Source organism: Gallinula chloropus (assembly GCF_964237585.1).
Source record: "Gallinula chloropus genome assembly, chromosome: 9".
In the NCBI taxonomy this organism is placed as follows: domain Eukaryota; kingdom Metazoa; phylum Chordata; class Aves; order Gruiformes; family Rallidae; genus Gallinula; species Gallinula chloropus.
The window spans coordinates 4316907-4439461 of record NC_140094.1 but is presented as its reverse complement, the minus strand read 5'-3'; the positions used below and the strand labels follow the sequence as shown (position 1 = coordinate 4439461).

Here is a 122555-nt window from a genome sequence, read left to right as displayed (position 1 = left end):
AACTCATTGGAATTGTGATCATCACCACCTGGCCTGAGTTTTGGAAAAGGCCAGGTGGTGGTTATTGCCAATATGACCATTCAGGTGAAGAATGGGGCCCGAGATTTGACCTACAGATACTAAAAGATGTGAACATTCAATTCTTAATTGGTGACAATAATTGTACTTGGAAAAGGAAATCTAATAGTTGTACCTGCAATCCAGAGGTCTGTCAAGGTTGTGACAACTGTTCTTTTAATGATGGATGGAGTGACTTTTGGATGAGTAAGGCTACTGTGGGTGTAGGTTTATGGAATTTTACTGGGCTGGATGTCACATGAGTAAATTTTTGTAATGGGACTCAGTCACAGAGATGCTTCCTGAGGTATAGACAGTGAACATGATGGGGTTGCACCGATGAGGCAGTTCTGCTATGGTGGGTTCTCTAGGGGTGGATGACATGTGCCGATGCGTAGAGGAATGGGTCTGTCCTGAGCCTTCAGGTGTTGGTGCCCAGTTCCAATGGAAATGATGAATGGCCAACGGGGACCTGCCAGGGACTGTCTTCCTGTGGTCTTTAGTCACTACAGCTCTGTCACCCAGCAGAGCAGCATCACGAGCTCAGGGTCTTTTAAGTACCATGGCGAAGGAGCTGAAGTGGTCAGCCAGGCCAGCGTGGACACAGTCCCCTGGGGGAGGAGTCTGTGGGGTTGGGCACATCCCTGGAACTTAGCAAAGCAGGAATTCTGTGCATCAAGGGTGGGAAAAGAAAACAAGACACCTATTTCTATATGCACATGCTTAAGGCAGTCTCCACTCTTGTTGGAGAAGGAGGAATGGCCTGAGGATCCCCCCTGACCAGTCAAGATCTCTTTAGAAAAGAGACCCTACACCGTTCAAAATAAAAAGTCTTGTTTATCAGAAGCTGTTTGAAATCTTTCTCCATAGTTCCACTATGAAAACTTGATAATTAACTGTACAAGACTAGAAAAAATTGCAGAGGAGACATTGCTTGTTAGGGTTTTAATGAGCCCCACGTTGCATTTGGTCCTGAATCCTTGAAACTCAGTTGCTGAGAAGAAATTGCACAAAAGGACTCAGAGTCAAAAGCAAAACCCAAACTACCCTGAAGTTTTAATGAGTCCCACTGAGCCCCATGGCTGGCAAAGCCTCCACAAGGACTCCTTAGAACAGTAATTGGAGGCCATGATTGCTGGTAGGCAAAGGCAATGTACAAGCAGCTGAGATGCTGAGAAAGTCCTGGCTTGATCTGATGAAGCAGAAAGGCCAAGCCCTGACCCCCAGTCCCAGGGAAGACAGACCCTCTGCCTCAGGCATTGCTCAGGGTTCTTCCTGGGTGCTCAGGGTTCTTCCTGGGGCAATGGGATGTGGGGTGTGGGATGCCAAGAGAAAGACGGTGGGATGACAGTTCCCAGTCTTACCAGGGGTGTGCAAGGAGGCAGTGAGCCCTCCCAGTGCCTTAGGACAACGTGTCTCCTCATTGGCCTCGGTGGCAGAGATGACTGCTATAGTGATGGGGAAAAGCCATGGAGTCTCCCAGTGACTTCCAGCCTGGTCAGCACTCCTTGGGGTATCTATCACAGGTTGTCCTATGCTGTCCCAGAGCTGTTTCTTTGCCCTACAGGCTGGAGAAACCCATCTCACTGCTCCACCATACTCTGCATGGCTTCTAGTATCACAGCACTACCTTTTGAGGGACATTTCTTCCTCCTGATGGCCAGTTTCCACCTCCCAAGCTGTTCTGTGTGGTAGTTTTTCTCTCTCCTCCCATTTCCTACCTCCCAAGAAAGCTCCACCACTTGGGAAACACCCCAGCAAGTCTCCTTCAATACACCTGGCCAGGCAGAAGTCACCCCACCAATCTCTCAAGGCTGAGTGCCCTTCAGCTTCCCAGATTGACATGACCAAGCTGTGTCCCTGGAGCTGCCTGTCATGGTTCAGCCCCAGCTGGGAGGTGAACACCACTCAGCCCCTTGGTCTCTCCTCTCCAGGTGGGATGGGGAGGAGAAAAGGATGAAAACAAACCATGGGGTTGGGATAAGGACAGGTTACTGATACAGACAAGCAAGAGGGGGACAACAGAACTCATGACACAATACACAGATGGTGATAACCCAAAGCACTTTACTATCCGATGACCAGGCAAATGCTCAGTCTGCACTCAGACCATCCTGAAGCAATGCAGACCCCCCCTCCCTGACTAGCCCCCTTTTTTGGGGAGCATGATATCACATGCTATGGAAAACAACCTTGGCCAGCTCTGCTCACCTGTGCTGGCTCCTTGGGAAATGTAACTCTGTGCTAGCCAGAACCAGAACATCTTGCACCCATTTTCCATACCATCTACACTATGCCTGGGTGTTATATTTTCAGGTAATTTGGGGGGTTATACTACCATCTTCACATTTTACAGCAACAATTTATCAGGTCTTTTCACCCAAAACTAAATTTTCTTGGGGTACTTGCTGGACTTCCCCATGGTTTCGTATCACCCACCAAGTGCACCCAAGTTCCTTGAGCAAAAGCAGCCCCATGAATGGGTTTGCCTTTGCCTGAAGCAGGGATAACCCAGACTGTCTTCCCCAACAGGTTTTTCATACACACTGCAGGGACTTTATCCCCTTCTACAGTCTGTAGGAGCTTTGATTGGGCACTCTGAGAGAGACACCAGATAGGGCCATTCTCCCCAGCTGCGTTGTAGAGTAGATGTTTTACATCTGGCACTGTCCAGACTGGCCCAATGGCTACTGAGTGGATGACTTCTTCAAAGGCTTGTAACTACTCAGGGCCCCATTGGAAATCATTCTTATTCTAGGTGGACACGTAGAAATGGTATTACTCTTACGTGTGGAGAAGGTACTCGTGTTCTGGAAACAAGTTGGTGGGAAATGGGGTTCCTAAGTGGTCATTTGACACCCCCGCCAAGCTGGGCTGATGGAGCAGTGACCCTGTTTGGTGGCCTCACACAGGACTTTAGCAAGAAGGTGCTGTCTCCACAGGGCCTCGCTGGCCTGTCCCTGTTCCTTATCAGATAAGGACAGGGTCCTGTTTATCGGGGTGGCCACTGCCTGAGTGTCTTGCAGGGACAATGTCCAGATGGTTTATTGAACGAGGACCCCACCTGAGCATAATGTCCAGCTTGTCCGGGCAGCTGCCTTGAGATAAAAATTCTACAGGCCCTTCCAGTCTTTGGAGGATGGGGGCCAAGTCCTGCTCCCTGCAGATGCTTGCAGGATCGAGCCCCTTGTGAGGCAAGCATCAGCCCACAAAACGTTACCCTGCCTTTTCAGGTTCTGTCACCTTGCAGGACAGAGGGTTTGGCACGAACCACTCATCCCAGTTCCCACTAAATGGTATTTGGAGCAATAGAAATGCGGTCTGGGGCGTGTGACACACGCTGCCTCTGAGTGGGGATGGCTTTCCTGGACAGGGTCACTGCTGTCCCTGCCAACCACTTCTAGCTGTTTGTGAGAATGTTTATTCTTGGCACCTGACTTCACACATCCTGTCTGTGTTGAGAGTTACATGGAGTCAGTTCCCGGAGTTGGTGCAGTGACGAGCAGCAGCGGTGACACCAACAATCGATGTAAGCCCAGGGGCTCTCCATGAGATCCTGCTGTACATGGGGGTTCCCAAGATCAGGGCACCCCGTTCAGCTAACCAGAATCCTAGCTCAAGGCTGAGGGGAGACCTTAACACTGCCTAAAACTACCTGAAAGGAGGTTATAGAGGTGTGGGTGTTGGTGTCTGCCCAAGCAACAGGTGATGGGATGAGGGGGAATGGGCTCAGGCTGCACCAGGGCAGGGTCAGATCAGACATCAGGAAAAAGTCCTTCACCAAAGGGCTTATTGGACATTGGAACAGGCTGCCCAGGAGGTGCCTGAGTCACCAACTCTGGATCTATTTAAAAGATGGGTACATGAGGTGCTTAGGGATGTGGTTTAGGAGTGGATGGGAATGGTTGGACTCAATGATCTCAAAGCTCTTTTCCAACCTGGTGATTCTGTGACCTTGGTTGGGGCATGTGGTGATGGTCATGGCAGATGTGAACTGGGGCCAGAGGAATCCTACCTCCTGTGCACATTGTGCTGTGGCATGGGGGGCATGCTGAGACACCTTCTAGCCCCAGGACTGCCAACATGGAATGGGGGCTGAATCCCTCCTGCCCGTAGTGGTAAAGGAGACCAGTCCCTGTCTCTGCCAGGGGAATGTCCCTTCTACAGACAGGTCAACAAAAAGGTACTTCTCAAATGTTTCTCTTTTTTCAGATGGGAGAACTGACACTGCTGGTAGTGCCTCTCCCCAGCTGAGAGATAGAACATCAGTGTTTCCTTCAGCCTGTCTCACAGCGAGTTCATCTGAAGCCTCAGGGATAAGTGGAGGCAGCCCCGAGGGGACAGAGAAAGTGACACTTTGGGCTGCTCCTCTGTGGCTGAGTGGGGCTGGGCTCCTGGGGTGGATGGAGATCATGGCAAACAGGCAGTGCAACAGAAAAATACCCCTGCCCAGGAGCAGGGCTGAGGGCTCTGAGAGAAGGCTCTGATAGGAGACCTGAGATACTGAGAGAACTTAAAAGGCACTTGGGAGAGGGAGGATGCTGAGAGCTCACTGGAGGAGAAATCTTCACAGCACTCTGCGTGGTGAGTCCGTGGGTGCCGGGCAGTGCAGGGTCAGTTCCTGGAGGCACCTCCTGAAGCTGGTACTTCTGACAGTGTGTGGGGTCTGCCAGGAGGACTTTCAGAGAGTCTTCAATTTAGAGGAGGAGGACATTGTCAAGAGCAGAGATCATAGAATCACAAAGCATATAATCACAGAATGCTTTGGGTTGGAAGGGACCTCAAAGATCATCTAGTTCGAACTTCCCTGCCATGGGCAGGGACACCCTCACTAGATCAGATTTCCCAAAGCCCCATCCAACTTGTCCGAAATGCCTCCAGGGACGGGGCTTCCTCAGCCACTCTGGGCAACCTTTTCCAGCGATGCCCTGATGCATCATCAGAGAGACATCGAATGATAGCTACCTTCTGCTGTTGACAGCTGCAGGACTGGTACTGTTAAGCTTGTGTGCAGCCAGGGGTGCCCAGGGCTGTTCTTCAAGAACAGTCCATTCCTTCCAGGATGCTCTATGCTTGGGCTGGGACTCTAACACCTGGAAGGGTCAGCCCTCAAAACTTACAGAACTGAGAAATTACTACCCACAGAGCTAGGGAGAAGCTAGGGAAGGAGCAGCCCCTGGCAGGGCAAGGCAAGGGCCTTCTGTTGTTGTGATGCTATGTAGGACAGCACTGCTCAAAGCTCCAGATGATGCTCAGGTAATTACTGACAGGATTTTTCATGCAATGGCTTTCCTTCCTGAGCCTGAGCTGTCCCGAATCTGTGATTCCACTTCAATCTGGCTTAGCTGGGTGGGATGGGAACAGGGTTGTGGAGGGCAGAGAAAGGGCTGAAACTCCTAAACCATCACCCTGAGGTGTACCACTGTCAGCTACCAGCAGAAGAGATAAGTACATCTCTCCTGCCATGTGCCCATTTCCCACTAACCTGCTGATCCTGTGGGTGGCCATGCCGTGGTGTCCATGGGAAGGAGGTGTGCCAGCTCTCCTCTACCCTGTGAAGCTTTGGCTTGTGCAGTCTGTGAGGCTGGGCAACGGGCTGACTTTCCCTTACTCAGATGTCAGCAGAGGCACAGTTGGGTGCCTCCTTGGGATATCCTGCCAAGCTGTGTGCTGCCTTCCAGGGGTCACAATGAGCCATGTATGTCCTGGGCTACAAACAGGGTGCTGAGACATTTAGTGGTCTGAGGGGGATCCAGCTGCTCCCAGCAGTTTCTGGTGGGTTCTCAGGGTGGCACTGGAGCGTGATTGTCCCCAGTCTCACCAAAATGTAAGCTCAGGGCACTTGGGAATGAGATGCAGAGTCTTTCCTTATTTACTGTTTTTTTTTTTTTCTCATACAGTCACCCATGCCGACAACCAGCAGAAGTCCAACAGCAGCTCCATCAGCCAGTTCCTCCTCATGGCCTTTGCAGACACACGGGAGCTGCAGCTCCTGCACTTCTGGCTCTTCCTGGGCATCTACATGGCTATCTTCCTGGGCAACGGCCTCATCATCACCACCATAGCCTGTGACCAGCACCTCCACACCCCCATGTACTTCTTCCTCCTCAACCTCTCCCTCACTGACCTTGGTTTCATTTCAACCACTCTCCCCAAAGCCATGGCCAATTTCTTTTGGGGCACAAGGACAATCTCCTATGCAGGATGTGCTGCACAGGTCTTTCTGTTTGCCACGTTCATTGTGGCAGAGTTTTCTCTTCTCACCATCATGTCCTACGACCGCTACGTTGCCATCTGCCACCCCCTGCACTACGGGACCCTCCTGGGCAGCAGAGCTTGTGTCCACATGGCAGCAGCTGCCTGGGGCAGTGGGATTCTCTATGCTGTGCTGCACACAGCCAATACATTTTCCATACCCCTCTGCAAAGGAAATGCCCTGGACCAGTTCTTCTGTGAAATCCCCCAGATCCTCAAGCTCTCCTGCTCAGATGCCTACCTCAGGGAAGCTTTGCTTCTCATGGGTAGTTCATTTTTAGCTTTTGGGTGTTTTGTGTTCATCGTGGTGTCCTATGTGCAGATCTTCAGGGCCGTGCTGAGGATCCCCTCTGAGGAGGGACGGCACAAAGCCTTTTCCACCTGCCTCCCTCACCTGGCTGTGGTCTCCCTGTTTCTCAGCACTGGCATGTTTGCCTACGTGAAACCTCTATCTCCTCCCCTGCTCTTAACTTCGTAGTTGCAGTTCTGTACTCAGTGGTGCCTCCTGCACTGAACCCCCTCATCTACAGCATGAGGAACCAGGAGCTCAAGGGTGCCCTGAGGAACCTGATTCTAGCAGTGGTCTTTCAGCAGCAGTAAGCTGCCCGTCTCTGTTTATTGTACTGGTTATAATCAGTCAGCTGCACTGACGGTCAACTCTGTGGATTGGCTGGAAAAAAGAGGGTTTTCCTCAGTGCAGAGTGGAAAGCTTGGATACACCTGAACTGGAGTGCAGAGTACACTCAGGGAAATCCATACCTGGACAGGCTGGAGAGCTGGGCAATTAGAAACCAGATGAAGTTCAACAAAAGCAAGTGTAAAGTCTTGCACCTGGGAAGGAACAACCATTTGTATCAGTACAGGCTGGGGGATGACCTGCTGGAGAAGAGCTCTATGGAGAAGGACCTGGGGGTCCTGGTAGATGACAGGGTGGCCATGAGCCAGCAGTGTGCCCTGGTGGCTAAGAGAGCCAATGGGATCCTGGGGTGCATCTGGATGAGTGTAGCCAGCAGGTCCAAAGAGGTGATCCTCCCCCTCTACTCTGCCCTGGTCAGGCCCCACCTGGAGTATTGTGTCCAGTTCTGGGCTCCTTGGTTTAAAAAGGACAGGGATCTCCTGGAGAGAGTCCAAAGAAGGGCCACGAAGATGATTAGGGGCCTGGAACATCTCCCCTATGAGGAAAGGCTGAGTAAGTTGGGACTCTTTCAGCCTTGAGAAGACTAAGGGGGGACCTAATTAAAGTCTATAATTATCTTAAGCAGCGGATGCAGGGGGAATCAGCCAGCCTCTTTTCAGTGGTCTGTGGGGACAGGACAAGGGGCAATGGATGCAAGTTGGAGCACAGGAAGTTCCGCACCAACATGCAGAAGAACTTTTTCACAGTGAGGGTGAGGGAGCCCTGGGACAGGCTGCCCAGGGGGTGTGGAGTCTCCATCTCTGGAGATATTCAAGACCCATCTGGACACCTATCTGAGTGATATGTCCTAGGGAGCTGCTTTGGCAGGGGGGTTGGACCTGATGATCTCTTGAGGTCCCTTCCAACCCCTACAATTCTATGATTCTATGATTCTATACTACAAGGCCCTGCTGTTGTCCTGGGCTGAGGCATTGGCTTAGCGGGACAAGAACATGGGCTGATGTGACAGGTAACAGAGTATGGGCTGATCCATTGCTTTACTGGGTGCCCAAAAGCACTGGAGATCCTGAACTGTTAGAAGGCATCTGCTTGAGGCTCTCTCACACACCTGATAGGGATGGTCCAAGATATCCAAAGTCCAGAATCTGGACCTGAAGCCACCTGCAGAGCAGAGGGCTTCTCTTGGGGCATTAATGCCTTGGAGTGGAATGCAAATTGAGACTTACAAATAGAAAAGCAGATAAACTGAACCATGCTCAGCCTAACAGGGGCTCTGCGATGCCAGACAGGCAGCAGAGATGCAGCAGGCATGAGGGAGGCAGCCGCAGGAGGGACTCACATCATCTCCAGAGAGAAGCCACGGGCTGGATCCAGTGACACCCCTGAGCACATCCTGATACAGCTGGAACACCCCCTGATTTCCCTGAGTATCAGCACCACAGACCCATGAGAAAAAACAGTCCAGGGCAGTGATGCCAGACTGGCCGGATCCGCTTCTCTCCCGGACCAGTGTTGCCAGTATGTTGTCAGCCCATGATCCCAGGACACCACAGCCAGCATGCTCTGCAGAGCAGCAGCCCCAGCTCAGGGCCCTGGGAGACCTCTGGGCAAGGACACAACAGGATTGAGTCCAACACCCCACCTCTTCCAAAACTACTTAAAACTAAACCATATGCCTGCCATGAATCAGAGCCAACTGGGAAATGCCTGGTTTTATGCAAGAGAGAACCCCACACTGCTGTGAAGTTTCTCTTTCTGGCACTGGGATGTTCCTGTCACTCTTTTCTAATACCACTAAGGAGACAGAGACACTGGCCAAAATCTTGCTGCAGGGGAGGTTAGAATCAGATGTTCTTTGTGGGCAATTGTATAGCAGCCATACCTAGAACTCTGTAGTGCTTTGGCTGAGATAAACAGCGATCACACTTCAGTAAGTTACATCATCTCCTCAGGATCTTGTGTCCTGTATTAGCACCCAACATGCCACGTTGCAGTTGGCATGTTATGCAGCAAGGGAGATCATCACTTCAGGATTACACCCTGAATAGCACAGCGCTCTTCTTGAACCACCAATCACACTCAGTGCTGACACCTAATGAACTAAATCATCCCACACTATTTCCATGGCATTGAACCCTTTTTTTTTTCTGGGCAGACTGATGCTTATTTTTAAAAGCCAGTGATTTCACTGATGCAGCTGCAATTCTTGCAGTAGTCCTGGTTCCAGCCTTGGGACTCTCACTTGTCCTCTCTGTGCCCAAGAGCTGACTACCTTGAGAGTATGCATTCCTTTCCCACATCTCTTAAAATAAGCAGTTGTGATGGTATAACCCCAGCCTGTTGGGACAAGGGAGAGAACTGGAAGTGTAAAACTGAAAAGCTGGATGGTTTGAGACAAAATAAAATTTACATGATTTCTAAAAAAAAGTTAATAATAATAAAATGAAAGGAAAAGGGAAAAGACCAAGGAGTGAAAAAATCAAACCCAAGACAGACAAGTGGTGCAAGTTAACCCAATTGCTCACCACCAACTGACCAATGCTCAGCCAGCCCCTGAGCAGATCCCACTGCCAACCTCCCTCTTAGGTTTATTGCTGAGCATGACCTCACAAACTAAGGAATGTCCCTCTGGTCAGCTGGTGTCAGCTGTCCTGACTGTATCCCCTCCCTACTCCTCGTGTACCCTCAGCCTACTCCCTAGAGAAGAAGGTTTTGGGGAGGGGTTAGCATAGATTCACCAAGGGGAAGTCATGCCTGAGCAATCTGATAGGCTTCTGTGATGGCATGTCTGGCTGGCTGGATGAGGGGGTTGCTGAGAGCTCACTGGAGGAGAAATCTTCACAGCCCCTCTACCTGGTGAGTCTCTGGGTGCCAGACAGTGCAGCTCTTCCTTTTGACAAGTCACTGAGACTCCTTAACTGGAGCTCTGAGCAGCCAGAAGGTCGGCCAGGTGCCTCTAGTCACTCCTCTGCACCACCATCACCTCTGCCTGACTCATCAGCCCTAGTCTGACCTATCACTTTCTACCAGCAGACAGGAAGATGCAGGCAGCCAGTGCCCAAAGAACTGGCAGCTTTCTGCAGGGCCAAGGTGAGTGCCCAGATACTGGGATGGGGTCTGGGAGTGCTGTAGAGACAGCACAGGGAAATGCCTCCCAGGAGGAGCAACTCCAGGCAGCAGGGATGTGATCAGGGAATGAGAGGAAATGAAAAGAAGTGATGTTTTATAGGGAATTGAATAAACCCAGCATGACCCCCTCCAGTCTAGACCCTTTCCCTGGAGCAAGCCCCCTGGCCTCCTCTCCCACCAGCCAGGCCCCTGCCCTCAGGGTGTGGGGTCCGTGCCATGAACCATCTCCTCTGCAGCCAGAGCTGTGGGGCAGCTCTCCAGCCACGTGCCCAGGTCCCTCTGCAGAGCACAGGCCCGGAGAGCAGCTGTCCTGCAGGGCTGGTGCTGGGGAGGCGGCATTCCAGCTGGGGAAGGGTCACGCTGCCCTGAGGGCCTGGCGGCCTCTGCCCTGGCCTCTCTCAGCCGGACCCTCCCTGGCCTTGCCCGTCCTTCCCCACTGGTCTGAGTTCTGCCTGTATGGCCCTTCTCTTGCTGTCAGGCTCTCTGGGGATGGGAGTTTCACCTGCAGAGTCATGGGATGATCCTGAGGGTCCCTCCATGCAGCTGTGTCCATGGGAGGAAAGTGTCCCAGCTTCTCTCTACACTGTGGGGATGTGGACAGATCAGTTTGTGGGGCTGGGGAAAGAGTTAATTATCTCTTACTTGAAAGTCAAGCTGGGGACCACTGGCTTTCTCATTCGAAGCGTGAGTTACCCTCAGAAATTAAAACCTGTCTCCTTGCTCCTCTGTTTAATTAAAAAGCTCCCTTTTAAGTCCAGTTCTTTTCAATATTTTCATAAACTAGTGCTATGGGTGATACTGTTGTGGGTGTCTATTACAGGCCACCTGATGAAGACGAGGAGGATGATGAGGCCTTCTACAGGCAGCTAACAGTAGCCTCACAGTCGCAGACCCTGGTTCTTATGGAGGATTTTAACTACCCAGGTATTGGCTGGAAGGCTGCCACAGCCAGTTACTCACAGTCCAGGAGGTTGATGATAACTTCCTAATGCAAACAGTGGACCAGCCTACTAGCAGAGGAGCACTGCTGGATCTTGTACTTACTAACATGAGGTCCCTTCCAACTCCTAACGTTCTGTGATCCTGTGATAAACAACCTGGACTCAGGAGTAGAATGTGTCTTAAGTAAATTTGCAGATGGCAATAAATTGGGAGGAACTGTTGTCTCACTTAAAGGTTGAGAGGCTTTGAAGAGAGACCTGGACAGATTAGAGAGCTGGGCAATCACCAACAGCATGACATTTAACAACAGCAAGTGCCAGATTGTGCACCTGGGAAGGGACAACCCTGGATACACACCCAGATGGGGGAATGAGATGCTGCAGGAAAGCCATGTGGGACGGGTGGTTTGACTCTTTCTGGAGGCCAGACACCCACCAAAGTCTCTCTATCATTCCCCTTTTCTGCTGGGCAGGGATGAAAATAGATATTGAGAGGCTGAGGAGTGGAAATAAGAACAGGGAGAGATCATCCTGCAATCAGCGTCACGGGCAGAACAGACTCAGCACAAAATAAAGGCCAGAAACTCTCTAATTGATGGCACTGCCCTGCAGCCCCAGTGACACCAGAGTCGGGTGATGAGAAGCATGGACAGAGCTTAAAGCGGCTCCCCCCACCCCTCCCTTCTTCACAGGCTTCACTTCAGTCAGGATTTTACTCCCTTCTTCCCCCCCATTGTGGCACAGGGAGGGGCAGGGACTGGGGCAATTGGGGTTTGGGTCAGTTCCTCACGAGATGTTTCCTTCTTAGCTGGGGGGGGACACATTCCTCACCCCCTCCCCCGGCTGCACTGTGGGGTCCCACCCACAGCAGACAGTCCTCCATGAACTTCTCCAGTGTGAGTCCTGTCCCACAGGGCTTCAGCCCTTCCCCAGCTGCCCAGTGTGGGTCACTGCTGTGGGGGCAGTCACAAATCACAGCATGTCTCTGTCCCTCAGGCCCAGACTTCTCCAGACTGGTCCTCCATGACCTGCTCTGGCATGGTGTCTCTCGCTCATCTCTGTGTCTCTGTCTCTCTCCACGGGCTGCAGGTGCTGGCAGGGGCTGCCTCCAACGCAGGTCACAGCATCTCCTGTCTGTCTCCCCCTGCTCCAGCGTGGGGCCTCTCCACGGGCTGCAGGTGGGGTCTGGGCCTGTTCCACGGGCTGTGGGGGGACACCCGCTCCACCATGGGTTCCTCCAGGGGCTGCTGGGGCATCTTTCTGTCTGGCACCGGGGGTCCCTCCTCCCTGACCCCAGCCTCCATTGACCTTGGTGCCTGCAAAGTTTCTTACATCTTCTCACTCTCTTCCCTGGTGGCAAAAAGCAGCTGCTTGCAGGTTTATTTCCTCTTAAATATTTTACCACAGAGGTGCTACCACCATCACTGGTTGGCTCAGCTGTGGTCAGCAGCAGGTCTGTCCTTCAGCTGGCTGGTATTTGCTCTGTCAGACCTAGGGGAAGCTTTTAGTAGCTTCAGGCTGATGTCACCCTTGAAGCCCCCGTCCTCCACCAGAACCTCTCCATGCAAAACCACAACAGCAAGTTGACAGCAGATAAAAGAGTTAAGAGGCATCTGAACAATCAAAGAGCAACTGTGCAGGGGAACCCTGAAACCAACTATGTCCAACTAGACTGTTGTGGGGTTGTTCCAGAAACACACTTGAAGTGCTGGGGGTCTGACAGTCTGGGTCAGGACTCTGGAGAAGTGGAATGGGTGTAGACAGTGAAGGGACCTCACAAAACACAGGTAAAATGTCCAAACCAGAGGAAACAACTGACATGAATTCAAAATCAATTTTATGACAAGACAAGGAGAACTTAGGATTTCTGAAAGACTGCTGATGGAATGAGCATCTTCAGAGATTCTCTAAGCTCCTGGTTCCTCATGCTGTAGATGAGGGGGTTCACGGCTGGAGGCATCACTGAGTACAGAACTGCCACCACCAGATCCAGCGATGTGGAAGAGATGGAGGGGGGCTTCAGGTAGGCAAAAAGGGAAGTGCTGATAAACAGGGAGACCACCACTATGTGAGGGAGGCAGGTAGAAAAGGCTTTGTGCTGTCCCTGCACAGAGATCCTCAGCACGGCCCTGAAGATCTGCACATAGGACACCACGATGAACACAAAACACCCACAAGATAAACAGGCACCAAGCAGAAGCATCCACGTTTCTCTGAGGTAGGAGTGAGAGCAGGAGAGCTTGAGGATCTGGGGCATTTCACAGAAGAACTGGTCAACAACATTGCCATGGCAGAGGGGCAGTGAAAATGTATTGACTGTGTTCAGCACAGCATAGAGAAACCCACTGCCCCAGGCAGCTGCTGCCATGTGGACACAAGCTCTGCTGCCCAGGAGGGTCCCGTAGTGCAGGGGGTGGCAGATGGCAACGTAGCGGTCGTAGGACATGACTGTCAGTAGACAGTACTCTGCTACTACCAAGAGGACAAACAAAAAGTACTGAGCAGCACATCCTGCATAGGAGATGGTCTTTGTGTTCCAAAAGGAATTGGCCATGGATTTAGGAACTGTTGTGGAGATGCAGCCCAGATCTAGAACAGAGAGGTTGAGGAGGAAGAAGTACATGGGGGTGTGGAGGTGATGGTCACAGGCTATGGTGGTGATGATGAGGCCGTTGCCCAGCAGAGCAGCCAGGTAAATGCCCAGGAAGAGCCAGAAGTGCAGGAGCTGCAGCTCCCGTGTGTCTGCAAAGGCCAGGAGGAGGAACTGGCTGATGGAGCTGCTGTTGGACATCTGCTGCTGCTAGATATTGTTATGTTCTGTGGAGGAAAATGTAGTTCTTGGTTAGGTCAGACTTGTCTGAGGAAAACATATTGCATGTCTCATTGCAACCCACCTCTCCAACCATCTGTTTAATAAGACCTCCCTGCTGGTCCCTGTCTTCAGCTCTTGGTTTTGCTGGCTGAGGAGCAGAGGGTCTGAAATGGGCTCCCGAGGTTCCTGATTGATACTTCCACAGAGAGGGAGTATCAATCAGGAACCTGTGCCCAGCTCTACTCCCTGGCAGGGCTCACAAAGCCCACTCCTCTGCGTGCTGGGTGCTCACCTCTGCCTGCAGACACCTCCTGGGGCAGGGCACTGCCCAGGGGCAGCTCTGCCTGGGCAGGGGCTACCGGGCAGAGCTCACCAAGCCTGATGTGCCTGTGAAGGGGAAGGGGCTGCTGAGCTGGCTGCAGGCAGCCGGGGACAGCGCTGTGAGGGGCTTCTCCCAGGATCCCTCATCTCTCTGTCTCAGAGACCGGCAGGCTCAGAGGCTTCTCAGCAGAAACAAGCATTTCAATAGGCAGGGCCAAACCCAAACTTCCAGGCTGAGGGTCAGGAAAGGTCCTTCTCTTTCCAGGAGCCACCATCTGTTCCTCTGGAGAAGTGACCCTGGAAATGTCCTGAGGTAAAGCTGAAGCAGTGAAAATCCCTGACCCATGCAGAACACCCTGGGGTGCAGGGATTGTGCTTGGAAGGCACCCCTGGCTGCACCTCCGGCTTCACAGCCCTGCAGCATTCACCTGCAGATCTCTTCTATCATTCTGTGTCCCTACACTGTTGCATCAGGGCAGTTCTGTCTTTGAGCATGTCCCCCTCTTCTATGACAGACAAACTGGAAGAATCCTCCTGGCAGACCCCACACACTGTCTGATGTGCCAGCTTTGGGAGATGCCTCCAGGAACTGACCCTGCACTGCCCGGCACCCACGGACTCACCACGCAGAGTGCTGTGAAGATTTCTCCTCCAGTGAGCTCTCAGCAGCCTCCCTCTCCCAAGTGCCTTTAAGCTCTCTCAGTCTCACAGGTCTCCTGTCAGTGCTGAAGCTGTGCCCTCAGCCCTGATCCTGGGAAGAGCTGTCTCTCTGCAGCACTGCCCGGTTGCCACAAGCTCTGTCCATCCCAGGAGCCCAGCCCAGCAGCAGGGGAGCAGCCCAAGGTGTCACTGTCTCTGTCCCCCCTGGGCTCCCTCCAGGTTTCTCAGGGGAACCTGTTCTGAAACAGGCTGAAGAAACCACAGATGCTCCTTCTCTCAGCTGGGAAGAAAGACTTCATTAAACAGAGTCATGTTTTTGATATGAAAAAGACTTGGGTCTAAGAATTAACTTTAAGTTGTCTCATCTCTACATGGGACACCCAGACAGGGACAGGGATTGATCTCTTTTACTACCCTGGAGAGAAGGGATTCAACCCCCATGCCATGTCAGTGATCCAGGGACTAGATGTGGACTCAGATGCCCCCATCCCACAGCACAGCCCCACAGGAGGTGGGATTCCTCTGGCCCCAGCTCAGGTGTGCCATGACCATCACCACATGCCCCAGCCAAGGTCAGGGCACTGGCTCTGTGTAACTCCAAAGGCAGCCCTGTCTCGTGAGAGGGGGTGCCAAGGCCCTGCAGACAGATACAAGTGGTCAGCAGGGACACCCTGTGCGATGGACCCACTGTGCAGGATCAAGTAAGTGTGGGGATCAGTTTGTGTAGCGTGATTCCCAAGAGATCCCCTTATACTCCTCCCCTCCTCCTACTCTAGGTAGCCTCCTCCAGGTCCTGGAACCTACCCAGCTCCGTCTGCGTCCCTCATGGTGTACCTCAGACACCTCTGCAATGGTCTGGACAAGGAGAGAGGGAGGTGGCCAGGGCTGGCCCATCCCCTGTGCAGGCCTGAGCCCAGCAGGAGGAGGGAAATGGCCCCTCACCCAGGAGCCTGTGGTGAGCAGACACACTGCAAGCAGGCCGTTACTGACAGCACCAGCGAAGGCTCAGTCCAGTCCCATCCCTAACACATTGTCCCTTGCCCTCCTCCCCTCAGCCCATGGAGAGCTCCAGCAAGGCCTTGTGGGGGCAATTTCTTCAGCCTGCTCCCGACCTCATATTTAGAAGAAGTCCTCAACACCCAGATACAGTCACTGAGGAAATCCCTTTTTATTAGAGAGACACGACACAGAGGGACACCTGTAGCATCCTTCCAAACACAGACACGAAGGTCTGTGGGTCAGACAGGCTGGGTTCAGGCCTCTGAAGAAGGGGAGTGGGTGTGTAGACACTACTGGACCAACATGATCATCACAGAGATATTGCCCCAAGCACAGGAAGCCACCAACATGAATTAAAACCTTATTTAATAGCATGACATGGGCAGCTTATTATTTGTGAAAGACTGCTGAATGAATCAGCTTCTTCAGAGAGTCTTTCAGCTCCCGGTTCCTCATGCTGTAGATGAGGGGGTTCACTGCTGGAGGTGCCACTGAGTACAGAAGTGCCACCACCAGATCAAGGGATGCAGAGGAGATGGAGGAAGGCTTCAGGTAGGCAAACATGGCTGTAGTGATGAACAGGGAGACCACGACCAGGTGAGGGAGGCAGGTGGACAAGGCTTTGTGCCGTCCCTGCTCCGAGGGGATCCTCAACACGGCCCTGAAGATCTGTACATAGGACACTACAATGAACACAAAACAAGCAGAAGCTAAACAAAAGCTAAAACCAAGGAGTCCAAACTCTGTGATGTAGTACTCTGAAGAGGAGAGCTTGAGGATCTGGGGGATTTCACAGAAGAACTGGTCAACAACATTGCCATGGCAGAGGGGTATGGAAAATGTACATGCTGTGTGCAAGACAGCGTAGAGAATCCCACTGCCCCAGGCAGCTGCTGCCATGTGGACACAAGCTCTGCTGCCCAGGAGGGTCCCGTAGTGCAGGGGGTGGCAGATGGCAACGTAGCGGTCGTAGGACATGATGGTGAGAAGAGAAAACTCTGCTTCAAACAAGAAGGTGAAAAAAAAGAGCTGAGCAATGCATCCCAAGTAGGAGATGGCCCTGGTGTCCCAGAGGGAATTGGCCATGGCTTTGGGGAGAGTGGTGGAAATGCAGCCCTGGTCTATGAGGGAGAGGTTGAGGAGGAAGAAGTACATGGGGGTGTGTAGGTGATGGTCACGGGCTATGGTGGTGATGATGAGGCCGTTGCCCAGCAGAGCAGCCAGATAGATGCCCAGGAAGAGCCAGAAGTGCAGGAGCTGCAGCTGCCGTGTGTCTGCAAAGGCCAGGAGGAGGAACTGGCTGATGGAGCTGCTGTTGGACATTTCCTGCCTCTGTGCACGTGAACCTGTGGAGAAAGAGTCATTGAAGAATAAGGAGAGACTTCACTGAGGAAAAACAAAGCTTTTCACTTAGACCCTCTCCCTCCTCTACTGTCCTGGTTTTGCCCCAGCTGAGAGCCCAGCACCATGCAGCCACTAAGAGGTGTGTGTGGAGAATTAGGGGCAGGGGAAAGAGGAGGAAAAAGAACTCCAAACAAAACCCCCTAAGGCTCACAAGTTGGGATAAGGACAATGTACTGGGACAGGAGAGAGAGAGAGAGAACAATAACAGGACTTCATAGCAAAATATACAAAACTGGTGAAACACAAAAGTGGTGTCTCACCAAACTGCACAGCTCAGAGCTGCCCCGAAACCAGACTGTCCCCAAAACTGCACGTCCTGGAGCCATACACTCCTCCCCCTCACCAGCCCCTCTTTATGCTGAATATGATGTAACTGGTATGGAACACCCCCTTTGGCCAGTTTGGGTCACCTGTCCTGGCTGTGCCCCCTCCCAGCTTCCTGGGTGCCCCCCACCTTCTCGTTAGAAGGGCCATATGAACATCTGAAAAGTCCTCGGGAACAACAAAAAACATCAGGGTGTTACCAGCACTGCTCTCATCCCAACTCCCAAACACAGTGTTCCACAGGCTGCTAGAAAGAAAATTAACTCTATCCTACCTGAAACCAGGACATTTGTACCATTCCATTCCTTGTACCATTCCATTTCTCGTCAGCATCTCCACTCAGTGCTCAGGAGTGGGGATAGGAGAAGGCAGTTGGGACAGGCTTGGGGTATTCAAAGCTTCCACTCATCTCTCCTGGGGAGTTATCTGAATTTCAGAAACCCTCAGCATTTCTTCTGCTCTCAGGGAGAACAGAGAGTGTCCTGCAAAGCAAAAGGATTGCCTGTGGCTCAGTGCAGCCTGAGGGGAGCTGGTCTGTCCCTCGGATTCATTCTGAGCTGCACCAGGCATCTCCTCCATGAGACAGAGCTATCACAATCACATGTTACCATGAAAAAGGAAAGCAAAAACCCCAGAAATTCAAAGAAAAGTGGGGTCCTGGGTAGAGCAATACAATCTCACCCTGTGTCTAGGTTCCAGCACCCCACTCGTAGGCAAGGCAACCCGTGGCTCATTGCACCAACCCAACAGTGTTTCCTCCAGTGAACCATCTCTGCACTTCTCCACATGGATTTCAGAGAACAGGGAAGGTTTGCCTTCAAAATTCACAGCTTGGAAGAACTTTGGAGCTTTGGAATAGTTGTTATTATTCTAGTGAGCTCACCACAACTGAGGAGTGTCTCCTAAGCCAGAGCTCCCTGACATTCCTGCTGTACTGCCAGTGAAAAGTCCTACAGATGGGTGTCCTGAAGTGAGGGTCAGCTCAGTGCCACCCCCACCCACCGACGTGCCCAGAGCTCCAGGTAACACTGGGACAGGAGGTGAAACACCAAGAAAACCCTCATTGTTCCAGCCAAGGCTGGAAGGCAGTGTCTGATGGGTGGCAGAAACCAGGGGGTCACTGTGGAGGATGTCAGGGAGGTACTGAATCCCCACTGCCACAGCATTTCTGGAAGCAGCTCCTTTTCCCTCCCTGCCAGTGTTTCTGCTGCCTGAAGCTGTCCCTGGAGCTGCTTCTCTCTGCCCATGTCACCTCCTGCTCTGTGCTCACAGACCCAATCCCACCAGCCCTGGACTCACCTCTGCTCTGCAGACCCCTCCTGGCATCAGGGGCTGCCCCAGGGCATCTCTGTGTGTGCAGGGCTCAGGAGAAGCTCTGACAAGCCTAATGAGAACTGAGTGTTCACCACCTTCTCCAGGTGGAGAAACAAATTCCCTTCTCCCACTTCCCACCCAGCCTACAGGACTGGACAACTCAAAGAAAAGTCACCTTACCTTTCAGGAAAATGCTTCCTTGATGTTCTTCTGCAAGAGCCCTTGTTAATGCCCAGGGGTCAGCTGGAGCTGGGAGCAAACCTGACCCATGCAGCACCCATTTGTCAGCAGAAGACCCTAAAATCCAGGGAGAAGACAGCATCAAACCCCGTCCCTCTGATAGTGCAGAAGAGCATCCCTACTCTGGAGAACAATATCCTCCTCTAAAACTGAGGAACAAAGACTATGCTCCTGGCAGATCCCACACACTGCCAGAAGTACCAGCTTTAGAAGGTCCCTCCAGGAACTGACCCTGTACCCACAGACTCACCACACAGAGAGCTGTGAAGATTTCTCCTCCAGTGAGCTCTCAGCATCCATCAGCTCTCCCAGACTCCCAGGTCTCCCCTCGGTGCTGACAGGCAGTGTCCCCAGCCTTGCTGTGCCTGGCAGAGGAGCTGCTCCTGAGAAGAGCTGCCTCTCTGCTGTGCTGCAGCGTTCCACCATCCCAGGAGCTCAGCTCACAGCAGAGGAGCAGGTGAAGGTGTTATATCCTCTGTCCCCTCTGGGCTCCTCGAGGTGTCCCTGGAGCTGAAGTGCTCCAGGCACTGAAGTCCTCCCTGCCCTTCCCTCCCTCAGCTGGGGAGGAATCCTTCTGTCCAGCAGAGTCATTGACCCTGATCAGACCAGAGGTTGTGACCCATGAGGGGCCAGAGGTGGTCCAAGAGCTGTGCAGGGAGATCCAAGGCCCAATGGAGCAATGCCAAGAGGGCAGTCAGTGTCTGAGCAGTGTCTGGGAGCAGTTTCTTTAGCCAGGTGGGGAATTCCTTTAGCCACATGACATGACAGCAGATGGTCATGGTTAAGACAGCTAAACCTGTCCCTCCTTAGCATGCTGTTGACCACCACCCACAGAGAAAGTCAAGCGTGGTCATTGCTATTAGAGCTCAGTCTTTCTCCTCACTCCATTGGCTGGATTTACAAGGCTTCCCCTGAGAAGAACGGCCTTTGTCTCACTGCATCTCCCCACTACCCAACCAAATTCAGGGCAGGGCTCAACGGCATGGGCAGTTCCAGCCCTGCAGTTCCACAAGAGATGGAAGGGCACATGAGCTCCTCTGAATGCCAGTTCCAACAGTGGTAAAACACAGACACCACTGCAGGGAAGGCAAGGATATTAATGGTGTTGGCCACCATGGGTGCATTTTCCCAGGTTGACTTGACTAGTCAAGAAGGAGAAATCAGTTGTTCAACAGAGATGCCTTGGTCTTCTCTGCCTGGCCACCAGCTCCTGCATCTGAATTGCTCCTGTAGATGCTGGATCACATTTCCCTGTCCCCCATAAGGGCTTGAGCTACCCCCATGTATCCTTGAGGCTGTGGCCACTTCTGTGGGGGTGACTGCATCCCCCTCTGAGTGCAGGTGTGAGGCAACAGTTGAAACATCCACAGATGAGTTCTGTCTGTCACAACTCTGACAGCTTCATCTGCAGGACGGTGAGGTGGATCTCCAAATTCTCATGGCTTGTGTCATAAGCCATGGACATGGGCAAGCAAGATGACAACACGTTCTCCTCCTTCTATACAAATATTAATGTACACAGCCCAATCAAAAGCACATTTCTCCCAATGCTTTGTGTAGAGAAATGTTTCTGCAGAGCTGTAAACCAGACAGGCTGTTCCCAGACTGTGTCACATCCACAGGATCATCCAGCCCAGGAGTTTGAATTTGGATTTGCCCTTGCTGGGTATGATAAATCTTCCTATTGACCAAACTCTTCAGAATGTTTGTCCTTAGGAAGACACTCTGCTGGGGGATGGTGTGTGAAGCATTGCCATTGTCCTGGTGAGATACACCCACTGTTCTCCCCTCATAGATAAGGTCCTTTCATTGCAGGAAGCAATGAGGATGGTCAGGCATAATCTGCTTTATGTTCATCCCACCACCTCCTCAGCCACACCCCCAGATATGCCAACCAAGATGTGTACACTGTGGTACACATCCCTCCTGCAAAGTGAAAGTACACAGCCTTTAGATCCCCAGGTCATCCTTGGAGGCTCTTTGAATGATGCCACTTGCCAAGGAGACCCCAAGTCTCTAGGAATTTTCACAGCTGATGGAGTCTGACCTCCCTGTAACATCATCTTGCTCTCTCACTGAATGCTGAATGCAACTCCTCTTGTGATGTGGTCTGAAAAACTTTAGAATCTTAGAACTATAGAATCTCCTGAGTTTGAAGCAACCCACAAGGATCATCACGTCTAACCCCTGACTCTACACAGGGCCAGACAAGTCAGAGCATGTGACTGATGCTCTTGAACTCAGATGCTTCTTGAACTCAGTCAAGTTTGGTGCTTTGACCACTTCCCTGAGTAGCCTGTGCCTGAAGTTCACTGAGACTTTGCAAGCCTCTCCTCGTAAGACTTTCCCTCCAGAACCTTTACTATCCTGGTTGCCCTCATCTGACTACTCTTGTCCAAGAGTAGACAATCTTGAGGGTTGTAATTATCTTCAATGTGTTTTAAAACAAGCAGTTGTGATGCTGGAACCCTAGCCTGGTGGGATGGGGGACAGAATTAGAAGTTTAAAAGAGAGAATTTTCATGGTTTGTGAGGGGAAAAAAATTTTACATATTTTCTAAAAAAGTCAATAAAATAATAATGACCTGTAAGGTAAAGGAAAAAGATCAGAGAGAGAGAAAAATCAAACTCAAGACAGACAAGTGCTGCAAACAAACCCAAATTCCCAGGAGTGCCCAAAGGAGTCCTCTTTCCAGCGAGTCCTGGGGCACTCTCCTTTACATCCCTTTCACCACTTTCACTGTTGCCCACCCTGGGAGCACTTTCACACCTTACAGGCACTGCCTAAGCTTCCACTACCCAGGAATTCCCTAGCCCCAAGGACGTGGAACTTTCACTCCCAGGCAGCCTTTGTTCCTTACAAAAGGCCTTACCAGGCCCAACGATGGGAAGCAGAACTACGCCTCGCCTGAGCCTGCGCTTTGTCTGACAGGCTGGTTCCATAGGCAGCTCCTTCAGGAGTGCCTCAGCTGTCCAGGGAATGTTGTGAGGAGTTGGGTGGGTGAAAAGCAATAGCTCTCCCTAAGAATCCCTCGGTGTTGGCTGGAGTTTGATCAGCGCTCAGTCCCATCTAGTCTCACTCGCAAGGTCCCATCTGGGTCGCCAAAGCTGTCAGCAGTCACAGTCACAAAGAACTCGCTGTTAGTGCAGCCTGGAGTAGCTCAGCACAGGCAGCCTGTTACTAGAGTCCAGCCCGAGCTCTAAGTGCAGTGTATGAGATAACAGGAACAGGCTGCATGCAGAAGAGGAGACTCAATTGTCTTTGAGAAGTAACCAAGTAGTTAGAACAACTAATTAAGAGTCCAGACAACTCGGCATTCCCCTGGGGTCCTGTGGTGAAACCTTGGAAAAAGAAAATAAGAAAGAAGGGAAAGGGAAGCTGAAAAAGGCGTTGTTCAGCATGTACTATAGGGCAGAGGAACTGAAACCGACTGGGAGTGAGCACAGAGGGTGTTCAGCAATTAGAAAGAAGAAGAGCGAAGAAAACACTACAATTTTGGTGGCAGCATTAAGAGAAGATAAAAGACAGAGGAGTCGAGAGCCCTGAAGGCCTTTGGGAAGAGCTCAGTGTGCATGGTGTGAACAAAGGGGACATTGGAAGAGTGAGCGCCCAGAAAGGAGGAGTGGCAGGTGTAAAATACAGGCTCCTGTCAAGAAAGATTGATGGAGACCCAGGGAATCCACCCTCATGGATCTGTTGGTTATGCTCCAGCTGGGGAAACAACAGGGAATAGAATTTTTGGTTGATACAGGAGCAAACTTTTTGGTTTTAAGCCAAGCAGTTCTCAAACTCTTGGAAGCAATTCAGTTACCAGAAAGGGTGGTGATCATGCACTGTGAAGCTCACCAGGAGGGAACTGATGATCAGAACCTCAGCAATTCAATGGCAGGCTAGGAGGCCAAGACACGTTGGAGAGCAGAGGCTTTGTATCAACACCTAAACCACTATCTGCACAGCTTGAATCAGTACAGGCTGGGGGATGACCTGCTGCAGAAGAGCTCTGTGGTGAAGGACCTGGGGGTCCTGGTTGATAACAGGATGGCCATGAGCCAGCAGTGTGCCCCAGAGGCATCAGGAGGAGTGTGGCCAGCAGGTCACAGGAGGGGATCCTCCCCCTCTACTCTGCCTTGGTCAGGCCCCACCTGGAGTGTTGTGTCCAGTGCTGGGCTCCCTGGGATAAAAAAGCCAGGGATCTCCTGGAGAGAGTCCAGAGGAGGCTACAGAGATGATGAAGGGCCTGGAGCATCTCCCCTGTGAGGAAAGGCTGAGTGAGCTGGGGCTGTTCAGCCTGGAGAGGAGAAGACTAAGGGGGGACCTTATTAATGTTTATCAGTATCTTAAGGATGGGATGTAGGGGGAACTGGCCAGCCCCTTTTCAGTGTTTGTGGGGACAGGACAAGGGGCGATGGCTGCAAGCTGGAGCATAGGGAGTTCCACACCAACATATGGAAGAACTTTTCCCCAGTGAGGGTGAGGGAGCCCTGGGACAGGCTGCCCAGGGGGTGTGGAGTCTCCTTCTCTGGAGATAGTCCAGCCCCGTCTGGACACTGACCTGTGCGATATGAGCTGTGGAGCTCATACTTTAAAAATCTGAGTGGGACAAATGGGAAAGGGGGAATTTCCCTGGACAACAATGGCAAATTGACTTCTCAGAAATGCCAAGAAAAGGGGGGTTCTGGTACCCATCACTACTAACAGATGGCTTCTCAGGGTGGCCAGAAGCTATCCCCTGTCTAACAAACGAGGTGATGGGACCCACCAAAGCGCTACTATAGGACATAATGTCAAGGTTTGGGGTTCCTGCAGCAATGTCCTCTGATAAAGGACCACACTTTGCTGCAAAAATAACTTGACAAGTAGGTAGATTCTCAGGAATTGCCTGGGAATTGTGTACTCCACACCAACCTTGAGCAAGCAGCTAGGTAGGAAAGATGAATCACTTAATAAAATTGCAGATAGTAAAACTAGGCCAGGAAGCTGGATTGTCTTGGCCTCTATCATTACACTTCACACTTTTAAGAATTAGAACGAAACCAAGGAGGGGTTGAGTCCTTTTGAAATAACATTTGGAAGACCTTATCTAATACAGGCAGGGACATCAGCTCAGGTGGGGAGTGTTAAGGAGTTGTGTAATAAGCCTGCAAAAACAACATTGGGAAACAGAGAAACTGGTTCTAGGGACCAGAGCCAGAGGTCTCCATGGTCCAGTACACAAAACGATGCCAGGAGATTGTGTGTATGTCAGAGCTCTTTCAGATTTGCTGCTTGAACCCAAATGGGAAGGTCCATTCCAGGTACTGCTAGGTTCTTACCTAGCAAGACTAAAGAAAAAACATCATGGATACATCACAACAGAGTCAAGAAAGCCCCCAAACCATGATGGGAATCAACACCTTCTGGACCTCCGAAGCTTCACCTCCAAAGACAGCAATTTGGGTTCTTGTAACCTTATTGAACTGTAGCTTAGAAGGTGCTGCCATTAATGCAAGTGCTTGGGTAGCTCTTGTAAAGAGTGTTGTAAAATATACCAAAGTTAGTGACTGCTGGGTACGTGGGCAAGCTAATGGTTTTAATTCTCCACTTTCTGGAGTTTCTGTGAGTGACTGGACAGACTTGGATGCATATGAAATGTTTAAAGCCTCCTACTCTTGTTGGACAAAAAGAGGAAGTAGTGTTTACATGAATGTCAGGGAATTCCTCTGTGCCATGAGCTGTATTGGGCAGTGTCAGGGCCCAGGGGGGGTGCACTGGGTCCTGTCCTGCTGTCCAGCTCCCCAGAGAAGGGGGTTTATCAGGGCCTGGGACTGCTTGAGCCCTGAGGGGAGAGGGAGGAGGAGCTGCCCTCCCCAGGGACCCTGCCTCCAGCCTCACCCAGAACTCATCAGGGACAGCAGCTGTCTTCCCACGCTCTCCATCCCAAAGGTTGAAGGTCAAGTGTACCAGCAGCTTGTTGGCCTCCCAGAGCTCGCTGGAGCTGAGGGTGTTCATCCACCCACCAGCACACCAAGCCCAGCTGGCTCACCAAGGCAGGCAGGAGGGCAGCGTCAGCACCCTGGCACATTCTGGCAGGGGGACTGTCCCTGACCCCCAAACCTCCATACTGCAGGCCCTTGGGCTGGCCTGGAGGGAGCTCTGCTTCTCCTGGTAGGACTGGCACAACCTGCCAGTGTGCTTTGCCCATGGGGAGAGAGGAGGTGGGAAAACCACCCCTTCACATTGGCCCAGCAGCAGCCAAACCCTGAAAAGCACCTGGAGAAGAGCAGAGGGCAGATGGAGCGGAATGACCTAATGGGGAGTCCTGAATCCAGGCACAAAGGCACAGCACAGGGGGAGCTGCCAGCTCAGCCCTGGCACATCCCACCAGGTCTGGCCTGTGGTGACACCCCAAGGGTCCCCCACTACCTCTGGGCAGCCCCAGCTGCTGCAGCTTGCTCAACAGGGACTTGCTGTCCATGTGCTTGGCAGCACCAGAGAGGATGAAGCTGAGGGTGGTGATGGTCACCTCCATCCCCTTGGGAAGGTGTTCCCTGCCAGGTCACTGCCTGTCCCTGGAACACTGCTCCCCTGGCCTCTGAGGTCAGCTCCAGGATTTCCTCATACTGCAGGAGAGGCAGCAGGGAAACACTAGAGACAGCCCACCATGGGACACAGGGGGTGTGCCCACCTCCATGGTGTCCAGAGCAGGTCCTGCAGTGCCTGGGCACAGACCAGCTTCAGCTTCACCCAGGCCTGTGAGGGAGGAGGGAAAGCACCATGCCAGGGGAAAAGCAAGCACTGAAAAATGAAAGCAGGCTGACAGGATTCTAGACTCACACCGGCCTTCCCCCTGTGCTGCCCTCTCATGGCCCGGAAAGCCAGGAATGAGTCACCAACGGTACAGCTTCACACCACGTGCCTGCAAGAAGCACCCACCCAAGTTCCCCCTTTGAGTAGGACACCAGTTGCTGCCCCTCACTCCCCACCCAGCTTGAAGGTTGGTAGCCCCAAGACTGCTCTGTCCCCCTTTTTTAACCTTCAGCTCCAGACATAAACCAATTAAAGCTTTAGTTCCTCTTTGGGGGTTGGGTTTCCCCCCCATGGAAAAGCATTCCTGCACCTCCCTCAGCAGGATAAAGAAGTGCAGCCCAGTGCAGTCCCACCACGCTCCAGATCCCCCCACCACCAGTCAGCTCTCAGAGCCAACGACATCAGCTCAGCTTGTCATACAGCTCTGGGAAAAACATCATGGAAACATATCACATCCCCCCCAATTTTATCTTTATTAGAAACCTGTAGAACTACAAGCGTTTACAGAGGTACAGCTGGGTTTTAATCAGTGATAGGCCATTAATAGCTACGTGATAAAAAACCCCAAATCCACCCTAGACTACCAATTGCTTTGCTGAAGTAATTTCATTGTGCAGAATTCCTTCCTGAAGCTCAATGAAGGGAACAGCTCTTCTTCCTTGTATTCATACACAGAAAGGACAGAATCAAGAAGATTATGACTTGCAAAGCGGGCATCTTCAGACCTGTGTGGGGAGAGGAGGCTGGTGTCAGTCAACTCTGCTCACACATTCAGCTCTTAGTATTTTAGGAAAAAAAAACCCTTTTTAAGAAAAAAATCCAACCTGTTTTTTTCACCCTGATGAGCCTCAACTGCAAACAGACTGCCCTCCCAACTGTTTGGAGATAAAAATCCTCCAGAAACAGCTTTTCCAGCCCCCTGCTTGTCAAAGTGCCTCTGCCAGAACAACCCTTGCAGCAGGAGCACAGATATCCTCCCTTTACACTGCCCCCAACCCCTCCCCATAGCTCAGTAAATCCTCTAGTAAAGCCACCGAGCCATGTCCCACCTCCAACCAAGCTTGACATCCTTCACACCGACATCCCACCAGAGCCCTGCAGCCCAGGCAAGCCAGGAGAGTGGCTGCACATGGTGTTTCAGAGTCATTACCTGGAAATGGCTGTACAGTATCAAATCACGGGTCCCTTGACCTCTACATCTCATCTCAAGCAACACTTTAGCCCTTAATGCATCCCTCATAAACATCATTCCAATCCAACTGTTTTTAGCTCTGGGGGAATCTCTTGAACTTTTCCCAGAACCCCAACATCACACTTCAGCCTTCCCGCTGCAAATTAAGGGTGCACCTTCCTTCTGTTGCTCTCCTCCCCACCACCAAAGAGATGGCCAACTGAGCTCCGTGTTCTCTTGTCCCTGGAAGCCTAACACCCCTCCTAGTCTTTGCTGCTCTACTGAGAGGAAGGTCTGGAGAGCTTCAGCAGGAGTGCAGCATTAGACAGTGACAAGCAGAGGACTTTGATCCATCCACACCTCCCCAGGAAGAAACGCCCAGATGGGGTTTTCTCATTTCAGAGGTCTGTTTAACTCACGATTCCACCTGTCTACAAGGCAGGGGTAAAGTTTTTCTGATCTAGTGTGGCAGTTGCTTCAAGGGAGGTCTTGCCAAGGCTTGACCCGGGTGCCGTGAGTAACTACCCAGCCTCTAGCAGGGTACATAAAGAAGACACTCAGTGCTGCAACCACACCAGCTACAGCACACATCTTTGGTTTTCTTTTCCCTACCATTGTCTTGCTGCCAGACCAGAAGCCTTCTTGATTTGCCAGTGTCTCACTGGAAACTGGGGTTAATAATACTACTTTTTTTTTTCCCCCTGAGGGGGAGCAGTTGCTTTTGTTCCTCAGCTTTGCAGACTACAGGCTTCCTCCAGCAGGAAACAGGCACCGAGTCAGGGAACTGCAAGGGTTGGAAGGGACCTCAAGAGATCACCGTGTCCAACCACACAACCCCCAACAAAGCAGGTTCCCTAAATTCCACATTCCCCTTCGCCTCAGCACGACTCACCACCCTGGTCCCAGCACAGCTCAGAAGTCTGGGTCTGCAAAAGAGAAGAGGAGAGCACTCAACAAAGAGCACCCAGGCTCACCCACCGCCTCCTGAGCGCCTTCCAAACCCGCCCCGCCTCAGCACCCCCGTTTCCTGTGCAGAGGAAGAAGCAAACAAGCCCTGCCCCTCCGCCCGCAAACCACAGCGAAGCTCAGAGAGGCAGCCAGGCGCCATCATACCCCATTGGAACACCTGCGGCTCCTTAAAGGCAGCATGATCCACCCGGCAGGCATAGACATCACCCTTGCTGGGGGTGAAGGGCACGTAGACCAGGCGCTCGAACTGCCACTTGTTGTTGAAGGACATGTCGGCGTACTCCACGTTGCTCATGGGCTGCCCGTTCTTGAGGAGGGCGATGTCGATCTTGGGAGGGTGGAAACCGCTCACGAAGCAGTTGAGGGTGTTCTCCTCTCCCTCCCGGGCGTGCTTACGGGAATACACCTCCACCTTTGGCGCCTGGGCCTCTGCAAGGGGGAGCGAGATGCAGGGCTGTCAGTGGGAGCAGAGAAGGCAGCGATTCCCCCCCTCCCACAGGGCATGGCTCCTCTGAGCCCCCAGCCCTGGGCAGCGCTCGCCTCCCTGGGCACGGCTCCCCCCCACGCCCCCGGCTCCCCCTTCACTTCCCGCCCCGGGCGGGGTTGCCCCACGCCGGGACCGGCTCCCCCTTCACTTCCCACCCGGGACCGGCTTCCCCCTCGCCCGCCCCGGGCACGGCTTCCCCCCCCCGGGACCGGCTCCCCCCCTCGCCCGCCCCGGGCACGCCTTCCCCCCCCCGGGACCGGCTCCCCCTTCACTTCCCCCCCGGGACCGGTTTCCCCCCCACACCTCGGGAGCGGCTCCCCCCTCGCTTCCCCCCCCCGGGACCGGCTGCCCCCCCCCTCCGCCCGTCTCCCAGCGGTACCGAGTCGCCTCCCCCCGGCGCCCCGGAGCCCTCCGCGCCTCCCCGGCCGCTCACTCACCGTTCGCCTCGCCCAGTCCGACCAGCATGACCAGCACCAGGACACCCGCCTTGAGCCGCAGCTCCATGGTCGCAAACTACCACCACCGACTGCCTGCGGCTCCGCCCGCCCCGTCCTATATAAACCCTGCCGCGCCCGGCCAATCGCGGCGCGGGGATGCTTCACGCGTCACCAGTCTCCAGGCAGAGAGGGAGCCCAGAGTTTAGGCGAAGCGAGTCGGCGGGGTGCAGCTTCCCTTTCGCTTTCGCTTTAGGCCTGAGGCGGGGGGTGGGGATGGAGGGGGGGGGCGCGCCTCGCCTCGGAGTTTCCCCGGCCCGGGGCTCGCCCCGGCCCTCGCACCAGGGTGTAGTGGAGGGGGGGCAAACGGTATTGTCGCCCCCCGGGCTTTGAGCTGGACAGCGACGGGCTGAGCAGCGGCTGCGGGGCGCTCACGGGGCTCCTGTCCCCGCTCCCAACCCCGCCCCCCCCTTCCCCCCCCCGCAGAAATACAACGGCCGCTTCTGGAGGGTTCTGCCGCCGCGTTACAGCCACGGCCCTTCCTCGCTGAACCTCGGCTTCATGGAGCCGCAGAACTGTCTCTGGAACTTTAGAACTGTCCCGGTTGGAAGGGAGCCTTTAGGTCATGGAGCCCAGAAGCTGCCACCCACCGCTAACCCACGTCCCTCAGTGCTGTGTCCACCCGGCTTTTAAATCCCCCCTGGGATGGTGACCCCACTGCCTCCCTGGGCAGCCCATCCCAACGCCCAACAACCATCCCCAGGAAGAAATGTGTCCTAACATCCAACCTAAACCTCCCCTGGTGCAACTTGGGGCTGTTTCATCTTGTCACGAGGGAGGAAATACCTGTCCCCACCTCACCACAACCTCTTTTTGGGTAGTTGTAGAGAGGAACTACATCTCCCCTCAACCTCCTCTTCTCCAACCTCCTCTCTGACCTCCTCCAACCTCCTCCTCACAAACCTCCTCCTCTCCAGATCACAGAATCACAGAACCACACGGGTTGGAAGGGACCTCAAGAGATCATTGGGTCCAACCCCCCTGCCAATGCAGGGTCCCTAGGATATGTTATGGAGACTTAATCTACTCTATTATCCCACTGAGCAAGATAATTTGTTAAACTGAAATCTTGGTTGAGACTTCTAAGACTCTTGACACTCTTAATTCTTAGAGGATGACTGGTTTCTCATCACCACAAAATTAACGGGGGGTTGGACTCAATGATCCCTTGAGGTCCCTTCCAACCCCACCAATTCTGTGAACAGTGGAGTACAGAAACTATACACCCCCGAGCAACATGTCAGGGGTTCCTAGGGGAGTAACTGGACAGATACTGCAGGACCAGGATGATCTCAGTTTAAAAGACCAGCTTTATCCCTCTTGGTATTACACCAGACAGGTAGCACACCATTAGGGAGCAGAAGCAAGTTACACTTAACTAAAAGGCAGCAGGTTTAGACTAGGTATAAAGAAGACATTTTTCATGATGAGGGAGCAAGGCACTGGAATGGGCTGCTCAAAGAGGTTGAAAGTCTTCAGGGTCAATCTGGATAGGACTTCGGGTGCTTTGATCTAGTGAAAGATGATGCTGAAAACTAATGGTGTGAAGTCTGCTTCAACTTGTGTTTGCATAAATCACAGACTCACCAGGTTGGAAAAGACCTTTAAGATCATCAAGTCCAACCGTCCCTGTCCTGTGCTGACCCAGATCCCTGAGCACCTCATCTCCCCTCTGTTAAACACACCCAGGGGTGGGGACTCAGCCCCTCCCTGAGCAGCCTGGGCCACAGCCCCACAACTCTGCCAGGGAAGAACTTTTCCCTCCCATCTGCTCTGACCCTGCCCTGGGGCAGCTTGAGCCCATTGCCCCTTGTCCCATCTCCTGTCCCCTGGCTGAAGAGACCATTGCCCACCTCTCTGTGTGGGAGGCTGGTTGGTGGCCCGAGGACATGGGCCCCTGAAAGGGCCACACAACGTAGGCCTAGAAGCTGTAAACAATCAAGTATAGAGCTAACAGGATAATCTTTGAACTGTCCTTGAACAGGCATAACATGAGGATGTTGGTTCTGAGAACAGGAGAAAACAGAATGCACCTGGTGGATGCTTTAACCACAAGGCAGAGCTAAAAGGAAGCATGAACTGCTGATGATAGGCAGTAGCAGGAAGGATTAAGCATGTGGACACCAGGCTTGAACCAATGATATGTACAGCGTGTCGTGGGACCGCCTGGAGATCAGTATGGAAGACCCAAAGATTTGATGAATAAACGAAAGGAGCTGCTAACTCATATTGAGCCATCTCTTGATTTCCAAATCCCATCTCCAACATCTCTGCACCCTCCTGGCAGGACAGTGTAGGTGGTGAGAAGGTCTCCCCACAGCCTCCTCTTCTCCAGGCTGAACACTCCAAGCTGTCCCTTTGTGATTCCAAGAGTAAAGGCTATTGTTCTCCAAATGAGAGCAGAGTAGACTAAACCAGCCATGGCCTTGACAAGATAACGCCATCAAAGTACAATGTGGGTTACTGCTCAGATGGTTGGTTCAAAGCCTGTGTGTCAGTGCCACGGCCCGGCGGCTGCAGGATGGGTTGACGCTGCCGTGTGAGTGCAGCACCGAGTCACCAGTGTCAGACACAAGAGCCTGGAGTGGTCAATGGCTTGATGTCCAGATGGAGAGGGGTGACAAGGGGTGTCCCTCGGGGATCCCTACTGGGACCAGTGTTGTTTAATATCTCTATTGATGGCACAGACAGAGGGATGGAGTGCACCTTCAGCAAGTCAGCCGATGACAGCAAGCTGCGTGGTGTGGTGAACACACCAGAGGGATGGGATGTCATCCAGAGGGACCTGGAGCAGCTGGAGAGGTGGGCCTGTGCAAACCTCATGAAGCTCAACAAGGACAAGTGCCAGGTCCTGCACTTGGGTCAGGACAATCCTTGTTATCGACACAGGCTGGGGGTGATGTGATGGAGAGCAGCCCTGCGGGAAGGGGCTTGGGGTACTGATGGGACATGAGCCACCAACGTGCCCTCACAGCCCAGAAGGCCAACAGCATCCCAGGCTGCATCCCAAGGAGTGTGGCCAGCAGATCGAGAGAGAGGATTCTGCCCCTCTGCTCTGCTCTGGGGAGACCCCCCTGCAGCACTGTGTCCAGCTCTGGAGCCCTCAGCACAAGGAGGACATGGGCCTCTTGGAGCAGGTCCAGAGGAGGCCACGAGGATGATCCAAGGGCTGGAGCACCTGTCCTACAAAGACAGGCTGAGAGAGTTGGGTTGTTTAGCCTGGAGAAGAGAAGGCTGCTTCTGAGGAGACCTCTGAGCCCTTTCCAGTCCCTGGAGGGACCTACAGGAAAGCTGGGAAGGGCTGTTTGTAGGGGTGTGGAGCGATGAGATGAGGGGCGATGGGTTTAAACTAAAGCAGGGCAGGGTTAGATGAGACCTGAGGAAGACATTCTTCCCTCTGAGGGTAGTGACACCCTGGCACAGGATGCTCAGAGGTGGAGGCCCCATCCCTGGAGACATTCAAGGTCAGGCAATGCAGTTTGTGATTCTGTGAATGTCAAAAAGCCAAATTTTCTGGTGCCACCTCCAGAAGAACCGTGAGTGCCATAGACCAGTGAGGCACAGCATGCCTCCAAAACAGTGTCCTGAGGAAAACCAGGGTAAAAAAAGAAGAGCAGAGCATTGTGGAGCTGCCTGTGAACACTTGCTGTCTCCGTACATCCTGTTTAAAGGCCTGTCCTTAATAAAACCAACACGACACCCAGGGACAACCTCCCCTACAGGGTCATCTGACAAGAGGAAGGACAAGCCAGCCTGCAAACACTCATTATCAGGCCCCACTCTGAGCCCAGCTCTGGCTGCCCATGCCAACAGCCACCCAGCTGCTCTTGGGTGTTTCTGCTGGGAGATAAGGGGATGCAGCTGCCACAGGGGCTTTATCAGGGACTCGGGGCTGTCACAGGCATAAACGCTGGCTGCTATGTTGGTGGCTGAGGGGAGGGGTCATCTCCTCAGAGTGTGACCCACAGGCATTGGTGGGGGGGGGGGTCACCACCTTGGAGTGTGACCTGCAGGCATCAAGGGGGGGTCACCACCTCGAAGCATGACGCACGGGCATCTTGGGGGTCACCACTTCAGAGCATGACCCACGGGCATTGGGGGGGGGGGGGGGGGGGCACTGCCTTGGAGCATGACCTGCAGGCATTGAGGGGGGTCATCACCTTTGAGCACGACCTGTGGGCACTGGGGGGGGTTACCACCTTGGAGCACGACCTGTGGGCTTTGGGAGGGGGTCATCACCTTTGAGCACGACCTGTGGGCATTGGGAGGGGGGGGGTTTACCACCTTTGGGCACGACCTGTGGGCACTGGGAGGGGTTACCACGTTTGAGTACGACCTGTGGGCACTGGGGGGGGTTACCACCTTGGAGCACGACCTGTGGGTATTGGGGGGGGGTTACCACCTTTGAGCACGACCTGTGGGCATTGGGGGGGGTTACCACCTTGGAGCACGACCTGTGGGTATTGGGGGGGGGTTACCACCTTTGAGCACGACCTGTGGGCATTGGGGGGGGTTACCACCTTGGAGCATGACCTGTGGGCATTGGGGGGGGGGGGTACCACCTCGGAGCACAACCCACAGGCTTGTCTGGCTCTGCCCCGGGGTGAGCGATCCCCTTTCTCGGGAGCATTATTTACACAGGATTGCGGGACACGGATCTCGTCCGGGCTCGCTCGGGCTGGGAACGCTGGAGATGCCCTCCCCCATGAAGAGGAGCTGACCCACGGGTTTCCCTCTACACGATGCTTCGAACATCCCGCGCCGGTCCGGTTCGGACAGCCAGACCCCCGCGGTTTTGGGGCGCTGCCGCTTGTAACCAGCCGGGAGGGACAGGGGTGGGGGGTGGGGGGGCGAGGGGCAGCCCGCCGCGGGGCGCGGAGTGGGGGGGGGTCACAACCCGCTGTGGGCGGGGCCTCGCTGAGGACGGACTGCGCAGCCGCGTGGCATGAGTGAGCGCCGCCATGCTGTACGGCAGGCGCCGCCATGCTGTACGGCAGACGCCGCCATGCTGTACGGCAGACGCCGCCATGCTGTACGGCAGGCGCCGCCATGCTGTACGGCAGGCGCCGCCATGCTGTACGGAAGACGCCGCCATGCTGTACGGCAGGCGCCGCCATGCTGTACGGCAGGCGCCGCCATGCTGTACGGCAGGCGCAGGCGCAGCGGCGCGGTGCCGCCGGAGCGGCGGCGGCCGCTCCGTAAAAGGCGGCGGCGGCGGCGGCGGGGCCAGCCTGGCCCCCTAGGGAGAGGGAGGAGGGCGGGCGGCGCCGCGGGATGGCGGAGGGCGGCGAGCCGGTTGTGAGTCCCGCCCTTGGCACGCTGCTGCGGGGCCGCCTCCTCTCCCGCTGGCCCGGGTCACGCCCTCTTCCCCCCCACCCACCCCCCAGCCATCCATCCATCCATCCATCCTCCCTCCTCCAGGTGCCGGCTCTCCCCGGAGCGCTCGGTGCCGGAGAAGACGCTGCCCCGGAGGTGCCGGCGGGCTGTGCCTCCCTGCATCCCGCTCGCGTGTGGCTGGGGTAGCGGCGGCGTTCACTCTGGAGCCTAACGGTGTCCCTGGGCGCCGGGCGCGCCGGTGCCGCTGCCGCGCCGGGCGCCGCTCCCCCCTGCGCGGCGGCGGCCCCGGGGGCGGCCGGTGTCGCTGGGCTCCCGCGCCGAGCCGGCGGGCTCCGGCCAGTGCCCGCGGCTCCCGTGTTTTCTCTTTCCCAGCTGCGGAGCAGCTGTGAGCCCAGGGAGGGCTGTCCCGGGACGGCGGGTGGCTCACGGGGGAGGTTGGGCACCCAGGTCTTGAGGGGCAGGTTAAGGGTACCTCTCCCTTAGCCGGGGCCCTGCCACTTCTGCCTGCAGATCCTTGAAGACTACCTGCTGGTGGAAGATGCGCCTCTGCTGCAGGAGATGGCTGAGGAGGATGAAGAGCTTGACCTGTACAATGAGATGACTTTTGGGTTAGGTAAGGTCTCAGGGGAACCCCAGGGTTGGGGAGCGCAGCCAGCACTCTCAGTGGGGTGAGGAGGCGGGGAGGAAGGTGTCCTCCTGCCTGGTTAGGACCCAGGGTGGGAGCAGAGTGGGTGCTGCCCGCACCCTCACCCACCCTGAGGTGCTCTCCTTCTCCCCCTCCAAGACCGAGATGCTACTGAGGAGGATGTCACAAAATCCCTGATGCCTCCTGAGATGAGCCCTGAGACAGCTGAAGTGGTGGTGGAAGAGATCGAGGATGGGGAGGAAGCGGGGCCTGAAGTGGCTGAGACACTGGAGGAGCTGGGAGAGCCCCAGGAGGAAGGTGGGATGGAGCTGGAGGTCGAGCAGGTCAGCTCCGAGATGGAGGAAGAAGAGGAGGAGGAGGAACTGCGACCTGAAGAGCATGAGGAAGACCAGCAGCCTTGCGAGGAGCCCAATGACCTGGGAGACCCGGCAGTGATGAGAGCTGTGCAGAGCAAACCCACACTGGAGGTGATGAGAGAGTGGGGAGGGGGGGGATCTGGCCAGGGCTGAGAATGTGCCTGTGACCCCCTCTCTGCCCGCAGAGCCAGGACTCGGCCGTGCTGGATAGCAGGATCAGCGCTTGCTGGGCAGAGTTTGGCAAAGAGGATGTGGTAAAAACATACCCTTCACCCCTGACTAGTGATGGGGCCAAGCTGCCTCTGTGCTGTCCCCTGCCCCTCTTCTCCTCTTGCCCCTTGATGACCATCTCCCCATCTTCCAGCTGCCCATGGATCCTGCAGTGTGGGGCTCCGGCAACATCCCACCCCACCATGTGCTGGAGGTGGGTACCCCCTGGCCTGGACCTTGGGGAGCAGCCAAGGGCTCCCCAGTACCCTGCGTCAGAAGTCACATGGGTGATTTGGGGGGGGAGCAGGGAACCTTGGGAGCCTTGTGTCACATCTGGTGGCTCACAGACATGTCTCTGGGGTGCTGAGGCTGTGAGTGGAGATGCCTACCCAAAGCAGAGCCTGGGTTTGCATTTGGGGGGACGGGGATGCCCGAGCCAGGGGTCCCCATGGGTCCTTTGCTGTTGCAGGGTGGAAGCTCAGCACTGCCCAGAGGCTTTGATTGAGCTGCTTGATGCTGGGGGAGCCAAAACAGCTCCAGCTGGGTCCTGCTCCCATTTTCTGCTGCCTCTTCCCTGCAGGATAAAGCCATCCTCCAGGTCCTGGAGAGGCCCCCACCATCCACCAACATGGCCCTTGACTTCCTCAGCTCCCCCGTGCAGAGGGGCTATGGGGGCTCTCCCCGACTCAAGCGCCCCGACTTCAGACTGATGTCCTCCAAGTCTTTTCCCCAGCACTTTCTCCAGCAGGTGATGTGGGTGGGGTTGTTTTTAGGGAGGGGAGGAGCTGGTGCATCCCCTATTTCCTCTGCCCTCCCCTCCCTGGGAGAGCAGCCTCGAGGACAGGCTTGTCCTGGTGACACCTCCTGCCCTGCAGCCATCCCCGCTGATGCCTTGCTCCCCGTGCTCCCCTCGGCCCTTCACGCCGGCTCACAGACCCTCTCCGCTCTTCGCTTCCAACCAGGTAACACAGAGGGCTGTGAGGAGCTGCTATGGCCCCTCTGGGGTGGCTCTGGGGTGGCAGGGGACAGGGCCTTCCCAAAGCTCTGCTCCACAGTAGCGCCCGAGGCTGACTTTACAGCTCTATCTAATCCCAAGCACCCACCTCTGGCATCCTGTGGCCAGGGAAAGTGGAGCCCACTGGCATGGGATGAATCCCTTCGTCCCAGTGTCCCCCCAGGACCCGTGCTGGGTGCATGATTGGTGTCATGCTGTGGCATGGGTGATAAGCCTGGGGTGTGTGGTCTCTGGTGACACCAGGGTCCCCCTTGCTTGTAGCAGCAGGGTCCTGGGTGGGGGTACACCACCTTCTGTCTTGCTCCACGTGTCCCCTCCATGTGCAGGGGGAGGGTAGCCCCTGCAAGGGTGAGAGCCAAGAGCTGGCAGACCCCACTGGGACCCTTGGTGGGGCAGGGGGAAGGCTCAGGCTGCTTCTCTCTCCCTCCCCAGAGTGCAGGGTTTGCGTCTCCAGCCCGTTTCCGGCCCCCATCGCCCAGCATCAGCAGCTTGCCACAGCCTCTTGCCAAGCACTTTGGTCCCATGTCTCCCTCTGTGGACCCTGCTCTCTTCTTCAGCCCCTCAGCCAGTGGCCAGCTGAACCTCAGGTAAGGGGACAGCTAGTGGAACACCCTGGGTGGGACTGGGGGAGCCCCAGCGAGCAGCCAGCGGTGGGGGGGATGTGTCTTCCCCCTCCAGGGATGGCTCTGGTGCAGGTGCTGAGCCCTCTGATGCCTGTCTGGTCCTCTTTGCAGCCTGCCCAGCCACATGACCCAGCTGCACCCACAGCACCAGCGCATCCTGACCCAGCGGCAGCAGCAAGGCAGGACGGTGCAGAGGTATGGGGGTTCCTGGGGAGCTGTGAGGAGGGGACAGGGGGTGCTCTGGGTAGTCACAGCAGGCTGTGGTCTTCTCCTGTGCCAGTGTGTCCCCCAAGAAGCTGTGGTCCCCTACAGTGGACCCTTACGCGGGGCTGATGATCTCCAAGGAGAAGGACTGGGTCATCAAGGTGGAGATGATCCAGCTGCAGAGCGAGAACATGGATAATGACTACTACTACCAGGTGGGCTCCTGCACCTCAGGGGCTTACTCAGCTCCTCCTCAAAGCTGGGGCTTCATCCCATTGGGAGCCAGAGGGTGCCTGTGGTGCCTCCCTGCTCCCAGCTGTGCCTGGTTGTTACAGACATACTACCACCGGCTGGAGCGCAAGCAGGCGGAGGAGGAGCTGTTCGGTGGGCGCAACAAGCAGGAGACCCCCAAGCTGGTCACACCCTTCATCCAGAAAGTGGAGACATATGACTCTGGTGAGGGACTGGGGTGGGGGGGCAGTGGGGGCGAGGGGGTGCTGAGTGAGGGCTTTTGGGATGTGGTCTCCCTGTATCCCATCTCTCTTGCAGTGGTGCGTATCGCGGGTTCGCTGGGCCAGGTCGCGGTGTCCACCTGCTACAGCCCACGCCGGGCCATCGATGCTGTGCACCATGCCCTCCTGGAGGAGGTAGGTGACGGTGAGCCAGGCTGGGGGGTATCCTGGATGCCTGGGGACACCGCTTCGAAGCTCACAGGCCCTGGAGCAGCCTTAACCAGGAGCTTTAGGAGCTGTTCTCAACCGAGCCTGGGCACCCTCCTCGCTCTGTGTGCTGTCCCCAGTCATGGGATGGGGTGTGTGGTTGGTGCCACCTTGGTGGTGGCAGCTTGTCCCCTGCGGAGGAGCAGGGTGGGGCTGTGGGCACTCGGGGCTGGCTGTGGCCTCCCCATGGGATAGCTTTGTATCCTGAAGCCGCCTCTGATTCCCAGGGAGCAGCTGGCCCAGAGCTCTGCTGGCGGCAGTGTCTGATGCTGGCTGTAACCCTTGTGTCTCCTTCCTTCCCCCCTCCCAAAGGCTGCAGGGAGCCACCGGCTTCGGGCGCTGCACCGGATTGAGAAGGTGAGTGAGCCACGATTTCAGGGCAGGCTGGGACAATGCAGGCACATGGCTCTTGCCTAAAGACCTCTGTTGAGGGGTGATCTGCCTGGTGGGCAGGTGGAGGGTGCCCCCAGCTGCCCCCTCACGCCATGTGGTTGCTTCAGCTGTTCCTGCAGTTGTTGGAAGTGGAGGAGACGCAGCGGAAGGTGTCCCTGGCTCAGGAGAAGCAGGAGCAGCAGCAGCCCTGCTGCCCAGAGCAGAAGAGTCAAGAAGTGGAGCGTATCTACCAAGCCTTGAAAATCAGACCATGCAGCAGCGAAGAGTGAGCCTGTGCCATGGGGAGAGGGCATCAGGGGGCATGTCCTGGTCTTTGCTGGGCTGGGATGGTTGTGGAGGAGTAGTTCTGGGTGATAGCAAGGGTTTGGATTGTGTCCTTTGTCTGTCACCATGGCCTGTGCTGACCTTGCCCCTGAGTCTCGTCCTCCACTGGAGCTGATGCTGGGCCTTCTGGATGGACAGAGAATCTGTGGGTCTGTTGGGATCTGTGCCAATGGAACCTTCGTCCCCAGGGAGGCAGAGGATGAGTTCCTGCAGCTCCTGTGTGTGCGGAAGGGCAAGAAACTCACGGCCCGGCTGCTGCCCCACCTGACCCAGGAGCAAGCGGAGAAGATCCTGCTGACCATCACACACCACCTGCCCTTCCTCATGAAGAAGGATGTCTTGGATGAGGTGAGCACCCCCAGCCAGGGCAGGGGCCTCTGGGGCTGCCCCCTTCCCCCAAGCAGGAGCAATGGTGGAACATCACCCTTGGGCTATGTGGGAAGGGGCCTGTCTTGCTGGGTCCCAGCATGGTCAGGGCAGCTGGTGGGGTTGCCAAGAGCCTCTCTCCTTCCCCAGGGAGGAAGAGAAAGGCCTCCAGGAGGAGGGATTGAAGTGATCTCGGTGGCAGTCCCCTCCTGGGAAGGGGAGTGGTGGCACAGTGTTGGCCCCCCAGGTGTTGGTTGAAGGGTCTGAGATCCCTGCTCTCCCCTCTGCCCTGCCCAGTCTCTCCACCTGCTCTACAGCCCGTTGAAAGAGGTGGTGAGCAGGATGACCTTCAGCAAACTCATCGAGGTCCTCAAGGAGATGACCAGGCCTCTCCCCGAGTCCCCAGAGCTCCCCCTCGCCATGGCCTTGAAGAACCAGGTAGGAGCACAGAGCCACGGGGTGTCCCCAGAGTGTTGCTGCCACCACTCTAGCTGTGACCCTTCATCCTGGTGCTTCCCCACAGTTTGGGATCTCCTTGCTCTACTCCCTGCTGAGCCATGGTGAGAGGCTGCTGTCCTCCGACGCGCCGCTGGAGCTGCGTGGCGAGGACTTCGAGGCATGGTGAGGAGCAGTGGGAAGGGCAGTGCCTGGGCTTTGGCAGCTGGTAGGGTGCTCAACCCCTTCCCTTGGTGCCCCCAGGACAGACATGGTGTTCCTGGTTGCCCGGGAGCTCTCACAGGTGCCCAAGACCTTGCTGGTGGAGCCTCTTTTCTTGCCCAGCAACCTTCTCTCGCTCTTCTGCCGCTACCTGGACAAGCAAACCATCCACCACCTGGAAGCCAAGATGGAGTGAGTATGGCCCAGCACGGCTCCAGGCTCTGCCAGGGATCCCTCAGGTGCCACGGGCAGCGCTGGGAGCTCGCTGCTCCCACCCCTTTGGGTGCTGCCACAGTCTGAGCCCATCCCTGCAGCTTTTAACCCTCCTGGGAGCGAGCCACGGCCGGCCCTGGGTTCTGTGGGATGTCATAGACCTTGCTGGCATGCCCCTGTGATTGGGGAGGGGGTGGAAAGCTGGAGGGGTATCCCACCCCCCCACAGTCCTCCTCCCCACCCCGAGGAATTTAACCAGCAGCTCTGGGGGTGTTGGAACGTGACACCCCAACACTCTGACCTCATCCTTTCCCCCCACAGGTGCTCCCCGCTGCCATCGGAGGCTGTCATGCCATGCTGAGCTCCGGGGGCCAGTGGTGCCGGGAGCGGGCAAGGTCCCCCTGTGCTGGGACTTTTGGGTTTCAAAGCAAACACTTGCCCTGGTGCAGGGCACTCTGGGTGAGCTGGGCACTGGCAGGGCCGGTGCTGACCTGTCCCAGTGCCTGGGAGCACAGCACGGGGAGGCGGGTAACTTCCTTAGGCCTCGGGCCCAGCGGTGGCCGAGTGCCGGATCGCAGTGGGTGTCGAGGCCGGGTCTGCACAGGGGCGCTGGGAGCACCTGGGGGTGGGTGGCTTTTGTGTGTACAGCACTTGAAATAAAACCAAAAGGTGATTTAACGAGCTCTCTGGCTCCCAGGAGCAGCTTCTGCTGTGAGCACACGGTGGTGTCGGAGGCGTCGCCTGGGCACGGAGGTTCCCTGGGGACCTGGGTGTTGGGGGGAAGCTGGAGAAGAAGCAGTAGAGTGGGGGATGTGCAGAGGACCCAAAAGGAGGGATAAAGGGGGATGGAGGACAAGACAACGTGCTCCAAAGCGGGTGGAGGGAAGGGTTGGAGGGTGCCCGTGGTTGCAGAAAGAATGGAGCCCCTGGGGAGAGGGATGGGCTGGAAGAAATGGGATCTGAGGTTGAGGTTAGGACTTGCCCAAAGGGCAAGGAAAGGAAGGACCTGTGTAGGGACAGTAGGGGGCATCTTAAGTGTGGGTGGGTGGGTATGAACCACCTCTCCTCACTGCTGAGCACTCTGGGGCTCATTACTCCAGTGGCAGGGTCATGATGCAGGACCTGGAAGCATCTCAAGGACTTGAACTGACTGTGGCTGCCCTAAGCTGGCCCTCACTTCTGGGGCCGGGGGCATGTTTGGCGTGAGGCCCCTGATCTTGCTGAAGAACTCCTTGTAGCTCCTTGCCTGGCTTCCAGGTTTTTGTTGGTGTTCCCCCTAACCCTACGGTTGTGAGGATGTGACCGGCATGACTGAGCTGTTGGGTGAGGTTTATCTCCACAGCTTATGGAGACCGCTCATGTCTCAGTCCCTGAAATGGGGAGAGGCAGCTGAGAGGCCTGAGTAGGGCTGAGAAGGGATGGGAGATACCACAGGAGTGATGCAGGACCCTGGGGTGGGGGTGAAGGAAGGAAGCACCGACCCAATGGTGACAAAATGCTCTGGTGTAGAAGGTTTGGATGTCTCTGCTGGGCTTTGCTGCAGGGAACAGCGGAGACCTACGCAGGAAAACCCATCTCTCTTGGTTGCTTCTGTCATCTTGATGCCCCTTCTCCTTATCTTGGTGTCCTACAGCCTCAGCCTTGCCTCTGCTCTGGCCACCAGGTTTCCCAAAAGCAGTGTGTTCAAAGCCCTCCCTGCTTGCTCCTCACACCTCACCCACAGAAGGTCCCTCTCTGAGACATCCACATCCATCCCAGGCCACCCACTTAGGAGAGTGATGCTGGCAGGTTGTCATTGAGGTGAAAGCCCCCAGGGTCAAACCCCCTGCAGCAGTCTGGGTGGGGGCCCCATCTGGTGTGGGGACCTGTTTGTGAGCCAAAGGCTTGACCTTGTGCTGCTGCAAACCCTAGGAAGAATTTCTGAGAGGAGGGAGAGAGCAGCTGCCCTTCGTGGGAAGGGAGGAGGATTCCAGAGAGGCCTTCAAGATAACAATAAGCTGTGTTTTGGTTTACAGAGCAAGCTGGGAGGGTTCCTTGCCTGAGGGCCAGGAGGGCCAAGGAAGGAACCACAGACCTAGTGGTGACCAAATGCTCCTGTGTAGAAGGTTTGGATGTCTCTGCTGGGCTTTGCTGCAGGGAACAGCTGAGACCTCAGTAGGAAAACCCATCTCTCTTGGTTGCTCTCCCATAGCTGAGAGAGAAGATAGAGCCCTTCTCTTTTTTCCCCTGGAGAAAGAGATCTCCCTGGGGTGCTGCCTGGTGAATTAATTTGGCTGAAGGGTGGCTGGTGGCCCAAGAACCCTGTCTGGCTTATAGAATCACAGACTGGTCTGGGTTGAAAAGGGACCCCAAGGATCACAGAGCTCCAACCCCCTGCCACAGGCAGGGACACCAACCTCCAGGCCTGGAGCTACACAAGGTTGCCCAGGGCCCCATCCAACCTGGCCTTGAACACCCCCAGGGATGGGGCACCCACCCCCTCTCTGGGCAGCCTGTTCCAGCCCCTCACCACCACTCCCTCTGGAAAGAACTTCCCCCCCAGTATCTCCTCTAACCCTTCCTTCCTTCAGCTTCACCCCATCCCCCTTGTCCTGCCCCTGTCTGCCCTTTAGTGACCTGGTTATCCAGATCTTCTCCCTCCTCCAAAGCAGGCCTGAGTCTCACCTGGCTCTGCTACCCCAGCTTCTCCAGCTGCTACGTGACAGAGCTCTGGCTGCTGGTGCCTGACCCATCACCACTGTGAGTGAGCAACGGGGCCAAGAGCCTCATGGCTGTGGGGTTCATCCTGGCATGTCTGGGAGGGGGTGTGGGTGTTCTGGGCCTGCACAAGGCTCTGTGGGCTGTTGTGAGAGGAACTGAAAGCTGGCAGAGGGAAGGATGAAGGTGGTTTACAGCAGTGTGACCTCTCTGGGGCTCCTCCCCACACAAGGCCCTGTGCCCCACAGGCACCTGTGCCCATCGGTATGGGGTGGGGGGGCAGCTGTCTCAGGTTGAGTGTTGAGGGTGCTGTGGCCACTAAGGTCAGGGAAGTGAGGGGAGCACAGCCCCCTCTGTGTGGGTACTCAAGGGATCGCAGCTGTCAGAGCAGGGGTGGTGAAGGGACCAGAGCTGTCTTGATCGGGGCATCATGATGTCTGGGTCAGGGTATTGAGGAGTGGCAGCCATCTCGGGGGGGGGGGCTTTGGGTCTCAGTTGTGTCCCCACAGCCGAGGGGCCCATGGCCGTCTCAGTTGGGGCAGTAATAGGCCCCCAACCCTCTTGGTTGGTGCAGTGAGGGAGGATGACACCCTGACAGTCTTGCCTGAGCTGTTCAGGCTGGTTGGGTCACTGAAAAGACCACAACCCCCACCCTTGAGTTTTGATGAGACCGTGCCCTTCTTGAGGGGGTCCCTGATGCTGCTGTGGGTGCCTGTGTTGGTGCACTGAGGGGGACACAGCCACCTCCCTTGCCCTTTTGGGGATACTGAGGCCAGCTGCGCTGCTGAGGGGGCGAGGGCCGGTTCTGGGGGGCTGGTCGGGTGACCATGGCCATCCCAGCTGGGGCAGCAAGGGCACTGTGGGCATCCTGGCTGGGGCTCTGAGGGACCTGCATCCCCCCTCGTCAGCGTGCTGAGGGGCTGACGGCTGGTTTGGGGCGCTGGGGACCCCGCATCCCACCTCCCCGGGGCGGTGGGAGCCCCGCATCCCCCCTCCCCCCCCGCTCCGGTCCCCTCAGGCTCGCCCAATGCCCGGGCGGAGGGGGGGGGGGGGGGGACACGCGCGCGCACGCACGCTTCCCCCTCCGCCGGCGCAATGGTACCTTCCCGCCCAGCTCGTGGCCGTTTCCATGGGGACGGAGCGACGCTTGCGAGCCGAGCCGAAGCCGTCGCGCTCATTGGCTCGCCGTGGCAGGGAGGGGCGGGGCGGCCGGCGGCGCCTCCCAATCGGGAGGCCGTCCGCTCCTCCCGCCCCGCCCCCCGGCACCTTAAGGCGGTGGCTTCCGGCGCGGCGGCGGAAGCGCGGCCATGGCGTCGGGCGGCGCCCGCGGCTCCGGCTCCCGCTCCCCGTCCCCGTCCGGGCGCCTGCCCCCGCCCTTCCCCGAGCCCAGCGGCGGCGCTCTGGGGGCGGCCGACAGCGACACGGAGGGCGAGGACATCTTCACCGGCACCGTGAGCGCGGGGTGGGCGGGGCGGGCGGGTCTCGGGGGGCGGACGGTGCCTCCTTAACCCCCCCCCACCCCCCTCCGGGAGCCGGGGGCGTCAACCGCCGGCGCCGTGACCGTGACCCCTCGGCCCTGCCGGAGTCCGGCGGGGGGAAGCTGCCCGCTGCTCGGTACCCCCCCCCTCTCCACCCCCAAACCCCTCTCCAGCACCCCCCGGGTCAGGGCCGGAGTCAGCGGCGCGCCGGCAGCCCGGACGGGGCGGCGGGAGGGGCGAGCCCCGGCTTCTCGTCCCGCCCGCACGGTGCTCGGGCTGGGGAGCGGCCCCGCCGCGCAGGGGTCACCCCCTCTGCGTCCCCCGGCCCGCGGAGGGCAGGCGTGCGGCCGCCTCGGGGACCTGGCGCTGGCGGGGGGGGGGGTCTTGGAGGGTTCAGGGTGCCGCCGCGTCCCCTCCGGAGGCCGAGGTGTGAGCGGCGGGGGGTTCCAGCGCCTTCGCCTGGGCTCTGTCGGTCTCCGGCGCCCGAGTCTCTCGTTGCTGCTGAAGCCGTTTGGCGTTAACTCGTGCCGGCCTTGGCCGCCTCCAGCTCCAGGGTCCGGCCTCCGAGCCAGGGTCTCTGCTGGGGCGGGGGGTGCTGCAGAAGCTTATCTCTCCGGTGGGCTGGCTGCTGGAGTGCTGTGGGGTTGGTTTCTCCAGCTCTGGAAGCTTTGGGATCACCTCGTCCCTTCACGAGGGTCTGGCATCACCCAGGGCTTTTCCCCAGCCTGCTGATGTCTGTGTGGAGACCTCAAGCAGGAGCCTGTGCTAGGGAACACGCTGGGAATGGAGCTGGCCTGGGCAAGCTTGGAGCTGGAGCTCTGGCTCTGTCCCCCTTCTGACCTGGAATTCTGACCTGGAATTCTCATGGCAACCTGGGCATGATGGAGTGGTTGTTCCCTTTGGGAAATAAGGCAGGAAAGTGGGAGCCTGGCCTTGCAAGGGGAAGGGTCCCCTACCTCTGGCTGGTCCTAGGGCACGGCAAGGGCCCTGAACATCTTCAGTGAAGAACTGGGAGGTTCAGTAGGCAGCTCACTGCTTCAGGCTAGAGGCAGCCTCCCAAAACAGTCAAGCCCTGACCGCCACAGGCTTTTCATGCAAATAAAGCATCATCCCCGTCTGTCCTTCCCCCCCCATCCCCCTCCTCTGAAACCAGAGTGAAGCTGCTTATCAGGTGCTGGGTGTTGTGGAAGCAACCCCCACAGCTGATGTTCTGCCCGGCTGCCTGCCCTTGAGCCTCAGCAAAACACTTTCCTGGGATGCTGGGGAGTCTGGCAAGGCTGATCTGCCTGCTTGGGTGCTCGTGTGGGAGCTGGGGATGGATGGATGAGGCTTGCGCCCGATCCACCCGCTTCTGGGTGGCTGCCTGATCAGGGTCCCCTCTAAGGATGCTCTTCTCACACAAGGGGCTTTCTGTTCCTGACCTCAGGAGCTCCTCCCCGGGTGCATGATGGTCAGGGGGTGGCTAAACCAGCCCTCTAAGGCAGCGAGGGTTGTGTCACAGGCTGTGTCATGGCAGATGGAGAAGTAGGAGCTGGGGGTGTGGTGCTTCTGGCACTTCAGAAACCCAGTTTGAGGCGGGCTTGGAGGGCCTGACTGATGGTGGGTGAGGAAATGGCTCCTTCCTGTGTTTTGGGAGCTGGGGAGGTCCTTGGGGAAGCTTCCCAGCCCACCTTGTCTGGGTAGAGGGGGGTTTCTGTACCTGCTCGGAGGGCTCTGGTGGAAGCAGTGTGCCCAGGCAGCCAGGAAAGCCAATGGCATCTTGGCTTGTGTCAGAAATAGTGTGGCCAGTAGGTCTGGGGAAGTAAATGTGCCCCTGGACTGGGCACTGGTGAGGCAGCACCTCGAGTGCTGGGTCCAGTTCTGGGCTCCTCACCATCAGAAGGACATTGAGGTCCTGGAGCAAGTCCAGAGAAGGGCAACTAGGCTGGGGAAGGGGCTGGAGGGCAAATCCTGTGAGGAGCAGCTGAGGGAGCTGGGGGTGTTCAGCCTGGAGAAGAGGAGGCTGAGGGGAGACCTTCTCCCCACCTCCACTGCCCTGCCAGGAGGGTGCAGAGAGGTGGGCGATGGTCTCTTCAGCCAGGGGACAGGAGATGGGACAAGGGGCAATGGGCTCAAGCTGCCCCAGGGCAGGGTCAGCTCAGCTGGGAGGGAAAAGTTCTTCCCTGGCAGAGTTGTGGGGCTGTGGCACAGGCTGCCCAGGGAGGGGCTGAATCACCTTTCCTGGACATGTTCAAAAAAAGGGTGGATGAGGTGCTCAGGGATCTGGTTTAGCTTAGGATGGGATCAGTTGGATTTGATGATCTTCAAAGGTCTTTTCCAACCTTGTGATTCTGTGCAGATCTGAACAAGTCCTGCTCTGAACATCCCTCACATGGGTCACTGGTGGTCACAGCCCTCTCGGGCTTGGTATCAGCCAACGGTTTGTGTACCCAGAGGCTCAGCCCCACCTCAGAGAGGAGCTGTGCTGGCACTGCTTTCCTTTGCCCACAGTGTTTCTGTGCCCAGGAGCCTGTGGGTCCGGGGTTGCTGCTGACAGCACTCGCTCACCAGCCCTCAGAGGGTCCTTGTGCTCTCTGCAGAGGGATTAGGGAAAGGTGGCTGCAGGCTGCTCTGTGCCTGAGCAGCTCGTGCTCCCTTCCCTGCCTGCAGAACGAGCAGCCAGTCAAGGTGCTGACTTCTGTAAGCACAGAAACAGCTCTGCCTGCTGCTCTGCTGGGCAAACCCTGGGACAGGCTTCAAAACACAGAGCCTGTGAGCTCTGGAAAGCCAAAGCATGGTGCCATGTTGGTGCACAGCCTCAACCAGCCCCCCGGGGAAGCTCGGCTCAGCTTGCGGTAGCGGTTGAACTGCCGGTGCCGGTTAAGCCGCTGACGGAGCTCCCGTGGTCCCTGGTGTCTTGCCTTTGGGCAAGCACCTTGCCTTGGACCTGCTCCCAGCTTGGCTTGGCTTTCCCAAGGGATCTCCTTCCCACCTGGCTCGGTGTGGTGGGAGCGCTTGGTCGGTGGGCTGGCGTGTCCCGGTGACCCGTCAGCACCAAAACCAGCTCCAGCGCTTCCCGGTGACGCTCGGCACCGCCGTGCTGGCAGGGATCATGGGCAGGGGGCTGGGGATTGGGGCTGGTTGGGCCTCAGGCCTCTGCTCCTCAGTGTGGAAGGCCTCTCACTCGTGTGCTTGCGATTCTCCGCAGAGCAAGCCCGCGGCGCCCAAGAGGGAGCCGCTTCTCCCTGCGAGCGCCACCTCCCAAGAGAACGGGGTCCGTGTGGAGCAGGACGATCAGGACTTATTTGCAGGTGAGTCTGTATCCATGGGGCGCTTCCTGGGGCTCCCTGAGCTCTTGAGCCTGGAGCAACCGGCTCTTAAGGGTATTTCACAGGTCCTCATCTCCACCTCGCGTTCCCAGCCTGGGAACTGGAAGCACTGGGCTCTGCTGGGGGGGGGGGTCGGAGTAGCCTCCTCCCAATCTGCAGCAGGGTCACGGCCGCAGGGTTAGTTCTTCGGAAGCTGAAGAAGCCAAAGGCTGGAGTTTGTTTTGGTTTTGCTGCCTGAAGCTGGATGGTGGGGTCAGAAGTACCCTCGTTCTCTTCCTTCTCCTCCCTCCATCCCAGTGGGGGAGGCCTCTCCGATCGGGGCATCCCCGTTCCGGAGGAAGGGGTGGTGTAACACCCCTGGGCAGGGGGACGTGAGGAGGGTCCCACCTTTCCCAGCTGCGGTGGGAAGGTCCTTTTGTGGTGGGACTCCAGCAGAGGCATCTTAGAGTCAGTTCCAGAGACCCCTGTGACCAGGTGGGAGCTCTTGGCTCCTCTGGGAGAGGAAGCAGGCTGGGAAGGATCCCCCCTTCCTTCCGGGACGCACACAAACCCAGCTGGGCTTTAGCTGCTCCCAGCTCCTCCGGTGCTCGGGGAGGGGTGATGCCTGGCTCGGTGGCGTTAACCTTCTCCAGGAGGGTTGATCTCACTGCACTGAGTTGTGCTCTTCCTGGTGCCTGCAGGTCTCTTCCCTCTCCTTTTTTGGCTAATTCAGATCATTGTTACTCCCCAAATCCTGGGAGCTTCACCAGAAACCTTGAAACGACCTTTCCAGAAGCAGAGAACTTGACCTTTGGGATCTTCTCTTGACAGATGCCACCGTGGAGCTGTCCCTAGACAGCACACAGACCAACCAGAAGAAGGAGCCAGCAAGAGCGACCCATCCTGCCCCCACCTTAGAAGCAGCAGCCAGCTCTTCTTCCCGAAACCCTTCAAAGACCTATGAGGAGGTGAGAATCACCCTCAGCTTTCCCACTTGCCCACATTTGCTTAATTACAGGCACATGACACGTTTTAAATGACACAATTAACCTAGTTGGGCGTCTGGGTTCGGATCTTGGGCCATCGGTCTGGGACCAGTGGGGCTCACAGGTCAGGTCAGTGATGTTCTTGCCCAAGAACAAATTCCAAAGCCAAAATAGCAAGTGGCTGATGTGGTCCTGGGGGTCTGAGCTCCAGCGTGGCTGCAGGGTGGGACAGCTGCTCTTGTTGGAGCTGTTGAAAGACACGGTCACCGGGGTGAGGTGAGAACCTGAAGTCCCTGAGAGGAGCTCTGCTCTGGCTGCCCAGCTGGGTGGCATGTGGTCTAAATCTGGGTCTTCTCCTGTGGAGAGACTGAAGCTGTTTGGAGAGGGGGAAAGTGGCCCTTTCCTGCCCCAAGCCCAAGAGAGCTGACTCTGGAGTGTCTCCAGTTGGCCTCAGACTGGCTCGGGTGAAGGAGCGATGCAGGAGCCAGGCCTGGATGCCGACCTGAGCAGCGAACAAGGAGCTGTCACCACCAGCTCCTAGACCAAGGGCCACCTGAGGCCAGGCTTGGCCCTGCTTCACTGTGATGCCTGAGTGAGCCTGCAGCCTCCACGGTCCCTCAGAAGCGGCTCTGCAGAGCGGGGGGCGATAGGCACACCCCATTCAGGCTCCATCTGCCCCTTGCTGTCCTGGCTTCCATGCCCAGTGTGGTTTCAGATGAAAGCCAAACCCCCAGTGTAAGAGAACCCCTGGGGAAGGGGCTCACACCAGGCTCCATGGTGATGCCTTGGCACTGGGTGGTTTGTGGGTCCAGCCGTGCGGGTGGTGGCGTTGGGAAGGAAAATGTGATTTGAGGAGATCCTTGTGGTTGGAGATCCTTGGGGTGTGGGTGAGGAGCTATGGAGTAGCCTCAGCCAGGCTGAAGCACGTGAGATGCTCAGAGCTTGGTGGTTTGGGGCTTCTGACGTTCTGTCCCCTGTGTGCTCACTCCAAACAGCTGGAAGAAGAGGAACAAGAAGACAAATTCGAGCTGACCGTGGGAGTGAGCGACCCGGAGAAAGTCGGTGAGTTAACACCCTGTGCCAGTGCCTGGTGCAGCGTGGTTGGGCTTGGCAGCAGGACCAGAGGCGGCTGATCCAGCTTCAAGCCATCTCTGTGAGGACAAGCTCGATCCCAGAGTAGCTTCTCCAAGGCTTCTTCTGACATCTAGAAGCAACAAGTCTCCCCAGGGTGAAGTGCTGATAGGTTGCCAGCAAGCGAGGCAGCTGCAGGTGGCAGGAAAGCAGGGAGCCAGGAGCAGGGGGTTTTTGGGAAGGGGAAAGGTGGTGCTTGCAGAGCTTGGTGTCTGGAACTCTGGGCAGCACTGTCCCATGCACAGGTGGTGGGGAGGAGGCAGAGGAACCACCAGAACCTAAACCCAAGTGTGTTACTCCAAATTTGGGCACCTCTCCCTGGCAGCTCCTCTTGCCAGCGAAGCCAATTCGGCTTCGAACCGAGAGGGTCTCACCCTCTGTTGCAAGTGGGGTTTGGAGGGACTCACCCAGCTACGTGGTGGTCCCTGGGGTGTGGAGAACATCTCATCCCATCCCAGCTGTGTGGAGCTGCCTCAGGCAGCGGCTTGTTCTGGCTCCGTATCCCCGGAGCGGGGCTCTGGGGCGCTTCGCGAGCCAGCGGTAAGTGAAGGGTGGCATCCGCCCTCCGCGGGTGCCCTGCGGTTGGCCTCCCAGGTAAATCCCCTTGCAGAACAAGGGGGTTTCTGTGTTGGCTGGAGGAAGCTGCCCGTGGCGGCTCGGGATCCATCCGCGCGCAGCCGGGGGGCTGCCGGAGCCGCGGCCCCTGAATGGGCCGCTTCATGCGCGGCACAGCCGCCGGATTGTTGCGCGCCGAGCAGATGCGCGGAGCCAGCCCCGAGGGCCCCGGTGGAACAAGAGCCCCATTGTCCCGCTCGGTGGCTTTGGGAAGTCGAAGGAGGGCTGAGCAGCCAGGTCGGGGAAACGCTGAGTGGGTGAGGGCCTGGGGTCCCGCAGTGAGGGACGCCTGCTGTTCTCTGCAGAGGCTGTGGGATCCTGGAGTGGTCAGGGCTGGAAGGGACCTCAAAGCTCATCCAGTCCCACCCTCTGCCATGGGCCGGGACACCTCTCCCCAGCCCAGCCTGCTCCAGGCCCCATCCCACCCGGCCTCGAACACCTCCACGATGGACAATCCACCACCTCCCTGGGCACCCTGTGCCAGGGCCTCACCACCCTCAGAGGGAAGAATTTCTTCCCAATATCCCATCTAAATCTCCCCCTTTCCAATTTAAACCATCCCCCCTCGTCCTGTCACTCCAGGCCCTTCTAAAAAGTCCTTCCCCAGCTTTCCTGGAGCCCCCTCAGGTGGGGGGAGGACTGGGAGGTGCTGTAAGATCTCCCGGGAGCCTTCTCTTCTCCAGGCTGAACCGGCCCAGCTCAGCTCATAGGAGAGCTGCTCCAGCCCCTGATCCTCTTTGCAGCCTCCTCTGGCCCCATTCCAACAGGTCCCTGTCCTTATGTTGGGGACCCCTGAGCTGGACCCAGCACCCCAGGTGGGATCTCAGGAGAGCAGATGGGCAGAATCCCCCCCAGACCTGCTGCCACACTCCATCTGCTGCAGCCCAGGACACGGTTGGCCTTGTGGGCTGCAAGCACGTGCTGTCACCTCGTGTCGAGCTTCTCATGCCCCAGCACCCCAAGTCCTTCCCCACAGGGCTGCTCCAACACAGCATCCCCCAGCCTGTACTGATGGCAAGGATTGTCCCGACCCATGTGCAGGGCCTGGCACTTGGTCTTGTTGAACCTCTTTAGGCTCACATGGGCCCCACTTCTCCAGCTTGTCCAGGTCCCTCTGGGTGACATCCCATCTTTCTTGTGTGTCAGCTGCACCACCCAGCTTGGTGCCATCTGCAGACTTGCTGAAGGTGCAGCTAACCTCACTGGCAGGGTCATTGATGAAGATGTTAAATGATACCAGTCCTGGCACAGACCCCTGAGGGACACCCCTTGTCACAGATCTCCATCTGGAGATCGAGCCATTGACCACTGCCCTCTGGGTGTGACCATCCAGCCAATTCCTTACCCACCAAACAGTCCCCTCATCAAATCCACTGTGCTCCAGTTTAGAGAGGAGGATGCTGGGGGGTGGGGGGGCTGTCTGGAAGGCTTTACAGAACTCCACATAGATCACATCCATCACCCTTCCTCTGTCCACCAATCCCCATCATAGAAAGCCACCAGGTTGGTCAGGCAGGACCTGCCCCCGGTGAAGCTGTGCCCCCAGCAAAGCTGTGCCCCTGGTGAAGCTGTGCCCAAGATTTGGGGTTCCTCCCCAGCCTTGTGATCTAACACCTTGCCTCTCTCTTCCCCAGGGGATGGCATGAACGCCTATGTAGCCTACAAAGTGTCCACACAGGTACGTCTACCCCTCTGCAGGCTCCTGAGGTGGGCTGCTGCTGGTGTTCCACAGCGGGGACCACCTTTTCCTACCCAAGCCCAGGGAGGTCTTAACAGCTCCAGGCATGGGCCCAGGAGCTGTGACCTTCTCCTGCAGCTCAAGGGATGAGCCTGGCTGAGAAACAGCCTTTGAAACTGCTTGGAAAGAGGCTGTTTCTCTGGGTTTTTTCTATTTTCCCATTATTTCTGTATCCGCCAGCCAGCTGCCTCGCTGCAATCCTGGCTGATCCCGGTGCTCAGAGTGACCCACACCCATCTGAGAGCCCCACACACCGGGGCTGGTGCTTTTGTGCTGACAGCAGCATGTGATTAAGCTGATCCAAGCTCTGCTCTCACTGTGGAGCTGCTGCTGCAGCTGGCTCTGTGTCCAGAGCTGGGGCTGGTCACGAGGAATCCTGGCTGCCTCCCTGCTTGGAGCTCTGCAGAACGCCCTTCCCAGCTGTACAGCCGCCGCTGGGCTACACATCCCATGCTCCAAAGCTGATGGATGGGGTGTGAAGGGGACCCATTACCTTCCCCTCCAGCCAAAAGCTGCTGATGGGCCCTGTAGCCTTTAGGTGTGGCCTGAGAGAATCATAGAATCCCAGATTGGTCTGGGTTGGAAGGGACCCCAAGGATCACAGAGCTCCAACCCCCTGCCACAGGCAGGGACACCAACCTCCAGGCCTGGAGCTACACAAGGTTGCCCAGGGCCCCATCCAACCTGGCCTTGAACACCCCCAGGGATGGGGCACCCACCCCCTCTCTGGGCAGCCCCTTCCAGCCCCTCACCACTTCCCTCCAATATCTAATCTAACCCTTCCTTCCTTTAGCTTTAATCCATCCCCCTTGTCCTGCCATTGTCTACCCGTTCCCAGGGGGAGTTGGGATGTTGGGATGAAGCAGCAGGAAGGGCCAGGAGGTGAACTGCTGGGAGGTCAAAGCCTGCTCTGTTCATTCCTCATGCCTAACAGGGCTCAAGCTGCCCCACTTCAGCCCTGGAAGCGAGAGCAGGGCTCAGCACTTCCCTGGCCAAGTCTGATCTGAGTCTTGTCTCTTCCCCACCTCTCACCCCACCCCTCTGTCTCTGCAGACAAGCATGCCCATGTTCAGGAGCAAGCAGTTTTCAGTGAAGAGGAGGTTCAGTGACTTTCTGGGTCTCTATGAGAAGCTGTCGGAGAAACACGCCCAGAACGGCTTCATCGTTCCTCCGCCGCCCGAGAAGAGTCTCATAGGTGCGTGGTGGGGGTGTGGGTGATGGAGCAGGCTCTTCTGATGGTGGGTGCTGCTGGGGAAGCTGCAGAGTGGCTGGGGGGAATGGGGGTGGGAAGATAACCTGGGCTCTGTGGCATGGACAAAACTCTGTGTCCATCCCTGGAGCTCTGGGCTTTCAGAGCCTTGTTTGAGCTCGTCTCCGCTCGACATGTAGTGAAACCTCACCCTCTGCATCCTCACCAAACCTGTTTGCTTGAGTCTGGACCCAGACCCCTTCCAATCTGGCCTCTGCACCCTTTCTACCTGTCAACTGGTGTCAGATAGTAGATGTCAACTTTCCAAGTCACTCTTTGCCCACACAAAGTCTGAATTCCCCTTGGAAAACGCCTCCCCACTGCGCTCCCGCCCCGTGTGCCGAGTTTGAAGTGATAACTCCTGTCTCCTTCCCATGCTAGGAATGACCAAAGTGAAAGTTGGGAAAGAAGATTCCTCCTCTGCAGAGTTCCTGGAGAAGAGACGTGCTGCTCTGGAGAGGTAATGACCCTGAGAGCTGTCCTGAGCCGTGCCAGAGACCCCTGGGAAGGTCAGGCTGGCTGCACGCTCCTCCTGGAGCGAGAAAAGCTGCCCCCTTCCCGACTGGGGCAGCAGGGAGCTGGGAAAGAATCAGTCTCCCCCCTCGAAAACACAGCTGGGGTTTGGTCTGGTCATGTCCAGATGCTGCTGCCAAGGTGTGGAGAAAGCTGGCCTGTCTCAGGAGGCCAAAAACGGGGCTGTTACCTCGATCCCTGCCTAACCTGCACCCTGGCTGTGCTCTGCCTCAGCGGTTAGCACCGAGGTGCTGATGGAGCAGGAGCGGCGCGGCGATGGCTGGGAGCCTGGGTTGCTGCCCCTACAGTAACGCTCTCCTGGCACGTCCCTCTGCACAGGTACCTCCGGAGAGTGGTCAGCCACCCGACCATGCTGCAGGACCCAGACGTCCGGGAGTTCTTGGAAAAGGAGGAGGTCAGGAGCGTGGGGTGGTGTGAGCCGCGTATCCCATGGGAGGAGGGGTCCTGGCCCCGCATTTGGGTGTTACCAGGAGAGCTGATGTGCTCCCCGCTCCTCCGAGGGGAGCAGACCCCCTTAAAGGAGGTTTCCCCGGGGGAAGCCCTGGCTGGAGCAATTCCCAGGGCAGTGCTGGAGGGCTCTGATGTCGGAGTGGATGTGGTGGAAGCGCCTTGCTCAGCAGGGGCGGCTCTGTTGAGGATGGTGCGGAGCGGTTCCCAGTGCCAAGGGACACTGGGAGACGTGTCCCACTGGGGCTTTGGGGGCTTGAGTTACCCAAATCACCTCCTGACGGGTCTGCCTTACCTTGGCCAAGCAGAGCAGACTAATACAGTTCTGATTCTGGTTCAGGAACTCCTCCTTTATTGGAAAACCACTCCGGTTTCGTTAGCAGGCCAAATATTGTAGCGTTGTCACTGTCACCAGTCAGGCAGCGTCTGGCTGGCCCTGTGACAACAGCCACCAGCAGGTTACCCGTGGCAGGGAGGGTGACAAGGGTGATGCCGCTGTGGCGGCTGCTCTCCAGGCTGCTTTTCCCCCCTGACAAGGAGAACTTCTCCTGTTCCTTCCCAGCTGCCACGAGCGGTCGGCACCCAGGCCCTGAGCGGAGCAGGGATACTGAAGATGTTCAACAAAGCTACAGATGCCGTCAGTAAGATGACCATCAAGATGAACGAGTCGGACATAGTGAGTATTTCGGGTGGCTCAGGGCTGCCTTCGCTCCAGAGCTACGCGCTCTCCCCGGCTCAGAGCTGGGGGGTGCAAGGAAAAGCCCCCTGCGGCGGTGCCGCCGCCTGCGCGAGCCAGCTCGGGCTTTCCCCCCTTGCAGTGGTTTGAGGAGAAGCTGCAGGAGGTGGAGTGTGAGGACCAGCGCCTGAGGAAGCTGCACGCTGTGGTCGAGACGCTCGTCAACCACAGGAAAGGTAACGAGCTCCCTACCACCTGCTCAGCCCATCCTTGCACGGTGCCTGGCCGGAGCTTGCCGGTGCGTAGCTGTCCCGGGCGGCACCTTGGAGGTGTGACTGGAAAGGTGTCTTGGTGCTGGCTGACTTTGGCAGCCCCGTGCCTGTCCTCCTGCTCCACTGCTTCCCTTCTCCTCCCTGGCTGGAGTCGCGCAGCATTCCGACTACCACGCCAGGGGTGGTGTTGGTTTTTCCAGCTGGGATTTGGGGGTGTGAAAAAGCAGCTCCTCAGGCTGAACCCTCAGGCTGGGGCTTTATTCCTGGGGCAGATCCCGTGGGTTGACTCTTTCTTCTGTTGCCTAGAATTGGCGTTGAATACAGCCCAGTTTGCCAAGAGCCTGGCCATGCTGGGGAGCTCGGAGGACAACACGGCCCTGTCCCGGGCGCTGTCCCAGCTGGCAGAGGTGGAGGAGAAGATCGAGCAGCTGCACCAGGAACAGGCGAACAACGACTTCTTCCTCCTGGCTGAGCTCCTTGGAGATTACATCCGGCTCCTCTCGGTTGTGAGGGTAAGTGCTCCGTTGGGATGAGCTCCAGGCTGTGCCACTGGTCCTAGTGTCTCCTCTTGAGCCGGATTCCAGCGCAGGGCACAGTGTGGCTCTTGTCTCTCTGGACAGAGGGCAAATGTGCCACTCACCTGGTGGTGGGTGAGCTGGAGCGGTTAGTGGGGAAAGGAGAGGAGGGTGAGGCCTGGCTGTGCTGCTGCTGTTCTCCACGGGGGATGCAGAGCAAGTTCACAGCTTGTAGGTGGCCTCGGTCCTTCCAGAGACGAGGGCTGCAGGGGCAGAGCAGAGCTCAGTGAGCCACCGCTGTGCTCTGTGTTGGGAGGTGCAGTGGGTGCCCCAGGGCAGGACTGCGGCAGTGCTGAAAGTGGTGAGACTGCTCCTGGATGTTCTGGCCAGGAGCTCTGGCATCTCCTTGGACCTCACCTGTCTCTTGGCCCCTCTGTCCTTCCGACCAGGCTGTCAACCATGGCATTCTGCTCTTCTGGCTCCTCCATTAGACTTGTGAACATGGGGGTCTTCCTTGCTCAGGCTGGCAACTTTCCAGCCCTGCCAAAATCATCCAGCCTCTCCTGATGGATGCCCAGGAGCTGCCACGTGCAGGTGGCTCTGTGGGAGCTTGTGGTGGAGATCTGGGGTGGGACAGCAGAGTAGCTGCTTACACTGGCTGCTCTCAGTGCTAAGCTGGGTTTAGATGCTGGGCTTGGGATGCTGCTGGCTCAGGAGGTGGCCTCAGGTTTGTGCTGAACCCCATGTAGCTGCTGAGGGTTTTTCTCCTAGCAGCCCCATCTGGAAGGTGGCCTCCAGGCTGCTCCCCGAGCATGAGTTGGTTGCTGTTGCGGTAGCGGAGGCGGAACGGAGCTCAGTGTCTGCTCCTCCTTTTCCAGGGAGCCTTTGACCAGCGCATGAAGACCTGGCAGCGGTGGCAGGATGCCCAGGCCATGCTGCAGAAGAAGAGGGAGGTGGAGGCCAGGCTGCTCTGGGCCAACAAACCCGACAAGCTGCAGCAGGCCAAGGAGGAGATCTCAGAGGTGGGGAAGAAGGAGGGGATCTCTGAAGGGGCGGGTGTCTGTTGGCAGGTTTGCACTGAGGGTGCTTGGAGGAAGCCCCAGGAGCTGCAGGAGGTCTGGGGATAGGGAGGAGGGGGGAGTGAGAGCTCCTTTGCCCCCCCTCCCCTGCCGACAGCGCGCTTCCTCTCTCCGCAGTGGGAGTCTCGCGTGACGCAGTACGAGAGGGACTTTGAGCGGATCTCTGCTGTCATCCGCAAGGAAGTGATACGGTTTGAGGTAGGTCTGGGCAGCCCCCGGCATGCAGCCCTCCGGCCGTGGCTGGGAGCTCCAGCCTGGGCTCACCACGGGTCACAGGGGCTCCTGACCCCGCTCCAAGTAACAGCAGGTGGCAATGTTGTATATCCGGACATGTGGGAGCGGGGAGAGGGGGGAATTGTTGCCATGGGAGGGGGCTGACGCCTTTTTATCTCGGGGGGAGTTTCCAGTGTCCAGTTCTGGGCTCCCTGGGATAGAAAAGCCAGGGATCTCCTGGAGAGAGTCCAGAGGAGGCTACAGAGATGCTGAAGGGCCTGGAGCATCTGCCCTCTGAGGAAAAGCTGAGTGAGCTGAGACCGTTCAGCCTGGAGAAGAGACTGAGAGGGGATCTGATCAATGGTTATCAATAGCTGAAGGGTGGGACACAGGGGGACATGGGCAGCCTCTTCTCAGTGTCTGTGGGGACAGGACAAGGGGCGATGGCCTCAAGTTGGAGCATAGGAAGTTCCACACCAACATGGGGAAGAACTTTTCCCCAGTGAGGGTGAGGGAGCCCTGGGACAGGCTGCCCAGGGGGTGTGGAGTCTCCTTCTCTGGAGATATTCCAGACCCATCTGGACGCCGACCTGTGTGACCTGTCCTAGGGACCCTGCTCTGGCAGGGGGTTGGACCTGATGGGCTCTGGAGGCCCCTTCCAACCCCTGTGATTCTGTGGATCTGTGATTTCCCTGTGGAGAAATGTGTCCATTAAAACAAGGGTGGATGGGTGGGCTGGGATTCACTGAGCTCGCCCACAGCCAGAGGTGGGTTTCATCCCCAGCAGCTCACGCTGGTTTCAGCCTGGGGCTCCAGGAGGAACAGGAACATCTCGGTGGCTTTTCCTTCCCCACCAAAATAAATAAATAAATAGAAACCCCAGCGGGTGCCAGGGGTTGGTTCATCCCAGCACTCACACCCCCCTTCCCTTGCAGAAAGAGAAATCCAAGGATTTCAGAACCCACGTCACCAAATACCTGGAGACGTTACTCAACTCCCAGCAGCAGGTGAGTGGCCCCCACCCCATCCCACTGCCCACCCTCAGCCCTCCCTGCTGTCCCCCCTCAAAGCTCAGCCCCCACCCCACCTTCCGCCCCCCCTCAAAGCTCAGCCCCCACCCAATTCTGCTGCCCCCCACTCAAAGCTCAGCCCCCACCCAATTCTGCTGCCCCCCACTCAAAGCTCAGCCCCCACCCTGCCTGCCATCCTCCTCAAAGCTCAGCCCCCACCCCATCCTCCTGCCCCCCACTCAAAGCTCAGCCCCCACCCCGCCTGCCACCCCCCTCAACGCTCAGCCCCCACACCATCCTGCTACCCCCCCAGAGCACAGCCCCTACCCCACCTGCTGCTCCCCCTCAAAGCTCAGCCCCCACCCCACTTGCTGTCCCCCCATAAAGCTCAGCTTGATCCCTGTGTGCATCCCACTCAGCTTGATCCCTGTGTGCATCCCACTTCCCCCCTCCCCAGCCACTGGGACAGATAAACCCCACGGGCAGAGGAAATTTAAGCCTTCTGTCCCCCTTGCTGCCCTTTTTTGGGGGGTGAGGGGTTCATACCCCCCGCCAACGGGCTTTTTCCTCCCTCAAAGCTCTTGAACCACCCTGGCAAAGCTCCCGGGCGGCTCCTGACTCTTCTCTTCCCTCTGCAGCTGGTGAAGTACTGGGAAGCCTTCCTCCCCGAAGCCAAGGCCATCTCTTAATTGGGCCGAGCAAACGAGCGTACCTGAACTTTGCCTTTCTGTTGGGTTTTGATACACACGCTGCACCCCTTCCCCTTCCCCGTGCGAGGGCAGAGCCCTGCTGCACCCCTGGGCGCGGGCAGGGGCCTGGCCTGGGCCCAGCCCCGGCCCAGCCCCTCCCCAGCCTCCCCCGACCCGGATATTTTTCATTTAGCGACGTCTATTTTCGTACCGAAGAGAAACGAGTTTCTTGCTTTAAGACCAGACCCGCGGCCGGGGTGGGGGGGAGAGGGGGGTGGAACAGGGTGCAGGGGGGTGGGTGGGGGTTAGGATAACACATAAAATGTCTATTTTTGGGGCTGGGTTTTGGGGCACTAATGATTATCTGACTCCCGCGGGGCCGTCACCCTTCTGTAATAAAACTTCTATCAGGGCAAACAGGCTCCGGCTGCTCGTTGGGGTGGGGAACGTGTACCCGCTCCCTGCACCCCCTCCCTGTACCCCTTCCCTGTACCCCCCCCGCGTCCCCTGGGGGCGGCAGCGGAGCCGCCGGGCTGGGCCTGACCTTGGGCACGGCCCCAGCACCTGTCCCTGCTCCTGATAAGGCCTTGGCTCGCTGCCCTGATGGGCTTTAGGAGCTGCTGGTTTGGGGATGTGAGCTCAGCGGGGCTCCTGGGGGGGGTGGTGTCCCCAAAAAAAGCAGCAGGGAGCCTTTGTGTCCTGGCCCAAGGGGAGAGGGGAAGCTCGTGCTTCACCCCTCTGGATTTGATCAAAACCGATACCCCCTCTGGGCTCTGAAAAAGGGAAAAGCTCGTGCTGACTTCCCACTTTCCTTTCCCCTTCTCCCTGGAGCTACCTCAGGGCTCCGACCCCCCCCCCAACACACACACACACTCCCCCCACCCCGGCCCCGCTCAGACCCTTCCTCGGAGGGGGTGGCTTTGGGGTGGGTGCCCCCCCCGCCCTTAACCACCCCCCTCCATCCCACCCCCGCGGGTGCCCGGCCCGCAGCCTGCGGGAGGTTTCGGAGCCGCAAAGCCCCGCGGCTGCTCCCGCCCCCCTCCCGCACCCCCCCCTCGTCCCGTCCCGTCCCGCGGCGGCTCCGGGCCATGATCGTCGTCTCCATCCCGGCGGCCGAGCCCGAGGCGGCGGCGCGCAGCCCCGACAAGGCGCACACGGTGAGGGGCGCGGAGGGGCCGGGAGGAGGTTGGGCTGTGTGTCCCCCACCCCCAACCCGGGAAGGTGTGAGGGCGGGGGTGGGGGGGTTGTCACTTTTTGCCGCGGGGGTTGGAGGTCCCTGACAGTCTCCGAGGGTCCCTGCGGGTGGAGGGACAAGAGCTTCTCCCTTGCCCTTGGTCGGGGCGGGGGGGGGAGGGGGGGGGGGGGCGATCCCTGTCCGTCCCAGGATGCCCCATCTGCCCTGGAAATTGGGTGTCCCCAAGCTCTCTCCGGGGACCCTACCTGCCCGGGATTTGGAGGGGGGTTGTCTCCCTCCCCCCCAAGTGTCCCCCGGGGGATCCCCACGTGTCCCGGGGGGGTGGGGGGGGGGTGATGAGGGCTGGAGGTCTCTCCCTGCCCTGGGTCCCGGCCCGAGGCACCCTCGGACGTTTGGAGGAGGGATCTAGGGTCCCTGTCCCGGGGGTCCCCTCTGGCTCCGGGGGGGGGGGGGTGGGGGGGGGGGTCCTGACTGCCCCTGCCCACCCCAGGGTGCCGTCATTCCTCCGGGGCACGGCAGTCCCTGCTCCCCCTCGGCAAGAGGGTGCGGGTGGTCCCCCTGCTCCGGGGGGGGGGGGGGGGGGGGCAGAGGGCTGGGGGGGTCCTGCTCCCCGGGGTCCCATCTGCCCCGAGGGAGGGGAGAGGGTCCGTACCTGCCCCGGGGGGGCAGGGGCAGAGCTTGGAGGTCCCCAAATATCCCTGCGGGTGGGGAGGAGGGAAGGGATGTCTTCACCTGCCCCAGGACACGGCGGTCTCTGCCCATTTTGGGTCCCTCCTGGGGGAGCACCCATCCTGGGTGCTGGGGGCACTCTCTACCATTGACAGATTTTTGGGGGGGGGGGGGGGGCGGTTAGGGGGTTAGGTCCCCTTGGGGGGGGGGTGGGGGGGTGGGGGGTGAGGGGTAGTGGGTGCGTGGGGGGGGGGGGGGGGGGGGGGTGTGAGACTCCCCATCAGCTCCACGCGTGGGAGGGGTGGGTGAGGGTGTCCCATCAGGTCCCGGGGTGGGGGGGCGTCTCCCTCCCGCCATGGGGCTGCGGAGGCTGACGGCCAGTGCCCCGCGGCGTAGGTGTTCCGGGTGGAGGTGGTGTGCAATGGCCGGCGACACACGGTGGCGAAGCGCTACAGCGAGTTCCAGGCGCTGCACAAGAGGGTGAGACCCCGCCCCCCCCCCCCCTTCTTCTCCCCAGCGCTCAGGCAGTCCCCAGCCTCCTGCCCCCAGCCCCCCCGGGCCGTCCCACCCTGTCCCTCCCCGCTCTGCCCCAGATCAAGAAGACCTGCAAGGTCCCTGAGTTCCCCCCACGCCGCGTCCCCAACTGGATGCCCAAAGTGCTGGAGCAGCGGCGCCAGGGCCTGGAGCACTACATCCAGGTAAGGAGCTGGCAGATTTTGGGGGGAGGGGGGGGCCTGGGGGATGCGTGTCTACTTTTTTGGGGTGCTGACACCCGCCCTGGGCACACGGCAGCGTGTCCTGTGCGACAACACAGAGCTTCCCCAGGATGTGCTGGACTTCCTGAAGGTGCGGCGCTGCCAGCAGGACCCCCGGCCCAGCAGCCCCCTGTGAGTAGCTCCCTCCAGCGCGGCGCCAGGGTCACCCCCCTCTCAGCCATGATACACACCCCCAGATGCAAGGTTGGGGCTGGGGCACCGGGTGTGAAGGCAGGACCCCTGGCTGGGTGCTGATGTCCCCTCACCCCCCAACAGCGCCGGGCACCTGCCATCCCAGCGGCCTGTCATTGGCTTCGGCACTGACCCCTACGCAGGGCCATCGGGCAGCGGTAAGGAGAGCCCACCCCTCCCAAGGGTAAAGGCTCTTTTTGGACCCCCCTCCCCAAAACACATCGTTTCCTTTTGGGGCGGCTGCTTCAGCCTCCCCCCTCCCCCTCTCCTCCCAGAGCTGCTCCCCGACACGGTGCTGAGCGGGGTGCTACAGGGTCTCTACGCCCCGCTGGGCTGCACCCCCCGTCACGCCTCACCCCGCAGGCTCCTGAGCACCCCCCTGGGCTCCTGAGCACCCCCTCAGCACGGATCCCTGCAGTAAACCACCCTCCCTGCCATGGGGACGGGGCAGGAGAAGCCAAGGGGTACGGTGGGACCCACAACTGCTCGCTCCTCCTGCCCCACCCTACCTGGGAGCTCTGGCTCCTGCCCGGCCACCCTGGAGCTTAATAAATCTCTGGGGTTCCATGGGCACTGTAATTCCATGCTGGAAACCCGGGGTGCCATGCTTGGCCTGCAAGGGGCTGGGAGGGCAAGGGCTGGGAAGTCAGAGGTGGGGTCAGGAAGTGAGGGGGGCTGGGAAGTTGGGGGGGGGAGGGCCAGGAAGTGCCCCGCAGCCCCCGGGGAGCAGGGGAGAGGCGGCTCTTTAAAAAACCACCTTGGTCACGTTTATTGGTGCGGGTGCTTCTTACAAAAGTGTCGGGAGAGGAGCCAGCGCCCCGGCTGTCGCTGGAAGGCGGCAGGGCGAAGGGGGAGGCTGGGCAGCCCCAGGCCCGCAGCCCCTCGCAGGGAGGGGGGGAAGGGGGGATGGATGTCCCTTGTGGGGGGCGCGGGGCCCCGCGCCGCGCCGCGCAGCCGGCGGGGTGGATTACTCTTTGGCGATGGCGAACGGCTTCTCCACCTCGATGGTGCCGCAGTCGGCGATGGCGACGTCCTTCAGGGGCTTGTCCCGGCTGTCTGTCTTCGTGCTCTCCACCTTCCTCACCACGTCCTGGGGAAAAGCAGCAGCGGGGTGAGAGCGCAGCAACACCCAGCATGGGCAGAGCCGGCCCTGTCCTGCCATACCCCTCCCCAGGAACCAAGCATCCCCGTAAAGCAGCCCATCACCCCCTTACCATGCCCTCCAGCACTTTGCCAAACACCACATGCTTGCCATCCAGCCACGGCGTCTTCACTGTGGTGATGAAGAACTGGGAACCGTTGGTGTCCTTGCCGGCGTTGGCCATGCTCACCCAGCCAGGGCCGTAGTGCTTCAGCTTGAAGTTCTCATCGGGGAAGCGATCCCCATAGATGCTTTTTCCTGAAGAGGGGGTGGGAAAAAATAACCCCATGAGGTCATGTTGCGTCAGGGGAACACATCCGGGGAGGGGTGGTGATGGCAGCTCCGTCCACAGGCTGGGTGGGGCGAATGAGCACATTTAGAGGGGGGAGCTGAACTGCAGGGCCACAGGGGAGCATGCTGTGTGCTAAAGGAGGGACTAAAAACACTTCAAGACCTGAATGGGAATGATCATGGCCCCAGGGACCAGAGCTTAGGAACCCAAATGCTGCTATCATCAACTATACTCATGCTTGCTAAGTGCTGGTGGAAGATTTGGACTCTTCTCCTATGAGATTCAGCATGTCCCAGCAGCTGGGACACCCAGCAGAAGCACCAGCTGCTGCAAAGGAAAGTTTTCTCAGTGAAGAGCTTCAGGTCCTCCCTGGGCAGCCAACCCAAGCTGCACTGGTAACACCTGCCATGGCTCCAGCTCCACACCGGTGCCCAGCGCTAGCCAGGCCATGGGCGGCTGGATCCTCAGGCTGGTGTGGGCCAAATTACCTCCGGTGCCATCTCCACGGGTGAAGTCTCCTCCCTGGATCATGAAGTCCTTGATCACACGGTGGAACTTGCTGCCCTTGAAGCCAAATCCTTTCTGGGGATGGGGGGGGAGACAAAACAGAGTGAAGCAAACGGCTGAACTAAAGCTCCCTCCGACCCGCTCTGCCCTGGATGCCAACCAGGAGCCTCACAAGATGCTGGCTGAGGCCTAGCCAGGCAGCCTCTGGCCCCTCACCTCTCCAGTGGCCAATGCCACAAAGTTCTCCACTGTCTTAGGCACCGTCTTGCCAAAGAGCCCGATGACGACGCGGCCCACATCTTCCTCACCAATCCGCAGGTCAAAAAACACCTTTGAGGGAGGGTGAACGTAGGTTTCAGGGGGTGGGGGGGTGGATCAGCAGAGCCGAGCAGGCCTCATATGTGACTGGGCCAGGTCCTGCACCCAGGCCAGGCATCCCTCCCCTAGCCCAGCCGGGTTCCCCTCTCACCTCGGGCCTCCCCGGGCCCAGCCCAGCTGGCCACCCTGCCCTCAAGACCCCGTCACTCCAGGCTTCCCCCTCCCCTCAGGCCTCCCTCACCCCGGGTCTCGCCCTCCCCTCAGGGGTCCTCTCAGGCTCCTCCTCCCTTCAGCCCCCCTTTCCCCTCGGGCCTCCCTCACCACGGGCCGCCTCCTCCCGTCAGGGGTCCCTCACCCCTCAGCCCCCCCCCTCCCCACGGGCTCCTCACCCTCGGGCTCCCCCACTCCTCAGATCCCCTTCCTTTCAGAGCTCTCTTCTCACCTCCCCCTTCCCCTCGGGCCTCCCCTCAGGCCTCCCTCACCCCGGGCCTTCCCTCAACCCCCCCTTCCCCTCCACACGGGCCCCTCTCCCCTCAGCCCCCCCTTCCCCTCAGCCCCCCACCCAGGCCCGCCCCAGCCGGGCCCGCACAGGCCGTCCCCCGCCGCCCTCCGTCCCCCGCCGACCTTGGCGGTGACCTTGGGCCCCTTCTTGCGCTCGTCGGCCCGCGATGCAGCGGGCAGCAGCAGTAGGAGGGCAGCGCCCAGCGCCGCCGCCGCCACCAGCACCTTCATCCTGCGCCGCTCGCAGCCCGGCCACAGCCCCCGCCGCACGGCCTGCATCCGGCCCCCCCCGCCCCCGCCGCGCAGTGGTACGCGCCGCGCTCCCCGCCCGCTCCGGACGCGACCAACGGCCGCAGAGAGAGGAGGGGAAGGGTGGGGGGGGCGGGCACAGGGACCCGTCGGGACCCGGTACCTTGCGGGCGGGCGGGGGTGGAGGGCGGTGTCGGCGAGAAGCGGCGGGCGGCTGCCACGTCGCCCTGCGCGGGGCTGCCGCGGCGCGGCCAATCAGGAGCGCGGAGGAGGGGTGATTGGCAGCCGCGGGGGGGTGGGAGGCGGCGGGGCGGGCGCGCGGCCCGGGCGGAAAGGGGCGCGCGGCACGCGCGGCTGTAGTCTGTTGCCTCAGGCGGCGGAGAGGGAGGGAGGGAGGTGGGGGGGTGACACACACGTTAAATCCACGTTAAGCCCACCCACTCAATGGCGGCGCGGCTCCCCCAGGACCCTTCCCCGCTGAAGGAGGGAGCGGGAGAGCCGCTGCCCTCCGAACCCCCCGGGTTCACTCAGCCACCAGACCTGGCCAGGCTTAGCAGCGCGCTGAAGCATTTGCAGTGCCGCGAGTGCTCAGTGGGGTCATTTGCAAACACCCACCCCCTCTGAATGGGTGGGAATTACGTTTTAAATATAATAAAAATAATATAAAGTAAGAATAGACCCAGATCACACAAGCTTCTAACAGGGATGCACATCTCCAGAGCCCAGGGAAAGAGAGGTTGAGGTCTGTCTGCCTCCTGAGAGCATCAAGAACCAGAAAATGAAAATCCATGCTAAAAAATGGTACTTTTTAAGGCTGGGAAGCGGGAGGAGTAGGAGCATCCCAGCAAAGACCCTGCATGGAGCAGTTTTGAGGGTGGGAGTCACACCACAGCCCCCCCCTCCCCGCCTTGGGATGCTGGGGTGATGGGTAGCACCTCCTGTAATGCTCTCCTCTGTACTGAGCAAGCCACTCAGCAGCTATCCTGGCCAGTGGACAGGCACACACAGTGGCCTTTGGCTTCGGGAAGGCATGCTTGGCTGTAGATGCTCCTCCAGAGACAGCACTTTCTGTGGCAGTTCCCATCTTCGTGCTCCAAGTCATTGATCACCGGCTTGGGCGTTCTGCTGCCCAGGATGCTTGAAGCAGGAGCACACGGGCAGAGGGAGGCGATGAACTGGCACCGTTGTGCCTCTGCTGAGCTCTGTGGGGCCTGTGGCTGTTGAATCACACTGTCGAGAAGGTCACATCCCATCCCACACCATGCCTTGTTCCCTCAACGGAGGGCTCAGCTTCCCAGAGGAGAGCGCCCAACCAGATCGAAGGGCAGCATGGGTGATGCTGTCAGGAAGAGGCAATAAATGCGTCTGTTCACGGAGAACAATGCAGCAGTGCAATGTTTTATTGAAAAAAAAAATAATAATAATAAATCATCTCACTTGATACCTCAGAAGACTGCATCGCAACGTTGGTGGGCCACACCGTGGGGGAGAGAGCTGCATCGGGGAGGCCAGCACAGCACCCAGTGCCCCCCGCCGCGCCATCCCGAGAGCCCTCCCCTCGTGCCCCTGGGGGTCTCCCGGCTCCCAACCACTTCCTTCCTTGGAGAAGAGTTTTCCCAGGTCGGCTTAATGCCCGGCTTCCTACCACAGCACGGCTGGCTCAGGCTGGCTGGCATCTCCTCATCACCTCCAACCTTCCTGGGGGGGGGAACAGTGGTTTCCTCAAGCACAGGGTTTGCTGTTAACCTGCTTTATTTTCCTTTTTAAAATTGTTTTAATTTTTTGTTGTTGTTGCTGCTTTAATTTTAAAAAGCCGCCCCACGTCTTTTGCCCCTTTGAAGAGTCCAACGTACGATTATAGTGCAAGAGGGCTTGGTACAAGTGAGCATTACCAGCATGCCGCGGGGTGGGGGGGACACACACACACGCGCTCCTCCCCTACAAACACATCATCGTAGGGTTAAAAGAACATCGGTATCTCCGGAGAGAAGCGGCAGCGGGTCACCGTGAAACACCTCTCAAACCAACCCACTTAAAAACAAGGTCAGGAAAGTTTCTAAACAATCAAATACATTCACTTAAAAAAGAAAAAAAAAACCAAAACAAACCAAAAACAAAAATGGAAAAAAAAAACCCCAAAAAACAACAACGAAAAAGCCCCAAACCAAAAACATTTAAGAACAAAACCTGTTGAGATGGCCCCTTCGCCCCCCCTCCCGCCCCCCGCCCTCCCTCACCCTGCAAACACTTACATATGCTGCAACTACAAGCTGCTCCTTGACCGGAGGCAGCGAGGAATGACCAAACACGGCAGGAGATGCAGAAGGAATCGAGTTCTGGTGACAGGCACTTAGTGGGGCTTGGGAGGGCAGCAACAGAAGTGTCTAAGGGCCCGGCTTCATCTGCAGCGGGCAGGACCGCTCCCCGGGGAGCACCCGTGCCCCTTTGTCCCCCGTCCCCCTCCCAAGACGCCAAACCATGGTTTCCTACAGCAGAGAGGGGGAACACCTGTGCCAGAGACACCGGGGCTTCTGGGAGCCGCTGGCAGCGGAGGAGTTGGGCAAGGGAAGGGTGGAACGCAGCCACGGTCCTCGTCCTCCGAGGAGGGGACGGAAGGGCCCTGGCGCGGGTCTGCGGGAGCGAGTGGTCCCCTTCCCGCCCTGGCCCATGGTACGGCTCAAGGAAAGCGCTTTGCAGAGCGAGAAGGGGGGTTACACGTGCATGAGCGGAGCGCTCTGAGCCTCCAGAAGCCGCTCTCGTCACAATAAGGCGTGGAGAGAACGCAGGCAGCGGAGAATGGCAAAGAGATACCCGACGAGGATCCTGGCAAGGAAGCGAGGCCTTTCTGCCCTGGCAGCACACCAGCACCTGCCTGCTTTGCCGGGTACAAAGAGCGAGCCCAGCAGCTCCCTGCCCAAGATGATCTCCTGCCCTCTATGCCTGCTTCCACCAACTCCAAGCTACGCAGATCCTCAAACCAGAAAAGATGCCGAGACCAAGCCTCTCCCTTTCCTCTGTTCATGCTCTCTGGGATCTCAGGGGGGAGCCAGGCCCAAGCTTACAACAAGCAAAGTCCCTCAACCACAAGGTGTCACCTGCGAGAAGACAAAAGCACAAGGACCCTATTGGGAACCTCCCCAGAAGCTGCTTGAGTCTGCCCGCAGGCCTGCCACATCTACAGGAACGCAGCAGCGGCCTCCTCCGAGTTTGGAAACACAAGATTCAGCTGGGGGGTTTGTTTCTGGTTTTGTGGGGGTTTTCCCTTACACCTGGTCCAAGCGCCCCAAGCCCTTTGCTAGCGATTGGTTTGGCTCCAGAACGGTGCGTGAGAACCGTGGCCTCTCCCACAGGGCAGGATGGCGTCCCGCGTGCCCCAGGCCCAGGCTGGCAGAGGGGACGTGAAGGCTACCCCAGGCCAACCCACCTGACCGTCTGGAGGTGAAGTGTTAAGGCAGTGAAGTATCCCCGCTCGGGCCGGGAAAGCTCTGCTCCCGCTAACGCTCTCCCACAGGAGGTAACGTGTTTCACAACCAGGGGGATCCGCGAAGCCGGCCCAGCTGCCTGCACACAGAGCCGCCTACGCTTCGGGACACGGCTGCCTCCCAGTTACCTTAATCCAGATCTACCAGCACAAACCCAATCCTCCTCCCAACCCCCCCCTCCCCAGGCCAGCAAAGCTGATGCCACTCCTTCCTGTCAATGCCGGGCTACAGCCTCACAACTCCTGGCCCGGCTGGGTCAGGCACGGTGTAGGAAACCATGGTAGGGACATTCACTGGCAGCTAGAAAGGGTGATTGAAGATTCAAGTATGCTTTCCTCAGCGCGCTGCCCAAGGTGGGTGTGGGGGGACCCCAGGCTGGCACGAGGGTCGCGCGGGCGTCCCCGCCATCCCCGCTTGAGGGCATCCTTTGCACCCCACCATCTTCCCAGCTGCATGTCTGTCTGCGCTGGCGCCGCAGGGCCAAGCAGAGATCCAGATACAATGTGCATCTGTAAATGCTAAAAACAATAAAAAGTGCAACGACGTCAGCTTCTTTAAAACAATCCACATTGCTCGGTTACCGTCAGAGGAGGGGGTGGGGAGGGGGGGTGTCGAGGGAGCCGGGGGTGGGGGTGGGGGGGGGAACCCTAACTGGAACAGTAGATTGCAAATTTCTCACAGCTTGCGCATTACAGTGTAACTGTTCCCCAGGAGCCGGAGCGGGAACCTGCCTCTCGCTGCCGCAGCGGTCAGGCCCTTCTCCCGCGCAGCTCTCCTGCCTGCCCCACGTCCTCCTGCCCTCCCCGCAGCCAATGCGGCCCCGCTACGCTGTGTTCCTTCGCTTAAGTACGGAGGGAGGAGGATGGAGGAGCGGAGAGCCAGAGGGGGAGGGAAGGAGGGGAGGGAAGTGAGCAGGAACTAAGCACAGTCCTCAGGTTTGCGTGAACGATGCCTTCGCCGTAAACAACGGGCAGGAGGGTCAGCCAGCCAGCCCCCCTCCCAGGGCGACCAAGACCTGAGCCAGCCACAGTCCTGGTCCCAAAAGGAGCTTCAGGCTTGGAGTGAACGAGGGAGACCATTCAGCAGATCCACCCTGGAGTAGTTTGTTTTGGAACGTTTTCTTCTCTTTTTGGTTTAAAATGTCATTTTTTTTCTTTTTTTTTTTGTTTTGTTTTGTGGTTTTTTGTTTTGTTTCGTTTTGTTTCTTTCTCTCTTCCTCCTATGCCTCCTCCTCCCCCCTACAGAGAAGCCCCTTCCAAGTGAGACAGGGCAGGAGCTGCAGGCGTGGTGGTTCCTGCCAGGCCCAGGAGGCACCGGTCACTTGTGACGCTGAGCCGTCTTCTTCCGTTTCCTCTTAAAGAAGCAGCAGCACCTGGGGCACAAAAGACAAGGCAAGTTAGCCCCGTGCCCAGCACCCTGGGAAGGTGTCCCCCTCTTTCCCTTCCCTCCCTGACCCCAGGCTTCCCTCTGCTCAGCCACATGCAACAGCACCTCTGCACGCCTGGCCCTGGGCCCGGAGGGGATGGCCATCCTGCAGGATGGTCAGCAAGGCCGGCGGGTGCTGGTGGGTGGTTGACCCCACCAGCCCAGGCTGGCTGACCAGCAGGCTGGGGAAGGGGATCCCACTGCCCAAAGGCTGCGGGTGACAGCAGGGCGCAGTCCTGAGCACCGGGGCTGGGTCTCTTTCCCAAGGCTCAACTGGGGCAGGAACATGAGGAGCCGTTTGGGAGAGCAGTGAAACAAGGATCCCGACCCTCCGCTCCCTCTGTCTGAACCCCAGAGGAAGTGGACTGGGAGAAATGAGCCCCGGCTGCTCCTCCCAGCTACAAGAGACACACATGTTTTTCACAACCCTTTGCTAAAAAGACCAAGTTCCAAAGAGACCTCGGCTCAGGGACCAGGTTTCTTTACTGAACCTTTCACAACAACCAGAGCTTCCACCCTGGAGAGATCACTCAGTGCCAGTATGCAGGACGCCTGCTTCTTCCCCCATCCCACGCGAGGGAGGTGTGTAGCGCCCGGGGATCAGGGGAAGCAAGAAGGATGGATAGTGTGAGGCTGAGGTGGGGGGAAGAACGCCCATCGCAGCTGAACCATGAGGAGAGGCGGTTTCACTTGTGGGATATGCTCAAAGCCCCCCCTCCAGGCTTTCTAGTCCTGCTCGGCTTCCTATGGAACTGCTGGGCAATTGAGGCATGCCTGCCTTTCTATCCTCAGCCCATGTCAGGAATCCTCTGCACAGAGGATTGTTTGTCCTGCACAGGTTCTGCTGCCCCTTCCCCTCCTGTCCTTCCCCGCCCCTACAGCCACCTCCAGAGAAGCGCAGGTGATGCCCAAGAACTACTTTTCCAGGCTGGTTGAAGGGGTGCCTGGCTCAGCCCAAGAGCAGAGGGGAGCACACAAAGCCCATTTTTTCCCTACAAGCCTCTTTTACCAACAGCCTTAAATAACCCATTCTAACCACATCTTCAGAGTATTTTCCGTTGGCTCCTCTGTGGCCCTAAAACGTCAGCACTCTGCTTCTGTCCCCTTAGAGCTGGAGGAGCTGACTGGTTCTCACTCGCACCCCAGAAGGTGCTTGTCCTGGATGCATGAGCCTTACTACGGGGTGTGGGGGGGCAAAAGTGATGGGTGACCACCCCCTTGCCCTGTGAGCCAAACCTGCTGGCAGCACCTGCCTGCTGGGGACACCGAACCCCCTGTGGCATGGAGAGCTCAAGCAGCCACAGCAAGAGGAGGGTCACATCTCACCATACGTTCCTCCAGCTGCAGAAGTTCTGTCCCACAGTTTGTCTTTAGGTTCCTCAATGGGCCCGGTTTGGAGGGGAGACGAGAGGGAACACAAAGCACTCTCCCTTGCAGGAACACGGGCTGAGAGCAACCTGTGCCACCTCCATCGCTACCCACACCTTGCCTGACGTCTGCAGCGTGCAGCCTGCAGCTTTCTCGTCGCCCAGCCCCGGCTCCCACACATGGCTGGAGCTTTTAACCCCCCCACCCAGGATTGGTCTTGTGTTTTATTGCCCCAAGCCATCTGCCACCTTCTCCTGCTCTAGCCTATGGTGGTATCTCTCTCCCACAGCAGCCACCTTCCTTCATGACTTGGGCAATGGAGAGTTAAGGGGGGAGAACGTTGAGGGGAGAGAGGATGGAAAATGCATGAGTTATGGTTTTGCATGCAGTGGGTAAGGGAAGAAGAGGGCTGAGCAGCGCTCGGTTCCTTGGGCACTGAAAGAAGGGATCTGGCTGGCTGACTGACTGACTGACCGACTGACTGACTGACTTCAGGCTGTTACTCAGAGGTCCAGGGAAGGGTTCAGGAAAGGAAGTCCTGACAGTTCAGACAGGCAGAGGCAAAACACCAAAATAAAAGAATAAGGCAGGCTGACAATTACAAAACGTGATCTCTCTGCATGCAGACAATGCCCAAGAGAACAGCCCCAGACTACGACATACAGAGAAGCCAGAGATGCCAGAGGTATTGGAGGCAATGCCTATGGAGAGCAGGGCAGAGGCGGTCAGTCTCCCATCCAACAAGGACATTCCTCGCCGCACACGGGCCTTGTCACCTCACTCTGTAGCAATTCCCCCCCCTATCAGCTCTCCCACAGACCTACAAACTCCTCATCCCAGTCTCTGCTTGGTCCTCCGCTTACTGGGTGGGTGAATACCCTGGGGAAAGGGGTAGGGGATTGGGAGGGAGAGAACACCTCCACGGGACACATGGAAACAGGGACACTACAGTTGTAGCTTCTAAACCCTGATAAAACCATACATGTGCCTGAGCTGGGCTTGGCCCAGGGCTAATCCCAAGCACTTGTCCCCTTCTCTCCTGGAGAAGCCAGCTCACCCTGCGGGGTTTTGGGAAAGAAGCCACCTCCCCCCCACCCCCTCCGAGCAGGGGCTCTAGCTGGGGCGCTGCCACTGACGAGGACTCCACAGCCACGTCTTCCCATCCTCTCTTTAACAACAGAGGCCCCGGCCAGCGCTTCCTCAGAGGGAGCTCTGCGAGGAAGCAGCCGGCCCCCTCCTCTCGATACCCAGCGTGGGGTTTTCCCCTTCTCCCCACGAGGAATTCCTGCCAGATGCTCGGCAAGCCTGGTCCCGACTCTGCCCAACTCCATCAGGCATCATCCGCTCACGGGCGTAACGGTTTGGGGGGGATGCTAAGCCCAATAGAGGAGGATCAATGTTTTGCACCCATCAGTTCAGAGATCAGCCGAATTGCTCAGCCTAATGCGGCCGCTCAGGCACAGCCCACACCCTCCCCAATATCATGTGTGGTCCTCAGCACAGTCCTAAAACCAAAACAGCTCTGGGTTGGCTTGGAATTTGTGCCATTTTTTTTTTTTTAGGGTTTGCTGGGTTTGATTTTTTGCCAGCCCCAGTCTAGTCTGGTCCGCTCCCCCTTGCATGTGGACTGGAGAGAGGGACTCACCACAAGTTGAGCATTTTCAGGCAGCTACAGAGAGTGTAGAGAAAAAACACAGAAAGGAAGAAAGAGCGATTAGTTCACAGAGGTGGGATGGAAGCGTGTCACTGCAGCCATGCAAACATGCAGTGCAGACTGGCAGACACACACCATGCCTGCCCGCCGCCCGCCCCCAGCCCTCACACCACCTCTGCCCTTGCCACCTTTCCCAGGGTCTCGAGGCCTCTGACAAACACCCCGCTCTGTTTTCCACAGAGACGCCGGCCCCACAGGGCTCTGGTCTGGGGCTGGGATCTGGGCTCTGGGCCCCCAGGAGAGGAGTCTGCTCTTGTCCAGCACCACAAGGGCCAGATCATGGACCTGTGCCCAGAACCTGCCCGCGGCCGGGACCCGGAGCTTATCATCTCCGGCACGCCCTGGAGCTGAAGCGCTGGCACAGCTCCTCTGCCTGCTGGGACTGCTGGGGAAAGACCTTCCTGCCACTGCACCTCAGCCTCAAACATGGAGCCGGGGCTCCAGCTCCTTCTAGCTCCTTCTGCCCCACTGTGCTGCAGAGCAGAACCCCAAAGTGCTCTGCCCTCCTCATAGGAGTGAGGGGATTTACGATCGCGGATGCAAGGGGGCTGAAGCCAGGCCTTCCTGCAGCAAGAGGCATGGAGCAGGGTATGCTTGGGAACGACAAGATACCCCAAACCTGTCAGCACAATGCAGCCTGTGATCTACTCCCTGCTTCCCAGCGCCTCCAAAACCAGTTTGGGACCAGGCAAACGAGGGCTGCAGAGGGATGGAAGAGTTCTGTGCCCTGGGGGACACAGCCTGGGCAGCAGTGTGGCTCTTGGCTGCTCCTTCTTGTCCCTGTTCTGACATCTCCCCTGTTCGTGGGCATGGGGTCTGGACCTGGCCTGCCCACACAAGGTGCTGTGGAAGCACAGGCTGAAGGTGGCCCCATCTTAAAAGCTGGCTTGTCCTTGCTTTGAGCTGTTGCATCGAGAGCCGTTAAGGGTGGCGATTTGCCCCATCCTGGGAGCACCCCCAAGCCACGTGCCTGGGAGAGACCCGCTTCAGCCTGACCTGCCAGCCATGCTCCATATCACCAGTCCTGCCTTGAAATTCCCCTGCCCACTGTCCTGGATGAGAAGCCCACCCCAGAACCAAGGCTCACCTCTCTCCTGGGAGGAGAAAGCATATCTGTTGCTGTGGCTGCCAGCAGCACGCCCAGGCCAGCTGCCAGCGAGCAAGATCACCCACGAGCGCATCCCAAGGGACATGGGAATAGACAGCCAAAGACCTTGAGGACACCCAGGACTGGCTTCAGACTGCCACATAGCTAGGGACCTCTCCCAGCACACCCCTTCTCACGCCTGCCAGTTTCACCTGTGCCCTCCCACAAGCTGTTCCTAACCGAGGTTCCCACGAAGGCCGAGACAAACAACATGGGACAGGGTGAGACCAACGTCATCCAGTCAAATTATAACCAGGCAGTTGGGCAATGTCACAGCACCAACCGGTTCAAAGGTGGCCCCACAGGCAGCACGGGGAGCATCACCGTGACCTGCTAGGTCCTAGTTTAGTTCAGAGGCAAGGAGAAGGGACCGTGTTGAGGGTCATGCAGAAGGTGACGTGATGGCGCCAGACGCAGCACGTGTGCAAAGGAGGCCAAAATGGTCAAAGCAGCAACTTCAAACATCGGTTCTCGCTCCTGAGCACGAGCTACGGAGGAGAGGTCAGCTCAGAGGGAGCACGCTCTTCCCCACAACCTGGAGGGGTGCTCCTGGTTTCCCTCACTCAGCTTCCATTGGGCTGGACCAAGAAAATTCGTGGTGGGAACTGCCCAGCCCTGCCCGAGTTACGTTAGGACAGTGCTGGGTACCTGACATCCTCTTCTTGCAATTAACAGGTTAACTTCCAGACCCACAATCTCCTCACTGGGCTGTGCTCAAGCTACTCCTACACTCTCCACACCAGAGTACAGCACCTTCTCCTCCTGGAATAGGGGCCGCTCACCGGGATTCCCGGAGTCAGTCGGCCTGTGGGTGTTTGTGTGACTGTCTGTCCTGAGACACATGCGCTGAGTAAGTCACGTTCTCCAGCCATGACAAGTGTAAAAAGGGAAGCAGCAGCAGCAGCAGCAGCAGCAGCAGCACCGAAGGCACCATGCACGGAAGCAGCGGTATGCAAGGAACAGGGCACGGGACACGAGCACCGAGGACTTCACCACGGGTAAACATCCCCACTCGCTGCCCAGGAGGAGGATTAATGACCACACCAGTGGGAAGCCTGTTTGTAAAGCGAACGTACTTAGCTTCCTCCACCACCTCCACCTCCGCCTGCGCTGTTATCGGCGCGTTGGAGTGTGCTCCCGTCGGGTCGTCCACGTTCAGCTCCCCGTTGGTCGAGCTCACCACCTGAAACACACAGGAACACCCCGTTAACAAAGTCCCCTCGCACCCGTGACGCGTTTCCACCCGCCTGGACAAGGGATGCTGTGAGGAACGAGACATCTAGGGAGTAACTTCCAGTTGCTCCTGTCTCTCTGCACCCTCTTATCAAGGCTGGGGGGTTCCTTGGATGCCTGGTGTGGAGAGTCAGGGGACTGTGTGTTAACCAGTTCACATTCCGGTGCCCAGCATGGGTCTTGTGTCTCTGGGAGGCCACACCACTTCGGGAGGTGTAGTGTGAAGACCCTCAGCCAGTTTCTGGAACTACATCCTCAGCCAAAAGCTGTTGATACAGTCCCTATCTTTTTTTACTTCACAGCTGACCCCATGGCTTACTCCAGCACTTCCATCCCAAGGATGAGCACCCAGACACCCCACTGCAGCAGCTCTGCATTCACCAGGAGAACACCCCATGTTCTGGGTAATTCATCACCACTCTACTGCCACAACGACTGCCTGGGACCCAAGTTCAGCTGGCCCTTCTGTGCTCCATGGTGTTGCTGTGAACACCTGGAGCTGCTCCTGGATCCAGAGCTGCAACAAAGCATGGTTCCCCTCCTGCTCCACCTCTCTGCCTTTCCACAAGGTACAAGGAGGTTGGGGAGGAGGGGGCCAAGGTCCCACCCAGTATTCTCAGTGGCTCTGGATGACCTAACCACCAGAGGTGATGGAAGGGAGCCACTGAAGCAGGTGTCCCCTCACTATTAAGTGGATCTACCCATGCTCATTTTGAATACTCAAGTCCTACCAGCAACTGCTGTTTCTGCAGACCAAGTCCCATGGCTGGTCTCTGCCAGGACAGCCCAGGACTCAGCTCATGTGCTTTAAAGACCTCTTCTCCAGTGACAACCCCTTGGGTTCTCTTCCCACCCCCTTCCCAGACTCATCCCACTGTAGGCTTCCCCAGGTTTAGGTGGGGTTTAGGTGAACCCCCAAAGGTTCCTTCCCAGTCACACTCAGACTGGGACTGCCTTTCCTCTGTAGATGCACTGTCCATGGGGAGCTCACACTGCCGTTGTGCCAGGAAACTATTCCCCTTGTGCAGAACACCACCAATAAAAACACGTGCTCCATGCCGAGCGCCAAATCCGCAGTGTGGTTTGGGTTGGAAGGCACCTTTGCAGCCTCACCTGTCAAGCCTAAAACTGGAACTGTTCAACTATTTTCCAACTGCTTACCGGGTTTAGACACAACAGATCTTACTCCAGCTGCCTCTTACCACTGTGGAGCATCCACAGTGTGGGGATGGAAGGTGCTTTATAGCCCAGACCTGCTCATGTGCACTCGTGTCTGAGTTCAGTGTGACAAATCTGAGGTCAAAATAGCTCTTGGTGGAAAAGCACCATCACAGCAGTAACGGCACCATCACAGCTTGGGCCCCACAAAACTATTATGGGTACAGGACAGGACCAACCCAGAACTCCCGATCACTATGTTCCCGCGATCTGAGGAGGGTTTGGGGGATTTAACAGGAATTCTCACATGCAGGCCATACAGGTCAGGAGGGAGAGGTACCTGCACCGATCCTCCGTGCCGATCCGCAGCCAAGTGAGATGTCAGGTACGAGGTATTGGTCTGCCGGCTCGGCTGGATCTCCCACTCCCCGCGGCGATCTGACGACGCCTGCGCACACGTTCGGGAGCGGGAGGGAAACGGGAGAGAGGGAGAAAGGTGAATGAGGGGAAAAAAACAGAAGGGGGTTTGTTAGTGAGTTAGTTTCTTGGCAAAAAGCAAGGCATTTCCAACTTCTAGCCAGGTAAACCTTCTCTTCAACAAGTGCACGTCATGCTTGATGTCAGCGCTGAGGAGCAGATTTCTCCTGCTCTAGCTGCTCCCCAAAGAGAAAGCTCCCAGCTTCCCAGGAAATTATTTTGGCTTCATTTCCATGGGTTCCAGCAGGGAATTACACACCCTGACAGTACGTTCCACCAGGCCTGGCAGGTCGCCCCTGCCATGGCACTCAGCATGGCGGAAGCATGACCACACACAGGAGCCTGACCTCCCTGAAACACGTGGGTTTTACACCCAGGTTTGCCCCGTAACCCAAAGCCACAGATCGTTTCCCTGGCAGCCAGTTCCACACACTGGAACTCCTCCTGACCAGTGCAGGCCAGGGGAACACATGCACCACACCTGCTTGGCTGGAGGGAGGGCTGGTGGCTGAAAAGCAGAGAAGAAACTTGTGCTAATGGTTTCTTAATGGTCCCCAGCAGATGTGGAGTTCAGAGAATGAAACAACTAGAACTGACTCACTAGAGTTTTATTTGATTCATCGGAAGAACCACTTTGCACTTGCACATGGAGCTCCTTGCAGGCCACCCAGCTTTGATGGCAACACATCCAGCACTCACCTAAGCCCCAGGAGGGTCTCAGAACACCTACACCCCACTGAACAGCTGGAGGAATGCTCCCTATGGCTGAGAAGTGTACCACAGGCAGGCAGAGCTGACCTGACTTGGGGCCAGCAGCAGAAGGGCAACCAGGCTGGGGAAGGGGCTGGAGAGCAGCAAACCTTCTGAGGAGCAGCTGAGGGAGCTGGGGGTGTTCAGCCTGGAGAAGAGGAGGCTGAGGGGAGACCTTCTCCCCACCTCCCCTGCCCTGCCAGGAGGGTGCAGAGAGGTGGGCGATGGTCTCTTCAGCCAGGGGACAGGAGATGGGACAAGGGGCAATGGGCTCAAGCTGCCCCAGGGCAGGGTCAGCTCAGATGGGAGGGAAAAGTTCTTCCCTGGCAGAGTTGTGGGGCTGTGGCACAGGCTGCCCAGGGAGGGGCTGAGTCCCCACCCCTGGGTGTGTTTAACAGAGGGGAGATGAGGTGCTCAGGGATCTGGGTCAGCACAGGACAGGGATGGTTGGACGGTTGTCTGAGTGGACAACTAGAGACTGCCACCCAAAACCAAAAAAGGGGGTGTTTGGGGTGTTAATGCATTAATCAGGCAACATATTAAAGCAGATTATTTTACCAGTACTCACAAACCAGTCCAAACCAATCAGCATGCGTAAACATGGTACCGCACACGCGCTTCAAACCATCGGGCTGCCTACAAGTGACACCCTAACGAGGGGCATCCATCCTGACTGTAGCTTTGGAGGTGTTTTAGTCTACATCCAGGGCTCCAACACCCAGAGCCCCACTGCATGGTACAAGGGGAACTGAGCCCAAACAGGTTTTGACATCTCAGGCTTGATTCTGCCCTCATGAGCAGAGCTGGTGGACAAGGAGCACGGCACACGGCGGTTAGAGGAGCACTCCACACAACCACTCACTGGGAAGTAAGAGCACCCCACAGCTCTAGCTAGGAGCGGGCGCTGGGAGATCTACCGAGCTTCTCATCGGCTCTGTTAATACAGAAAACCAAACTCTCAACACCACCAAAATATTACAATTAGAAAGGAAAAAAATACCTGGGGAAATTCAGAAACTGGCAGTTCATCTGGACCACGATGCCCAGCCTCCCCGAGGGACCCTACCCTGGGCAGTCCTTTACGCTCTCCAACACCCACACCATGAGCTGGACACTCTGAGAAGGATACACTGTGTGCACAGGGCACATGTGCATCCATATCACAGCCACGTGGGCCCTGGGGAGGGGGAACCTGGGTCTGGCTGCCATTGCCACAGCCCATGGCCTACTCCATGCGCTATGAGTAAAAGAACATGGTTAACCATGTAGAGTGCCCAAGCTGGATGGCTGACTTAAAACAGCTTTTACCTACAACCCCTAGAAAAAACACCCCTTCCAAACTGTACTCCACTTGCAGGGTCCTGAGGAACTCCACTGGCCAACAGAGTATTTCTGCATCCTGTTGCTTTGACAGGTGCTTTGAGGTGCTGGAATGGGGTGGGTGCCCCATCCCTGGGGGTGTTCAAGGCCAGGTTGGATGGGGCCCTGGGCAACCTTGTGTAGCTCCAGGCCTGGAGGCTGGTGTCCCTGCCTGTGGCAGGGGGTTGGAGCTCTGTGATCCTTGGGATCCCTTCCAACCCAGACCAGTTTGGGATTCTATGATTCTATGACAGAATCCTGCTCACAATCTCTAAATCCAGCAGCAATCACATGTACCACGACCAAGGCAAGACCCAGCCCCAGCCACCCTTGATGGGATATCACTTCCACTTCTGCACTCCCAAGAGGAATCCAGAGAGGTGCCAGGCAGCCGTGGCACCGCCGGAGCGGCTGTGAGCAACGCACCTGGTTACGGAGTGCCTGCTGCGATGGTCGGTCCCTGTGGATGTGGCTGTCTCTCGTTACCGCCGACGTCCCAGAGTCTACGTGAACGGATCCTACTGGAGTGGGCTGGAAAAACAAGGTGCTGGTTAGGATGAAGCCAGTTCTGGACACGCTGCTCCCTCTCTCTCAACACAATGCATGAGTGAATCATGCTGTCAGCCCAGCTGCTGCAGGGTTGAACATCAAAACGCTGCCCAGGGGTACTGACAACAGCCAAGGCAGCCTGCAGCCAGGGCTATGGAATCCCTGTGATTTGATGGACACCTGATTCCATGCTGGACACCAGCACCTTGTACAAAAATGACTTAGAAAGATACAGCCCAGTATCTCTTGGTGTCGCATCACACCTAACGTGTGTCACAGGATTAAACCATCCCAGAATATACAGCCTCATCTTCCTCATCTCATCATCCTGCAGCTTTTGCAAGATGCTTGCACAGAAACAGGGCCCGTTACAGGGAAAGCTTCACCTACTATCTCTCCAGAGTCGTATTCCCTGCTCCCAACACCCGAATCTCCATAGCAACCGCGGCAGTTGTCAGCGACAGCACGCTTGTCTTACGAGGAGCTTTGTATCAACTGCCTTTGTAATTAAACCAAAACGAGCCACAATTTGCAAAGGGAGCAATCCCTTCTGTGGGGACAGCAAACACTGGGGATGCTAAATACAGCTGGGACAGTGAATCCCTGCACTGATCACTGATCACTGCGGGACAGTGAGTCCCTCAGCACAGGTCTGGCAGCGGTGAGAGTTGACTGACAGGTGCCACTGCTGGTGAGAGGCCATGAGCACAAAGGCTCTCAGCAGAAGGACCCAGAACATGAGCGACAGCCTGCACCACGGCCAGCAGAAGGGCTTTAGACTTGCCTCCTCTCCCATTGTCCCTGTGACACAGCTTTTAGCCAAGGTGTTCATGAGTACAAATGGCTTTTGACAATAGAAACGACATGACGAGATCACGGTTATGGTGACATTGTGGAACTGCTAAGTGGAGCTTGGTTACCCCCAAATTTCCTTGCTGTGAGCGAGGAAGAGCTGGTTCAGCCTTTGGAGCAGGGTATGCCCCGAGATCTTTTTGAGCTCAGAACTGGTTAGTTCATAGAATCACAGAATCATAGGGGTTGGAAGGGACCTTGAAAGATCATCGGGTCCAACCCCCCTGCCAAAGCAGCTCCCCAGCTAATATTGCACAGGTTGGTGTCCAGACAGGGCTGGAATATCTCCAGAGATGGAGACTCCACACCCCCTGGGCAGCCTGTCCCAGGGCTCCCTCACCCTCACTGTGTAAAAGTTCTTCCGCATGTTGGTGCAGAACTTCCTATGCTCCAACTTGCAGTTATTCACCAAGCACCCATCAGAGCCCTGCCTACATCTCCTGTACTCTTCCATGAGAACTCGACTGGTACAGAGGCCTTCCACCATTCAGTGCTGAGGTAGCCATTACATCCTCATGCTTGAAGACGGATGGAAACATCACTGCACTACAAGGACCCCCTGAGTGCAGCGTTAGGGCATCTCGCTACGCTGAGCGCAGGGTAGCTAGAAAACGGTTTGATCCTGAGCTGACCGGTGTTAATTGGGATTGTTAGGAGCAAAGAGCTCGGAAGCAGCACTTGGGAGGACAAGGACAACTTACAATTGGCCTGCCGACCCAGTCATAGGCGTAGTCAAAGGTGTAGCCTTTCTTCTCAAACAGCTCGGTGAAGATGGTTCGTAGATAATCGTAGTCTGGCCTCTCGAAGAAGTCTAACCGCCGAACGTAGCGCAGGTACGTGGCCATCTCCTCTGTGGGGAAGGGGAAGAGAGCAGCAGTGTCAGCCCTGCCCGTGTGGGAGCTCCATCCCTTACACACACACACACCTTCACAGTTCACTCCAGGGAGGCTCCCTACGGTGCTGGACTCCGGCTCCATGCTTAAAGTCATCAGTGACATGAGTTGCTTGGGCTCAGCTCATTGACAGAAGCTGAGCATATCCAACAAGTCTTCACCCTCAGAGACCTACTCAATGGGTTTTTACAGATGGATGTATCTGAGACTGATTTCCAGAGCCCTCCTGCCCCACACTGTCTAGTAACAATCTGTGTTTCCTCCCTTTGAGTGAGTTGCTATCGAACACGGTCTGTGTTTCAGCACCAAGCACCGCGCTGTGAGGAAGCAGCCTGGGCTGCTGGTGCTACTTCTGCCTACTGCAACCCACAACGCAAATCAATCCCAAGGCATGGCACTCCATGGCACCCCTGAGCTCCAGCAACAACCAGGCCCTGGCTGCCCAGCAGCATCATGCCCGCCACAGCCATGGAATTTTCAACAGGAGACTTCCAAGGGGGAGACTCTGGTGTTCATTTACCTGGTGCACACAGAGTGGTGGTCAGTATTAAGCTAATTAATTGCTCTCCTGTGCCTCTCCTGCCTCACATCAGCCCAGACCTGCAGGTCTGAGCGAGCTCTGGGTAAGGAGCACTGGGGAAGAAGATGAGAACAGCCAACCCCAAGCTGTTCTGCTGGGAACTGGGTGGATTTTGGATGCAGATGTGCCTGGGGAATTAGTGTGACTGGAGCAAACAACTACCCTGTCACAGGTGTGGTGCTCCTCACATGTCACACAATGGCTCCCACAGGAATGGGACTGGTTGTGGGGATCTGGGGGCTCTCCCTGGACAGAACACCAAAACAACTCCAGGAAGGTCACAGGATACTTTAACTTCACACTCCCTCTGCTCTCCTGGCGCCGCGGTGGCCTCTTGTTTAAGAGAACAGGTGCTGGGCAGAAGCACACCCCTAATACTCTCCTTAAAACTACCACCAGAAGGTGGAATTCAATGGTGGATCTTAACACATCCATCTGCTCTCAGATGGTCCCAGCAGAGCTTTACCTGGAAAGTTCTCACAGAGAACTTCAACTGGAGTGTTTCTCTTTGTGTCCCCAATCTTCTGATACCTCTCTTTTAAGGTGTCAGCCTGCAGCACACAAAGACAAAACAGTTGTGGAGAAAGAGTTCAACCATGTGATAAAGGACATGCTGTAACAGGAGGAGAAGAAGGTCATTAATCACGATTCGGGGTGGTATCGGAACAGGCAGCAGGAACACCGCCTCAGCCCGCTGCGATTCCCACTACAGGCTGTACGTGCTGTCAGCAGAGAACATCAAGGAGGTGTTTGGAACACCTTCAGAGATTGTCTTACATGGCTGATTTCTTACCAGCCCTGGCCCAAGGACTGGAGAGAGAAGCTTGCAAGGGACAGGAAGGGACTGTGTATGCTGTGGCTGAACACCTGGGCCCTGTCCCTGGCTCAGAGCCACTGCCAGCCAAGCTGCCTTCATAAAGAACTGTAAAGGCAGGTAAAGCTGCAATGGCAATCTGGGGCTGACTGTGCGTGACAGAATGGCACCATGCAGGTGACATGAGCTCACATCAGTCGTGCATCTCCCAAAGCCCGTGCTACTCCCATAGTGTCCCTCCTTTCACCCCCCCGAGTGCTGTCACTCAGCCAGCACTGATTAAATAGCTGCTCATCAAGAAACATGAAACCATTTTCCATTTCCTACCTAAATCACAGCATCCCAGAGGGCTTCGTGTGGGAAGGGACCTCAAAGCCCATCTAGCTCCAGCCCCCAGCCACAGGCAGGGACACTCCCCCCAGCCCAGGGTGCCCCAAGCCCCATCCAACCCAGCCTTGAGCCCTGCCAGGGATCCCGGGGCTCCCACAGCCTCTCCAGGCACCCTGTGCTGGGGCATCCCAACCTCAGAGGGAAGAATTCCTTCCTCAGGTCTAACCTGCCCCTGCCCTCTGCCAGCCTGAAGCCATCGCCCCGTGTCCTGTCCCTGCACTCCCTGGTGACCAGCCCCTCTCCCACGGCCCTGTAGCCCCCCTTTAAGGATCGGGGCACCGCAATGAGGTCCCCCCAGATCCTTCTCTTCTCCAGGCTGAGCCAGCCCAGCTACCCCAGCCTGGCTTCACAGGAGAGGAGCTCCAGCCCCTGAGCATCTTCGTGGCTCCTCTGGGCTCCCTCCAACAGCACCATGTCCTTTCTGTCCTGGGGACCCCAGAACCAGAGGTGTCCCTCCTGAAGCAGAGGATTCTGTTCCAGTCAGCTCCCTAAGAAGGGGTTTTCTTTGCCTCTATTTCAAAATATGCCAGTTTGCTCTGCCAGCAGCACAATGAGCGTGGTGAGATGTTCTCTCAAGGCTTCAGCCCTGGCACCACAGACCAGAGCATAAGCTGAGGAGATGCAGGAGATGGAACATTCTAGATCAGGCTAAAGAGCCCGTGTGCTGTGAGATGTCACCAGCATTTCCAGCAGGCGTCTGGTAAAGCTCAGCTGAGCCCAGCCCTGCGCACGCGGTGATGGAGCAGCTTGGCAAGCGCTGGCACGAGGGACGCTGCTGCTGACCACAGCAGCACTCAGGGAGCAGCCTGCACAGCTGAAAGCTGCTCTCCTCCTCCTGACAGGACCGACAGGAGTTACTGTCTTCACTAACAAACCTCCTCCCAGCCTGATCGAAGTCAATCCCATCACGGCCTGCGGTCCCAAAGCTGAACACGGTAGATTAACCATCAGGAAAGTGATGGAGAAGTGAAGATGCAGCTTCCCAACAGCTTCTGAGCCAGCACATGACTTACTACCAGCCAATTTAGCTGATAGATGTTGGCTGCAGCTGCTGTAACTCAGTCGCTCGTGGCCCTCCCTATTGCACATGGTGTTTCATACACTTCTAAGCCCTGAGCACCCAGCAGCTCTGGAGAGAAGCCAAGCTCCATCCTTCTGCCAAAACCCCAGTTCTTTCCCAAGCTGGAGTCCATCTGCATGTCTAATACCATCGTGCCGCTGCCGTTATCCACACGTTCCACAGCTGGGGGACTGCGTGCCCTAACTGGCATTTCAGGACCAACTGCTGTGTTCCAGTCACATCCCAGTGTCACGACACAGCGAGGCTGCTCCGACAGCTCAGCCACTCTCCCATCGCTGTCCCTGTCCCAGCGGCTCAGCTTCAGCTCCTCCCCCTACTCATACCAACTCAGTGATGCTGATGGCACCCTGAGGTGACCACTGATGTATTTCTATCTTAACATCTTTTTTAGGTAAAGCCAACACCTTGTCCTTAGACTTCAGGGGTAACAGAGGAGAGGGCAGCGTTTACAGCTGGATTCCTCAGGTGTTTCCCACCTCAGATTCTCCGTTGGGCAGAGAGCAGCTGGAGTTTCCAAGGGCAAAGCCCAAAGCTCAGACCTACCTTCAGTCCTTGCCAGGGCAGGCTGCCGCGCAGGAAATACATGAACATGTGGCCCAGGGCTTCCAAGTCGTCTCGACGACTTTGCTCTGGAACAGAAGAGATGGGAAATTAACCACCAGAGCTGCAGAAGGGGCTCTGATCAGCACCCACACTGAGCTAAAGCCAGCATGGGGAAGGGCACTTGCTGGCTGTGGCCCAGACCTTGTGTGGAAGGACACCCAGAACCAGTTACAAACCAGTTAAATACCTAAAGAAGAGACGAGCTAGAAGGCACGAGTTAACACAGGGACTGTCAGACAGACTGCCCAGCCTTGGGTGGAACAGGTAAGAGGTGGAAGCTTTAACCACAGAGGGGCAAAGCAGTTCCCCAGCTCTTCTCTGGACCACCAGCACCGATGGTGCAACTGGGATGTGGTGCCTGCCAGATGATGCTGTTTTCTCTGCAAGGGAGCAGGAGGGGATGCTTGCAAGCTGCAGGGAACCACCACAGCACACGGTGCCAGCCCTTTCCCCATCACTCCTGTGGCTTGTCGCATCGGAGCAGGTCAAAAATAGCTCCTCCTCCTCCTTGCACCACTTCTCCTTGTGAAACGCTCGCTGCTGTTGCCATGCAGATGTTAAAACTAGAGGGGGGGGGGTGAGGATGCCAAAGGAGAAAGCATCCTTAAAATAATGTATCAAAAAAATCCCAAGGGAGGATCCAAGGCAGAACAAGAAGTCTGGAGCGCTGCAGCGTGGGGCTGCCTCTGCACCAGCCAGACTTGTGTTCACACTGAGCTCGCAGGCCAAGGTGATGCAAGCTCCTCTCCTCCAGGCAGGTAATGTGCTGTGAAGCCACAGCCCTTCCCTCCTCAAACCCCTTGCCTAGGACCACCTCTTCCCCACTGAGGCTGAGGTGTGAGCTGCAAAACCTGCAGGGAAGAGGCTCCTGAAGGCACCATGGGGGATACTTCAGAAGGAAGCGGGATCTTCTTTCCACATCCCCCCCCAAAGCACGTTCCCAGCACCAGCAGTTCCCAAGCCAACTCCCTCTGCAGCTTTTCCTTCATCCCTACATCCCTTCATCCTCATTTCCTTCATTCCTTCATCCCTTCCCAAACCATCCCCAGGTTTTCCAAACTTAAAAGTGGGGCTCTGTGTTCCTCACTCCCCAAAGAGAACAAGCTCTCCAGGAGATGTGAAAACCTGGATCTCACAGCTGGGAGGTGGGTCCAAGAGTTATTCCATTATCTCGCCACTCATGTGAGGTTAAGTGAATATTAAGCATTTAATAAGGGGGGGGTTTGCCTTTCAGCCACAGAGACAGAATCTTCTGGTGTGAAAGAAAGCAGTGAGGAGATGGGTATTTAAAATGAGTTAAATCATTCATAATCTCCAATCAATTCCTAGGTGAGGGCACATCCGACTCTTAATGCCTGGAATGGGAAGGTACCAGTACAGACCTCTGCTCCCCATGCAGCGCTACAGGCTGGGGGAGACTGGCTGGAGAGCTGTCAGGCAGAGAAGGACCTTGGGGTGTTGGGTGACTGCAGACTAAATATGAGCCAGCAGTGTGCCCGGGTGGCCAGGAAGGCCAATGGCATCTTGGCTTGTGGCAGACCCAGTGTGGCCAGAAGGTCTGGGGAGGGGATTGTGCCCCTGGACTGGGCACTGGTGAGGCTGCACCTCAAGTGCTGGGTCCAGTTCTGGGCTCCTCACCATCAGAAGGACATTGAGGTCCTGGAGCGAGTCCAGAGAAGGGCAACCAGGCTGGGGAAGGGGCTGGAGGGCAAATCCTCTGAGGAGCGGCTGAGGGAGCTGGGGGTGTTCAGCCTGGAGAAGAAGAGGCTGAGGGGAGACCTTCTCCCCACCTCCACTGCCCTGCCAGGAGGGTGCAGAGAGGTGGGCGCTGGTCTCTTCAGCCAGGGGACAGGAGATGGGACAAGGGGCAATGGGCTCAAGCTGCCCCAGGGCAGGGTCAGAGCAGATGGGAGGGAAAAGTTCTTCCCTGGCAGAGTTGTGGGGCTGTGGCACAGGCTGCCCAGGGAGGGGGCTGAGTCCCCACCCCTGGGTGTGTTTAACAGAGGGGAGATGAGGTGCTCAGGGATCTGGGTCAGCACAGGACAGGGACGGTTGGACTCGATGAGCTTAAAGGTCTTTTCCAACCTGGTGACTCTGTGATTCTAAAAATCGACATGGTCATCATCTACTGCGGCGGTTCCTGCCCGCCGGCCTTTCAGCCACACAGGGCTGCTACCCGTTACGTAGCTCCTACTCTAATTATGAGGCTGACGACTTTTCAGCTGCCTCAGTACCTCAGAAAGGGAAAAAAAAAACCCATTGATATATAAAATAAACCCCCCTCTGAACTGCAAACAGCATCACAAGGTCTGCAGACAGCTCAAGGGGAACGAGCGAGCCACCAGCTAAGCTACCACTGGAGCTCTCTGGGACTCAGCATGGCAAGCTCCAGGCAACCACACCCACAGACCTTTGCCAAGATGAGTGTTGATGGACATGTATCTCGCTGTTCCAGTTAAGCTCTTGTGTTCCCTGTAAGGTATGTGTTTTTTGGTTTCGGGGTCGATGTACTCCTTTGCCAAGCCAAAGTCTATGATGTGGATGACGTGCTCTTTCTTATTGCCCTGCCGGCCGATGAGGAAGTTCTCTGGCTTGACGTCGCGGTAGATGAGGTTCTTGGAATGCACGTACTCCATTCGAGAGATCTGCAAAGTGAGGACATAACGTATTAGTTACCTGTGAGCAAACCACCTACTACACTCTCCCAGCTAACGAGGTAGCGTGATTCGGTCAGCGCATCGCCAAGCTCCACTCGGTGCCACCTCAGATCACTGGTGTTCCCATTGGAACTGGGTCATGTCCGCTGATGCGGAGCTGGAGGAGGCATTTCTCACCCCCTCCCTTCTCCAGCTACCGTGGCTCCCTGACTTCACAGAATCACAGACTCACAGGGACCTCCAGAGCTCATCGGGTGCAACCCCCTGCCAGAGCAGCTCCCCAGCTCATATTGCACAGGTTGGTGTCCAGATGGGGCTGGAATCTCTCCAGAGATGGAGACTCCACACCCCCTGGGCAGCCTGTCCCAGGGCTCCCTCACCCTCACTGGAGAAAAGTTCTTCCCCATGTTGGTGCAGAACTTCCTGTGCTCCAACTTGCAGCCATTGCCCCTTGTCCTGTCCCCACAGACACTGAAAAGGGGCTGGCCAGTTCCCCCTGCATCCCATCCTTAAGATATTGATAACCATTAATAAGGTCCCCCCTTAGTCTTCTTCTCTCCAGGCTGAACAGTCCCAGCTCACTCAGCCTTTCCTCACAGGGGAGATGCTCCAGGCCCTTCATCATCTCCGTAGCCTCCTCTGGACTCTCTCCAGGAGATCCCTGGCTTTTTTATCCCAGGGAGCCCAGCACTGGACACAACACTCCAGGTGGGGCCTGAGTCAGAGGGGGAGACTTCATTACCAACAGAAACGGGAAAGGCTGTTCCTGATCACCAGGACACAGCTCCTGGAAGGATTCCACCAGGAACAGCAGCAGCCTTTTCGTATTGATTTTAAACACACTAAACCAGTTACACCAGGAGCTCCCCCCTTGCCCACAGCCTTCCCTTGTTGCTCCACGTCTCACCACCTTCCTCCCTCAACCCATATGTCGTCTTAGACGTGCCAGCTTCTTCACAGAGGGGGATTTTTGGGCAGGCAGAAGCCTTACGATCCTCAGCACTGACTAATAACCAATCTCATCGGTTGTTCAGCTAGGAATAGCTGGAATGTTCCTGCCTAACTTTGCCCTGGCAGCACGGCTGAGGTGGGAAGGGAAGAGAGACACTTCCAAGGTGACAAGGGGCCGCTCCCCCTCCAGCCACACAGCTCACTGCGATGCTGGCCCTTAGTATTGCTTTTGGAACCCAACAGATGGCAGGTGACCTTCAGACAGGTCGCTGAGCAGTTCTCCTTTGGGTTCCCAACTTAGAGACGGCTCCAACTGGAAATCATTCACGGTCTCGTTTAGTCCATTATCTTTTAATTGATTTTTTAAACTGGGTTTTCATTGAAAGCACATGAATTCGGGCTGTCCCGGTCCATGGCCACCCTGCACGCGTGGTGGCACCTCTTTGGAGAGGCCACCTGAACCTTCGAGCCTGCACGCAGCCTGCCAGCTCTCCAAACCCATCCCAGAGCCCTCGCCGAGGCCCAGCTTTGCACTAACGAGCATCAGTCCGCAGAGGTCACTGCTGCGCCGCTGCGGCGGGCCCGGCGGCGCAATGACATCACATTTGGGGACCACCTAAGGCGTGAGGCACACCAGCCCGTCCTTCCCCGCAGAGCTCGCTCACCGCTTGCCCGGGGGTCGGTACCGGCAGGCCGGCTCCGAATCTCCCACCTGGGGAAGCCCGGCTGCTGAACAAGCTACCGGAGAAGCTCGGCTGTCACAACAGCAATTACACAGCCTGAAAACAACACCCGGGGTGTTGCTGTTGTTGTTGTTGTTGTTCCTTGCAGCCTCCCCAGCAAGTCACGGTGGCCAGGACACAGCCTGGGCAGCTGAGATGTCAGAGGAGCCCTCAGATAAAGGTGTTTACTTGCCGTTTTCACTCCCACCACAGGCACAACAGCTGCTCTTGGGTCTTTCATATTCCATCCTCTTCCCTTCCACCCGCCTGGCTGGTTCCTGATGTGCTGCCAGAGCGCTGCACGCAGCCAGTGACGGCTAAAAGATGCTCTCCAGGTCGGGAAGATGCTTTCTGGTGTAGCCTCCATGCTTTATTCACCCTGACAAGCCACTCAGCCTGCTTGTAGCTGCTCGTGGTGGGGAGCCAGTGAGCTGCTGGGCCCTTCCAGCCTTGCTGCCTGAGGAGAAACGAGCAGCGCTGGCGCAACACGGCCGTGGCCTGACCCAAACTCCATCACAGAGCTGAAGAGGAGGAGAAGCCAGTCCTCCCAGTCCAGAAAGGTGCTGGAAGCAGAGACGTGGTGCCCAATCCTTTGCATCTGAGCTCGCAATGCTCTAACGCCTGCACACTGATTCTTCTACAGACAGAGGCTGGGATCGCTCCTACGCCGCCAGTCGTGGCTGCACAGCAGCATTGCCACCTTGCAGCGCAGGAAGAACCACCAACAGCACCTCCTCACAGGGCACAGGGACACTGAGGGTGGACAGGAGACTCCACTTGCAAGTTAAACAGGATTGCCATGGCCACTGCTGGCTGAGTCCATCCTCAAGTCCACCCATCACCTTTGCAAATGTCGGGGAAAGCCTCAGGAGGGAAAGCATCCCCCAGCATGCAGCCAGACCCCTCAGAAAGCAGAGGGGATTTGTGACATCTGATCAGGTGGCAGTGAAACCCACCCTTTCATCTTCCTTTCTCCCATCACAGAAGCAAGTGTAACAAACCCTCTCCCCCATCTGACCTTGCTGATACCTCTAGGCCCTCCTGATACCTCTGAGCCCATCCTCCTCGTGCCACCAGCTTGGATGCAGATCAGATCAGCAGAGATTATAAACTCCTCCTGTTTCACAGCTGCTTTGGTGTCTCCTACTCAAGACAATGTTGATGGTCACGAGTGACACAACTTTTCACCACGCCTGGGTCTGTATCACAGCCAGAAGCATCTGCCTGGGGTCTGACACAACAGGTCTGGTCCCCGGCACTCACAGCAAAGGTGGAAGAGACGTTTGTCAGACACGGCTGAGAGTGAAGAATCAAAGTCAGAACAAGGTTCTCCCCCAGCCCAAGCACTGAGTGAGGTCTGCAGAGCCTTGAGATGACTTCAGGTTCATGGGTGCCCAAGCCTGACGCTAGCAAAGGCAGTTGGCACTGCCAAGCCCTGTCTGCTCCGTCCAGGAACGTCGGCCACTCGATCCATTCAGCTGTGAGGATGGGAGGAAGCAGCTTCAGCTCGATGCTCTCAGCAGAGCGAGGTGAAGCATCAGAGATGACGACGTTACAGGAGTCACAGCTGGAAAACTTCCAGTGGGGAAGGAAAATGGAGAACTCCTTCAACACAGGCTTCCACTGAAGGGTATGAAACAGGAGTGCTGGAGTAAGAGCGCTTCCGCCTCGACACGAGCTGTGTTTGCTGCTCCCACAGCTCCCAAGGCACTGCACGTTTACTGGGAGAACATGCAGCCCAGGACACACCTGAGGGCTCTGCAGCTCGTCCTCCTGCCAGGGCAGACCTTCCTACTGTGTCAGCTCCTCTGAAAAGACTCCAACACAGGTTTTCCTCCTGCCTTGAAGGCTCATTATTGCTCAGTCAGTCTCTATGTCCTTCTGTCAGGAGTCTTCTCCATGTAAAACCATGTTTGAAGTCTCCCATAATCACAAGTGATGCTCCTTAAAACAGTGACCATGTGTTTGTTTCTCCTCAGAGGACCTCTTTTTCTCATGCCACCCACAGAGGTAGATTCCAGCCAGTCCAGAAGCTGCTCCCTGCCAAGCCCACGTGCTGACTGAACCCCATCTTTCAGGGATGCCTCTGGTTCAAAACTGACCACCAGACACAGGAAAAAGGAGGAGGTAAGTGCCACCACACCTCATCCAAAGTTCCTGCCTAGTTCTAGCATGTGGCACACATGGAGATGCACCACAGTACCAGTCAGGAGGGAGAGGGGCGAGGAGGTGGGTATATGGGGCCTTGAAAGCAGCAGCTGGCTGTGGTCAGGCCAGTCCTGCAGTAGGCAGGGCAAGGACCCATGCAGAGAGCAGAGACAGGACCTGATGCTCTGACAGACACAGGGATCCCCACATGTGAGTGAGGGGAGAGACATCTGAGGCAGATGCTTAACATCAGGACACCCCAGCTGCCAGTGCTGCTGCTCCAGCCATCCATGGCAGGTGGCTCCTTCCTCTCCCTCCAGAAAGGCTCAGGGCCAACGCAAAGGTGACTCCCAGCATGGGGGTTGTCTCCTGGGAGCTCCCCAAGCCCCACACTGCAGAGGGGCCTCCCAGACAGGCAGCACTGGGTAAAGCCTCCTGGCCTTCAAACATAACAACGTTTGAAGATGGGTTGGTGAGAACCAAACCCAAGTTTCCTGCACCACGCTTTGTCCCCTGCTGCCTACACAGGGTGCTCCTCTCTGCTGGCTGGCTGATACTGGGACATTCTGGAGGTTTCCCTGGGCATCAGGCTTCCATGTCAGGTATCAGAGGAGAGAAACACCCTTTGTGCAACCTGCTGGATTCTGACAGTGAAGTCTTTGTCTCCTCACACCTACTGGTAGAATTACAGCAGCTGGAGCAGCCTTGGCCAGCCAAAAGCAAGAGCAAAACATAAATTATGGGTTAGCACAGGAACCAAGAGAAATCCAAGACAATTCCCTAGTGAGCAGTGTGGCTGGAGCCTGGTTTAATTCCAGTCCAGTGCTGAGCTCCTGCTCCTTCAGAAAACATGTCTGAAGGCCAAGGTGAGCCCTTCTCCCAGGAAACCTCCCAGGGAGGGAGATGGGGCACACCTGAAGATGCTAAATCTGTCTCCTTAAATCCACTCCAAGCCAGTAACTCATGTAGTCTTCTGGAGGAGATGGGAAAGGTCCTAAAACATCTCCCCACGCAATAAGGAGCTGCTCCTCTCCGAGAACTTCGACTCCTCCACTTGCAACTGCTTTTGGTATCACCCTGAGCATCTGCTTTTCAACCCCCTACCAGTGTCTAGACGAGCTGGCAGGCCAGCTGAGGTCACAAGATCAGCAGATGACATCAGTGAAGACTGTCCAAGCAGGGAGCTAATCAGCAGCCCTGGGGCTTGGCAGGAGGCGGACGGAGGCTGCTGTGACAAACTCTGTCTCCCCAGAAGACACACAGGGACCAGCTCTGCCAAGGCTGCTGCTGCTTGGGTTCATCCAAAGTGACACTGTGACTTGGTGTCCCACCAACGAAGGAACACTCATGTTGAGGATAACACCACCAGGCTGCTCAGCCCCAGGAGGACAACTGCACCGACCCATAAACCTCTCCATGTGGCCTCAGGAGAGCTTCATCCAGGGAAGCCTCAGCATCCCTAGAAAGGGTGGTGCTCCTTCCTCCCTTCCCACCTTCTCTTTCCTTCCACGCTCCCATCCACAGATCTGTTGACCCCAATGTTCAGTCCCACCTCTGCTGTGCCACTCAGGTGTCTGCAGAGCACGGGTTGAAACCCAGAAAGCCAAAGTAAAAGGCTGATTGGCTCTACCCACCCGTGGACATTCACTCCCCACATTTAGGGGCTCTGTGATGCTCCTCACACACCAGTCAGCTTCCAGCTGTCGGTGCCTTCAGCCCATTGGCCAGTTCAGACCAAATGTGACCAAGGTGGAGAGCTGGAGTGCTGGTGGTGTGGCTAAGGAGAGCTCAGCTCCCATCATTCTGTGAGGTTTTGGTGGCACCAAACCAGTACAACTGGTAGAAGCGTGGGAGGGTGCAACCTGTGTCCTGGGGAGTGGGTGGGAAATGAGGTGTTCTGGGGATGTCCAAACAGAGCAGGGAGCTGGGTAGAGACCAGGGCAGGGGTGTGGAGGGGACACAGGACAGATGCAAGGCCACAGGAATCCAGCTTCACTGGTTCAGCCACTGAGGAGCAGGTTTGCTCATAAGCATAATGTGACCTTCCCTTCAAGCACAAGTCTTCTCACACCTCAGAAACTTTCTTCATAAGGAAGATGGAGAAAGACCGTTTTTACCAGGGCCTGAAGTGACAGGACAAGGGGCAGCAGTTCTTAACTGCAGGAGGGTGATGGAGAGGGGCTGGGAGGCTGAAATCCTTCCCAGGGAGTGGGGAGGCCCTGGCACAGGGTGCCCAGAGAAGCTGGGGCTGCCCCAGGATCCCTGGCAGGGCTCAAGGCCGGGTTGGATGGGGGCTTGGGGCACCCTGGGCTGGGGAGGGGGTGTCCCTGCCTGTAGCAGGGGGCCACTTGGGGGGGGTCTGAGATCCCTTCCAACCCAACCCACCCTAGGATCCTACAAGGGAAGAAGATTGTCTCTCCAACCTGACACCCCTGAGCCTGGCACCGTACCAAGCCCAGCCCTGAGCCAGCCCCGTGCCCCCCCTGCTGTTACTCACCAGCTGGATGGCTATCATTAAGACTGTCTTCAAAGTGAACGTCCTATCACAGAGGTCAAACAGATCTTCCAAGCTAGGACCAAGCAGCTCTAGTACCATGGCGTTGTACTTTCCACACGGTCCAAAGTAATACACCTGGGGAAGCCCTTCAGCTGGAAGAACAGGAAAGGAATTGAGATCAGTTGGTGCCCCCCCTCCTGGGTGTAAACCTCTCACTGAGCAGGACCTTTACTGTGACTCCTGGAGCATCCTCTCTGATCCAACTCAGTGAGCAAATAAGCCTCAGCACGCACTGCAGAGGAACTGAAGGCCACATCAGCACTAAACACTGACCTCAAAGTGGAGCTGGTGCTCCTTTGGAAGATGACAAGAGCCCTTGCAGAACATGGGGCATGTCCCAAACCCTAAAGGGCTGCTTTATCAACTGAGAAAATACCCCCCCGCTGTCTGTCAGCATCACCCCACACAAAGTTTGCCCTCAGGAAGGGAGAGAAGAGAACGTTTTGCTTTAAAAAAGAACAAAGATTTAAATTTTGACCTCTTGCCACGTAAAACTAAGCAACCACAGTTATCAGGCCTAGTGCAAAGCCACACATGGAGCTCAGCACCCAGCTGGCAGGAGCTGGAACTGTCTCCTTCCCACCTAATGGCTCACCAGCAGGTCCCTCAGCAGGGACCAGACACAGAGAACTGCCCCCCCCCCCCCCCCCCCAGCACTCCCTGAATTACCTTCTGGTGGAAAACAAGAACCAGCCCAGCCCAAGGGGTCCCAGCTAACCCAGATACTCAGCACCCAGCACAGAAAGACCCCCCATCCCAGCTGATGAGAGTTCCAAAGTGCAGGAGAAGGCTGCCTGTTAGCAAACCCCATGGTTCTCCCACGCCAAAGCAGCGCCTGTGCTCGAGGTGATCCTGCTTTAGCAGGGGGTTGCACTGGGCGATCTGCAGAGGTCCCTTCCAGCCCCCACTAGCCTGTGAGGCTGTGACCAGCACTTTGTCTGAGCTGGGTCAGCACCAGGGATCTACATCTCTCAGCTAATTTCCACCACAAGCTCAAGCACCCTGGGGGTGCAGCCTTGCTGCCACGGGCTTTGCAGCACGGATAACCCATCAGACATCCCCCAGACTCCCAACAAGTCTTTTCAGCCCAGGCATCAGATATACACATCACACAGACAACCCAAAACCACTTCCAGGACCAGAATGAACTGGGGACAAGCAGTGATGCTGACCAAAGGTTAGGCCCAAAGGAAACCCGATGCTGCAGCATCTGCCCCGCGTGGAAGGCGCGGAGAGCAGACACCATCTGCTGCAGCAGGGAACCCGTACTGCAGCTCTGTGTGAGCATGGTGAGAGGCTGTGAATAACCCCTGGTGTAACAGTGAGCAGCCCAAAATACACCCGAGGAGAGAGGAGGTGGGAAGTGTGGGAAGCTCAACGCGGCGCCTGCAGCACGGGAGGCGCAGAAGCCAAGGCCCTGCACATCCACCTGCAGCTTCTTGTGGAGCCAGCGGCAGCTTCCCAGTCACCCCGTGATGGATTTCCACTCCCATGGGACACTGGCTTCCAGGGGCTGGAGATGTGGTGAGGCCAAACAAAGAGAAGCTGATGTCTTTGCCTTGGAGAAGAAGAGTTTCACACCTCTCTTCACACAGGCTCCACGGCCCAGCTCTGCTGCAGAGGGGCAACGCTCCTGAGGAACCTCAAATTCGCTACCCAAAGACAGGAGGGAGGAACCCAACGCCAAGTGAGCAGCTGACACAGAACCCACGCTCCACATGAGCTGTGCTTCAGCCAGATGGACACAGACCTGGTGGCAGTGCAGGTACACAGAAGGCCCTGATGAATCACAGAATCACAGGGGTTGGAAGTGACCTCCAGAGCCCATCAGGACCAACCCCCTGCCAAAGCAGCTCCCCAGCTCATATTGCACAGGTCGGTGTCCAGACGGGGCTGGAATATCTCCAGAGATGGAGACTCCACACCCCCTGGGCAGCCTGTCCCAGGGCTCCCTCACCCTCACTGGGGAAGAAGTTCTTCCCCATGTTGGTGCAGAACTTCCTATGCTCCAACTTGCAGCCATTGCCCCTTGTCCTGTCCCCACAGACACTGAAAAGGGGCTGGCCAGTTCCCCCTACATCCCACACTTAAGATATTTATAAACATTAATAAGGTCCCCCCTTAGTCTTCTTCTCCCCAGGCTGAACAGCCCCAGCTCACTCAGCCTTTCCTCACAGGGGAGATGCTCCAGGCCTTTCATCATCTCTGTAGCCTCCTCTGGACTCTCTCCAGGAGATCCCTGGCTTTTTTATCCCAGGGAGCCCAGCACTGGACACAACACTCCAGCATCCCAAAATGGGATGCTGATTGCCACCAAGTCCTCAGTCAGGGTGGAGAGCTCATCTTTACACATGGCAGAGCACAAAATGACGTGGGAAACAGCATAAACAGCAACTGCACGAGAGCCGAGCGTCTCCAGCTAAAATTAAACACGTTCCAAACAAATTAAACAAATTGCTTTGGAGTAGTCAACCCATTTAAGCTGATTACACTAATGAGGATCTACCCTTCCCTTCGGTTTCAAGTCGGAATAACATCCTGGCTGGCACAGGGAAGCTTTTGCTGTCGGTGTCGCCTGGGCCAGGAGCTCATCCTTCCACCTCTTCAAATGCGCCCCGTGGCCACGGATTGAAATCTACCCCTGTAATCTGCTTCTGTGGCTGGGTGCTGGTGGAGGAGGGGGGGCTGCAGGGGCAGCTGCTGCAAGGAGCAGCCAGCAGCTCTCTGCAGCCCCACAGAGCAAACACCATCCGGCTCCAGGCCGGAGTCGCTGCTGCCCAAGGCCGAGCCCATCAGCCATGGTCACAGCGCCTCTGGAGTCACAGGGAGGAGAAAAACCCACCAGCAGCTGCTCTGTGCCCCAGAGAAGGGAGTGAGAAGGTGTGAGGAGCTGTGCAGGCACCAAGGCCAGGGAAGGGGGGAGGAGGGGCCTCAGGTGCCAGAGAGAACGATGCCCCTGCAGCCCCTGGAGGAACCCAGGGTGCAGCGGGTGTCCCCCCACAGCCCGTGGAACAGGCTCAGGCCCCACCTGCAGCCCGTGGAGAGGCCCCACGCTGGATGGAGCAGGGGGAGACAGACAGGAGATGCTGTGACCTGCGTTGGAGCAAGTCCCTGACAGCACCTGCAGCCCGTGGAGAGAGACAGAGACACAGAGATGAGTGAGGGAGAGAGAGAGAGTGAGAGTGCCCCACGCCAGAGCAGGTTTGCTGGGAGCACTTGTGACTCTGGGCCTGAGGGACAGAGACATGCTGTGATTTGTGACTGCCCCCATAGCAGTGACCCACACCAGGCAGCTGGGGAAGGGCTGAAGCCCTGTGGGACAGGACTCACACTGGAGAAGTTCATGGAGGACTGTCTGCCATGGGTGGGACCCCACAGTGCAGCAGGGGAAGGGGGTGAGGAATGGCCCCCCCAGCTAAGAAGGAAGCATCTCGTGAGGAACTGACCCAAACCCCCATTCCCCCAGTCCCCACCCCTCCCTGTGCCACAATGGGGAGAAGGGAGCGGACTTTGGTGGGCATCTGGCCTCCAGCCAGGGTCACACACAGAGAAACACCACTGCACAGCAGCAGGGCCGGAGCAGTGCTGTGACTCAGGGGTGGCTGCAGTCAGAGGTGACAGACAGCTCCCTTCCCACCACTGATGATGTTGGAGATGACTGACATGTTTGGGAATCAGGAGTGTTCCCAGCCTGGCTTATGACCGTAAAGCTCCTGGCTAATTTCCTTGCTCCCCTGAGCTTTGGTACTCTGCTGTGAGGACTTTTAGTTCTCTCTCACTTATCTGAACAGAGTGAAGAGCACCGGTCTGGAGCATCTGTCAGCGTCCCACCGTCTCCTGCCTGCCTCCCCGCGACGTGACACAACCCAGGAGGCAGCTGGCTCACTGCTGGCTTTGGCTCCTTGGGGAGAAGGGGCACTCAGCAGAGCATCACTTAGTCAAAACCAGTCCCAGCTGCTCCTCTCCCCTGCCCAAAGCCCAGCAGGGAACACAGCAGCAAGGGCTGCCCCAGCAGCCACCTCCTCAAACCTCGACTGGCCCTCGTGCTGTCTGCCTCTGCTCCCAGCCCCGTGACCCCTCATCACCCTATTCCAGATGGCATCTCAGCAGCATCATTAGGAGCTCCCACCCCAACGTCCTCCTGCTCTGTTTCTCCACCAGCTGCCAGACTCTCAGCTCTCCTCTGCCAGCTTTTCACACCGTCTTTCCCCTGCTCTGGCTGGGCAATGAATCATCCCCCTTCTCGCGGCTGCGAAATGCTCCGGCGTCCCTGCCCGGCAGGACGGGATGCAGCAGGACTTCCCGCTTCAGCTGAAGGGAGGGGAGATGGAGCAAGGAGCTCCCCTTGCCCTTGGCTGTGGAGGAGGCCCTCTCCAAACCCATGAGGCATTCAGAAATGACAAGGGAGAACATCCCAGGCTGGATCAACACCTTCTCCCCCGGCCACAGCAGAAAAGGCCCAGCTTTGAACGGGAAGGGATGATGCTCAGCACGCAACGGCTTGACAGTTGTGTACAAACCCTGAGTAAGACAGAGATACTCCCATCTTCCAACGAGTCTGCAAGTCAAGCAGGGCTTCCACAGCAACCCCAAGCTTCACTCCAGAGACCCAGCACATTCCATGCATCTCCTCGGGATGCATTGAAGCCCTGCTGTAGTTCCAGTGGCTTGTTAGTATCTGAATCTATCACACACACCCCCCAGCAAAAGGCATGGGAAAAGGAACAGAAGAAAAACAGAGCTGGGAGGGCCAGAAGGAAGAACAGATTTGTTCCCACTGCTGGTAAAGATCCAAACACTGGGAATTTTTTCTCTTGCAGTTGCAGAAAAACAATTTTCCCAGCGGTCACGTTATAAAAACAGGATGGCATCGCCCTGCCCGGGAGCGGTCCAAGCCGGTTCCCTGAATTCCCTGGAGTAAACAGCTCCTCACATACACAAAGAAAGGAGCAGGTTCAGAGACAGCACTACCATGGGGACATCCACATTTGTATTCACCCCCCCCTAAAAACCTTGGACAGGGTAAGCTATGGGAAGACTTCCAGAGTCTGGGAAGTGTTTACAAGAGTTATTTTAACCCAGCTTGAGAAGCTCCAGCCTAAATTCAAGTTGGATTATCTACCTTTTCCCCTGGGGCAGGGACAGGAGAATATCTCAGCAGGTTTTGTCTCCTGTAGTCAGCCCTGCTTTGTGCTCTGGGTTTGCTGGTGCGCTCCGCGGAGCCCGTATGTTCTCCTGAAAGGTGTGAGGAGCAGTGATGCTTCCTGAGGTTTAAGGGAAGGGTCACGGCAGCCAACTGCAGGCAGCAGGATCTGCCCCAAAAGCTGGCCCATCATTCCAGTACAGCCACGCTGCCAACCACCTCCCCAGGATGCTCTTTCTTCTCCAAGCTCAGCTTCCTGGTTTGGAGGCTCTGGGCATCGGCTCCGCGCTGCCGGCACACTTCACGGCTGAGATCACGGGGAACTGCACCACGACAGACCCCGTGAGGGAAACAGGGCTTCCTGCTGCACCACGGGTCACCACACCGCAGGTCACCACGTCATGGGTCACCACACCATGGGTCACCACAACGCGGGGTCACCACGCCACGGGTCACCACACCATGGGTCACCATGCCACACATCACCACGCCGCAGGTCACAACGCCATGGGTCACCATGCCATGGGTCACTACGCCACAGGTCACCACACCTTGGGTCACCACACTGCAGGTCACCACCCTGCAGGTCACCACACTATGGGGTCACCACGCTGTGGGTCACCATGCCACGGGTCACCATGCCGCGGGTCATCACGCCTTGGGTCACCACGCCACAGGTCACCACGCCACAGGTCACCACACCACGGGTCACCACACCACCATGGGTCACCACGCTGTGGGTCACCTCGCCATGGGGTCACCACGCTGGGGGTCACCACACTATGGGGTCAACACGCTGCGGGTCACCACACCACAGGTCACCGTGCTGCAGGTCACCACTCTGTGGGTCACCACACTGTGGGTCACCACAATATGGGGTCACCACGCTGCGGGTCACCATGCCGTGGGTCACCATGCTGCAGGGTCACCACGCCACAGGTCACCACGCCTCAGGTCACCACGCTGCGGGTCACCACGCTGCAGGTCACCACGCCTCGGGTCACCATGCTGCAGGTCACCATGCTGTAGGTCACCACGCCGCAGGACCTGTGCCCGTCAGTGATGGCCATGGCCAGCCCGGTGCCGGTGGTTAACACCAAGGAGGAATTGTTTCCCGCTCGGTTCCCCTCAGCTGCTCTGCCTGCTGAAAAGGAAGTGAGTGGCAGGGTTGGGCTGCTTCAGTTCCACCAGGTAACGGAGCAGCTGAGGTGATGAAGGGCTTGTTTTGCCATGGCTTTTTTTGCCCTATTGAGAGCATCTTAAGGATGTCAAACCCATCTTAATGGCTTAAGACCAACAGCAGGACTTCTTGGAAGCAGGACAGCACCCAGCAGCACACAGATTTACCTCCAGAAGCAGTGCCAAGGAGGAGGATGCTATTTGGCAGACGACAAACTGCTGAGAAAGCAGCAATAATGAAAGACTTCTGCTGAGTCGCTCCTCTGCTGTCCAGAGAAACGTTTTCATTCGATCACACCGAGTCCCAAGCGGATTCTGCCCTTCATCAGCTCATCTCCATCGGAGACCGCCAGCCGGATGCAGAGCTTTCACCAGCTCCCTACCTACTTCACAGAATCACAAGGTTGGAAAACACCTTTAAAGATCATCAAGTCCAACCATTCCCATCCTAAGCTGAACCAGATCCCTGAGCACCTCATCTACCCTTTTTTTTAAACACACCCAGGGGTGGGGACTCAGCCCCTCCCTGGGCAGCCTGTGCCACAGCCCCACAACTCTGCCAGGGAAGAACTTTTCCCTCCCATCTGCTCTGACCCTGCCCTGGGGCAGCTTGAGCCCATTGCCCCTTGTCCCATCTCCTGTCCCCTGGCTGAAGAGACCATCGCCCACCTCTCTGCACCCAGCTCCTTCAGCTGCTCCTCAGAGGATTTGCCCTCCAACCCCTTCCCCAGCCTGGTTGCCCTTCTCTGGACTTGCTTCAGGACCTCAATGTCCTTCTTAAGGTGAGGAGCCCAGAACTGGACCCAGCACTTGAGGTGCAGCCTCACCAGTGCCCATTCCAGGGGCACAATCCTCTCCCCAGACCTACTGGCCACACTGGGTCTGACACAAGCCAGGATGCCTTTGACTTTCCTGGCCACCTGGGCACACTGCTGGCTCATATTCAGCCTGCAGTCACCCAACACCCTCAGGTCCTTCTCTGTCTTCTCCCAGTACTAAGAATTTCCTCCCCATCCATGTGCCAAAACATCCATAGGGTGAGTTAAGTGATAACTTCAACAACCCACATGTCCTTGCAGTGATCAGGAGTCCTTCCAGCCAGGATGGTGCAACAACATAGAGCAAAAACCAGCATGTACAGGTGGGACTCATCACTGATCCAACAGCACCTGGGTCTTGGATGACAGGTCAGGCTGGTCCAATTTAGGATGGTGTGGGTTTTGAGGGGAAAAAGGGAGGTTTTGGATTAGTAGGTGTCATGGTTTAGTGTAGCTGGGTCCTGGTAGAGAAGGGGGAGCTGCAGGGATGGCTCCTGCAAGAAGCATCTGGGAGGAACCTGAGTGAGTCTGGCTTCCACCGATTCATGAACGCTGCTGTGGGGAGGTTGAGCCCCAAGGAAAGGTGGCTGCAGAAGGGCATTTTTTCTGGGTCCCAGCACCCCACCAGCCCCTTCCACACCCTGCCCGGTGTCAGCAGATTTTGATTTGCGATGATAACCGCAAGGAATCCTGGAGGACTGAGAGATGTCCAAGGACTTTGGGAAATCTAAAAAGGAAACCGCCCTGATTTCCTACTCAAATATTAATGGACTTGCTTTAAAAGCATCTGAGAGCTTCCAGTTGATGAAGCCTAAATTTAGCCCAAGGAATTGAAATCTTCTGATGTTAAAGGAGATGCTGAACCGTGCGCGGGCAGAAAGCCCTTCACAACAAGGGAACTGCTGCATGAAAACCCCCCAAAACTCACAAACCTGAGAGTTTTGGGGCAGTAAAACATCATCTCCCAAGAGATGTACAGTGAGGCAGTGTGGCAAGAGGGTGGGTGATAGACCCAGAGCATTCTATTTTGGAATTTGAAAGGTCTGAAGTCAGAGAGAGATCCCTTGAGTTCAGGAATCCATTGGACCACCCTGACTTCCCAAACTTGTTCATGAGGTTTGAGAAGTGGAGGGAGAAGTCTTTCCTCACTGGTAGTGAACTAAGCCAATGCCCTCAATGTGGGCAATCAACACCCTGAAATGAGCACTGAGGTCTGTCATGGGGACAGGAAGAAGGGAAATGATGAGAAGTGACCCAAAGGTGCTGCAAAATGCTTTCTGTGCCAACGGCTGCCAGGGTTGGACCATCCTGCCCAGATTAGTAAGTCACTTATTAAATACTTATAGCAACTGACATGTCCTGAAGTATTTCCTAGTGCTTCAGAGAGGGAGGCTGCAGAGCTCATCCACAGCACTGTATCATGGAATCACAGACTGGTCTGGGTTGGAAGGGACCCCAAGGGTCACAGAGCTCCAACCCCCTGCCACAGGCAGGGACACCAACCTCCAGGCCTGGAGCTACACAAGGTTGCCCAGGGTCCCAGCCAACCTGGCCTTGAACACCCCCAGGGATGGGGCACCCACCCCCTCTCTGGGTAGCCCGTTCCAGCCCCTCACCACACTCTCTGTAAGATCTTCCCCCTAATATCTAATCTAAACCTTCATTCCTTTAGTTTTAATCCATTCCCCCTTGTTCTGCCATTGTCTATCCGTTGAATCCCCTCCTGCTTATAAGCTCCCTTCAGGGACTGGAAGGCTGCAATGAGGTCCCCCCACAGCCTTCTCTTCTCCAGGCTGAACCAGCCCAGCTCCCTCAGCCTCTCTCCGCAGGGAAGCTGCTCCAGCCCTCACATCATCCATCATGACAGCTATGAACAAACCTTTCCACACAACGAAGCAGGACACAAACACGCTTCACGAGTCACTCCATGCCAGTGCAACCCCGCTTTGGGGTGTGGAGGGACAACCCCCACCCAGCTGCTCTCTCATGCCCCAAACCAGCACCTTCTGTGGGGTGATCTTCCCCCAGTGCCGCCCTGTTTCCATCAAGGTGGCAAACATGAGGGGGATTTCTGGAGATGAAAGCCACCGCAGCAGCAGTTAATGGGTAGGTAATTAAACAGGGCTGTAGACGTCTTGCATTAACCACTGCTTATGTGGTCTCCAGTTACTCCAGCTCCCTTGGGGGGAGGCGGGGGAAGTGTAGAGAATTCCCAGTGAATCATAGAACTATAGAATCATAGGGGTTGGAAGGGTCCTCCAGAACTCATGGGGTCCAACCCCCTGCCAAAGCAGCTCCCCAGCTCATATTGCACAGGTCGGTGTCCAGGCAGGGCTGGAATATCTCCAGAGAAGGAGACTCCACACCCCCTGGGCAGCCTGTCCCAGGGCTCCCTCACCCTCACTGGGGAAAAGTTCTTCCCCATGTTGGTGTGGAACTCCCTGTGCTCCAACTTGCAGCCATTGCCCCTTGTCCTGTCCCCACAGACACTGAAAAGGGGCTGGCCAGTTCCCCTTGCATCCCATCCTTAAGATATTTATAAACATTAATAAGGTCCCCCCCTTAATATTCTAAGTGGTGCTGGTAGTGGCACCACGCTCCCCCACTATGACTTGTTTACATCCATTGGTGTAATAAGCCTTACCAGCAGCTCAGCTACATGGACACATGCATATGCAAATAGGCATTTGGAAGAGGTGTGGTTATTCCTACCACCCTCATCCTCCTTGGGCCCACAGCAAACAGAGCTGCGCGGCAGGGGGAGCTCCCAAAGTAAACACACAGGCTCCATCCTTCGTTAGAGGTGAACTCGTTTGCAGAGCAGGAATTGAAACCAAGCTGTGGAAGCCGTGGGCATTCCCTATGTAACGGCGTATCCCTCCCTCCTGTATCCCTCCCTCCCAGGGTACGTTTCGCTCGTGGGCTGTGACTCATCTCTTGTGGGGGCTGGGGAGAGTGGAGATCTCCTCGCTTTCCTGAGATTCTCTGGAGTATCAGAGTCCTCCCCAGCTTCCCACCCCACCACTGTAGAGCCTGGTTATGTTTGACATCCCCCCCGCCCCGTCAATGTCACCTCCGCGTCCCGGAGATGAGGCGCTGGCGGCCCGGAGCGCTGTGAATCACATGTGCCAAGGTGGGATTGTGAGGGGGTGGGAGGTGAGGGGGGGTGGGGAGCATGACTCATCTGCCAGTGATGCAAAAATAAACTACTACTGAATCAAAACCGCGTGATTCCTTCGTTCCCAGCACAGGCAGGAGCTGTCACTATGTGGGAACTCCATCAGCCACTCACCATGGCCAAAGGAAACCTGGGAATGAGCACTGCTGCACCCTGCCCTCCAAGGCCGAGCTTGTAGGGATGGCATTCCATACCCCAGCCTGGGAAGAGGTGCCAAATGTAGGAACCTAGAGTGCCCGGTGCTGGTGAGGCTGCACCTTGAGTGCTGGGTCCAGTTCTGGGCTCCTCACCATAAGAAGGACATTGAGGTCCTGGAGTGAGTCCAGAGAAGGGCAACCAGGCTGGGGAAGGGGCTGGAGGGCAAATCCTGTGAGAAGCAGCTGAGGGAGCTGGGGGTGTTCAGCCTGGAGAAGAGGAGGCTGAGGGGAGACCTTCTCCCCACCTCCACTGCCCTGCCAGGAGGGTGCAGAGAGGTGGGCGATGGTCTCTTCAGCCAGGGGACAGGAGATGGGACAAGGGGCAATGGCCTCAAGCTGCCCCAGGGCAGGGTCAGAGCAGATGGGAGGGAAAAGTTCTTCCCTGAAAGAATTGTGGGGCTGTGGCACAGGCTGCCCAGGGAGGGGCTGAGTCCTTTTCTTTTCCAACCAGCAGAGCTGGACAGAAAAAACCCCAAGCTTATTGGTACAGCTCATCTCAAAGCCTCAGGATTTGCCTTCCATGTCTGTCGGGAGGCTCTGCAGGAGGGGCTACAGGAGCTCCCTTGGATGTGGAGAAGCATCAGCTTTATGGCCGTGCAGACAGGTAACTTCAGCATCCAGCCATCCTCCTGCAGCACAACTCAAACCAGCTGCTTGGTGGCATCAACATCCAGAAAAGGACCTGCAGGAGCCAGGACAGATCGCAGCCAACAATCCAAAGGATGGGCAGTGAGAAAATCACAGCCACGTTCTCCTGTATGTCCATGTTACACATGGGAAAGAGCAGCTCAAGCCAACAAGGGAACCTGAGGCTCAGACATTTGTCAGGTGGGGATGGAGCTCCTCCACTTGCCCATCAAGCTCGGTGGCCCCACTGTCCAATACTTTTTGTGAATGACAAGAAGCCAAACCTTTCATCCATGAACTTGAAGTACAGGGGACACAGATCTCACATGCTCACATGTCTGATCTGACACTGGAAGTTTCTGTCAGCCCCAGGAGGTGTAAGAGCATCCAGTCAAGCCTGTAAGAGCATCAAGTCAACTCCTCTTGTCCCTGAGGTATGGAAGCAGCAGATTTTAGTAGCTGTATCAAGCCTCAGAGCAAGGTGAAGCCTGGGAGAAGAGGAACCAGTACTGGGGAGGAGGGCAACACCTGGAACAGGCAGGCCTCAAAAGTGGTTCATAGAGCAGAAGTCTAATTTGGGGCAACACCCATCAGGCTTGGACTTCTTGTGGGCAGCTACACTCCCCACATCCGTACCCAGGTAGGTCCTGTCCAGCCTGGAAAAGAAATTCAGGAGAGGCTGTGCCACCACTAGTAAAGATTGACCCTGGGGACAGCCCAGCCAGGATGAGTCTTCTATGTCAGGATGCTCACACATGGACCAGGAACCATGAAACGGTGCAGTGTGACATCAGCATCCTACAGGCCTGCTGACAGAGTGACATGAGTAGTGTGCACACAGGCTGCTAACACTATGACAGCGCTTGGTCAGCAAGCAGATGGCATCCCAGGCTCCTGAAAGGAACCCTCATCCTTCCCTGAGGCTCCCTATGGCCCGGCCATCAGGTCCCTGACTCGGTGCCCGCCGCTCCCGTCCTTCGCTCCGCTGCCTGCAGTAAGGGGAAGTGGCCACGTGCTATTTTTGGGTACTGTAACATTTCATTCCACAGCCAGACAGAAGAGACCAGCAGATGGTCACTTGCCTCTTTGGTGGGAGGCGGGTGGAGAAGAGCTCAGGGAAGAACCATGACAACTCACTTCTGTAAGCAAACACCCCTCCGTACATCCCAAGGTAGGGAGTGACAGGGAGTGGCTACAGGGAGGCACCAAAACATCAGGCAGAGCACTGATTGCCTGCAGAACCACAGCAATGACACCTGCTAGTCAGTTCTCCTGGCCCAGGGCTAGCTCTGGGAGCTACTTCTGAATCCATCTGATACACCCACCAGTGCTGAGATCTTTTGAGAAGCCCTAAAGAGAGCTACTTTCATAGGCCTTAGATGCCTTGAGGAAGCTTCTCACTGCTCCAGTACATCTTAATTCATCATGAAACATGTCTTCAGATGCACGAGACATGAGAAAGCAGCTCTTCTCCTCAGCTAATCCAAGCTGACTAGTGACCTTCACCCGAGTCATGCAGCAGATGAAGATGCTGGTGCTGATGGGATGTAACAGCCAGAACTTCCCTGCCTTGCTGGAACGTCTTTCAGCATCGATGCTGATGGAGCTCAGGGCACGGGATGCTGTGGAGATGCCGGAGGAGGAGGAGGAGGAGGAGGAGGAGGAGGAAGGTGCCATGCAACCACACTGCTTCCTCCATTCATGCAGAAACATCTCCCATGGAAGTTCACCCCAGGAGTTAGCTTCTGATCCAGCCATGGATCATTAGGCTGTTTGCTACACTACACCGAGGAGGACACAGAGCTAGGTCACTACCTGAACAAGAAGAGACTAGTGTCACTAGCTTGAGGTGATGGCACCCGATCCCAACACACATCCTTCAGGCTACAGAACTGCTCTAAAACTGTGAGGCACCCAAAAGTATCCCATGTGATGCCCTGCAGGCCCAGCCTCTAGAGTCAGCAATACAGAGCCAGCTGGAAACCCAACCTTAGGTGTAGTTCTTGTCCTATCAGCACCATCGGGCACCTCATCCCTCCTTAACAACAGTGGTTGGGCTTCTGAGCGTGGAGGTTGCACTTCTTGACCCACCATGCTGCAAACAAGCCACGCTCAGGTTTTCTGCAGCCTTCAGCACCTAAGAGCATTCTCCTGGAAGGCCAACTACCACAAGCCACTTCCCTCCAGGCTTGTCCCAGCTTGACATGGATGCATCCAGTCACATACCTGAGACCTAACATCACACATGGAACTATCCTACAAGAAGGTTCCTGCTTGATCCATGGCCAGGTAGGTTGGACCCTCAAGAACAGTGATTAGTATCCATGAGTAAAAGACTTTAAAAGTTACTCTGGGCACCTGGGAAAACTGAGATCGTCATCTGAATTCTTCTTCTTGGGAAAAAGAACATTTTCCCCCAAATGCTGCAGGTGATGAGGACTCTGACCTCTCAGAGAGACACCACTCGCTGAGACCATCTGGTTGCACAGGCAGTTGGACTAAGAAGAGGACCGCGTCGCTCCCGCGGCATCCCAGCACCGATAATGACTCTTCAGCAGCAGGAGGTCTGCAGTCAGCCACGTTATTTGGCAAGATTAGTTGGCTGATAGAACAGCACATCATGGGCAATGCTACCCACCATGCATCTGGACACTTCTAGCCTTGGTTTGATGAGTCCACAGCAGCTTCAAGCCCGGATTCCTGGCTGCTGGAGTTGAAGCAGTTGGAGTTTCGAAGCAAGGACCATCAAGGGGAGCCTGGCATTACCAATGTTGCTGAGAACAGACCCATCTTCTCCCCAGAGCTGGCACATATTTAGCACCAAGCTGTTTTTTACAGCCAGCCAGCCTTCCCCAAGCTCTCAGACACCAAGTTCAGGCTCCCTGATCCCGGCAGTCTGACTCCACCAACATTTATTGTGTTCTGGTTCCAAGTTCCATGGAGAAACCAGAGATGTGGCTCACATCCTCCTCCCGAGCTCCTGGTCTATCTCCAGTTGTTGCAGCAGAACTGCAGTGTGAGAGCTGCTAATGGCACTGGGCAGATGATGGGAGCTGGGTCTGCGATGCTCGAGGGACCACGCGAGAGGCGGTTCATGAGGCTCCTCAGCAGCCTCCTGAGAAACACCAGCAAAAAGGCTGGAGATGACAGTCAGTCTCCCCAGGAAGAGAGATTTGGAAGGCAAGGTCTCCATGTCTGATGGCAGCACATCCAGGAATACCTCCATTAGTGTCAGACAGGGCAGAAATGCCCTGTGTGGGTGAAGTGCTGGAGGTGGTAGCTGGCATTACAGGACAACGTTAACCCTTCAGACTTGTGTGTGGCAGGATGCCACCACCAGACACAAAGCCCATGAGGTGACAACAGAAGAGCAACCACGTCCTGGGCTGCAGCAGACAGAGCGTGGCCCTCAGAGACTCTGCCCCTATGCTTTGCTCTCTTGAGATCCCAACTGGGGTGCTGTGCTCTGGAGTCCCCAATATAAAAGGACATGGAGCTGTTGGAATGGGGCCAGAGAAGGCCATGAAGATGATCAGGGGCTGGCACCCCTCTCCTGTGAAACCAGGCTGGGAGAGCTGGACTGGTTCAGCCTGGAGAAGAGAAGGCTCTGAGGAGATCTTACAGCACCTCCCAGTCCCTTAGGGGGCTCCAGGAAAGCTGGGGAGGGACTTTTTAGAAGGGTCTGGAGTGACAGGATGAGGGGGTGTGGTTTAAATTAGAAGGGGGAGATTTAGATGGGATATTAGGAAGAATTCTTCCCTCTGAGGGTGGTGAGGCCCTGGCACAGGGTGCCCAGGGAGGTGGCTGCCCCCTCCCTGGAGGTGTTTGAGGCCAGATTGGATGGGGCCTGGAGTAGCCTGGGCTGGGGAGAGGTGTCCCTGCCTATGGCAGGGGGTGGGACTGGATGGGCTTTGAGATCCCTTCCAGCCCAAACCAGTATGTGACTCTATGTGCACCTTATTTTAGTAGACAAGCCCTCTCCAGAAACACCACCGGCACCAGTATTCCCGATAGGGACAACTTCCTTGGCTCCCAGATTTTACTATCTGGGAGGAGCAAAGAAGGTGCAAAACATGGAGTGCAAGAGCACCTGGTCTCCAGGGGATGTGCCACATGGAACTAAGGAAAACTAATGGAAAAATGATTGGACCAAGGCCAAAAGGACCGATGCAGGACCACTGCTCAGGGGTGTATATCAGGTATGAGTATCTATCAGCTGAAGAGTGCATCCTCTGCAAGCAGAAGTCAGGCCCATCCAGGGAGAGAAATCAAATTAGAAGAAAAGGTGAAATAAATTAACATTGGGAACCTTGTGAGACTCGAGGCCAGTGTATGGTCAGGGCACAGAAGGAGCTGAGATCTTTGCTTTGGAGAGAGATGCTCACATGGGTAGTCGTGCCCGTGGGAGAGCAGCGCCCGTCTCGCCAGGGTTAAGGACCAACCACAAATTCCCAGCAGGAAAAGCCAAACACTGCTAGACAGGAGTTCAAGCCCAGAAGTAGGAAAAACAGACAACTTGCCAGAAGACAGACAGACAGAATCCAAACCACCCTGGGCTTGTCCTGACAATCTTCCCACACCTGCTGTGGACTCACACAGAAGTACCCGAGCCCAGGGGCTTTTGGACTCTCTCAGGACTCAGGAAATATCCATGAAAACAGCACTCCAGGTTTTAATTAGCAAAGCTTGAGGCTTCCTACACCTCTCCCTTGCTGCTAAGACATTTCCTCCCCTTTCTGAAATCTGTCATCCTGTATGTATGTAACTGCCCCCCCCACCCCCCCCCTACCCCCATCAAGGTCCTGATGTGTTTACAATGATGCTCAGGCAGCTGTTTCCCACCTCAGGCAATCCTCACAAACCCAACAACCAACAGCATCAAGGTCCCTATAGAATCATAGAATGGCATGAGTTGGAAGGGACCCCAAGGACCACAGAGCTCCAACTCCCTGCCACAGGCAGGGACACCAATCTCCAGGCCTGGAGCTACACAAGGCTGCCCAGAGCCCCATCCAACCTGGCCTTGAGCACCCCCAGGGATGGGGCACCCACCCCCTCTCTGGGCAGCCCCTTCCAGCCCCTCACCACTCTCTCTCTGTAAGAATTTCCCCCTAATTTAAACCTTCCTTCAGCTTCACCCCATCCCCCTTGTCCTGCCCCTGTCTGCCCTTTAACAAGCTCATTCCCCTCCTGTGTCTCTGCTCCCTTCAGGGACTGGGAGGCTGCAATGAGGTCCCCCCACAGCCTTCTCTTCTCCAGGCTGAACCAGCCCAGCTCCCAATAACTCCCACCTCCCATAACCCCCCAGGTACCATTAGGATGTCATTCTGACCGAACCTCTTCCCAACCTTAGGTGAGGCTAAAAGAATTTGCTTGGATTGGGAAGCTGGAGGCAGAATCCCCAACAATCAGGATGGTGACGCTTTGTGATGAAATGGGAGGTTCCCATAAGGTCTGGGCAGGGGTACTTACCTGCACTCCCGAGCTGTTTGTAGAACCTGTACTCGAGGTGAAGCTGTGGCGCCCGCGATTTGATGGGTTCCTGAAGCAGGGGAGAAAAGAGAAAGGTTGATTAGAATCAGTTTGACCAAGGAGAGCTGTGCCCTACACGTGGAGACCTGGGACTGCGCGAGAGGAAACGGCCTGGAGGCAGAGTCTAACTACAGACAGCATGGTGCAGATGAGATATTGGGGGGAAGTTCTTTCCAGAGAGAGTGGTGAGGGGCTGAAACAGGCTGCCCAGAGAGGGGGTGGGTGCCCCATCCCTGGGGGTGTTCAAGGCCAGGTTGGATGGGGCCCTGGGCAACCTTGTGTAGCTCCAGGCCTGGAGGTTGGTGGCCCTGCCTGTGGCAGGGGGTTGGAGCTCTGTGATCCTTGGGGTCCCTTCCAACCCAGACCAGTCTGGGATTCTGTGACCTCTTGTGGTCCCTTCCAGCCTCCCCAGTTCTGTGATTCAGTGAAACAAGGTGAGAATTAAAAGCAGCCCGACTTGTGACATGCGCTCTGGAGGTGGGAAAACTTCCTCATTTAAATACAAAGCTCATCCACAGCAAGGAAGTTGAAGAACCCAATTCAAGTTCCACAAAGCTCCTGGTCCTTGAGGAATGACCCTGGGTGTTGTTTGGAGGAAAGTCAAAGCTGGGAGCGATCGAGTCGCGGGTTCACTCTGCAGGTTGTGGCTGCCCACAGCGTTCTCATGGGTCACTAGTCTGCAGTTCTGAAAAGGTTAGACTCTCTTTTTAAGTCAGAAGAAGGATTTTTTTACAGAAATTTGGGGATTCAACTTCTGGCCAAGGAGGTTAGCACTTGCCTGAGCCATCCCCTCCATTGGCTCTCAGTCGCTCCTCAGCTTTCTGCTGTTTGAAAGCTTCAGAGGTCACAGAGCCAAACACAGTGAAACCAGGAGTGAGAAACATTCTGGAGGCAGAACCTGTGCTGCAGGCAAATATCAACAGGCCTGTCACCTAAGCTGTGCCCAGTTCTGTGCTCCCTGGTATAAAAAGGACAGGGATCTCCTGGAGACAGTCCAGAGGAGGCTACGGAGATGATGAGCCAAACGCTCCGACAACACTCCATCTGGAGTGAGATATGGATCCGGAGAACCAACAGAGTCCTGGATGGACAAGGCTCAACCCAGGGAGCAGGAAGAGGTGGCAGATACACAAGCAGTGCCAGTCACTGGGAGCCAGCAGGCAGCCTGGAGAATGGGACTCAGCTCCCACCAGTGTAAGACAGTACCAAAGGCGACAGGGGGTGGGCTCAGGGTTGGGTTTTTTCTTCCCTTTCTCAAGAATCTACCTTAGTTTAAGATAATTTCTCTGAGCTGAGGGTGAGTGTGGCCTCAAGTGAGAGAGTCAGGGCTTTGTCCGACTTTTTAGCCTTAAATATAAATCATTTAACACCCCCCAAATCTTCCACTTACCAGTTTGATCGCTACATATTCGTTGGTGTAGAGATTTTTACCTGCAAAGAGAAAAGAAACAACACCTTTTAGTTCCCCATCCACCACTTCCAGCTGGAGAGACAACGCAGAGAGAGCATCGCTGATGGGACAAAGCTGCCTCTTCCCACTGATGTTCCTGCCTTTCCCAAAGTCTAAGCCTCAAAACCCACCAGCCACGGGGTGTCTGCCCTTCTGCACAAGGTAACCGCACGTTCCAGCAGCACTCAGGTGTGATGAGGGTGTTTGAGGGGCACCCCTGACCCATTTGGGTTTGTTACCCCCCCCCAGAAGTGATGAGTCAGGGCATCATTTTGTTCAGAAGCATCTGGGATCTGCTGGAAGTGGAATGATTTAATCCTATGATCTGGAGGGAGCTTCACTACCTTAATCATGTTGAAAGGATCTACCGTGGAGGTGCATGAAACCAACCTTTGTACCCACACACGGCTTTTATCTTCTCCAGCACTGACAAACACCATGGTGCAGGGCAGGACGAGGTGATCCTTACCATCTAGTAAGACCAATAACCCTCAGCTGGTGAAAAACCCATGTTAAAAGGACAACTCCCCTTCTCAGGAGCCCAAAACACCGCATAGGGACTAATGTGGTACCAGCAAAGAGCCCAGGATGGGCGCAGCCGGGCAGGCACGCAGCCAGCTGCCGGCACTGCGGCTCCGTGCACTGAGCTGGGGCTGGAACGTCTGGTACAGCAGCTGGAGGTGAAGCCTTCCCCTAGGAGCCTGTCTGAAGGGAGCCCTCGGCCCCTGCAGCGATCCCTGGCAGACACACGCAGCCACACGCATCAGGGAGCATCTCTCCGTGCGCGGTGACGCTGCCAGTTAGTGTATCGCTCAACATCCTCCAGCTCCTCTGCCAGGAAACAGGAGTGATCACCATCCCCCCCCACACACCACCCCCCCCCACCTCCTTGGGCTGACAGCAAATGTTCCTAGAGAAGGGTGCTCAGGGACTCCTGTACCTTGCTGAGCATGGAAACTCCCCGTGACCCTGCGCTGGGAGCCCCGAAAACCCCCCGTGTCCTGGGCTGCACCCCCAGCAGTGGGACTGGCAGGGCTGGGAAAGGGGGATTCCGCCCCTCTGCTCTGCTGTGGGACACAGACCCCACCGGCAGTGCTGCCTCCAGCTTGGGGGTCCCCTGGACAAGGAGGGACACTGAGCTCTTGGATCAACTCCCAAGGAGGCCATGGAAATGGTGTGAGGGCTGGAGCCCCTCAGCTCTGGAGCCAGGCTGGGAGAGCTGGGCTGGCTCAGCCAGAAGAGAAGGCTGCTTCTGGGGAGAGCTCTGAGCCCCTTCCCAGCCCTCAAGGGGCTCCAGGAGAGCTGGAGAGGGGCTGGTGCCCAGGGCAGGGAGGGCCAGGACCAGGGTAACAGCCTTCAGCTGCAGGAGGGGGATGGAGAGGGGCTGGGAGGCAGAAATCTTTCCTGGGGAGGGAGGAGGCCCTGGCACAGGGTGCCTGGAGAAGCTGGGGCTGCCCCGGGATCCCTGGCAGGGCTCAAGACTGGGTTGGATGGGGCTTGGGGCACCCTGGGCTGGGGGGTGTGTCCCTGCCCATGGCAGGAGGGGCTCTTCCCACATGAACCAGCCTGAGGTTCTATGGTCTGTTCCATCACTCTGACATCTCTGCTACCTTTCTGACCTCGTCCAGTTCCACCATAACCATGGAGAAGGGCAGCCTCCCCGCCCCCAGAGCCCGTGGTTTTACAGAGTGCTGACATTCAATGCTCACCACTGCTACAGCACAAGCCACACTTCCACTGAGCGACAGCTCATCATGCCCCTGGCTGGGAAGTTCAGTTTCCTTCTGAAACCAACACTGCCACACACCACCCCATCTGCAGCCTGGCTGGAGAAAGAGCATCCAAGCAACCCCGCTTCACCCCATCGCTCTGGGTCAGACGCCGGGTTCTGCATCCCCCTCCCCATTTCAGCTCATCCACCAGCCCGAATCCAACCGCGCTGCTCCACGTGCTTCCCAGATATCAAAGGAACATCCCTGGGGCTCTCTGCATCCACAGCATGATCAGCCCTAAGCAGCGAGCCCAGCGCTCACAGAACATGGCTTCTGCACAAACATGGCATCTCCTCCCCAAACAACCAGCCCACGATGCACCTTCAGCTGCCAGTTAAGCTCCATCCAGGATGGGGGGAGCTTGTGGTTCCTCACCACCTTCGGAGCGTTATCGCTGCTCCTGAGGGTCAATGAAAACTTCTCCAATGTGCTGCTGAAAGCAAGACCACCCATTCATGAAGAGCACAAGCAAGCTGGTGAGTTCATCCCAGAGATGCAATAACCAACCCTCAGCATGAACCTACGTGAGTGAGAACCTCTTGGCTACCCGAAGTGACTTCCCTGATCAGTTTATTTATCATTGCCTGACATGCAAATGATTTTCATTCCAACTCTAAACACAAGTTTGGGGAAAGGGGTATTCCTGTCAGCCAACCTGTCCTCAGCATCCCCGAGTTCATTAGCGCAGTGGGCACGTAATTAAAACCAACGGCCGCTTCCCCCTGCTCATTTCAGACACAGCTATGGTTTTGACTGGGATGACTACAGAGCCCAGTGCTCTGGGCTGCAGCTCACTGGGCTCTGAGGTCACCCAAAACAAACGATGCGTTCACACAGCCATCTGTCTGGGCAACCAGCTGCAAGACATCTGGTCTGAAGACCAACAGACCACGAAAGCTCAGGGGCTGCCGGGCCGGTTGAGTGGCGGAAAGGCAGTAGCCAGATGGCCAGTCGGCACACACCGCTCTTCACCAGAGTCAAAGCCCATGGGAGAGACCAAGGGCTGGGTGATGGGGCCCAAACGAGGCCACGCTGAGGGATGCTGAATAGAGATGTGGCCAAGGGGTGGGTGATGGGGCCCAAATGAGGGCACGCTGAGGGATGCTGAATAGAGATGTGGCCAAGGGGTGGGTGATGGGGCCCAAACGAGGGCACGCTGAGGGATGCTGCATAGAGATGTGTCCAAGTGCTGGGAGAGCATCTTGGCTGTTACTTTAAGAGGGCGCCACGGCTTCCAAACCAGAAGCCCAGAGCAAGACTGAGCAGCCCAGGAGCTTCAGAAGATGATTTTTTTTTCACCTCAGGCAAGACATTGGCGCTGAGAACAGTCTCTGTTGTTGGGATTGTTCCAAATTTGCATCTCTGGCCTCTCCAGCGTGCTCACTTGGACTTTATGCAAATAAACCCAGTGCTAACAGTTAACGCCTCCTGAGTCAGAGGCCTCTGGTGAGCCAGCTCCACGCCTGGGAGACGAGACAAGCGCACGCGGCGCTCGAGCCGGGGGAACTGTACGTGTCTGTAGCCCAGACCCCGGTGCCAAACCGCTCATCTGCAGAGCGCAGCCCACCGAAACGGGCGCCTCTTACCTAGCCTGAGCTCTCCGAAGTTCCCACACCCAATCTTCTTCCCCACTCTGAAGTTGGGGCCCACCATAAGGACGCCGGAAGACGCCGATGAGCTTGGTCGCGAGCCGTGCCCGCTCCTTCCCGGCATTCCTTTCGTCGTCCGCTGCCTTTCATCCTTTTCCCTATTAGGATGGTCCATGATCTTAGTGAAATATCTCCGCCAGCAAGCTGGCAGAAAGGAATGGGGAGTACAAGCTCTTCTCCTCAGAACAGAACTATCTATCCCAAAGTATCTGAGTCAGGGTTCCAGAGAGTCATGGAAACACGTGGAGTTCTTTTGGCACCGTATCCAGTTTCCTAATGCATCTTGATAATGTACCAAGGGAGTCGATGATGTTCTTGAGAACTCAGTAAAGGCAGGTTGCTTTTGGTTTCTTACCTAGGGGAAAGAAAAAGGAAGCATGAATTAAAACAATCACTAATTTAAAACACTGAGTAAGAGATGCACCGCGGGGCCAACGGCCAGACCCGTCCTGGCCTCATGGAAAGTAACAGCTACATGGGAACTTCACCCTTTTCTAAACACTGTTCTGACAAAAAGCCCCAATGCTGCAAACAGATCCCAGAATCACAGAACCACAGGGGGGGAAGGGACCTCAAGAGCTCATGAGGTCCAACCCCCTGCCAAAGCAGCTCCCTAGGACAGGTCACACAGGTCGGTGTCCAGACGGGGCTGGAGTATCTCCAGAGATGGAGACTCCACACCCCCTGGGCTCCCTCACTCTTACCGGGAAGAAGTTCTTCCCCAGATTGGTGTGTAACTCCCTGTGCTCCAACTAGAGGCCATCGCCCCTTGTCCTGTCCCCACAGACACTGAGAAGAGGCTGACCATATCCCCCTGTGTACCACACTTCAAATATTGATAACCATTGATCAGATCCCCTCTCAGGCTTCTTTTCTCCAGGCTGAACAGCCCCAGCTCACTCAGCCTTTTCTTGTAGGGGAGATGCTCCAGGCCTTTAATCATTTGGGGGTTGGACCTGATGATCTCTCGAGGTCCCTTCTAACCCCTATGATTCTGTGACCTCCATAGCCTCCTCTGGACTCTCTCCAGGAGATCCCTGGCTTTTTTATCCCAGGGAGCACAGAACTGGACACAACATTACAGGTGGGGCCTGACCAAGGCAGAGTAGAGGGGGAGGATCCCCTCCTGTGACCTGCTGGCCACACTCCTCCTGATGCCCCCCAGGATCCCATTGCCTCTCTCAGCCCCCAGGGCACACTGCTGGCTCATGGCTACCCTGTCATCTACCAGCACCCCCAGGTCCTTCTCCACAGAGCTCCTCTCCAGCAGGTCACCCCCAGCCTGTACTGATTCCAGCAGTTATTCCTTCCCAGGTGCCAGACTCTCCACTTGCTTTTACCAAACCCCATCTGGTTTCTCCCTGCCCAGCTCTCCAGCCCGGCCAGGTCTCTCTGGATGGCAGCGCAGTGTCCTGCGTGTCAGCCACTCCTCCCAGCTCTGGCTCAGCGGGTACTTGCTGAGGGTGGATGCTGAGGGTGGATGCAATTCCCTCATCAAGGTTGTCGATGAAAATGTTAAACAAGCCTGGACCCAAAGTGCTGCCCAGCCACCGCTTCCCATCGGAGCTATCAGGACCCACACCACACACACTAACAAGAGCAATTTTAATTACACCAGCACATCAGCTGGAAACCATGAGGAGATCACACTCCGTCTTTAAAGCAGAGCAGTATAGAGTTCGTGTTCTTCTCACTTCAAGCATCCCTAAAATATAAGAGAAAAGCCACCCAGAAACCAGAGAGGGGCAAGTGAGAGGTGTTGGGAGAAGATCTTGAAGCACACTAAAACATCAAACTCTACTTAGTTCCCAGCTTTAAAGCTGGCTCCAGATATACCAGCTGACCCAAACTACCACCATAGAGTAAAAAGTTTGTAACCAAAGCCAGATCATGTTATTTAAAGGTAGACATCTCCTGAAAGCTGAAGTAAAACACAACTTGTGCTACTGATGTTGTCATCTTCCATGATTTCATCACCAAACCCCAGCAAAACCAAGAGGGTTTTGAAAAAGAGAAGTTTTCCTAGAAGTGGGTGAGGAACTCAAGGGATAAGATCTTCTCCAGCAGCCCACACTGATGGCTGGCAAAGAGAAGCCCAAGGATTCTCCCTGAGAAACTGAATTAACACCTTCCTCCCACGTGTCCATGCTTGTCACCACCATAACCCCACCAGCAGACAACTCCAGACCACTCCTGACAGTATGCTGGGGTATCTCAGGAGCATCAGTCTGCTGACTGTGCCAGAAGAGGACAAGAAATAGATCCTTCTCAGCCCAAGCAGGGTAAGTGGCTCCTCTGTGCTCACAAACCAGCCTGAAAGGACAGGACCCAGGAGCTGTACAGACCCAGGAGGCCCTGTTCTGCAGGTGGAGTCCAGTGAAGACAAACATCTCAGCACAGGACCTTTCCCAGGACACAAACTCACACTGGATCACTGGAGTGGTCAAATCACAGAATCCCAGGATCTCCTGAGGTTGGAGGAGCCCAACTCCCAGCTCCACACAGCCCAGCCAAGTCAGAGCTGGCACTGAGGGCATCGCCCAGGCGCTTCTTGCCCTCAGCCCAGCTCGGGGCTGTGACCCCTTCCCTGGGGAGCCTGTGCCAGCACCTGACCCCCCCCTCACAGCACAGAACCTCCTCCTGACACCCAGCCTGAACCTCCCCTGGCAGCTTCACACCATTTCCTGAGGTTCTGTCCCTGGTCCCCAAAGAGAGGAGAGAGATCGGCGCTGCCCCTTCGCTCCCCTCAGCAGGAAGCCACAGACCCCATGAGGTCTCCCCTCAGCCTCCTCTTCTCCAGGCTGAACAAACCCCCAAGCTCCAGGCGTCAAGGTTCAGATTGAACATCCTGGTTTGACACTTAATGCCATCTAAGGTGGGAGAAGCAACTCTGTTCCTCAGGCAGACCAAGCACGGAGCTCCACCAGACGCTGCCTGGCTAGTGAAGTGAGACATCAGCAGCTACGAGCTGCTCCGCCTCCATCCCTCCCCGTTCCCCATCTGGATAAGGCCTCCCCAGGGAGAAGGAGGGAAAGGTCGTGCCTGACAGCCTGTGAACACCAAACATCCTCTCTCCGAGGAGGCCGAGAGCCTCCTGCAAACAGAGGCTCAGACCAGTGATGGGTAAGTCAACCAAGCGTTTGATGACTCTTTCTGATGAGCAGATCCCAACTGGTGGCACAATGACCCCCCACACAACCACCTGCCGCTGCCACCCGCTCCAGGCGGCAGCGGTAACCGCGGCACGGCACACGGCGTCTGAGGGCTATCAGAGCGCTTGGCTTCCGAAGAGGAGCTCCAGGAGAACCAAGACCAGCCTGTAACTTGAAGTCGGCTGTGTTAATGTTTAAAGCCTGGCTCAGAACACTGGGACTATTTCCTGCCACCACCCAAACTTCTTCGTAACGATTCTCCTCCCCACCCACTCAGCAAGACGCTGCCCAGCGTCACCTGCACCAAACCAAAGCTGCCTGAGGACCATCTCAACTCGTGGTGGCCCGGCCCAGCCCTCTGCAGTGTGGCTGGAGACAGGGGAACGGTTATTTAACGAACAGCTTGAAAGGAAATGACTTAAAGCAGAGGTAGCTCGAGGAAGAACCCACCCCAGCCCTGTGCCCTGCACCCTTCCAACCTCGGAAGGCCCGAGATGTGAGCCACGGCCTCGCCTCCACCACTGAAAATGCAGCACTAGAGCTCCAGGCCGGCTGCCAGGGCATGCTGAAGTGATCCCAGCACCAAGGAAGCTTTACTGCCTACCAGGCACTCACTGTGGCACAGAGGGTGCTCACAGACACCCAGTTTCCCTCGTGAAGCCCTTCGGTTTGATAGCAGGACAAGAGACTGGTGTGAGGAAGCCAAAGAGATCCTTATCCCTCCCCTTCAAAGGGAAACAGCTCGCTTCCCTTGTGGTGAAGATTTCTTTGACCTGCTTGAGACACTCTGGAGACCCTTCCAAGAGAAGAACAAGAGCTGTCCAAGTCTTTTTCTCCATCAGGACAGGGGTGGCAGCAGGGACAGGGAGGGGATTGTCCCTCTCTGCTCTGCCCTCGGGAGGCCCCAGCTGGAGTCCTGTGTCCAGAGCTGGGGCCCCAGTACAGGAAAGATGTGGGACTGGTGGAGAGGGGGCAGAGGAGCCACGGAGATGCTCAGAGGGCTGGAGCAGCTCCCCTATGGAGAGAGGCTGAGGGAGCTGGGCTGGTTCAGCCTGGAGAAGAGAAGGCTGTGGGGGGACCTCATTGCAGCCTTCCAGTACCTGAAGGGAGCTTATAAGCAGGAGGGGATTCAACTTTTTAAAAGGATAGACAATGGCAGAACAAGGGGGAATGGATTAAAACTAAAGGAAGGAAAGTTTAGATTAGATATTAGGGGGAAGATCTTACAGAGAGAGTGGTGAGGGGCTGGAACAGGCTGCCCAGAGATGGGGTGGGTGCCCCGTCCCTGGGGGTGTTCAAGGCCAGGTTGGCTGGGGCCCTGGGCCACCTTGTTTAGATCCAGGCCTGGAGGTTGGGTGACCCTGCCTGTGGCAGGGGGGGTTGGAGCTCTGTGATCTCTGGGGTCCCTTCCAACCCAGACCAGTCTGTGATTCTATGATTCTTCAGGGGCACGATTTCAGAAGGTCTGTCCAAACAGAAATGGCAAATGAATCTCTCCCTTTCTTCAAGGGAAATCACACAGACCTGATCTGGGTCTCCGTGTGGTTTATCCTTCCCAGAGGAGTCACAACACGCTGGCAACTACACTGGAAATGCCTGGGGTGCACAGAGCCACCCTCACAAGCAGAAGTAGTTTGGCCCCACTGCTCCTTTCCTTCTTTTTAAGCAGAGACCTTCAGGAAAGCCCCGTTCTCTGTTGGGATCTCATCCCACCCTCTCCAGAAATAGGTACTCCACTTTTCCAAGCAACTCCAAGATCATTCTTTAGGGCAAGGGATGTGGTTTCTCACTGGGTTCTCCAACGCCCACCCCACAAGCCCATTTAATACTTTGGGTAAGTCCCTTGATCTGAAGAGTGTTTTCTAGCCAAGATCTGCTACTTCCCATGATTCCCAAGCCTATATACCCCCCCCAGGGCTCTCAACTAACACGTTATAGACAGAGGCAGGAGGACACCAGCTTCCACCCTCATTCAGGTACAAAGCAGAACCTTCAGCAGCAGAAACCCTCACTTGCTCTGCCACAGATCAGGACAAACATTTCACCCTCTGGACAAGGCACAGCAGCCAGGGCACCAGCAGTGAGGAGCATTCTGAAATCAGGACATACATGACGTGTTCACTCACGTTCTCAGCACCTGACAACTCATTTTATTAGCTCACACCCTTTGGTTTAAGAGGAACACGCTGGCAGTGTGTCCTCTGCTTCAGCACACACGCCATGAGCTTTCCTAGGCATCACTAACAAAACACAGTTAGCAAACTTCTCAGAGAGCTTTGCTGTCTTCCACATGGACACACATCTCCAGTGGCTTCAGGTCGCTTCGTGCCTTCTCATCCCACCACCTCATCTCTTCCCTTCGGTGACGGTCCACTTCTTGTACCACACTTCTGCCCTACGTTACCTGCCAACTGACCCTACCACACATTTCCTTTTCCAAAGCCACCCCACTCCTCCCTTCCAGCAAAGCTGCTGTTCCAACAGGAAAATAAATGAGTTATGAGATCTGCTCTTGAGGAAATTCAAGAGACAGCCAAATGTCTGACCACCATCTGACCTGAAAGACCACCCTGCTCTGGTGCTTGGCTATCTACATAGGCCTGCAGGAAGGGAGGGCACAGAGGCTGAACGTCCTCTCCACTCAGCCACAAGAAATCACATTTCTGTTGTGCCTTTTTCTCTCCTACTCAAGAGCTTTCTGGAGGAAACACTCCTCCCCCACCAAACCTCCTAGGATGGGAGTGCACTGGAACCACCTGTCCCTATCCCAACGGTACCACCACATGGAGAAGAGGAGGAGCATCCACCTGGGCTTTCCCAAGCAGCATGAGACTGACCTGGTTTCAGTGTCCTCGATGTAGTGTGAAACAACAGCAAACCTGGCAGAAGTAGGTCAAACCTGGCAGCTGCGGTGCAACGCCGGCGGCAGCGTCGGCACAGCAAGCTGCAGCCTGTGGCAAGCAGGTGGCCGTCACTTCAGAGGTCCCATGCTTAGGAGACTCTTTCCAACCTGAAAGGTGCCCTTTAAACATCAAAACTCGCTTCTGTTGCATCATTTGACCCACTGAGTTAATCTCTGGCGTGTGCGGTCAGCTCAGCCTGGCGCTCTGCGGGCCTCGGGACATGGGACAAACAAACACTGGATGGATCAGGGAAGGGAGGGACAAGTGTGGATGCTGCACTCACTTGTTACCCATGAACACACCTAACGGTGACACCCTCCAGGGATGGCCTCACACCAACTCGGGCCATTTCCCACCTGAGCCAAGCAAACTCCCATGAAGTCTTCTCCTTGTAGACTTTGTGAATGCGCCAACACACATCAACCGTGCAATCCTCAACTACACATCTTGGTCAGAGACTTTCCCAACTGAGTCCTGGTTGATCATTTCACCAAGTGCAAGCTCTGCAGAGAAGGACCTGGGGGTCCTGCTGGGTGACAGGGTGGCCATGAGCCAGAAGTGTGTGAGGAAGGCCAATGGGATCCTGGGATACATCAAAAGGAGCGTGGCCAGCAGGTCAAAGGAGGGGATCCTCCCCCTCTGCTCTGCCCTGGTCAGGCCCCACCTGGAGTGTTGTGTCCAGTTCTGGACTCCCTGGGATAAAAAAGCCAGGGATCTCCTGGAGAGAGTCCAGAGGAGGCTACGGAGATGATGAAGGGCCTGGAGCATCTCCCCTGTGAGGAAAGGCTGAGTGAGCTGGGGCTGTTCAGCTTGGAGAGAAGACGACTAAGGGGGGACAGGCTGCCCAGGGGGTGTGGAGTCTCCTTCTCTGGAGATATTCCAGCCCCGTCTGGACACCGACCTGTGTGACCTGTCCTAGGGAGCTGCTCTGGCAGGGGGTTGTACCTGATGTTCTCTGGAAGTCCCTTCCAACCCCTGTGATTCCGTGATCCAGACACCCGCTCCCTGAGTTCATTCCCAATCTTGGGTCTCAACCCCCTCTATACGCAAGGACGGCCTGAAAGCGCTGAAGTGGGGGGGAGAGGGGGGGTGGTTGGGAAGTAGTTTGTCATTCACTGCTTCCACACAAACACCGTCCAAACACAGAACAGGCCATTCCCATCCTGCCTGGCTGGGTGCTGGTGGAGGAGGGGGGGCTGCAGGGGCAGCTGCTGCAAGGAGCAGCCAGCAGCTCTCTGCAGCCCCACAGAGCAAACACCGGCCGGCTCCAGGCCAGAGTCGCTGCTGCCCAAAGCTGGGCCCATCAGTGACCAGTAAAACCAGCATCATTACAGAGCTGCTCTGCAGTGAGGGGCAGCTGTAGGCTTCCTGCACCCCAACTGGAGCTGAGAGCTGCAGGGCCTCAGACGCAGCTTGTGACTGCCTGGAGGGAACAGACCGCCTCTCTCCTCCATCCCACTAATACCCAGAGCATCTCAAAACACTGAGGACAAACAAGCAGAACTGTTTCTTTGATCAGAAGGACACCAGAGGTTCACAGCAGCTCC

At 56.6% G+C, this 122555-nt stretch overlaps 8 protein-coding genes and 1 pseudogene across 10 annotated transcripts; 4 read left to right on the top strand and 5 right to left on the bottom strand.

Annotated features, from left to right (window-relative positions):
- Window positions 1-5973: 5973 nt before the first annotated feature.
- Window positions 5974-6912, top strand: LOC311194711 (olfactory receptor 14I1-like; annotated as a pseudogene). Its single transcript has one exon. The product of its transcript is annotated as an olfactory receptor 14I1-like (transcript).
- A 5965-nt stretch (window positions 6913-12877) lies between these two features.
- LOC311194710 (olfactory receptor 14A16-like) lies at window positions 12878-13810 on the bottom strand (the record flags this gene model as incomplete). The annotated part of the gene is made up of 1 exon (XM_084267910.1): window positions 12878-13810. One exon carries the CDS (start codon window positions 13808-13810, stop codon window positions 12878-12880), a length of 933 nt encoding a protein of 310 aa, XP_084124036.1.
- Window positions 13811-16201: 2391 nt separating this feature from the next.
- Window positions 16202-25601, bottom strand: LOC311194709 (olfactory receptor 14I1-like; the record flags this gene model as incomplete). The annotated part of the gene is made up of 2 exons (XM_084267909.1): window positions 16202-17157; window positions 25496-25601. The coding sequence occupies 2 exons, from the start codon at window positions 25599-25601 to the stop codon at window positions 16202-16204; spliced, it is 1062 nt and encodes a 353-aa protein (XP_084124035.1).
- A 732-nt stretch (window positions 25602-26333) lies between these two features.
- Window positions 26334-29045, bottom strand: B2M (beta-2-microglobulin). The gene is made up of 4 exons (XM_084268379.1): window positions 28944-29045; window positions 28164-28448; window positions 27943-27976; window positions 26334-26604 (listed from the first exon to the last, which is right to left on the bottom strand). Exons 1-3 carry the CDS (start codon window positions 29008-29010, stop codon window positions 27963-27965), a joined length of 366 nt encoding a protein of 121 aa, XP_084124505.1. The 5' UTR covers window positions 29011-29045; the 3' UTR covers window positions 26334-26604; window positions 27943-27962.
- A 5229-nt stretch (window positions 29046-34274) lies between these two features.
- Window positions 34275-40424, top strand: PATL2 (PAT1 homolog 2; the record flags this gene model as incomplete). Its single annotated transcript, XM_084267844.1, has 19 exons — window positions 34275-34298; window positions 34848-34950; window positions 35122-35450; window positions 35525-35593; window positions 35704-35763; window positions 36130-36297; window positions 36425-36511; window positions 36997-37151; window positions 37299-37382; window positions 37468-37606; window positions 37727-37847; window positions 37941-38038; window positions 38423-38467; window positions 38611-38768; window positions 39016-39175; window positions 39491-39631; window positions 39717-39814; window positions 39893-40042; window positions 40385-40424. The coding sequence occupies 19 exons, from the start codon at window positions 34275-34277 to the stop codon at window positions 40422-40424; spliced, it is 2229 nt and encodes a 742-aa protein (XP_084123970.1).
- A 3643-nt stretch (window positions 40425-44067) lies between these two features.
- Window positions 44068-58931, top strand: SNX1 (sorting nexin 1; the record flags this gene model as incomplete). Its single annotated transcript, XM_084267777.1, has 15 exons — window positions 44068-44211; window positions 47426-47528; window positions 48357-48493; window positions 49507-49573; window positions 51892-51935; window positions 53049-53190; window positions 53626-53704; window positions 54097-54172; window positions 54788-54901; window positions 55044-55137; window positions 55480-55685; window positions 56567-56710; window positions 56885-56965; window positions 57916-57987; window positions 58629-58931. 15 exons carry the CDS (start codon window positions 44068-44070, stop codon window positions 58677-58679), a joined length of 1554 nt encoding a protein of 517 aa, XP_084123903.1. The 3' UTR covers window positions 58680-58931.
- A 754-nt stretch (window positions 58932-59685) lies between these two features.
- Window positions 59686-62024, top strand: SNX22 (sorting nexin 22). 2 transcript variants are annotated; one of them, XM_084267969.1, is made up of 6 exons: window positions 59686-59836; window positions 60940-61023; window positions 61137-61241; window positions 61336-61430; window positions 61575-61648; window positions 61854-62024. In XM_084267969.1, the coding sequence occupies exons 1-6, from the start codon at window positions 59768-59770 to the stop codon at window positions 61859-61861; spliced, it is 435 nt and encodes a 144-aa protein (XP_084124095.1). In that variant the 5' UTR covers window positions 59686-59767; the 3' UTR covers window positions 61862-62024. The 2 variants fall into 2 exon arrangements, with proteins under 2 accessions (XP_084124095.1, XP_084124094.1); XM_084267968.1 differs by having other exon boundaries at window positions 61766-62024.
- Window positions 62025-62232: 208 nt separating this feature from the next.
- PPIB (peptidylprolyl isomerase B) lies at window positions 62233-64543 on the bottom strand. Its single transcript, XM_084267778.1, has 5 exons — window positions 64373-64543; window positions 63647-63760; window positions 63412-63505; window positions 62705-62889; window positions 62233-62580 (listed from the first exon to the last, which is right to left on the bottom strand). Exons 1-5 carry the CDS (start codon window positions 64526-64528, stop codon window positions 62458-62460), a joined length of 672 nt encoding a protein of 223 aa, XP_084123904.1. The 5' UTR covers window positions 64529-64543; the 3' UTR covers window positions 62233-62457.
- Window positions 64544-68404: 3861 nt separating this feature from the next.
- CSNK1G1 (casein kinase 1 gamma 1) lies at window positions 68405-115291 on the bottom strand. Its single transcript, XM_084268085.1, has 12 exons — window positions 114891-115291; window positions 111473-111513; window positions 110023-110092; window positions 93349-93500; window positions 86784-87018; window positions 84314-84399; window positions 81952-82036; window positions 80714-80862; window positions 79038-79142; window positions 76366-76473; window positions 74711-74817; window positions 68405-69352 (listed from the first exon to the last, which is right to left on the bottom strand). Exons 1-12 carry the CDS (start codon window positions 115066-115068, stop codon window positions 69298-69300), a joined length of 1371 nt encoding a protein of 456 aa, XP_084124211.1. The 5' UTR covers window positions 115069-115291; the 3' UTR covers window positions 68405-69297.
- Between the last annotated feature and the right edge of the window lie 7264 nt (window positions 115292-122555).

What these genes read in the sequence shown, in the direction of transcription:
- B2M (XM_084268379.1), bottom strand. Translation starts at nt 29,010, where the DNA reads ATGGAGCTGCGGCTCAAGGCGGGTGTCCTGGTGCTGGTCATGCTGGTC. An exon ending in CGGACTGGGCGAGGCGAACG is followed by an intron (nt 28,449 to 28,943) that starts GTGAGTGAGCGG and finishes TCCCCCTTGCAG; the next exon opens with AGGCCCAGGCGCCAAAGGTG.
- SNX22 (XM_084267968.1), top strand. Translation starts at nt 59,768, where the DNA reads ATGATCGTCGTCTCCATCCCGGCGGCCGAGCCCGAGGCGGCGGCGCGC. An exon ending in TCCAGGCGCTGCACAAGAGG is followed by an intron (nt 61,024 to 61,136) that starts GTGAGACCCCGC and finishes GCTCTGCCCCAG; the next exon opens with ATCAAGAAGACCTGCAAGGT. An exon ending in GCCTGGAGCACTACATCCAG is followed by an intron (nt 61,242 to 61,335) that starts GTAAGGAGCTGG and finishes GGCACACGGCAG; the next exon opens with CGTGTCCTGTGCGACAACAC.
- PPIB (XM_084267778.1), bottom strand. Translation starts at nt 64,528, where the DNA reads ATGCAGGCCGTGCGGCGGGGGCTGTGGCCGGGCTGCGAGCGGCGCAGG. An exon ending in CCGTGGAGATGGCACCGGAG is followed by an intron (nt 62,890 to 63,411) that starts GTAATTTGGCCC and finishes CCCCCTCTTCAG; the next exon opens with GAAAAAGCATCTATGGGGAT. An exon ending in GCAAAGTGCTGGAGGGCATG is followed by an intron (nt 62,581 to 62,704) that starts GTAAGGGGGTGA and finishes GCTTTTCCCCAG; the next exon opens with GACGTGGTGAGGAAGGTGGA.
- CSNK1G1 (XM_084268085.1), bottom strand. Translation starts at nt 115,068, where the DNA reads ATGGACCATCCTAATAGGGAAAAGGATGAAAGGCAGCGGACGACGAAA. An exon ending in CAACACTCATCTTGGCAAAG is followed by an intron (nt 84,400 to 86,783) that starts GTCTGTGGGTGT and finishes CTTCTGTTCCAG; the next exon opens with AGCAAAGTCGTCGAGACGAC. An exon ending in ACTGGGTCGGCAGGCCAATT is followed by an intron (nt 79,143 to 80,713) that starts GTAAGTTGTCCT and finishes TTGTTTTTCCAG; the next exon opens with CCCACTCCAGTAGGATCCGT.